Below are 122,347 nucleotides of genomic sequence, written 5' to 3'. Positions count from 1 at the left end.
TTCCCACTTTTTAGCTCAAAACAATTCTACAGGTAACTCCCCAAATTTGAACCTTTTCCCAGTATTTTGTGTTGTCATTTTGCCAATGTCAAAGCCTTTTCTATTGTAATATCGTGCCCTGTCCTTCCCTTGTCTCCTTAATGTTCTTTCTTCTCCATCTAGCTTTCAAAATCTGATTCATGCAAAGAATAATGTCCACTTCCTTCAGAAAGATTTTCCTAACTATTCTAGTCCATAATTACAATATCACCCTCTTCTCTCACAACTTTGTTAGTTCCACTTTCAGATATAAGTGGTAAATTCTTCCAGGTCATAGACCATGTCTACAACTTTGGTTATATTTATACACAATTATGAGACAGAATAATGGCAGACAAACATTCTCTTATCCATCCATCAAACATACTGCATGCCAACTATATTCCAGGCCATGTGCCAGAGAGAGGAGATATAAAAATGGGCTTGAGACAATCCTTGCCCATAAGGAAATCAGAATCTAATTTGGGTCTCAAATCTGCAAGCAAATAATTAAAGTAAAATATGATGCACTACCATTTGTAAAAAGCTGAAAACTCAGCAGGTCACCAGTCAGAAGATGTTAGAAAACTTTATTCTTTACTAGAGGCCTGGTGCATGAAATTTGTGCACACGGGAGAGGGGATCCCTCAGCCATCAGTTGGACATCCTTAGTGCTGCCATCGAGGTGGAAGAGGCTCCCGCCACTGCCACTGCGCTTGCCAGCCATAGCCTGGCCTGGCTTCTAGCTGAGCAGTGCTTCCTCTGTGGCAGCACACATTGAGCATCTGCCCCTGGTGGTCAGTGGACGTCATAGTGACCAGTCATTCCACTGTTTGGCCAATTTGCATATTGACCTTTTATTATATAGTATTTCCTCTTCCATAGATCTTGTCTATAAAAGCCCAAGTGACTAAACAACCAAACAACTGAATGACCAAACAACTGGTTGATGGGTTGCTATGATGCACACTGACAACCAGGGGGCATATTCTCAATGCAAAAACTGCTCCCTGGTGGTCAGTGCACTCGCACAGCCAACCTCAATCAAGGAGGCCAGCTGGCCAACCTCCTGCAGCTCCTCCCCCCTGCTGGCCAACTTCTCATGGTCCCTCTCCTTGGCCGGCCAAGCTTTCCCCCACCCCCAGTTGGCTCTGATTGCCGGCCAGGCCAAGAGACCCCATCTGTGTATGAGTTTGTACACTAGGCCTCTAGTCGCTGGATAAAACTCAATGGTGAATAAAGTAGATGAAAAGTGGGTATAACTAGACTCCCAAGATATTGTGGGCTCCTGAGAAATCATAGAGCCAAAGCCAAAAGCAATCCATTTGCTCCCTAATATCTTTGATTTAGAAGGAAGGAAAAACCCCACTATGGTTGTAAGAAACTAGAGCAATTATGTAAAGTTGTCAGGAGTCCAAGAAAAACACAAGGTCATATAAGTAGATAAAAAGGTGAGACCAAGAAGGGGAAAAAGACCTGGTCCAGAATATAACAATGACTTTGCAGACACTCAGAAAAGAGGTAGGGTGGGGGTGAGGGTGGGACTGAAGGGGGCCCAGAGGACTTGAGGAGGGCTTTAATTTCAGAGCATCTGGACATAGAAACCAGAGCGTCTCAAGGTTTAAATTTAAGGGAGAGAAAAAGAACACAGCTGGACAGCTGCCTTTTCCTCATCAATCTCTGCCTTGGCTAGAGTAGCCATGGCTTCGGGCCCATCAGTTGGCAGTCTCAAGTGGGAGACCAGGATACAGCTGGTAACTCTAATGAGTCTGGTTCTAAAATTTTGGGATCGTTGGCCCATCTTTCAGTTACCTGAGGAGACATTTCCTTGAAAGAGCTGGCACAGAGGGCCTCTCTGACCCAGGCAGAGCAGTGCCTCTTCATTCTTGCACCTGCTGCTGAGCCCTGGGCTTAGATTCTGTCAATGAACCCCTGGGGCCTTGCTGGTAATTTGTCTCTGACTGACGTGTGGTACTAGGCAAGCCCCTTGAGGTATTTTGTTGGGAAAATTAGGATTGCGTGAGATGTCCTTCAGGGTCTTTTCCAACTTTAAGTTTTGTTCAGAAGTTTCAAATTGGAAAACCAGCTCCCCCTGGAGGTGAAATAAGAAACATGGTATCAAAGGACCAGTGTAGGTGGAGATGCCTCAGCCCTCTTTCCGGAGGGACAGTTAACTTTTTCATCCTTATTTATAAGGCCATATAAATTACTTCCCATGCTAGTCAACAGTCTTGGAAAATTCTCACTGGGTCTTATTTTTATTACATCTACCCAGTTTTTAAAGACCATTTCTATTTGGTCATAGAAGATGTCACATAGAAGACTAGGCTATTACAATTTGTAAGTCCTAGAAAGCTCAGACATCCTCTCAAGTTACATAGCTAGATAGTGGTCAAGTTCATACAATAGCCTGGCCCTCCTCTTCTCTAGCACAGTCAGCCCAGGCCCCCTTATTCATACATGCAGACTCAGGGAAAAGCCCAAGACTGAAAATCACTTCCCTAAGTAGAGGGCAGGGAAAGGCCCAAGAAAGAGGCAGGCTACTCCTGCATCTTGAAAGAGTTGGTAATGAATGGAGTTTATTAAAGGGAACTTACATATGAGGCAGCTGCAAGACAAAATGAATCCCTGTGCCACTTGGCAGGTGCCAAAGAATGATATAGGACAAAAGGAATAGTCTCAAGTACTAATCCATGAATGCTCCCAGGTACAGGAAATTGCTTTAATGCTTGACCAGGTCAACAACCTGTTCCAAGGAGCAGCACATAGCAGGAGACAATTTCTTCTGGTTTATGTAAGAAGGAAAACCAAGTACAATCCGAAGGTCTCTAAGGGGGCGTTGCACAAAGCATCCTTCATTCTGACCATTCCAACATGCAGGACACAGCAGTCACAGAACAGTCTCTTCTCCATCTTCCCACCCTAAGGCCTAACGCTATTCGTCAAATTTTCATTAAGTGATAACCTTATATTTAGTGCAGTGCTACAAGTTGTGGAAAATCCTTGTCCTCAGCGAACTTCTGTTCCAATGGGAGAAACTGGCCTTAAAACAAATATTAGCAATGCAGGAGCGAATTGGAGAGTCCTACAAGATGATGAAAATAAAACTCACTTTTATTTTTTTTTATTTTTTTAAAATATATTTTATTGATTTTCCACAGAGAGGAAGGGAGAGGGATAGAAAGATAGAAATGTCGATGATGAGAGAGAAACATTGACCAGCTGCCTCCTGCACATCCCCTATTGGGGATGTGCCTGCAACCAATGTACATGCCCCTAACCGGAATCGAACCTGGGACCCTTCAGTCCGCAGACCGACGCTCTACCACTGAGCCAAACCGGCTTCGGCAAAACTCACTTTTCTTAATGTTAGACCACTGCAGAAATCAGTTGGGACAAACTGGACGTGGAGCAGATATAAGGCCAAAAATAGAGATGAGTGGGGGAGGGGTGGTAGGAAGGGAGGACAAAGATGTGCTCCCAGTTGTGTTGGAGGACTGACATAATAGAGCTGTTATTGTTCCCTTTCAAATAACATGGCTTTCCCAAATTCAACTTTTAGTTCACAAGTAAGTATTTTTCTTTTGAGAAGGGAGGGAATAGGCGAACTTCAAGTCCAGAACATTTGGGTCTCTCCTCTGAGTCTGGCTGGGGCATGAGACACATTCAAAACTCATGTTCAGATTATAAAAATAAAAACCCTTTGACTTAGTTCAAAACTCTCCTTTATCTGTGGTTTTGTTGTAGAAATCTTGTGGGACCAGCTACTGTCACTTCTTGTTGGCTGCAAGTTTTTAAAATTAATTTGTGGTTAAGCTGTCAAATGATTAACTGCTAATTATAGGGATTTTCCTTTCATTTATTTAACAGTAGCAACATATTTGTTGAACAGAAAGCTTTACAACAAGAGTAAATATAGTAATTTAACAAGAGGTATCACTACAAACTAACACACCCACTGTTTCATTTTTTAAAAATAAATCTTTATTTTTCAGATTATTACAAATGTTCCTCTTTCCCTCCCCCCACCCCCAATTGCTCCCCTCCACCAGGTTCCCACCCCACCCTCTGCCCTTTCCCCACCCCCCATTGTCCTCATCCATAGGTGCACAGTTTTTGTTCAGGCTCTTCCCGCACCCCCCACTTCCCTTTCCCCCAAGAATCCTCAGTCCACTCCCCTTCCATACCTCTGATTCTATTATATTCACCAGTTAATATTGTTCATCAGGCTTTTTTAATTCCCTTGGCTTTTAGTTTCACTTGTTGATAGTTACGTATTTGTTGATCATAATTTTTATCTTTATCTTCTTCCTCTTCCTAAAGAACCTCCTTCAGCAATTCATATAATTCTGGTTTGGCGGTCCTTTAGCTTCTTTTTATTTGTGAAGCTCTTTATCTGGCCTTCGATTCTGAGTGATAGCTTTGCTGGATAGAGTATTTTTGGCAATAGGTTCTTGCTATTCATCACCTTGAATATTTCTTGCCATTCCCGTCTGGCCTGCATGGTTTCTGTTGAAAAATCAGCTGACAATCGTATGGATGCTCCTTTATAGGTAGCTACCTGCTTGCTGCTTTTACTATTCTCTCTTTGTCTTTTGCTCTTGGAATTTTAATTATGATGTGTCTTGGTGTGGTCCTATTTGGGTTCCTTTTGTTTGGGGTTCTGTGCGCTTCCTGGACTTGTAAGTCAATTTCTTTCACCAGGTGGGGGAAGTTTTCTGTCACTATTACTTCCAGTATGTTTTCAGTATCTTGCTTTCTCTCTTCTTCTGGGACCCCCATAATTCTGATGTTGTTTCATTTGAAATTGTCCCAGAGGTTTCTTACACTATCTTCAACTTTCTGGATTCTCTTATCTTCTTGCTTCTGTGGAGGAGTGTCCTCTGACTCTTTGTGTTCCAAATCTTTGACTTGATTCTTGCGATCTTCCATTCTGTTTTTAGGACTCTATAATATTTTTTTATTTCAGACAATGAATTCTTTATTTCTAGTTGATCCCTTTTCATATCCTCATAGGTCTTGTTTATTTTATCGGCCTTTTCTAGGAAATTCTTGAAAAACCTTATAAGCTTGGTTTTGAACTCTATATTCAGTCGCTTTTTGTCCTCCATTTCTTTTGTTTGTGATCTGTTTCCTTGTTTCGGCATTTTCACAGCTTCCCTGAGTTGGTAGGGTGGCTTTGTGTGCTAAGGTGTCCTATATGGTTCAGTGAGTCAGCCTCCCAGTTACCTGAGGTGAAGTCTTGTTGTTAAGCCTTGCTTGTTGTTGGTATCACTGGGAAGTGTAGATCTCCAAGCTAATTGGCTATGAGGATCATAAGTGTCTCAGCTAGGAGGATTTCTGTATTCAGCTTGAATGGGGCAAAGTCTCGGGTTGGCACAGCCAAGCTTTGGTGAATACCGCACGATTGGTTGCAGGCGTGCACACCTCTTTGGTATAGGCGCAGACAAGCTTTGGATTCCTGTCTGTCCCTCCCTAGGAGAGTCCTATTCGTGGCTAACAAGAAAGCTAGCCACTGGTAGGGCTTCTGTGCTCCGCTTGGATGGGGCAGAGTCTCAGGGTGGTGCAGACAAGCTTTGTCAGCCCCTCCCTACGAGGGTCTGGTTTCTGAGTTCCGCAGTAATGGCCGCTGGCTTCACACACCTCTGAGAGATCCCTGCCCACTGCCTGACAGTCTGGCCTCTCCCTGTCTGGGGCCGTCTATTAGAGCAATAGGGCAATTTTGTTTTCCTCCCGAACAACAAAGCCAGCCTTGCATTAGTTGTCGGCCCTCTCCGTGTGCAGGGAGTAAGCCAGCAGCGAACTCAGCCGCCCTCTCCGCGCTCCGCAAGCAAGCCAGCAGGGAAGTCTGGCAGCTGCCTTTTCTTGCGCACAGTTCTCCTCACCTTCACAGTTCCTGAGGCTCAGCTCACCTTCTCTCTCCTTCCCAGATGGTAGAGCCTTCTCTCAGCCAGCTGTCCGGCTCTTCAGGGCAATGTTTCCCCTGTTCTAAATTCAAATTTGTTGTGGTAGGCTGCATTCAGGTGTCTACCCTATGCCGCCATCTTGGTTTCTCACTGTTTTCATTTTTCTTGTTTTCTCCTAGTTTATATGTCCATGCATATGTATTTTTACCTAATTACAACCATTCTGTTGATACTATCATATAATTTGATTTTATCCTTTATTTTATATTACAAACATTTTTCACATTTCCATAGATCATATGACTATTATTTAATGGCTGTATAATATTCTACACAATGAATGTTCCATTATTTGAGTTAGCCATTTCTCTGTTGTTTGCCTTTGAGATTGTCATTCATCTCTCACTATCATTCAGCTCATTGACTTAGGTGCAATTGTCACTACACCTAAACATGTCTTTTGGGTAATTGTGGTAATTGTGTTTTGGAAGATGAAATAAAAAGCAGCTTTAGCTACACGGTGTCTACCAGATGAAAAGATGGTGCCCAGTCTTTATAAGGCCATGTGTAGATGGTTGGTAGATAATAATTATTCCTATGACAGGATGGACATATCACCAATAGTTTGTAACTAAGGTAACAATGACATTCATTTCCAAGATTAATGACCAAAAGAATTAGAAATACTACATGATGCCACTTCTAGCTTCCTCTTTCCTGTCCCCTTATGGCAGAACTCATAAATGGGGACAACACTGGTAGTACTTACTGCATTAGGCTACTAATTAGCACTCTTTAAATATATATATATATATATATATATATATATATATATAGTCTATTTTTCACAGAGAGGAAGAGAGAGGGATAGAGAGTTAGAAACATCAATCAGCTGCCTCCTGCACACAACCCACTGGGGATGTGCTTGCAAGCCACATGCCCTTGACCTGATGAGTCGAACCTGGGACCCTTGAGTCAGCAGGCCCATGCTCTATCCACTGAGCCAAACCGGTTTCAGCCTAATTAGCATCTCTTAATTTGGCTTCTAAGCATCAGTGCTGAGGCCAAGAGGAATATACTATTTGTTCTCCAGGCAGAGGGAAGAAGGACTGCTGTTGTCTTTAGTCCAGCGGGCGGGGGGCGGCGGGAATTGTAACAGGTGGGCAGGTGCCGAGTGGGGAGAGGAGGTGGAACAGCGCTATCTATAGCAGATGAGGGACGTGGGCTAAGGTGGTCAGTCTGGCCCTTCCGGTGTCCTCCTGCAGAAAAGAAGCGAGTCCATAAAGAAGCATTTCACACTTTGCAGGAAAGGAAGAGTTGGGGGTTGGGGGTGTCACGGGCGCTGGAAGGAGAAGGCTGCGAAGAAGTCAAGGGAAGGAGTCGGGGTGAGCTCCCCGGGTCCAAGAGTTAGGGGGCTGTGCTGAAAGCAGACGGGGTGGGCGAGTTGCGCTCGCTGCTGGACGCCCCTGGACAGACCGGGAGGCGCGGGGCGGGCCGGGGGCGGGGCGGTGGCGGGGCTGAGGCTGGCCGGGCGCGGGAAGGCAGGGCCGCGCCTGGGCTGCAGAGTGCGGGCGCTGTCCCCTGGGCATCTGCAGCGGGATCCCGCGCAGCTCCCGGCACAATCCCAGGTCCCACGGAGAGTGCTGCCATGCTCCTGCTGCTGGCGCTGTGCTGGGGGCTGCCGCTCTGCGCGGGGGCGCTGGGAGAGGCGCCGAGCTGGGGTGACACTTCGGAGCAAGTAAGTGGCAATCTGGGGGGACCCAAGGGAGGGCCCTGGACGCTGGTTGTTGTCCCTTCCCCACTGCCTCCTTTGGGCGCGTGGCCTCTGGACAGGCTCCTTTGAACCAGTCCTGGGCGCCACGAAGGGAGGGACCACCCCATATCCTGGCACGTTGTCCCCCTTTTCTTCTTCGTCCCCCAACCTCCTGCGAGGGAGCTTCTCTATCCATTGGTGACTTGAGCAAGAGCCTGGACGGGAAAGTTTCCTGCAGAACTGTGCCTGGGACTTCAGGGGCCTGCAGAACCAAACCTTCTTGGCTCCTGTTATATGCGCACATTTCTGCTAGTTTTTTTTTTCTTTTTCTTTTTCTTTTTTCATTTCTGAGCCAGAGTCCTGAGTTAATTAATGACAAGGATCTCCTTTAAGAGGCTCTTTGGGGGTAGTGTGGCTGTTACGGTTGCTCCTAGCTGTTCAGAGAGAAAGCCCAACCTAGGGAAAATTCCAAACTCCCTGATGCCTCTTAGTTTCCACTGTGAAAACCGGGAGGACAGACATCCCAGCCCCCAGCAGGTGGCCGGGGACCAGCAGCCAAAGGGTCTCAGGTCTCCTGGTTACTATTCTGTGCACCTGCCAGCATTTGCGTTTAAATGGCCTACCCTCACAGGTGGATGCAACTTGCAAGCATGAAACCTCAATATAGTGACTGATGAACAGAAAAGCTTTTTGAAAAAATAGAGAACAAGTTCATATGACTATCAGTGTAAAGACCTTACAAGGAGAAATGGCTCCGTCCTAAGCAGACAGTGCATATTTACAGCTCCTGGTGCCGTTTACACATCTATTACATAAAGTTTTAAGTTGTTTCGTGTGAAGCATGTTTTCACATGAAGTGAGAAAGAAATAGTAGGCATATTTCTCCCCCCCCTCCCCTTTTCTAACACCTTGTTTTGCAGAGCAGATCCAGATGGAATCTGCCTGAACATCAGATGATTACGTTCATGGGGACTCTGCCTCATGGATGTGCTTCCTGAAAAGTGGAAGAAATGGTCATTCTCTTGTAGGGCTGTCAGGAGAAATAACCCATAAAAATTCCTGGAGTCCGTGCATGGAGTGGGGAAAGTGCAGGCTGAGGTTCCAGAGGGAAGGCTGGTCTTGGCCATTTATAGTTGTGTGGCCTGGACAAGTGGTTTAATTCCCTGCCTCTTCTTTTCTTCCTGCTGCTCACAGCAGGGAGTAGATCTCCTTTTGACAATACTCCGAAGTATTCAGCTGCTGATCTGTGTGACAGTATACAGTGGGCACTTAATAAATGGTGATGTTTTAGTAAGTGGTTAAGGAAGTGGGCTTGGCTCCAGGCTGCTTGGACTTGATTCCTGATTCTGTCACTTACCAGCTCTAGGACACTAGACACCTTACTTGGGGCCTCAATTTCCAGTTCTGTGAAGTGTAGGAAAGAATAGGGTGCTAAGGATTGAATAGCTGGTAGACTTAAAGTGCTTGGAATAATGTCAGAACTTAATGCTGGCACTGGCTGGTAGGCTTGGGCAGCTGAAGTGCTGAGGAAAGGAATTTAGGGTAAAGATCTTAACATGTTTTCTGGGAGGATGGAGGAAGGAGAGTGTGGGAAGAACTGAAACAAAGATTCTGTTTATGAACTGGGAGGAGGGATTAAAGCTCTAATATCTGCAAGTCCAAGTAGGCTTTTACCACTCTAAACTCTCTGGCACAACAGAACATGGGCTTAGTGATTTCATGCTGTCTTCAAGCCATGGTCCTATTCATTCATCTTGATAATGACTCAGAAAACACACACCAAGATATAGGGTCCTGTGGAAATTAGCAATTTTACCTCTCTATCACTGCTCTACTAAAATATTTATTTGATATTTATGTATTGTTATCATATATAGGATTTAGGAGTATGGGCTCCAGAATCAGACTTTCTGAGTGTGAACATCTGAGCTTTGATTTCCCCATCTCTAGAATGTGGCTTAATAAAAAGGATTTTGAAAATTGATAGAATTAATAGTATACTTAAAACTGAGAACAATACCTACAAACGTAGTGTGTGCTCTGTTCTCAGAATTGTGGTCTTCACAACTATATGTAAATTCAAATTCCCACCCGCTCCCCACCCACTGGACTAAATTCAATTTGTCTTATGTAACTGGATGTTAAACGGCATTGCATTGCAATTTCTAAGAAGTTCTCTTATTTGTCATTTACATTTAATTGGAAGTATTATAGTAACACTTTGGATTCAGATTCTTTCTCACTTTCCCTCTACCTTATCTGTAAACAATATCACCCATAGTAGGAATACTGTGAGCAGTGTTTTTCAAACGTTGGTGTGCAAAAAGACACTCTATTCACATTTCTGAGAGCCCCACTCCAATCAGTTTAGATCCCTTAGGTTTGATGCTGGTGATCTGTGGACCACACCTAGAATAATGCTGCTTTCAGGAATGAATGTTAAAGTAGAAGTCTCTTGTATAAAATCAGCCTGCTACAAATTTATCTGTTTTGTAAGTTTCAAATTGATATAGTTTCTTTAAATAAGGATAGCACTATATTCCTGTTATTACAAAAGCAGTTTTTAATTTATAAAATAATAATCAATTATTAAAGGTCCATACTCTCCCAGAAAGTTTGCTAGGAGCTCTATGTAAAAATAATAAAAAGCAATTAAATATATGATTAAAGAGCATTCCAAGTGGAGCCAGACTGCCTGTGCTCCATTCTATATTGGCTGTGTGTTCTTGGGCAAGAAACTTAAGCTCTCTGAGTCTCAGTTTCATCATCTGCAAGCCAGAATTGTTAATATTTTTTACCCATAGACAGGGGTAGATAAAAGTTTTGAGAGAGGAGTAAAGTTTACACAATGTGCAGGGCCCTCTTAAAGCAAAGAAAATCAATGCATGACTACAAATTAGGTGCTAAAGTGAACGTTTATTTAGGATGTTAAGTAAGTCACAGCACATGGTACAGCTGACAAGCTGACAAACACCACAAGTATTTCTCACTGATGAGGGACTATGCCTGTGAGGGGTCCTGAAACTTATTATATTTTATTAGCTTCTAAATAACATATTAAATATAAATAGTAAACCCACTTCTGCTCTTATGACTGTTGTGAGGATTAAATGAATTAATTCAGGCAAATCACTTGTCTTTAGTCATAGTCACTGTTTTTGCACTTATCTACAGCCTGAGTAAGCACTGCAGGGCGAGTGTCAGTGTGCTACTTAACCAGGGGAAGCATGGAAATCCAGCCAGAGGAGTGACTTCCCAAGTTCCTGTGTGCACAGAGGGAGCAGAGCACAGGTGTGCCGATACCAAAGGCAGCTCTCAGTGACTCCTCCAAAGAGCAAGCCACTTTCATTGACAAGCTCCTGTAATTTGCTTCAATGCAATTTTTACTTATAGTCAGTCGTTGGCAAATAGATAGTGTTTAATATATGCTTGTGAGACCATATTGATTGGGGTGAAACATTTCTAATTCCTTAAATTAAGAATTTCTGGAGTTTTAATTTTTCATAATCTCTCACTCAGAACTACGTAAACCTCTTTGCATTTTGGGAAAACACAGAAAATAAGACGACTGCTTTTTTTTTTTTCTTTTTGTTTTTTAAAACTCTGAAAATTAAGCTAGTAGAAGATTGTGTGAATTCCAGAGCACTCAGCAATGTCTTCTTTATGTGCATGGGTGGGATTGTTGAAATAAAGTGTAGAGTTGAGTGGGGAAGGTGGACATTGTGGGAGAGATTCCAGAAATCTGCTCACTACCAAACCAGCATATTGTGTTTCTCTGAGGAGGGTGGAAGTGTGTGTGTGGGGGTGGGGGTGGGGGAGGGCGGGAGGGCAGAGGTACTAAGAATCAGGTGATGACTTGTAGTGACTTCTTGTTCCTAACTAGCCCTCTTCTCAGAGCCTAGATCTCAACCACTAAGCAGTCTTGCTTACTGTGCATCAGAGTTCCACTGGAGGACCCTTTTAAAAAAAATATATGTTTGTATTGATTTTAGAGAGGAAGGGACAGGGAGAGAGAGATGGAAACATCAATGATGAGAGAGAATAATGGATCGCCTGCCTCCTGGGATTGAGCCTGCAACTCGGGCATGTGCCCTGACCAGGAATCGAAGTATGACCTCTGGTTCATAGGTTGATGCTCAACCACTGAGCCATGCCAGTGCATCCAGCAAACTTTTGTATTTAAGGAACAGCAGAGTCTATTTAAGTAGATGTGACCAAGAGATGAGACTGGAGCTCTCTGAGGAAGGATAGGGATCCTGAACCTCCTCATTACTTTCCTACAAGCAAGGTCCATGTCTCTTGTTTTTCACAGTCAAAAGAAACAATGACTTGCTTAAAGCTAGTTGATTTTTTTTAAGTTGCCTGGAAATTGTAGCCCCAAAATGAAGTTTCTTCTTTCATTACTGAGATTTTAGGCACCCCAAATTGCAAATGCTTAATAACTAAACAACCTGCAGCAACATTACTCTAAAGCAGTGTTTCCCAAAGTGTGGTATGCCTACCCCCAGGGGTACGGGAAGAGTTTGGTGGGGGTATGTGTTGCACCAGAGTTTGGTGGGGATATGCACTGCACTGTGCTTAGCTGTGCCTAATTCTACGTTCTCATGAGTATGAGGGGTACTCAGCATTACAAAAATTATAGAAGGGGTACACATATGTCAAAAGTTTGGGAAACACTGCTCTAAAGGAAGAAAAGTTTTGTGTAAGTGATATAAAATTACCCACCTGGGGATCTTCTCAGGCTAACTGTCCTCAGCCCAGGTGGTTGATGGTACCTCCAGTGTCTTTCCAACCTGAAGCCTTTGGCTTTGTGACAGATCCTATAACACATCTTTGAGGCAACCGAGTCCTGGGTTCCTGGGATTTTTGAATGCCCTCAGATGTTGGGGCTGACTGGTAGATGAATTCTCAGTACAGAACCCTCTAGGAACTCATGACCAGTCACTTGATGGTGTGTGGATGAGCCAAGTGCAGTGTCTCTTGGCTCTGTATGGGACCTAGAGTCACAGATCCAGTGAAATGAAGGTGGAAGGCGAGAATCCTGCTTTGATGTCTCCATCAATCCAGGTCTTTAGAGCATCCACCAAAAGGCAATGTACATGCTGTATGTTTTTAGAGTCTCTTTCACCATGGGTAGAATTAGGCTTCTCTGCTCTCCTCTCTTCCCCTGCTCTTTCCCATTTATGGACTTTTCAGGATATTTCTCTTCTCTTCCATTCGTGATACAGCACTGTGATTGATCCTGGGAAAAAATAAATCTCTGTGAATCAACTTATAAACATTTAAGTAGTGCCTGCTATTTTTGACCTTACTAATGATGGTCTAGATGGGGGAGATTGTAAACTCTATATTTACATTCCTTGTGCAAAGAACTCTTCAGCCAATCTTCTATCTCCTGGTATTGAATGCTACTTGGCCCATATGAGTTGAAGAGACAGTGGCAGACCTTTGAAACTGACAATTTTTTCACATAGTTCCTGTATTGAACCTGATTCTCTTAAATTCTTCCTTCCCTTTCATCCCACTTCAACAGACATCCTATACAACTAGTTGTAGCCACACCTTCATCACAAAGTCTCTCATTGTTGCTCAAGAACATAGTACATTCTATTTTCCATTTCTTTTTTTTTATTAATTTTTTTAAGAGAGAAAGGGGCACAGAGAGGGAAAGAAAGATAGAAATATCCACGCTTGACCAGCTGCCTCCTGCACACCCCCTACTGGGGATCAAGCCTGCAACCCAAGCATGTGGCCTGACCAAGAATCGAATGGGCAACCCTTTTGTGCAAGGGATGATGTTTAACCAACTCAGCCACACTGACTGGGTGCAGCTTAATAAATGTGTGGCCTGGCCATTTCCTATTCTAATGCTGGAGAGATAAGTTCAGTTTAGGAAGACCAAAAATTTTTATTTGTGCCAACTCTTAGGTCTATGATTTGGGGTCCCAGGCAGGTTGGGGGAAGCTCTAAGATTGTTCTGCGTAGCAGTCCTTGACATTAAGCTGGAGTCACTTAAGCCACCACTCCAAGATTCTTCTAATGCAGTAAAAGGGATCAGGAATGCTTTACTGAAAACAGTGATGACTACATTGGTGTTATTTCCACTTCAGTCCTAGCTGGCACCAGGAAACTGCTTACACCGGGAAGCTTTGATTCTGGTTCAATCTGAGTTTAAACTTGGACTGAAGTGAAGCCATAATGACCCCCTGAGACATCAGATAGTCATCTCAAAAATGAAAAACCAACTTCTCTTGTTCTCCTTTAAGCTTGTTTATTTTCTTAAAAAACTTATTTTACAGAGGAGGGAACTTCAAAGAAAATACTTTAGATCAATCAGAGAACTTAATACCTGAGAGAGGTCGGGCTTTCCTTTGGAATCTAGTTCTGTTAAGTGGTCCCCAGACAATTTCACAATTTTAGGATGGGAAGGCCAGAGATGAATCTGCAGAACTGATAAAGACCTTGCCCAGGATGCTTATTGTGACTTTCCTTAAACAGTTTCACATAGCCCATCTCATTTTAGAAATAGAAACCAGTATCCTCCTAGTCAGTGTTTGGTTCTCATTTGGAGTCAGGGCAGATGTCAATCTAAGTCCTATATTATTTCTTTGAATTCCAATTATAATGGTAATTTACAATAATATAATTTTTTGGGGGTGGGTATTGGAGGGAGGATCAGGGAGAGGATGGGGATTAAAATAGTTTCTGTTATACTTCTAGTTTACAAATAGAAACATATTTTTCTGATTTCTAATAAAAGAAATAAAGGAAGTAATAATGGCTAATTTGTCAAAAACTGAAGTAACATGGAAAAATTTAAAGGAAAGGAACTCAACCACCCAAAAATAACACCATTAGCATTTTGGTTCACATTCTACATATAAACACTTATATTTACAACAATGAGGTCATGTTAGATATAGTGTTTTGTCATTTGATTTAATCACATAAACATGTATCACTAATAAATCCATCAGGATCGTCTAGGCTATACTGTGGTAACAACACCCACATCTCAATGTCTCAGATGACAGATGTTTATTTCTCGTTTATACAACTTGTCCAACTTGGGTTGGCAAGGAAGGAGATATGCACGTTGTGCTCACTCGGGAATTTGGACTTGACCAGCAGCTACCATCTCAACGCTGCTAATTACTGTGTCACAAAGAAAAGACATTTCTGCAGTATTACACATCTGATGTTGAACCGTTGGCACAGAAGTGACAAGTGTTGCTTACATTCATACCTTATTGGCCAGAACCATTCAGATGGCCCTACTGTGCCACAAGGGGACCAGGAAATGCAGTACATTTGGCAGAGAGCTAGAGAAATATTTGTTGAACAGCACTGAAGTCCAGTAAAATGAATATTTATTGATGTCAATAAAAATAGATCCACATCATTATTTTTAATAGCTGTATTCTACCTAATCTGTGTATCACAAAATATTTAATCAAACCACTTTTTAAGGGTAGTTTAGGCTATTTCCAATTATTAACAATTGTTTGAAAAGTTCCAAAGAATTTTCTTGTACATTCGTATGGTGGGAATGTTACAGCCACTGGGAAAACAGTTTGGCAATTTCTTAAAAGTTAAATTTACTATACTACCCAAGAATTCCATTCCCAGTTAAGTATCTGAAGGAAATAAAAACATATACCCAGAGTCAAGGTTTGCATGTGAATTTTCATGCAAGTTCCATATAATAGCCCCAAAGTGAAAATAATCTAAAGTCTATCAGCTGATGAGTGGATAAACAAAATGTGGCATATTCATACACTGGATATTATTCAGACACAGAGAAGAATGAAGCATAAACACATGCTACAACATGGAACAATCTTGAAAAGATTATGCTAAATGAAAAAAGCTAGTCATAAAAGACAGCATAGTGTATGACTCCACTTATAAGAAATGTCCAGAAGTGTCCATCTACAGAAACAAGAGAGATTGGTGGTTGCCTAGGACCAGACAGAAGTGCAAGGGTAGGGAGTTGACAGCTGAGGGGTACAGGGTTTGTTTTGGGAAAACAATAATCTTCTAAATTGATCATTGCACAACTCTACAAATATACTAAAACATTGAATTGTGTACTTTAAATCATACCTCATAAAGCTGTTAAAAATAGATATACATAAGACTTAGGCATATTTTTCAAGTGTTAATCTACGTTGGCAACTTGCCTCCAGAAAGGACTATTTATACTCACAGCAACAATAGTTCACGGTTCAGTTAAACAGTGATTTGCCATGAGTAAAGTTCAACAACCAGGTAGGACTTTTAAATTAGTCCAGAATGGCTGGCTCATTAGTATGATTTTTGAAAATGAGGATCTTATCATCTTCCCATGCTCCTCCTCTTCATGTGAGAAAGTGTAGCAAATCATCAGGAAAAAACAAAGAAAATTCAAGTTAGTTCAGTTTTGCTTCCAGAGTTTTCCTAGTTTTGAGTTGAATATTAGAGTAAGTCCAAATCCATTTACTTACTGTAATGGATACAACAGCAATGAACTTATTTTCAAGCCCAAATTAAGTGAAGCAATACAGATGAACTTTGTGTTCTTGTCATTTCATCCATACTCCTCTAACGGATTTAAGGTCATTCAGGAAACGGGGTAATATGCCATCATGGGTTCAGCAGTCAACCAAGCCTGGGAGGGGTTAATTCAAGTTCTGGCCTAGAATCTTTCTGATTAAAGATCAAAACCGCTTTTCAGGATAGATAGCCCTTTTGGGGAAGTTCAATTGATTTTAACCTCCTCATGTAACTAATTTGTTTAAGAATTAACAGTCGTATTTCATGACTCTTCTCTTTATAGGTTGGACTCAGGGTCCCGAGGCAACTCCGGCTGTTGCAAAGGCTGGTATGTATATTCATGGTGCATCTTACATCTGTCCCTTCACTGGTTGTGTATTTTGAACCAGGCACTAACTTTGTTTATAGTTCCCCCAAAGCTAATAAAGTTGCTTGTAGACGGATTTTAACATGAAACGGTGTAGCTTTTATAAGATTTTATTTAAGTGGAGTTTTCTTTCTGTTAAGACACCTGATTATTTCAGTAGGATTATAAGGACAAAGTATGATGTTTTTAAGGCCTTACTAAAAATCACACACACCTAAATTCACCTTTACTTTTTTTTTTTTAATGACATTCTTATACAAAAATAAAGGCCTTCTTGTGAGACAAACAACTAAAGCAAATGAAGAATTCACATTTGTAGAGTAAAGCTTCATGTGATATGAGTTAAGCAAGGCTCTCAATGCATGTTGGAAGCTAACAGATTTGAACTCAGGCATTCATTCACCAAATAATTTTTTGAATGCTTCCTTTTTTGCCCCACACTGTTCTAAGCATTGGCTATATAGCAGTGAACAAGACAGACCGAAGACCCTGCCTGTCACAGAGCTTGAATTCTAGAGAGGGGCAGAGATAAAGTAAACAAATAAATTGTAGGTGTACTAGTAATGGGGAAGATGGCAAATACCGGAACAGAGGAAGATGGGGGGACCTTACACACATTTGCATCTATGAGAGTTCTGATCACTACTTTCCAGTGAGTTCCTATAATGACAGCTAATGTGTACTGAGTACTTACTATGTGCCAGGCATTCTTCCAAGTGTGTCGTGTGCCATAGTTCAAACACTCTTGCCACCATTTTTTGAGGCATTTTACAGATGAGAAAACTGAGCTTTAGATAGATTGAGTAACTTTCTCTAAACTGCACAGTTAGTAAAAGAGGGAAGAAACAGAATTTGAGTCCTAACAGTCTGTGCACTTAACTAATACACCAAACTGCCTTCTCAATTATATGTACTTTTCTATTGATTATTACCCTGTTTCCCCAAAAATAAGACAGTGTCTTATATTAATTTTTGCTCCCAAAGATGCGCTAGGTCTTATTTTCAGGGGATGTCTTATTTTTCCATGAAGAAGAATACAGTACACATTTATTGTTAAATGAAAATAAAGGAAATTTATTACCTGTATTCGGTACGGTAGTACAGTAGTTGTCAACACAAACCAGACAAACTGTGAATCCTACAGTATCAAGTATTTACTCATTTATTCAATGACAGTCATGTCATCATCTTCTGGAACATCACCATAACAATCCAATTCCTGAATTTCCTGGTGAATTTCTTGTGACTCGTAGGAGGATCTTATTTTCGGGGGGATGCCTTATATTTCACTCAGAAGAAAAACCTGTAAGAACGTCTTATTTTCAGAGCATGTCTTATTTTTGGGGAAACACGGTACTTCTAGTCAATAATACCTCACCTGGACTACCTCTAAACATTCTTTCATTTCATTTTATTTTATTTTATTTCAATATGTTTTATTAATTTTTTACAGAGAAGAAGAGAGAAGGATAGAGAGTTAGAAACATTGATGAGAGAGAAACATTGTTCAGCTGCCTCCTGTACACCCCCTACTGGGGATGTGCCCGCAACCAAGGTACATGCCCTTGGCCAGAATCGAACCTGGGACCCTTCAGTCCACAGGCCAACGCTCTATCCATTGAGCCAAACCATTCAGGGCTAGCCATTCTTTTGGTGAGAGATACTTCTTGTTGTTGGCACACCATAATTTATTTAGCATTCTATTGATGAATTTTCAATTTGTTTCCAGATTTTATCCCCTTCTGTAAATACTGCTGCAAAAAAAAACTTTCTGTTTATTCTGTTATGTGGTTATTTAACATAATGTCCTAGATTTTTCAGTAGAAGGATTGCTGGATCAAAATGCATATACACTTTAAATTATGATAGATGTTTTCAGACTATTTTTTGAATGCTGTTACTCTTAATACTACCTGTATTAACTTCATTTCTGTCAATAATAATGAATATGCACATTTCCACTAACAATAGATAGAATTGCCCTCTTTTGATTTGCTTTTCTCTTTTATTGTTCTTTTAACTTGCATTTCCCTAACTACTTATGATTTTTTTCCTATTCATTTTTGTCCATTCATAGTTCTGTAAATTGATTATTTTCAGATCTTTTACTCATTTTCCTCTTGTATAATTTTATACCCTAATTGTCAGTACTTCAGATATCTTCGTTTGTTATACATATTCTGTCTTCTAAGTTGAAATAATTCTCTCCTAAATATGTCATTTGTCTATTAACTATGTTTATGGCATATTGGTCATTTGAAAATTTATGTTTCTAAGTAGCAAATGAGTTCATCTTTTCTTTTTAGTCTTTGAGTTTTCATTCTTGGTTATACAAATTTTCTTAACCCCATGGCTGAGACTGTTTATGTAATTTCCCAGCTATTTTTAGAAATCTCTAAGAGTTTTTGTTGTTGCTGTTAATCCTCACCCAAGGATATTTTCCCATTGATTTTTAGAGAGAGTGGGAGGAAGGAAGAGAGACTGACAGAGAGAAACATTAATGTGAGAGACTCATCAGTTGGTTGCTTCCTGCATGTACCCTGACCAGGGCCAGGGATCAAGCCTGCAACTGAGGTACATGCCCTTGACCAGGATTGGAATTGAACCCAGGACCCTTCAGTACACAGGCCAATGCTCTATCCACTGAGCAAACCAGCTAGAACTTGAAATATCTAGGAATTTTAAAAGTCTTTCTTTCACATGTATTATAATTTTTAACATGAACCTTATTTGCCCATTCAATTGGCACCAGAATGATCTTTCCAGCAGACTTTCTTTTACAAATGTCTTCAATGATTCCTCATCCCCTGTAGGATTAACTCTAAGAACATGTGAGGCACTGTGTGATTTGGCTCCTGCCTGACTCTGTATCCTCAATTAATTAAATACCCTTTTTGTGACGCCCTTTGACATCACAAACACAAAAATGTTTATAGTTTAAAAAGCAGGGATGTCTTTGTGCCTAAGTCTCCGTGGTGCTTAACAGATACTGGCCTGGTTTCCCTAAAACAATTCACTGTCAGAATTTCACCTACCAATGGGAAGGGCCATGTCTAGCATCTCCATCATAGTGGATATTCTAAAATTTGTAGACTGAATTTGTTTTAAGCAATTGTGGTGAGAAAGGTGAACCCAGAAATGATCATCACGAAGGAAGTTTATACTCACAGATTTGTTGGAACAGGAGAATAGCCCGCAATGCAGGCCCACATGGGGAAGCCAGGATCAGTCAGGAGGCAGAAAGAAGGGGCAGAAGGAGGGCATGGCTCAGAGCTTTTCTTTCTTTCTTTCTTTCTTTCTTTCTTTCTTTCTTTCTTTCTTTCTTTCTTTCTTTCTTTCTTTCTTTCTTTCTTCCTTCCTTCCTTCCTTCCTTCCTTCCTTCCTTCCTTTCTTTCTTTCTTTTTTTCTTTCTTTCTTTCTTTCTTTCTTTCTTTCTTTCTTTCTTTCTTTCTTTCTTTCTTTCTTTCTTTCTTTCTTTCTTTCTTTCTTATGTATTTATTTTGCAGGAAGGAATTGGTGAGTAACCTTAGGATTGGATAGTTTGAATAATTTTGGCAAGCTCTGAGCTATTGAGGTGGACCCTAGTTATCTGGGGGTGTTTTAGGGAAAACGAATATTGACTATTGTGTAAGTATTTGATAAATGAGGTGTTTGGGAGCATGGAATATGGACTGTTGGTTGTATATCAAAGGCATGTTCACAGGGAGTTGTGGGTTATCTCTAGGAATTAGTTATCCATGGGATCAAAGACCCAAATGCCAGAGAATCAAGAATATAGAAAAACAGAAAGTACAGTTAATACAGCAGGTAGCATGGTGCTGGGTGTCATTACCTCACAAGAGGGTTTGTTTTACATGTGTCTGGCTCCCTACTCCCAGCTTTAACCACCATGTTTTATCTTTTTTAGGCGTTGTATAGAGTAGGTTTTTCTCCTACATAAAGGTGATGATTGCATTTTATCTTTCTCCTCTTCTGAATGTGAAATATTGCTATGTAGAATTATTACCACAGATAGTCAATTCAGGCTGATGTCGCCTTCCATCTACAGGAGGGTAAATTGTTTCTCCATGGTGATGAGTGCGGGTGCCTTGTTAGGAAGGTGCCTTATCTGGAGGTCTTCTGCTTCATGTAATAACATGGGCTCTGTTGTTTTTCATGCTAAGCCTCAGACTTTTCCTTCATATAGTGAGGGTAGCCCAGTTAGATGATTGCTAAGGTTCTCCCCCAACTCCAGAATTAATTATCCTAATGATCACTAAAGAACTGTGAGACCAGAATAAAATAAGAAAAGGTTAATCTTCTGGTAAGAGGCCTGACTTCTGGCCTGAAATACCGTCACAAACATTCCTCAGTTACATTTTCAGATGGCCTCTTGGGTAATTCAGGACATCCTCTGGGTGGTTTGATTTTAAGTGACTCACATGAGTCACACAGAAATGTTTGCTCCCTTGAGAAGCTAATTAAGACACTCCCTGCCTCAAACTGCTTTTCCATCTGTTTAGCTTTTGTAGAAAAATGATGAAGAAATTATTATGTCACAGGAAGACTTGATTTTTACCCCCTATTTTCCAGTTGACATCTCCAAGCAAAATGAGTTAAATATAAAAATGGAAAGCATGTTGGATTTTTAAGAACTGTGTACTGGGAAAAATCGAAGCAACAGTTTTATAGCTTTCTTTTTATGACACACTTTCATGAACATCGGCCATTTCAGGTTTTGTACTTAGCTTTTGGTGCTGTCCATTTCCTTATGATTTGACATACCTGTCCAATATTCTTCTCACAATGTACCTTTCTTTCTAATTAAACTGTTCTGTTCTTTGTTCCAGAAACAAAACATAATGCGGTTCATTTCTACTTCCATGAATTTTGTGTTTCTAGAATGTTCTTTTTGTTTTCTTTCACCACATATAAATATGTCTGTTTTAAAACCCTTTCTTACTTCTACATACCTCACTGGTATCTCTTTCTTCTGAAAACTCTAAGGACTTACAGCCAATAAGTTAAAGATACTTCCTATGTTGCACTTTCTTCCCAGTGTGATTGTAGTGCCTTGAGAGAAGAAACCATATCTAACATTTCTTCCTCATCTTTTATAGAATTTATTCTATTGTAGTGGTTAATAAATATTAGTTTCTTAGCATTTCTTTTCTTGGGGTATGTGTTTTTCTTTAATTGTTCAAGATTCAGAAAATCCAATTAAATTCCATAATTTTTTATTTTTTTATTTTATTTTTATTTATTTATTTTTTTTACCCCATACTGAGAGCTGAAGTGAAAATAAAAAGAGTAAGCCTTGGTCTCTGTTTTCCACATGTTTACAATCTAGTAGAGATAAGGATAAGGGATGGGTAGCTTGAGGGAAGTGGGGGACAGCTTTGTACATAATTAATTTCAATAGATTGTAGACTGCTGTAACAGAAAGGCAAGGGCTATGACTCAAAAGTAACAGCAGAGGCTCCTCTGGGAAAACAGTAACTGGGCAGAAGCAGTAAAACTAAAATAGTTTCTTAAAACTTTCCTCAGCCTGTCTTTTGGACCATAAATATGGCTCCTATTCTTGATGTAATATTATGGAAAATTATGCTATATCCATAATCTTAATTTAAGGCAAAAGAAAATACCATAATATAGGTAAACTTAGTCTTTTGTCAGGTGTATCTAATTTTCACTTTTAAAGTTCAATGAAATGATAATTGATAATTATAAATAATAATAAATCAACAAGACATAAAAATAGTCACAGATGTACCAAGCAAAGATGATTTTAAAAAAATTATTTATTGTTTCAAGTATTGCATATGTCTTCTTTTCCCCCAATGACCTCTCCCTGGCCACCTGCACCCCCAGCATATGCCCTCCACCTCCATCCCCCAGCACATGCTCCCCTAGTATCTGTGTCCACTGGTTATGAAGATGATTTTTAATTATTTTAAGAATAGTGTGGGCAAGGACTATTTGCTTAAGGCTAAATTATTTGGAATGCTATGCAGCGAGAGTGTATACTCTTATCTATTATAAGATATGAACTTAAAAGGATTTTTCCCTGAGAGTACTATACTTTTCTGTAAAAGAGTTAAGTGATAGGTTGACATGGATTTTTGGAAAAATGTCAGAATATGACCACAGTGCAGAACAGGTTCAGCTTAATGTCTATTTCTTGAATGTGGACAATTTAATGGATGATCACTGAAGTTCACAGGTAAGTTTTGAATTGGCAACAAAGACTGAGCTATATTTGGCATGCTCCTGGAGGTCTGGATTTCACTGGCCATCTAATAATGATCACTGTGGAAAGCTGGGAATGGTCAGGCTCCTCCATGAATGCGTGATGAAAGAGGCACGATTGGAAGTCACAGACTCAAGGTTCCTGAGTTAGGTTTATCACCTCATACCTGTGTGGCCTTTGGTCACATTGGTAAAGTAAGAGGATTGAACTTGAGAATTTTATTCTTTATATTTGTCTTTATAATTTATTCTGTAACTTCTTCCGGTAGGATTTCAAGGGTATTTCTAATATGCAGAAGTCTAGTTCACAAAATAAAACATGTAGAGATCAGAAATAGTATAAAGTTAAAAATAAGTGGCAAAATGACTAACTCTCACTCAAGCACAAGGCACCCTACAGTAGTGTTGCAAACCCAAAAATGTCTAAAGAGACGAGGCAGGAGTTCCAGTTTTATGCTGCATAAAAATCTTCTCTAAACTCAGTGGCTTTAAAGCCAGAACCATTATTGCACCATTTGTAGGGCAAGGTTTGGGCTGAGCGAGTCTTCTGGCCACATGATGTGGATGGAGCTAGCCCAAGTGCTACTCAGCTGGCAGATGCACTGATCTGGAAGCTTCATTACAGCTTGCCTCATGTGCTGGGCTCTGGGCAGGAATGATTGTATCTGGGCTCCACTGCCACAGCGACTGCAGAGCCTACACGTGGCCTGTCCAGCACGACAGCCTCAGTCTAATATGGTAACTCAGAGCTTCCAAAGAGTGTGTTCTGAGAGACCTGGATGGAGTTGGCAAAGTTTCCTATGACCTGCCCTATTAGTCATCACTTCCAGTGGGTTCTCCAGGTGAGGAAGTCACTGAGGCCAGGATTCACAGGGAAGTGAATAAAACTCCAGCTCTCAAAGGTACAAAGAGTAAAGAATCTGTGTCCATTTAAAATATGATTTTTCTTTTTAAAATTTATAGTAAAATACTCATAACACAAAATTTACCTTAACACTTTAAAGTATACAGTTCAGTGGTATTAAGTACATTCACACTGTCATGCAACCATCACCACCTTCAATCTTCATAACTCTTTTTATCTTGCAATAGCCCATAAAAGATTTGTCCTTTTATGTCTGCTTTATTTCACTTAGCCTAATGTTCTCATGGTTCATTTGTGTTGTAACATGTGTCAGAATTTTTTTTCCCTTTTAAAGGCTGAATAGCATTTCATTGTCTGCATATACTACCTCTTGTTTGTCTATTCACCTATCAGTGGACACTTGGGTTGTTTCAACATTTTAGCTATTGTGAAAAGTGCTGCTATAAATACAGGTGTGCAATTGTGGGCACTTTTTATCTCGTAGAACAGAGGACATCAATGAGGGAATGGGCTGGGAATAAGGAAAAATCTAGTAAAACCACAGTGAAAATGGCCACTTGGTATCAGCCTCAGTGTTAATGAGACAAGTGGGATTGGAAGGGCCTGAGAAGTTGGGACTATGGGATATATTTGGGTCTGATCTAAAGAAGCAGCCAGCACTAGAGCCAGAAACTCCTGATCATGCAGACATGCATAGCTAGAGTGGTCCCACTTTGTGTTTCAGGAAAATTGGGCATTATGGATTTTTATGCAATCTTTCCTAATTTTTAAATGTCACCAAAACTTAAATATTGTGCAAATCAAATAAAAAAGTCTATGAGCTGTATAATTTGAGATCTCTTCCTAAAACACACCAATATATAATGATGGATATCAGGGCCTTATCTATTCAAATAGTGTAGACTAGGGATCAACAAACTTTTTCTTAAAGGAGTAGGTACAGCCCTTATCAGAATCTTTTAGGATAAATTTAATTAGCATAAGTCTTCCTTTTTTTGGGTTCTAAATCCCCCAGTACTTTTTAGAGCTCAGTATTGATTTTCATTTTACAATAATGTGATTATACTCTAAATGGGAAAGTCAGGATTATAGTGTCTTTAAGTGGGTATTAAAATTAATTTGAAAAATGAGAACTTTAGGCATGCTTTGATTTTTGATCAATTTGGTGATTCTATAAATGTGACCTAAATGTTTATAACAGAAAGATATTATATACTTTATATACTTCTAAAATTTCAATAACTCATTAAAGAACTTAAGTAGTGCATAGTGTCTGTTAAATTGGAAATATTAACTGTATATTTGTTAAAGTTAGGCCAGAAGATTTGTTCCTATGTCATAAACTGGTTATTCAACCATGGTTGTCTTACAAGTGGAAGGAGTAAAAAGTGGTAAAGTCAGGAAAGACAAGGACAGAAGTAAAGAATTACATGCCAAACTGTCCCAAATTGAAGGCTATTTCTCTTATGGAAAAAAATCCCCACTTTTTCCCCAAATGGCTGAATCATAGTTTCACACATCATTGAAAATACTGTGTTTTAATTCCAACAGAAAACCAAACCTTTGATGACAGAATTCTCGGTGAAGTCTACCATCATTTCGCGCTATGCCTTCACTACGGTTTCCTGCAGAATGCTGAATAGAGCTTCTGAGGACCAAGAAATTGAGTTTCTGATGCAGATTCCAGCCGCAGCTTTCATCACCAACTTTACTATGTAGGTGACATGGTCAGAGCATCTGGATTGAAGATTTCTGTGTAGGGGTGGACAGGCTGAGCCTGAGCTGATATGTGGCCCACAGCCTTTGATCTGTGAGAATTTATTTTCCAGTGGATGATACATGGGCCAGAAGGTTGATTCCCTTTTTCTTTCTCACCCCTTCCTTCTTTCCCTTCTTTCTTCTTCCCTCTCTCTCTTCCTTTCTTCCACCTTTCCATGACCTTTTCTTTTCCTCTTTCTTTCTCTCCTTCCTTCCAACAAATGAGTATCCACTCTGGGCCAGGCCCTCTTCAAAATGATTGTCCACATCTATGAAAGAGATAACGCTGCTCTGCACTAGAAATTTTATAATAATAATAAGTAAACAAATCAATACATAAGAAAATTTCAGACAGTAGCAAATGCTATAAAGAAAGCAAACAGAATTGAGAGGGGCTAGTATAGGTAGGAAAATCAGGGAGATGGCTCAGAAGAGGCAATGTTTAAGTTGAGATCTGAAAGACAAGATAGCATGAAACCTTGGCTATGTTAGATATAGTACTTCTTTTCCCAGTGGATGGTAAAGATATGCCGAAGAGGGAGGTGTTTGGTTTGAATGTTAGGCCTGGCCCTAAATTTCAGATTTAGAGATTCAAGCTGATGGATTATCATCGAAGTTTGTCTGAGCAGATCTTCTGATTTCTTCCAGAAGAATCATAGAAGCACCTCGAGTTGTGTCTTAACATTTGTACCTGTTGAAAATTGCCCTAGAATGAAATGAATGATTCAAGGGTGGTGCCCTGGGTTGGAATGCAGTTTTTGCATATCCAAGAGGCAAATAAAAATATTTTTTACTGTTGTCATGGTTATGAGATCCATGCATTTGTCTTGGAACTGCAAGCTGCTAACACAGCTGTCTTTTACTTTCAGGCTAATTGGAGACACAGTGTATCAGGGAGAAATTACAGAGAGAGAAAAGAAAAATGGTGATAAGGTAAAAGAGGAAAGGAATAAAACCACAGAAGATAATGGGTGAGTACTGTTAATTAACAAATTACAAATTCACTGTAGCAAAGTGTCAAATTTTCTACCTTTTTGCTTAGCCATCTTGAGCTCTTTCTTATTTTCTTATTTATAATAATAATAATACACTTGGTTAACAGCATAATAAACAAGGATTTATAGTAAAAAAGAATATTTAGCACTCCCACTTCCTAGAAACATCCACTTCTACTGTTTCTGTATTTTTTTATCTCCATAACTCTAAATATTATTATAGTCTTGATTTTTACAAATTTCTTGATAAAAATCAGATATTATTTGTTGAATCTATATGTGAAATCATAGGATTTCAATTACAATGCTTCCATTCTCCCTCTGTGTTCCAAATATTTACATTATTAGTCTTTCTTCTTACATCCATTTTAGCAGTTACACCATCTTAGTCTAGCCCTACAATCTTCAGTAATAATCTCTCTCCTGCATTTTATTCTTTTCTGTTTTCATTCCCAGCACGCATCTTTTCTTATCTAATAATTTATTTTTTCATTGTCAGAGTTACTAACATTTAAATTCTAATCTGTCACAATATTTGTATTTTTTGTTTTATCTATAAACTGAACCTAAACATTGAAAACCCAGAAGTTGCATCTACTTTTAATAATACATAAATAACATTAACTGTAGAGCCATCAAGTATACAAAGATTCTATTTCCCTCTCCACCAGCCTGTTTGGAGAAAAGTCATCTTCGTATCTAGACAAAACATTGTGAACATGTAAGCTTGCATTTTGTTCATTAATAAAAGGATGTAGCTTTGAGAAAGTTTGTTCTCTAAAATCATAGACGGTCAGAAACTTTGCTGTTGGAAATCCTACTATTAAGAATGGAACATGTGAGTCATGGGTTCATTTTGTTAGTGAAAAGCAACCAAGGTCCACAGTTTCAGATAAGGGGTTGTTGGCCACAACAGTCCACATTTATCTTAATTTTGTAGCTCCTTAGGACAAAGAACTTTGAGTTTACTTCTCAATTCAGGCTGATATTAAATGTTTTACACAAAGCCCTGCTTTTCTCTGAGCTTCCAAACACTGCTTCATTTACCCACATTCCACCCTTCCCCCATTCCTATAATCACCCTGTGTCTTTCTTTCTTTGGCAAAATGTTCTTTGATGCATCTGGTATGTAATACCCCTTGCCACAGCAGATTATTAAAAACTGTTGAATATAATAGAATCAGAGGTATGGAAGGGGAGTGAACTGACGATTCTTGGGGAAAAGGGGAAAGGGGGATGTGGAAAGAGACTGAACATAAACTGTGCACCTATGGATGAGGACAATGGGGTTGGGGAAAGGGCAGAGGGTGGGGTGGGAACCTGGTGGAGGAGAGCAATGGAGGGGGGGAAGGAACATTTGTAATAATATGAACAATAAAAATTTTTTTTTTTAAAGCAATACACTTTTATTGAATTTATTGGGGTGATATGGGTTCACAGAATTATACAGCTTTCAGGTGCACAATTCTATACCACATCATCTGTACATCGTATTGTGTGTTTACCACCCCAAATGGTCTTATCAGGATTTCCTTTTCTTATAACTCACAGATCATTCAGAATCATGCAATAGTTTAGTTTAGTTGGATCAAGATCTACACATTTCTATTTTTTTCCTGGAGTTTCTAGTTGATTTTCTTATGAGATAAAATTTAATTTTGTCACAATTAACATCTAGCAAGACACATAAATCATTGGAAATGGTAAGTAAACAATTATGACCAAGTTTTGACAAGCAGTGAACCCATGTAATTGTCAACAGCAACTTGAAGGCTTCACTAATTTTTTTTTTAATATATTTTATTAATTTTTCACAGAGAGGAGGAGAGAGGGATAGAGAGTTAGAAACATCTATGAGAGAGAATCATCGATCAGCTGCCTCTTGCACACCCCCTACTAGGGATGTGCCCGCAACAAAGGTACATGCCCTTGCCCGGAATCGAACCCGGGACCTTTCAGTCCGCAGGCCGACGCTCTATCCACTGAGCCAAACCGGTCCCGGCTGGCTTCACTAATTGGGAGACACATCTTGATTCCTGAGCTGTTAAACATGACAGAATAGGTGTATACAGACTATGGAACACTGTCACATAATATTTTCCTTGTCACATAACATCTTTTTATTTTTACCTGGGCTGATTTTTTTTAACTTCTTATATTCCATAATATCTTGCTTTTTCACCTTCCACTTTGCTCAAGTGTATTCTGTAGTAACTTACTCAAAATGAGTGTGTGAGAAACATACTTTCTGACACCTTGATTAAAGTGCTGACTGTGCATGGAATTTAAGATTCAGAATAATTTACCAATGAACTTTAAAGACATTGCTCCAGTGCCTCACAACATCCAGTATGACTGATAATGCATTTAATGTGGTCTAACGCCATTCCTTTTGTTTTCTCTACCTGATATTCTGATATTTTACAATAATGGGTTTAAGTGTCAGGCTTTTGTTTTCCATTCTAATTAGCTTTCAATAAAAGTTTACAATTTTTGTCTCTTTTCAGCTCTGGGAAAGAGGAGTGTAGGAAACCCATCATCTTAGTCATTCATTCAATTATATGTAAACTTGGAGTTTCCTCCCTGTGTTTGGCCCCCTTCTCACTCTCATCTTGTCGTGTCCTGTTGAATCAGAACCTGGGGTCTCTGAGATTCTGCAGATGGTATTTTTTTCTACTTTGCTGCAGTCCCTTCCTGCACAGTCTGAGCTGTAGAGTTCTTGCTCTATGGGATTCCCCAAGTCTCCCATAAATGATTTGAAATACTCACTGATGGTTGCCTCTACCACCCTTATTTCTTTGGTTTACTCTTCCTGTTGTGGTCAGTCTGCTATACTGAATCAGAGAACTTTCACTCCAGGTAATAAAAGCATTTAAAATTACTTGTATTTTTATATGCTTTGCGATACTTTACTTTTTACCCTTCCCTTAAGCATATCCATCAAACCTTAACAAAATGTAAAAACCTTATAAATTAGCTATTTTTTAAAGACATATACACAGATAACTTTAAAAAAAATGTTTGTTTGTTTTTTGAGGAAGGGAGATGGACAGGAAGAGAGAAACATCAGTAAGAATCATTGATGGTCTGCCTCTTGCATGCCCACTATGGGGATCAAACACAAAACTCCAGGCATATACCCTGACTGGGAATCAAACTGTGACCCCCTGGCTCATGGGACAACGCTCAACTATGGAGCCATGCCGGCCAGGCTAAATTAGCTATTTTAAAGTTATATAAAATGTCTGGTTTATTTGGCCATCCTTCAAAAAAGAGAATGCAATTTACATCTTGACCCCAAACTCTCTTTCCAGCAGTTCACCTATTACAGCATCCCCTTCCCCCTTTGGCCCCTTGGGTCTGACTCAGGAAGAGGGAGGTGAGTTCAGTAGTGTATGAATCCTCTACTCTTAGTATCCTTTGGACCTTTGCAAACTTCATCTGGTACAAGCCTTTACTCCTTCCCCACCCCCTGTGCTAATTTTTACTATTGGTTTGTAAGGACTGCTACAGTTTGGCCTGTGCCCCAAGGAATCTGGCTTTCTCCGACCCTCTATCCCTTTTCCCTTGCATACAGGGAGAAGGGGACTGAAACGTTCAGAGCCTCCGTGGTCATTCCCAGCAAGGACAAAGCTGTCTTCCTCCTGAGTTATGAAGAGCTCTTGCAGAGGCGGCTTGGGAAGTATGAGCACGTCATCAGTGTGCGACCCCAGCAACTGGTGGGGAGGCTGACAGTGGAAGTGAATATTCTGGAGAGTTCGGGCATCAAGTCTCTGGAGGTGCTGCCTCTACACAACAGTAGGCAGAAGGGCAGCGGAAGGGCGGAAGGTGAGTGGTGCTTGCTAGACACGCGCTGGGGTAATGTGGAGCTGGGCGTTGGCTTTAGGGAAATCTGTAAACCACATGGCATCCCTTCAACAAAGGCTCTGAGTGTTTTGGGGAATCTAAATGAGTGCAACAAAGCAAAGACAGCGCCCTGTACAATCTTTTTGTAAGCTCAGGTTTATCCAGAGAGTTAAAAATGTTTCAATTATTTAACACAGTAATCTCACTTCTGGGAACTTAACCTAGGTGAAACACCTAAAATATTGGTAATGTTATATGCACGAACCTGTTTGATAATTTGTAATAGCAAAAACATTCTGTCACCCTGAATATTCATTCATACAGGCGTAATAAGTAAAATATGGTTATAAACACAATTGAGCATGTTACAGGGAAGAAAAGACACAATTGTACATACACTATAATGTTAAATATGATAACTTTGTTAAATACAAATATGACAAAAGACTAAGAAGTTATATGAAATAATTATTTTATATTAGAGGTGAGGGTTTATAGGGTCATTTTCTAAAAATTTGTTTTAAAACTAATAATTTATATTAAATAATCACTTGTGTTTTATCTTATAATACCAGTAAGGCTTGGACAGATGGGTCCAAAAGTTGCACCAGAGCTCTGGCCGGAGTGGCTCAGTTGGTTGGGTATTGTCCCATGCACTGAAAAGGTTGCTGATGTGATTTCCAGTCAGTGTACATGCCCTGGTTGCGGGCTCAATCCCCAATAGGGGTTGTATAGGAGGCAGCTGATTAATGTTTCGCTCTCACATCAATGTTTCTTTCTCTTCTCCCCCCACCCTCCTCTAAAATTCAATACAAAATCTTTTTAAAAAATATATTCTTATTGATTTCAGATAGGAAGGGAGAAAGAGATAGAAACAAAAATGTTGAGACACTAGTTGGTTAGCTCAGTGGATAGAGCTTTGACCTGTAGACCAGAGTCCTGGGTTTGATACCAGTTAAGGGCACATACCTTGGTTGCAGTCTCCTCCCCAGCCCAAGCCCTAGTCAGGGCATGTGGCAGAGGCAACCAATCGATGTGTTTCTTTCACATCGATGTTTCTCTGTCTTTCTGTCTCTCTTTCACTCTTCCTAAAAATTAATGCAAAAACAAAAACAAAACAAAACAAAAAAAACCACAAAAAAAAGAGAAAAGAAAAGAAATATCAATGATGAAAAAGAATCATTGATCATCTGCCTCCTGCACTCCCCCTACAGGGGGTCAAGCCCACAACCAAGGTACTTGCCCTTCATGGGAATTGGAGTTGGGTCCCTTCAGTCTGCAGGATAACAGTCTATCCACTGAGCCAAACCGGCTAGGGCTCAATAAAAAAATCTTTTTTAAAAATTGCACTAGAGTCAGAATGACAAGATCATTGTGACCTTGAGATCAGAGAAATGCTAAGTGAATATGCAGAATCTTAATTCAGTCCCTGTGATTGCAAGGAAAGTGGCCCAAGATATAAAAATATTTAGGGGTGAAATTGGCAGGAGGCTTGGCAAATTACTTGATAAGTGGAATACATTTAACACAATGAAAATAACCATATGAGAAGTAGTTTACTCTCAAACACTGGAGTGTGTCCTGGTCTATAGGGGGACTCGGGTCTTTTGTTATATGCTCACTCCCAACATTGAGTTTGACACTCTCAATTCATATCTAATTAAAACTTTAAAATATTGTCAAGGTATCTGACATTCAGAAATGGCATCAGATACAATACACTATTCTTATGTCATATAGGCGGCTGTGTGTATGGTTAATGGATTCTAGTTGTTATTAACTATAACCTTGGCAAAAAATTACCTGGGCCCTGTAAGACTCAGCTTGAGCATCCACAAATCATGGGTGATAACTTCTCATAGGGTCATTGGAACTGTTAGTGTGTGTGAAGTGCCTGGCCCAGAGTAAGAGCTTAAGAATTGTTAAGTATTGTCATTACTATTATCATCTTATATTTACTTATTTTCTTTGCAAATCTTACCACTTTTATTAGCTCATAAGTGTGATTTTGGAGGCAGGTCTTTGTCTGATTAGCTTTTATCTCCTTAAAATGCCTTTTATTTTTTATTTTATTTTTTTTCAAGTATATTTGCTTTAATGTCTTTACATACTTCATGAGCGACCAAAAAACAAACAAAAAACAGACCACAAAAAATACCCTTTTTATTTTAAAAAGTTAATGAGAAGCATAGTTTCTAAAAAATTATTTGAAGTCTAATTTTCTCCACTGTGAGCTCAATGACCACAGTCAAGTCATGAGCTGGAACGTCCATGGTATTGAGAGCCCTCCGTGCACACACACAGTGATTCAGGCTTAAATGGGAGGGAATGAGGTAAGATCACATGGTGACATCCTGGTAACCCTTTTTTCATGGTCTTTAGAGAGTAGATAGCTAAGTAAGGAGCTGCAAATTAGAGAATAAAAACAAATATATGTATTTTATATATATAATTACACCAGAGTCAGAATAACAAAATCATTGTGACATTGAGATCAGAGAAATTTAAGAATATATATATATATATATATATATATATATATATATATTAATAACAAAGAATGTTCTTAAATTTCATTGCTTTCTAATTATAATTTATAGGGATACTTTTTTTTTTTTTTTAATGTATAACTGTGTTTCCACAGGGAAGATTCTTTGAGAGTTTGTAGGCTCTGAGAGGGTAGAGCAGCTGTACTGTGTGTCTGGGGTGAATGTCCAGGACTCAATAGCTGTGTCCAGGCCTCCAGTAGGGGATTCTGAGGGTCCTGCTACAGTGATGAGAAGTATGTGTGTTTTGCCTACTTTTCAGAACCACTGTGACTCATCAGAGATGTGCGCAAGTGTTGTGTGTGTGTTATGTTTGGAGGGTATGAATCACAATTGTTGGCCTGAAAAGTTGCTTACTGTTTACATTCACAGGGCCTGAGAGGAATTTTTCCAGACCATTGATCTCTTGGGACCTGTTTATTTTTAAGAAAATTGTTTTCCTAGCACGTTGTAGCAGAGCAATTACTTTTCCTACAGAGCATGAAGGTTTCATAGGCATTTACCCAGGCCAGGTGCAGAGGATGGATTGCCTTTTTGCTCCTCATTCCCATCTTTCAGAACTCAGCTGTTATTGTTTCTGCAAAATGGCAGCCCAGCTGGAGAGGCACAGATGTTGAGATTTTTGTCTGGACACTTGCGTGTTTCCAAAAGAAATACAGGGTAGAGATCAAACTAGGTTTGGCCTTGCACCAACATGAGTTGTCATTACATGAATGTGAACCCAAGCCAGTACATTCCTCAGATGGAGCTGGTTGTGTTCAGAAGTCAGACTTTTGGAATTTCTCGAAGCAAATTCAGACCACTGGACCCATTTTCATCTTTAGGGAAGCAATTCTAGATAAGGACTGCTGTGTGCTAGAAACTAGACTCAGCAGTTTGCATGTATCATTATCTCATTCAACCTTTATAACTACCCTCTTAGGGAGTTTTTGTAAAATACTAAGGGTGTGAGTTTAAATTCCCAGTCTCTCCCTAGTTATATAAAAATGCAATACAAGGCTAAAAGCAATATCACCTATTTTCACCTCAGTTTACTTTTCTGGTATATCAGGATTGGGCTCATGGCTACTGTATTATCAATGAATGGGCTTCTTCTCAGTCTGTAAGCTAATTCTGTGAGATGTAATTTGGATGCCAAAGTGTTATACTTTCTGGGTTATTAATAAGTATAATTCATGGTTCAGAATCTAAAAGATGACAAGCTAGTGAAAAGCAAGACTCTTTCTCCTATCCCCTTACCCCCAGTTCCTCTCCCCTAAAATATTTTGATTATTTATGGGTTTGATGGAAAGAGTATTTGAAATTCAGACTTTCTTAGAACATGCTTGGGCTATGTTATCATCTGAAAGCATACTCCAGTATAGATATTCCATCTATGTGACTGGTTCAAGGCTGGTTATTTCACTCTCTATGTTAAAATTTCAAACTTTCTATTGTTCCATGGCCTCCAAATTACTGACATTTCCCTGATTTTTATATATATATATATATATATATATATATATATATATATATATATATATATATATATATAATTTATTTTATTTTATTTTGACAGAAAATTTTTATTTGTGATAAAATCCCTAAGGGATAGGATTAAAATAAAATGAAGTAAAGAAATAAGGTATCTTGCCTGTTTTATTCCCTTTTGCTTTACTCCAGTGACTCTCAAACTTGACTATACTTTTATTGTCACCTGGAGAAATTATACAAAGAAAGAAATGCAGATGATGTTAAACACTTGAATTAGAACTTGTTAGGGTAAGGGTTAGGTAGCTGTATTTTGGGGTGTGATAATCTATTAATTTATATGAGAAATTAAGAATTTATATACAGAAGCTATATGAGAGCCTAGCTGGTTTGGCTCAGTAGATAGAACCTCAGAACTGAAGGTCCCAGGTTCAATTCCAGTCAAGGACTCAATCCCCAGTAGGGGCATGCAGGAGGCAGCTGATCAGTGATTCTCTCTTATCAATGATGTTTCTCTCTCTCTCTCCCTCTCTGAAATCAATAAAAATATCTTTTTAAATTGCTTTAAAAAAAGAAACTATATGAGTGATTTTAACATTTTAGCTTACTTGTAAAGCTAAAGTAATGCTGAATATTTTTATCTACCACTAACCAGAATAAAGAATATAAATATATTCTTCATATTTTTTGGTTTTTTAAAGCAGTTTTATTGAGGTTCAGTTTACATAGCTTAAAAGGTACTCATTTTAGGTGTCCAATTCATTGCTTGTAGAATTGTGAAACCATTACCACAGTCCAATTTTAAAACATTTCTATCACCCCCTAAAGATCCTTGTCATCTATTCCCAGTCATTCCCTGTTCCCACCTCAGCCCCAAGCAACCATTAATCCACTTTCCAACTAGAGATTTCAGATAGCTCTATTTTTAAAAGCTCCCAGGTATTCTGATGCTCAGTAAATGTTGAACTTCCTTACTTTGGACTTCCCAGCAGACTTTAGGGACATAAACTATGTCAGGATCTTGACCTACAGGAACAGCTTTTAAATTAAAGGAAGTTATTTCTTTAGTTTCAGGCGCCATCAGAACACTCTGACATTCGATCTTTCTTAAAATGTGTATCTCTCCCTTTTCTACCAACAGGATTTTACTATTGGACACTGGCCAACATAAAATTACTCACACAGTTGGTGGGAAGTAACCTTGTCCCACATTCAACTTCTGCTCATCAACATAGAAACTTGAGATGGAAAAGTTCCAAAAAACTATCCCAATGGGGCTAGTGCAATCTTTCTAACACAGTCTCAAGCTTATTAAACTAGGTATCCCATCTTCTCTTAGAAAACACAAACATGATTATTTGGTGTATTTTCATGTCAGAGAGTTTCTCAACTTTCCACAATTTCCACCGCAGCTCCCTGAACCTGTGAGAATTGTTCTTCTGTTCTTCCCATTCTCCCCCCGACCACTGTGAGAGATGCTGTTATCCCCCAAAGCCTAGCTTAGTGTTTACCTTCATCCTGGCTTTTCCATACAGCCTGAGTTCTTGTTTTCAAGAATTATTTGGTGTTAGTTCCTATCCTTTTGTTTCTTGGTCCACTGACTTTGTTTCCAAGCCTCCAAGCTGAATTACTAAGAAATCTCAACTCCTCATCTCTGTGAAAACTGACGGCCCCATATGATATTACCCTAATTTGACATAAAAAGGACATTTTAGTTTCAGGAATGATGAAACTTTCAACTGTCTTCTTGTTTCATTATTTTCTGGTTAATCATTGAGGGGTGCTCTACACTCAAGAACACAGAAGACAAAGAGTATCAACTTGGCTTTTAATTTAAAAAATATTCTAAAAAGACAACCTACAGAATGGTAGAAAATATTTGCAAATCATATATCTGATAAAAGTCTAGTGTCCAAGATATATTAAAAAATCCTTGCAACTCAAACACAAAAAATATAAACAACCCAATTAAAATATGGGCAAAGGAAATAAGTAGACATTTCTCCAAAATAGATATACAAATGGAAAACAAGCATATGAAAAGATACTCAAGACCATTAGTCATTAGAGAAATGCAAATCAAAAGTACAATGAAATACCAATTTACACTCACTAGGATGGCTATAATAATAAAAAAGAAACAAAGGGAAAATAAGTTTTGACAAAAATATGGAGAAACTGGGACTCTCATACATTACTGGTTATAATATAAAATGGGGTAGCCACAATGGAAAACAGTTTGATGGTTCTTCAAAAAGTTAAACATAGATTTAGCATATGACCTAGCAATTTCTCTTAGTATATACACAAATTAAAAACATGTACTCAAATACTTGGATATGAATGGTCATAGTAACACTATTTACAATAGCCAAAAGGTGCAAGCAGTCCAAATGTCCATCAGTAGATGAATGGATAAACAAATTGTAGTATATTCATACAATGGAATATTAGTTATTCATACAAAGCAATGACATACTGATACATACTACAACATGGGTGTACTTTGAAAACATTATACTAAGTGAAAGAAGCCAGACTCAAAAGATCACACACATATTTATGATTCCACAGTGGATGAATCCATAGAAACAGAGAGCAGATTGGTGATGGCCTGGGCCTGGGGAGAAAACAATAGAGAATGGCTGCTCAATGGTTAGTGTTCTTTGAGGGTGATGAATATGTTGTAGAACTGGATAGAGGTGATGGTTGCACGACATCATGAATGTACTAAATGCCACTGAATTGTACACTTTCTAATTTTATGTTATGTGAATTGTACCTCAAAAACATACAATGAGTAAACTTATATTTTAGGTTGTTAGACTCCATGTTTGCTGTGCTCTTCAGCAGTTAGTTATGCGTTCCTTTACATGCCTAGGAGGGCAAATAGGTGGAACTCAACCTAGGGCTTGCTTTTTAATCATATCACTCCTATGTAAGCTTCCTATAAAATGTGGACCTTAAGATCATCCTAAAGACTGAGGAAGCTTAATTAGAGGAGAGCCTCTCAAAATATAGTTTCATTACCTCTTATTTTAAGATGAGGTTAGTGGCACTGCAGTTGTCCTTGGGAATAGTTTGATGGCCAGCCACAGGTCCTGCAAGATCAAGTCGCCTCTGACTGGAGACTAACACAATGTCTTGTATTTCAGAAAATGAGCAAGAAGGGGTCAAATTGAATCTGTTTTAAAATCTTATGTTTTCTTTGTTTGGTTGGTTAATCTCATTACTCTTTTTGTTGTTGTTGTTGTTGTGGAGGTCTTTTGTTGTGAAGGATTGTATTCTAGCACTTAGAATGGTGCCTGCCATATAATGGGTGCTCACTAAGTATCTGTAAAATGGACTTAGGAATAATAGCTGTTGGCAAAGGAAAGACTGGTAGGTTTTCAACTCTTTCCTGGTTTAAGTTGGTTAATGTTGCCAGATCTTGGTATAGATCATATTTTTTTTCTGAAGGAGGGATTAGAAGACAGAATTTGGTTCCAGGAGACTGATCACAGAAATCTAGAGCTTATCTTCTTTGTCAGGATGCCAGATAAACTATAAGATGCTAAGTTAAATTTGAATTCCATATAAACAATATATCCCATGCAATATCTGTGACATATTTATACTTTAAAAAAGGTCATTCACTGTTTATCTGAAATTCAAATTTAACTAGGGAATTTTTATTTGCTAAAAATCCGGCATCTTTGCCCTATTAAAGGGCCGAATTATGACTGATTGTCACCCCAGTTCCAATTCCCTGTTGTTCTGTGTTCTCTCCTGGACCCAGTGTCCACCCTGCAGCTGGAAGGGCATGGCCCTGTTTGGCCTCTGTACATTTGCCAGAAAACAATCTGATTGTTATGTGAGGGTTTCCAGCATTGTTCAGTGCAGAAATTATTCAGGTATGAATCATTTGGCTCCATAGATGGTTTTGTTTTGTTTTGTTTTTAATTCTGATTTGAGAACACATTTTATCTTCTTTGTTCTGGCATTGGCTGTAGTTCAGGCAGGGCCAGCTATGAGCAGGGTGGCTCAGAGAGACCTAGGAGGTTGGCCTTCTCTCTTTAACTTGACATTGGTGCACAACCTACTCTTCTCTGGAAGACCTCTTTTTGTTGCTGTCTTAGTTTGATGTGAGGTGTGATGTTGTCTGGGCATATGGCACTGTCCACCATAGCTGTGGCTGGCACCAGAGGTGGATCCAGGGCATGTGACAGGAGTTACCTAGAGCATCTACCCCATTCACCAAAAACAATTTCAAGATGATCCCTTCAAGGACTCTTCTATTCACTTGCCAACTACATGCCAATGTGTTGAGTCATCCCCATGTTAAATGTTCAGCAAGCTTGCCTTGAGTTCTCACCATGTTCCTGACACTGTGCTAGATGCTTGAAACCTAAAAATATCAAAGATGTAACTGTACTTGAAAAACTTAAAGTTGGCAATTTAAAAAAAAATATTTTATTGATTTTTTACAGAGAGGAAGGGAGAGGGATAAAGAGTTAGAAACATTGATGAGAGAGAAACATCGATCAGCTGCCTCCTGTACACCTCCTACTGGGGATGTGACTGCAACCAAGGTACATGCCCTTGACTGGAATGAACCTGGGACCTTTCGGTCCGCAGGCTGATGCTCTATCCACTGAGCCAAACTGGTTAGGGCTAGAGTTGGCAATTTTTAAAAATTAAAAAAGTTTTTGATTGTGGTAAAAAACACACATAACATTAAATTTCTTTAAAAATATTTTTATTTAAAAATTAACTTGCAGTTTATATTCAATATTATTTTGTATTGGTTTCAGGTGCACAGCATAGTGGTAATCAATCACGTACTTTACAAAGTGTTTTCCTTGGCATTTTTAGTACCCATTGGGCACCATACATAGTTATTACAATATTATTGACCATATTTCCCTATGCTGTACTTTATAGCTCCATGTTTTCTAACTTCTGCTCTGTACTTCTCACTCCCTTCACCTCTAGCACAACTATTTCTAAGTGTACAGTTTAGTAGTGTTCTTTATTCACATGGTTATACAACCAATCTTCAGAATCTTCCCAAAATAACATTCTGTATCTCCTTCTCCTAGTTCTGTAGCTGGCAAACTGTGGCTTGAGAGCCACCTGCAGCTCTTTGACCCCTTGAGGGAGGGCCTTTCACGGCCTGGGCAAGTCTATTTTAAAGTGGCATTAGAAGAAGTTTAAATTTAAAAAATTTGGCTTTCAAACGAAATTTCAATCGTTGTACTGTTGTATTTAATGATTAGAAGAAAAAAAAAGATCCATCACCATATATTGCTACAGAATTTTTTTTTTTTCATGATTAGAACTTTTAAAAAACATATACTTTTATTTATTTCAGACTGGAAGGGAGAGGGAGAGATAGAAACATCAATAATGAGAGAGAATCATTGATTGATTGCCTCCTGCACACCACCTACTGGGGATCAAGCCCACAAACCACGCATGTGCCTTGACCAGAATTGAACCTAGGACCCTTCAGTCCATAGGCTGATGTTCTACCCCCTGAGCAAAACCAGCTAGGGCTGATGAGAACTTTTAAGATCTACTTTCTTAGTAACTTTCAAATATGCAATACAGTAATATATAAAATAGAAAAATATGCTAATTAACCGGAATGCCATAATGGGTTGACTGGATAGGAGGAGGGTGCACACACAGCGTCGGGGGTGGGGCAGCAGGGTCCTCCATGTGCCTGCACTGGGGGAAGGCCTGATCAGCAGTAGCCACAGCTGCTTCAAGGGTCAGAGAGCGAGGCAGGACTGACCAGCGACTCAAGGGTGGTTGGTGTCACATGATTTCGAATCGTGCTCTGGGCTCCTTGTTAACTATAATCACCATGCCCATTACTTTTTCTTTTAATGCTCTATTGATTTGTTTGAATCGTGTCTTTATTGCAACCATCAAAGGGTAGTTGGCTAATTATTGACTGTATTTTTGACAGCCATATATTTAAGAAATCTGCCCCTGGAGCCCATAGATAATTTGGTCTCTTTTCCAAGGGGAAATGAGCGGGCAGTGTTTGTTTGGAAATCCTTTTGTAAAATATCCAGGTGTTGGCTGCTTTTGTCCAACTATAGGCAACCCTAAGGCCCACAGGAAACAGAGGACAGGAAATCCCTCTGTCAGTTAACCCAAAGGGGCGTAGCTTCCAGCTGATGTCCTTGTGTGTGGTCCTTTGCTCCTAAATACTGTCACCTCTAGACATATTACACTGCAGTTGGCTTCCTTTTATTCCAATGTGGTTGTCTAGGAAGAGAATGTTTACTTGTGAATAAAATCCATGTTCCAAAACAAAACTAAGGACAAGCATTTTTGTTCTCTTCACCATTTACACAAAATGTATTAAGTGCCTTGTCATTAAAAGACAGAATCGACGGAGAAATGTTTAATAACAGTTGTATGCAAGCTTCCTAACCTTGTGTTGCCTTCTTAGAGAATCTGGTGAAAGCTATAGATTCTCTCTCTAGGAGAAATAAACATGCATGCTCTTTCATGCAAAGTTCTGCATTTAATTTCAGGAAGCTTCTAATTGCATCATATTTTTATAAGGATTTTTCTCTACACAAACATTCTTAAATGCCTCTTATGAATGTTTATTTTAATGTGACTTTCCCACCCACCCGTGCTCCAAATAATGATTATTTGTTTTTACTAAGCTCTCAGTCATGTAGCAAAGCTTGTTATGTTTTTACTAAGCTCTCAGTTATGTAGCGAAGCTTGTTATTTGTATGTTATCAAAGAATATTTTAAACCCATCCATTGCCTTTCAACTTAGAAGAAACAAGAAGCTGCTTCTGAGGGAAGAGGCTGGAGGCTATTATGTGGCCAGCACCTACTGGGTGCCAGGAACTAAGCTCAGCTCCTTAGATATGTGATCTTGCAATTCTGACAATGATGCTATGACATGGTTTACTCCAATGTAACAGTTGTGGAACTGAGGCTTAGAGATATTAAGTCAGTCCTTTTGAGTTTGTCACACTCTAGAATGTACTTTCTTCAGTATTATGTGGCTTCTAAAATAATACCTATTTCTTATTCAAAAATATGGGGTTCAGACAGGAAGAAAGCATCATAAGGATGCAGGTGACCTGAGAAGCAGGGAAGAATATGTGGAGAAAGGCCATTAGTGAATCTCACCGAGGACACAGCAGAGGCAGTTGTATGCCACTGGAGGTTATCTTGCACAAGACCAATGCCCAGATTAAAATGGGAAGATGACATTAGAAAACAGCCTCCTTCAATTCTTGCCACACTCTTGACTCTAACCAAGAGGGTGAGAAGGAGAGAAAACCAACAGGAAGAAAAGATGTGGATTCTTATTAGGGAAGTAGCCAGATTCTCACTCTTTTGATCTGTTCCTAACCTCTTCCTTGCACCCTTCATTATCTTCAGAACACATCCAGGGACTGCTAATAAATAAAGCTCATTATGTTTATGAACTATTTTGTGAGGGTCAAGAGCATGAGTACAATTCACAGTAAGAAAAAGCTTTGGGATTTTGGCCAGTAGCAGTGGGGCAGCCTATATTAACCTCATTGATTAAAAGATTTATTCCCTCCTCTAATAAAAAGAGGATATTTTTTTCCTAGAGAGATTACTCTGGAATATTTTCCAAGTGAATTTTTTTGGAGGGGTATTGGGAGTGGAAAATTCACTGGGTCACATTGACTGTCTGGTACTTAATGGGTGGAAATCAGTCTCAGGGGCTAAACCCCTCGATGAGCCACCAAATTGTGAACCAACCCACAATTTGGGCATAGAAAATAAGCCCATTTAGAGGAATCATTGAATTTTCTTCATGAATTAGTAAGCAACAGAGGTCAATAGGAAACCAAAATAATAATGCACTATCTTTTTTCATGGCTTATATCAAAGAGCCTAGTCAAATGAATTATGAGGAGAGAAATTAAATTTTTAATACTCAATGCTTTTATTCAACCATGAATGGTATTAATTCAGGGTGGTTATAAAGAGCACATCAATGAGAGAGATTTGAAACAAGAAAAAATAGGTATATGCTGAAAGTACTGTATAAAGAGTCAAATCTAACTACAGAAATGTACAATGTCAGTGCTGTGCAATCACATACATCAAAAACACGTGACCATTGTTTCTGTGCAGGAACCAGAATCAGCTGCGAAAATACATCTTTCTGGGCCTCACCTCCAGAGCTTCTGATTCAGAATTTCTAGGTGGGCCCAAGAATTTGTGTTTCCAGCAAGTTCCCAGGTGACACTGATGGGGCTGGTCCGAGACCACATGGTCAGAACTGCTTGCACCGTCCCTGCAGGTGACTGAGTCACCCAGGGCTGGCTCCGAATGTTTCAAAAAAGATGAGTTGGGATAGTGGCCTCTGCCAACAAGACATCTTTCTTAGAGCTTTTACTGATATTTCACGAAAGTGCTTTGGGGTTCTGCCAGCTGGAATTACTTTGGAAACACCTAATCTGTTCTGCTATACAACTTCCAATGACTTCAACTTTTTTAAAAGTTGGGGTATACATACACTACAGTATATGCATCTTTTTTTTTTTTTAAATATATATTTTATTGATTTTGTACAGAGAGGAAGGGAAAGAGAGAGAGCTAGAAACATCGATGAGAGAGAATCATGGATCAGCTGCCTCTTGCACACCCCCTACTGGGGATATGCCCGCAGCCAAGGTACATGCCCTTGACCGGAATCGAACCCCGGACCCTTCAGTCCCCAAGCCGATGCTCTATCCACTGAGCCAAACCGGTTTCGGTTAAAGTATATGCATCTTATGTGTACACCTTGATTAATTTTTACATACATGTATACACCAGTATAGCTACTTCCAAATCAAGACATAGAGTATTCCACCACCCCAAAGGCTCCCTTATATTCTTTCCCAGTCAGTCCTCACCCCCCAAAGCTAACACTATTCTATTCCAATCGCCATGTATAAGTTGTGCTGCTCTTAAGTTTATGTAAATGGAAAAATGGTGAATATACAGTCTTATATATGTTATGTTTTACTCTAAATAATTGTGAAATTCAACCATTTTAAAAAATATATATTTTATTGATTTTTTACAGAGAGGAAGGGAGAGAGACAGAGAGCTAGAAACGTCGATGAGGGAGAAACATCGACCGGCTGCCTCCTGCACACCCCCTACCGAGGATGTGCCCGCAACCAATGTACATGCCCCTGACTGGAATCGAACCTGGGACCTTTCAGTCCGCAGACCGACACTCTACCACTGAGCCAAACCGGCTTTGGCAAAATTCAACCATTTTAAATAGCAGTAGTTCCTTTCTTTTTGTTGCCTGTAGTATTTCAAATTTGACATGTCGTATTGTCTTACATTTGATCCCCTGGCCCTACTTTTATTTTTAGACATTTTAGTTTCATAATAATATTAGCTAGCATGACTGCTTACCAGGAAGCAGAATAACACTAAATACATTACATTACTTAATCTTTTCAATAGTGTGAGTTAATCCATTTTATAGATGAGATAATGCAGACTCAGTAATTTGTCCAAACTCCCATTTACATTAAGAAAAGAGAAAGATGCAAATTGAGCATACCTTTGTGATGCCCACAAGACAATCAGGAGTGAGTATGCAATTTAACCCAATAAAGATGGGTTAATTACAGAAATGTACAATGGGGGCAGGGCTGGATGCAGGCGTTCCACACAGCCCCAACCACTCTGGGCCTCTGGGTAGCATGTGAATGAGGAAAGGTGGCTCCTGCCAGAGCAAGGGCAGTGCTGGCAGCCAGGGGAAGGAAGGTCCATTCTTGCACAAATCTTTGTGCATCTGTCTCTAGTAGATAATAAGAGGTATTAAATGCAAGTACTTCTCATTCATTCATGTTCCTGAGTTCTTAGGTAGTGTATTATCAAGCTGCTCACTCTTGGTGCTTTACCAATAATCACCAATGAAATTAAAGATTGATTCCATAGAACAGCAAATTTTATTCTATTTCAAGAACCATTTCATTATCAGCCTCTTTTCCTTCTTTTTGCCTACTGGTTCTAAGATAATGTCAACCAGGCTAATGAATTGGAGGCTCGCATTTGTAGATGAGCATTGAGAATTTCCCAACTCCTTCAGATGAGCAAATCTGTTGGAAGTATGTAATCTTCCAAACAGTTTTCTTTCTACAGGAATAAACTTTCCTATTTGCTAGCTCTCTGGTCATTTCCAACATTTCTGCCCTTGGTAAGTAGAAATAATAGAAGACTCAATTTTGCTCTGTGGTTCCTGTTTAGGCTATGTTACCAGGAAACCCCTGGTTGGGCTTGGATTGTCTGTCACTGTGTCCAATAACAAAGGCAGAGTTGAATCATACTAGGCATTTATTGAGAAGGCTAGCCAACCAGGAACACTGGTTGCTGGTGCTTACATGCATCAAATCCCGTCTTCCAACAAGATTCAGGGGGAAGCATTATAAAGGGGAAGGGGCTGTGGTGAGGAATGCAGCTATGTGCAGGCCTGGGGGTCTTCAGACATCAGCTAATATAATTAGTCATTAGGTGATGAGATGATGTTGATAAGATGATGGTTTGACTCCTGGTAGGTCAGCCTGACTATGTTTATCGGTTCTGCTTGCTGGATTCATAGCTGAGTCCCCTTCTCAATTGCTTTGCATAGGCCTTGAAAAGGATACTTTAAGAAAAACTTCATCCCCTATTCATATTTAAGAAACTTAACCACCTATTAAGTATATATGTTCTAAGATTTAAAAAAGTATGAGTACTTTTCAGATTAATTTAAGTGCTCTATCTATTAGATTATAAGTCTTCCCTATCAGTTATACCTAACTTGTTGCTGAAAAATAATTGTCTGTTCTGTTGAAGGAAATGTTTAAATTTCCTTTCATTTTAATATCTAATAAAATTTAGCAGAAGGAAGTTTATTCTTAAATACAAATTACCATAGCTAAATTATGCCTCATTTCCTTATTTATTATTTTTTAATAAGGATGGAAAATTCCTGGTCATCTTTATGGTATCAACTTTAATAGATTTTAAGATAGTCAGATGCTTTACAGCAGTCTTAAGCCTGGTTTTGATTCAGTATCTGTATAAAACATCTCCACATGCATTTATAAATTCTCTATTTTATTTTCATATTAATATTGTGTAAACAGATCTCAAAAATTTGGATTTCTGTTGCTAAGTATATAAACATGGTGGTGTTTGAATTTGTAAAAGTGGGCAGTCTGTGAAATGATTAATTGTTTTCTAACATGAAGTAAAGGTCAGAGGTAAAAAATGGGATGACTTTGCTTTATATCATCTCACTAAGTTTTCTTAAATTACATAAAATATATTCATCTGTTTACATTTATGGAATTCTAATTTATAGCCTAAGATTCATGCCAGGGAAAGCTTTGGAAAGTGGGGAAAGCTCTGAGAAAGTTTTTGTTTTTGTTTTTAAGAACCACAAACTTTCTGGACAAAGAGTATGGTAGGGCAACCAAATAACTGATGAAGGAAAGGTTTTCTTTATGGAGGAAATCCATATGGAAGTAATGATAGAATCAGAAACCTCCTTTACAACTCTAATGAAATAGTGGGTCCAACATTATTAGCAGTTGATAAAACTGTTAAGTGAAAATTTGGTGAGGAACTTTATTATAGGTCATCAGATTGCAAATACTGGAACCAACCATCAATCTTACCACCACTAAAAGTAGACAAGTTGATATTATGTACCTTCTGATGTGATAAAGTAGTAAGTACTCACATCACATATGAAGTGTTCTTGCAAATAGCATTGAACCTAAGTCTAACCAAGCCTTCAGGTCTACCTGCCAGAACACAAAGAAATACAGGGGATTGAGCTGTGCTGTGAGCTTTAATACATTCAGCTCTAATGGGAAATTTTAAAACCCTGAGGCCCAGGCTATGTCCCAGACCAATTAAATGAGCTCTTGGCATGGGCATCAGTATTTTTTCTAGCTCTCCCAGATGTTACAGTACAAACCAAGGTTGGAAACCAGGGGAATAGAGGAGCAAGTTAAAAGATAGGATGAGAAAATAATCAAGAAATGCTGAATGTGAGAAACTTTGTAGAACAAAAGACCAATGTTTTATAACACATATATTTAGTAGTAGAAAAAAGGTGGGGATAGGTGGCACTTATAGATTAAAAGAGACTTAAGGAACATAAACCAAATGTGATGTTGGGACTTTGTTTTGATCCTAATTCCAACAAACCAACCATTTCAAGACATTTTCTAAAGAATTAGGAAAATTTTAATACAGACTGAGTATTCAGCCATAATAAAGGATTGCCCATTAATTTTGTTACTTGTGATAATGATTTTGTGGTTATGCTAAGAAAAAGGTTCTTATGGTTAGAGATTCACACTGAAGTATTTATGGATGAAATATGATGTCTGAGATTTGTCTTTAAACTACTCTATCAAAAATGATGAGGTGATACATAAAAATAGATACAAAATATTGGTAAATAGTTGATAATTATTAAAGTTAGGTAATGGGTTTTGGGGGTTCATTTTACTATTCTCTCTACTTTTGTGTGTTTAAAAAATTCTCATAAAAGATTAAAAGAGAGGCATGAAGGTGAACTATATGATAGCTTATCTCATGCATCATGATACATTATTAGCATAATGTCTAGAAATTTCATGAGGAAATAAACCCATGATTAAATGAAGTCTAACCCTCTGTGTCACTGTAATACAATTTTCCCCCCTTAAGGAAAATCTATACTAATAATAGAGAAATATGCAAATTGGTCGGGACGCCCTCATACAATGACCGAATAGCAGTCTGCATTGGGAGACCAGGCTGGCAGGGTGGATAGTTGGGGGCAACCAGGTCAGCAGGGAGGGCAGTGAGGGGCAACAAGGCCAGCAGAGAGGGGCAGTGAGAAGTGACCAGGCCAATGGGGGGACAGTGAGGGGCAACCAGGCTGGCAGGGAGGGTAGATAGGGGTGATTAGGCTGGCAGGGGAGGGCAATTAGGGGCAATCAGGCCGGCAAGGGAGCAGTTAGGGGGCGATTAGGCTGGCAGGCAGAAGCGGTTAGGGGCAATCAGGCAGGTGGCAGGTGAGCAGTTAGAAGCCAGCAGTCCTGGATTGTGAGAGTGATAGCTGACTGCCAGGTTAGGCCTGATCCTGGGGATCAGGCCTAAACCAGCAGTTGGGCATGCCTTGAGTGGTCCTGGATTGGAGAGGGTGCAGGTTGGGCTGAGGTTCCCTCCCCCCCCCCCCCGCCCCAATGCATGAATTTCATGTACTGGGCCTCTAGTATTTACATATTTAGTGATTAATTATGTTTATATTTTGCATGCAGATGATGCTGGGCCACCTCCTTCTACTGTTATCAACCAAAATGAAACTTTTGCCAAAGTCATTTTTAAGCCTAGTGTGGTTCAGCAAGCAAGGATTGCCCAGAATGGCGTTTTGGGAGATTTCATCATTAGATATGATGTCAATAGGGAACAGAACATTGGGGACATCCAGGTAAGTTGCTACTGTTTCATGTTAGTTGCTTAATACTTTTAGTTAGACTCAGAACTGGGGATTCCAATACTTACCCAAGGGACAGTGACTGATTCTTAGGATATATGTTTGAACCCAAAATGTGTCTCCAAGGAGACTAGTGGTATTCCCTAGCTGGAGCCTGAGGGTACTAGATGTACCGGTTAATAATGTAGATTTTTTTTCAATAGATGGAGTTACACATATGTTGATATACATGCTATTTAGTATGTATATTATTTTGTTGTATTGACAGTAAGCTTCAAAACTTCATATGTCAAATTTTCTGAAAGTGTTAACATCATAGATATTTTTACACTTAAAAATGTCAAATTTTGTGCCCAAAAAAGAGCATTTGTGGGAAGTTTTAATTCATTATTTTATTTTGAAGAAAAGTGTTCTGAAAGTTATCATATACTTTGGGAAGCTTATGATGAACATGCTCCATCTCAAGATACTTGTGAACACTGGTCGTTTTACAATCAAAGCATGGTTCAAATTGATTATTTGATATGGGTAGTGATCAGTATTAATGGTTTCGCCTGGTTTTAGAAGCTCACACCTTTCTGATCCCACCAAATGCAGAGCATTGACTTCTTTCAGAAGCAATTTGGCCTTGCAGTAGATGTTGATGGTTGACCTGGATAAACCCATGATTTTGTGCATTTGGGATTCTCAAAATAAATCCACTTTTCATGGCCAGTCACAATTCAATGCAAAAAAGACTTTCTTTCGTGCTGTTGAAACAACATCTTACTGATGACTTTTCGGTTTTCCATTTATCTTTCGTTCACTTGATGTGGCACCCATTTTCCTTTCTTTAAAATATTCCTTATATTTTAAAGAAAGGAAAATGTATGTTCTTTGTCTTTCACATGGAAATCATCACTTTTAAAATATTTAAATCAGCATTCACAAGTATCTTGAGATGGAGCATGTTCACTGTAAGCTTCCCAAAGAATATGATAACTTTTAGGAGTACTTTTCTTCAAAATAAAATAATGAATTAAAACCTCCCACAAATGCTCTTTTTTGGGCACAAAATTTGACATTTTTAGGTGTAAAAATATCTATGATGTTAACACTTTCAGAAAATTTGACATATGAAGTTTTGAAGCTTACTGTCAATACAACAAAATAGCATACATATCAAATTGCATATATATCAACATATGTGTAACTCAATGTATTGAAAAAAATCCGCATTATTAACTGGTACACCTAGTATTTCCTGCTTCAGTAATTTGGAGAGCTAGTGAAATCTACACTTTTCCCTGTGCTATGTTAGATGGCATTAGAATTTTAATTCTTCTTAAATTTTAATTAAAAGAGACTGGTCCCTTGCTCATTTCTCTTTAGGTTTTATTGCTCCAGAGAAAAGGTGTGAATATTAAAATGTATTAACATGCCACCCAGAATGTGGACAACCTCCTTGACATCTCAATTTGTACTAGCAAGATGCTTGGTAAAAACCAGATAATTAAGGAAGCAGGGATTCTCAAGTGGCAAGAGGCAGAAGAGGACAATTTAAATTAAAATAGTCAACATAGTTAATAAAATGTTAAGGGATGATTTTATCCTTATTGAGATTAAATTAGCAATTGGTTCTTTTGGAAGGATCAAGGCCATGAATACTTTTGCTCTGGGTGCAGAATCTGACCAGACACTGTTCCATGATATCTTTGATGTTTAGAAGTTCCATAGACAGTCCATTTTCGTTTTTCTACCTATTCTGGATGCTATCATTTTTACTTTCTTTTCCCTGCACCAGGTTCTAAATGAGTATTTTGTGCACTACTTTGCCCCCAAAGACCTTCCTCCTTTACCCAAGAATGTGGTATTTGTGCTTGACAGCAGTGCCTCCATGGTAGGAACCAAGCTCCGGCAGGTGAGTGAGTGCCAAATGCCCATTTTCCCCACTCTCGGTTTTGCCTGGGACAATGAGGTGAATAAAAATTAACTGATGCAAAGTGTCTGCTTTATAATCCAGCTGTTGCTCCCTATAGAGGACATTCCTGATCTGATTCAGTTAAGCCATTGACATTAGTCATCATTTCCACATGGTGGTTTTCAGAGAACAGAGGACATGCTATAGAAATACAATGAAATAAAGGGGACTGGCAGAGTGGATAATGTGAATGAGACAGGACTATCCTATGAGAGCTACTCGACAGCACCATTGTTGATGGAATGATTCTATTGGTAATGATGTCCTTTGAGAACAATGGAATAGATTAATGGGCAGTCCCTTTGACCTATTCTTACAGCAAAGGACTTGTATCTTAATAATTCAGTACTGACATTCTCAGAACATTTAGCATGAATCTTAAAATTCTAGGGATGGAAGGGATATCAAGGGGACATATCGTCTGAAAATTTTCATTAATGTGAAAATACAACTATTTACATTTTTTTAACAAACCATTGGAAGGCTATTCCTTATCTTATTCTACTACCCTAAATATCATAAATTTTCATTTACAATGTATTTTCAACTCACATAACACAAGACAGAAAGAGCTCCTGACTGCTAAAACAACTAATATTTCTGATGAGCAATTGTACATATTTTCTCTGTTATTACTTTTAAATGGTTTCTTTGACCATTTGTATTTTTAAATCATGCAGTATAATATATTGATCTTCTCTTAATAGCATTTGATTTTCCTTTATCCCCAAATAGTAAAAAATATATTTCAAAATGTGATTTAAAGATTGGGTTTAACTATTTTCTTTCAGATGGTAGTCAAATATAATTTCCAACTAACATAGTAGGAAGATAATCTCACCTGGAAGTCAGCTTCTTCCAAATCATATTCTTGTACAGATTTCAGCCTGCTGATGCCTCAATTTTTATTGCTTTTCTTTCCTTTCACATCTCTGACCTTCCATCTGAGGTTATTTTTCTTTGCCTTAAGAACACTCATTGGTTTCTTTTTAAATGTAGGTCTACTGGTAAAGAATTTTGTCAGCATTTGTTTGGACATTATTGATTTCACTCCCATTGTTGAAGGATATTTTTACTGGTATGAATTCTATGTTGACAGTGATTTTTTTCAGTTCATTGAAGAGAGATTCCATTGTCTTGATGTTGAAAAGTCATTTATATTTTTAACTGTTGTTTCTTTTTTTTTCTTTTTTTAAACTATATTCTATTGATCCTTTACAGAGAGAAAGGGAGAGAGATAGTTAGAAACGTTGATGAAAGAGAGATACATTGATTAGCTGCTTCCCACACACCCCCTACCGAAGATGTGCCCACAACCAAGGTACATACCCCTGACCGGAATCGAACCCAGGACCCCTCAGTCCACAGGCCAACACTCTATCCACTGAGCCAAACTGGTTTTGGCTAACTGTTGTTTCTTTAAAAGTGACTTTTACTGTCAACTTCTTTTAATAATTTTCTTTTTGTCTTTAGTTTTCTATTGTTTTAATACTATGGTTCAAGGTATGAATTTCTTCTTATTGTTTTATTCCTGAAGTTCCTAGGACTTCATGAATTTGTGGATTCATAGGAAAATCCCCAGCTATTTTTCTGAGATTGCTTTGTCTTAGCTTTTTCTTCTGGGATTCCAATGCTAGATTTTTCTCTCCATATCCTCCATTTTTCCCATGCTCTCTTCTATTTATTCCAACTTTTGCCTTTCCATATCTCATTCCAAACATATCTTTCAGGTCTCAAATTATTTCTTCAGGTCTGTTTGATCCACTGTTAAACTAATTCATTGAGTAATTTCAGTCATTACATTTTTTTTCAGTTCTAGAATTTCCATTTGGTTCTTTTTTCAAATCTGCTGCCATTTTTTAAAATGTTCAGTTATTTTTCAATATTTTTAATTAAAAGAAATCTCAAGCACAGTAAACATAGTTATTTTAAAGTCTGTACTTTAGTATTCTAAACTCAGGAGCTTCTTTAAGAGTTGTTTTTATTGTTTCTCATCTCTCATTTTGTGACTGGTTATTTTTGATTACATGATGGACATTGTATTTAGAAAACTTTGTACATATATTTTGAGGCCTAAGATGATGATCTACGGCTCTAGAGAAAGTTTTGGTTTGTTTCTGTTGGGAATCTGAGAAAATTATAATCAGGGATTATTTTAGCCAATTTTTAGAGTTTGAGTTTTTTTCTGGGTGGCCCAGATGGCTCAAAGCTAGATTGCACTTCTTAAAAAAGCTGGCTTATTTCTGTTTTGCACAAAGTATAGAAGGTTTACTAGAATTTATGGGATCTGGACCGCAACTTTTGAATTTATAAACTACAAAATGCTCAGCCTTTCAGATACCTCATTGGCCGTGACAAAACTTAATCAGAAGTGATCCTAACTGCTCAGCTCACCTCTTTACATATTATGTTCTTCCAGATTTTTTTTTTTTTTACTGTTTATTACTTCTCTGATACTCTGAACATTTTTTTAGAAATAGAAATTTTATTTAGCATTTTTAGTTATTCTCAGTGGGAAGATTGAGGTAGGTTTTCTTTATGGGCACAATTTCCCCAAATTTTATTCATACACAGTGAAGCATTCTTTTGTAGTGGTTGATTATTTATTGATGTTTGAGAGGCCTTGCAGCCTTTCTATATTTATGAAATTCTCTAAATTTCTTTGCTTTATGTACCCCAAGTTCCAAAGTGTCATTGTTGGCTTAGTTGTTTTTGTGCCTTTATTAGCTGGATAATAGATATTGACAGAAATTTTAAGACCACTGTTGGTCACAGAATACAGTGTTAATTAGGTCTTGCATCTGACCCAGTATGATAATTCCCATTTGGATTTTGAATCAAATAATAGCTACTGAGTGGGTACCATCCACTAGATTTCCCCATCTATCTCATTAAATTTATATGTACTTACTAAGCTTCATATTTTTTTTCTTTGGGTTTCCTCTGAGAAAAACATAACTTGATGAAGATAGTGATAATTGAAGTTACTGCAACCAATCAGAAATTCTGTTACCACCAAATATTTTTATTATGATATTTTTACTTAGCATCATATTGTGAATACATCTAACATATTTAAAATAATTCTTAAACCTGATTTTAATGGCCACAGGGCAGTACTACTTAATAGAAACTTCTGTGGGAAGGGGAATGTACTATATCTGTGCTTTCCAATATGATAGCCACGAGTCATGTATGGCTGTTAGCACTTGAAATGTGACTAGTATAACTGAGGAACTGTATCTTTAATTTTATTTAACTTTAATGCATTTGAATTTAAATAGCCAGACATAGCTGCTGGTCACCATTTTGGACAGTAAAGCTGAAGAACATTTACTCACTCCACCACCCATGAGAGATTTTTAAGTTATTTCTATTTTTTGCCATTATAAACAGCATTGGAATGACTATCTTTACATAGAAATCCTTGACTACATGCCTAAACATTTTCTTAAGTTAGATTCTTAGAATTGGGACAATTAATACCAACTCATTTGTGCTTACACAAATATTACAAAAACATTTTTTAGAAAGGCTATACAAATTTATAACTTTAAAACTGTTACCAGTCTAAGAATTTTAAATGGGTTAAGCAGTAAAAAGTAATAAATGAACAACACTCTACAATATATAAGAATATATAGGTATATATTTAACTAGTTTTAAAGTAGAGAAAGCCTCTTTCTAAGCCTAAAAGCAATGAAAGCAACTAAAAAGGAAAAACAACTTAACAACTTTACCTATATAAAAATTATAAACTTTTGTTTTAAGTTAAAACAAAAATTAACAAAAGATGGAAAAAATATGTAGCAAAAACTTTAATATATAAAGATCAATAGGAGCTTATCTTTAATAAATGAGTAAGTCTTAAAAAAAAATATGGCATTTTAACTGAAGCTGGTTTGGCTCAGTGGATAGAGCGTTGGCCTGTGGACTGAAGGGTCCCAGGTTCGATTCCTGTCAAGGGCATGTAGCTTTGTTGCGGGCACATCCCCAGTAGGGGGTGTGCAAGAGGCAACTGATCGATGATTCTCTCTCATCGATGTTTCTAACTCTCTATCCTTCTCTCTTCCTCTCTGTAAAAAAAAAAAATCAATAAAATATATATTTTTTAAATATGGCATTTTATTCCAGATCAATAAAAATAACCTTGTACAAGAAAATGGTCAAAGAAGATAAAAAAATTTACCAGTAAGAAATAAGATTATGAAAAAGAGTCAGTTATATTAGTAACTAAAGAAATGCAAATTAAACAATATTATTTTTATATCATCAAACTTTAAATAATATAAACTATAATGATAATTTCTATAGTTTCTATTTTAGAGCTCAACAAAATATTTACATTACTTCCCAATAAACCTGAAGAAAACACCAAAATGGTAAAAATGCATGGTCAGTTCTACTGCAACTTTGTACAAAGACCATTAGTTACCCAAAGCCACAGCAGCTCAAAGGACTCACATCTTTAAGTGCTGAGTTAACCTCCAACCCAGTCCATACCAGTGCCCAAGGTCTTCTTCCACTTCTGATGGGAGGAGAACTACCAATATTTATTTTTACCAAATAAACTCCAGAGAGATAAATCCTGTCACAAGTTGCCCAGAGAAAACCAATTTGCTAAACTGAGGTCTCCTAGACTTACCATTAATGATATAATACTTTGAGTAAGTTTTAAAAAATATGGCATAGAACATTTTGAACATGCTAGACATTATTCTAAAGTTATTACATGAATTGTTGAATAAAAGGACATTTATTTTCTATAACAACTTGATTGTCACCCCCGTTTTACTGATGTAAAAACGGAGGGTTTGCAAAGATATATAACTCACTAGTACATGGCAGGGGGAGACTTCAAAGCCAGGTTTGACTCTGAAGTTTATAAATCAAAGCACAAGGCTATGGAGTCTCAGTGCAAGTAGTGTGCGAGGAAGCAGCACTCTGTATGCAATGTTAGAAGAACAAATGGGTACAGGGTCAGTGCAGTTTGACATTTCAAAACCCAACTGAGAAGGCTGACTTTCAGGAGGGATTTCCTTGCATTATGCAAGAGCATTGTAATGCTAGATGTCACTCCTTTGTGATTCTCCCCTCTTCCTTCATTCCTGGATATTAAAATCCTATTCCTTGCTAGGCACTGAAAGTCTGGCATGCACTCTGCTGGCTTCTCAGCTACAGCATGGCCTCTTTCCAGGAGAACTACCCAAGAACAGCCATGCACATGTCAGAAGCCTCTACACAATTTCTAATGCTCATCGCTGCCTTGAGTCGTTTTGAAAACTGCTGACTATTTTAACAGCTCTCAGCTTCTCTAAGGACACAGCACTGAGTGAGAAGCTTAGTTGGCTCTCTGTAGACTTTTGTATGCAATATGTCCACTGGTGAAGAGGAAAATTACCCCCAAGCACAGGGCTTTCATAATGTGTCAATGGATTTGGCAACATTAGAAATTAGTCATAAGTCCCCTCCATGCCAAAAGGGTCATTCACTGTTATCCTGGAAGTTCTTGGCTCCACTCATCTCTGATGGGCGTGAAATACTTTACTGTTTTCATCGTAACGTTGGTATGTAATAATTATGTGAACAATAGATTTATATATTTTGTAAAGATCATATAACCTTAAATGTATATGCAGTAAAGAGTATACCACCTGGCATTTTCTGGTTCTAGTTCTAATCTCAGTGGGAATGTGATCCTGGAAGCCAGACTTAACCAGCTGGGGAGATACACCCCTCACAGCCACACCCTCTCCCCCCACCCAACACACACACACACACACACACACACACACACACACACACACACACACACGTTACTGGCACATGGATTGGCTCTGTTTTCTCTCCCATGTGCTTTTGTTGATGAATGTGCTGAGAGATGGGTTTGGCACTAGTAGGGTCAGGCAATATTTCTGCCTCCCAACTTGAATTTGTAAAGCTTCTCAGTGAGAAGGGAACTGGGAAGAGGAACAACAAAAAATGTGACCAGGGCAGAACTTTCATTGTTAGTTGGATTCTTAAAGGAAACACACACATCCTCGGGAACATTAAAGAAAATACATGTCTATTAGGTACGTTTTTCCTTGGCAGACGTTTACATGCTCTTCTCTTTCTTTTTCCTAATCTGTGTACGTAGACCTACTACTTTCACCTGCATATTAAGGATCTTGGCTAAGGGTCACTCTTTGGCCACCCAGCAGAGAATTATGCATCTTTTACCAGATGCCTTCATGTTGTAACTTTTATAGACTCATTCTCATTATCTGTGCCACTCTCGGCCAATTCTGGATTCCCATGTAGCTTTTGGAAGGTTGTCTTCCTTCCTCCATTTAATTTAGTCAACAGTTTTAGAGGGCAAAGAACAAGCATAAAGTTTCTTATCCGTAACTGCCAAATTGAAGACAGGGGAAATGGGAAGTGGATGGAGAAGTGCCACCTGAATGCTGCTTGTGCTTCATGCGCTGGCTTATCGCATGCTTCAGGGTGCCAGTTTCTTCTTCACTGTCCAAAATTGGGCTTCCAACCCCTATTTGTTCATATTATATATAGCCTGACAAACAAATAGTCTATAAACTGTATGGATTTGAGCACCATCTTTTTTCTTTTTTTTTTTTTTTTTATCATAATGGCACATATCCCCAGATCCTATACAATAGGTGATGATGTTAGCTTAAAAACATACCAGGACATAAACATCAAATGTCACATGCATTTTTTAAGGCACAGGAGATACTATTGAAGGACTAGTATATATAAAGCATTCTAAAAGTTTGGCATACATTTTTCATGCAATCTTTCATACATTTTTCATGCAATCTTTCAGCAAAGAAATGTTATTCCCGTTTTATAAATGAGAAGGGCAGGAAGGTGCCACAACTATGCTGAAATGCACAAAGTTCTAAGCAGAAAAATTTATAGTCATGCCCACTCTACCCCACTCTACAGCTCTTTACCACACATTCCTCACTGTAGATCCTAACATAACTTCAGACCACCTGCTAAGCTGTCAGGCTCCACCTGTTCTTATGCCAAGTGACATGATGTGGAATGCTGCCCATCTCAGTGAGCACACACAGAGGTGGGCTGCCCTGAGAGGCCTCAGCCAGCAGCTCGGTGTTGTGAAAGATGAATAGACCTGTTCTGTGCTGATGCATACAATTAACTACTAGTATTTATTGTTTAATGTTAAGCATCATGGGCATATACGGGGATGCAGACTTCTTTCCCCTTTATGGTTTGGATTGGAGAGCTGAATGCAGGCATGGTGATGGCACAGGTGTAGAGTGGAGATGAGGTGAGTGACTATGAGGTCTAATGATGTCTAATGGTATATTCATCCTAGCTGTCCTCTTCCAGAGCATATGGATCTGCCACATTTTGAAAGGGAGGATGCTGGAATAGGAATAAGGATATGGAGAAAGTTTTAAGTGATAGGAAACAAAGAGGGGCAGTCTGAGGTCCACCTGGAAGAATACCAGACAATGCCAGCAGAACCTAGAAGGCCCTCAGGGAGTTGTGATTGGGTCAGGAGGCAAAAGCTCCCTGAACAGATGAAGGAGCTTAGCAAAGAAGGGATGCAAGCATAACAAACGAGATCATGTTTAAGACATTTGGAGGGCCTCTGGAGGTAGGCACTACATGGCTATCCTACATACAAAAATGGACAATATATGGTTTGGGCACTCTTGCATCATCTTTCCAGGTCACAGGCTTTGTATGCATCTGACAGCATGGCTCCAGTTAGCAACAGAAATGTCTAGCTTCCCCCATTCCGGATTTCTAGAACAGGGTCAGCAAACTTTTTCTGAAAGGGCAGAGAATAAAATGTCTTAAGCTTTACAGGCTAAATGGTCTCTGTCATCACTACTCAACTCTGCTATTGTAGCACAAAGGCAGCCACAAGCAATTAGCAAAGAAATGAGTGTGTTATGTTCCATTAAACTCTGTTTGTTAATAATAATAGGTAGCAGTCTGCATTTGACCACCAGGCCATAGTTTGCTGGTCTAGAGTGATAACTGGTTGTTATATGCCTAGAGATCATTTCAGTTGATAGTATTTATTCTCATCTACTCAGCTGCTTTTGTACAAACATTGCTAGTAGTAGATGTGTTTTAGTAGTAGGTGTGTTTCAGAAATACATTGCAAAATACAGATCTGGGACTTGGGGCAGTGAATAGCAGGCAATAAGGAAAACTTGTTTTTTTGACTCCGATTCAGAATGTGAGGAAATAAATAATGGACAGAGGACACACTTTTTTCCTGAGGCCACCAGTGAAAACTTGGATTTTTTTTGTTTAAAGAACTTGCTTTTTTTTTTTTTTTTTTTTTTTAATTGATTTTTTACAGAGAGGAAGAGAGAGGGATAGAGAGTTAGAAACATCGATGAGAGAGAATCATCGATCAGCTGCCTCCTGCACACCCCCTACTGGGGATGTGCCCACAACCAGGGTACATGCCCTTGACCGGAATCGAACACGGGATCTTTCAGTCTGCAGGCCAACGCTCTATCCACTGAGCCAAACCGGTTTCGGCAGAACTTGCTTTTTAACAATTATAATATAGACTAGAGGCCCAGTGCACTATTTTCATGCACTTGCTGGGGGTCCCGCAGCCTGGCCTGTGCCTTCTCACAGTCCAGGAGCCTTGCGGGGATGTCCAACTGATGGCTTAGGCCCTCAGTGAGCCTAAGCCATCAGTTGGACATCCTTAGCATTGCCATGGAGCACACCCATGACTGCCAGTGTGCTCGTTGTGCTCAGTGTGCTCACCAGCCGTGAGCCCAGCTTCTGGCTGAACAGCACTCCCCCTGTGGGAGCACACTGACCACCAGAGGGTAGCTCCTGCATTGAGTGTCTGCCCGCTAGTGGAGAGTGCACATCATAGTGACCAGCCATTTCACCATTCAATCATTTGCATATTAGCCTTTTGTTATATAGGATACACTATAGATGAGGCCCCCTAGCACCATAAAAAATGCAAAAAATTCACTGTTAACTCATTCTCGAATTGCCCTCACTTAAAATCAAACTGCCCCTCTGTGGGGCTATGTGCTGCACCTTGGAAACCACTGGGCTTGACACTTTTCCTCTCTGAGCTTCATTTCTGAACACATACGCACATACCACGGAAACTGTAATCTCTTCTCTGCCTACCTCACTGGGTTGTCATGAGGAGGTTCCGAGCTAATAAACCTAGAAATGTTTCATTAGTTAGTGATGTCTAAATGGGAAAAGATTTTTATTTTTAAGCCCAAGAGTACCCTCGCAGGAAGCAGGTGCTGATTAGGGGAGGAGGCCATGATTGTTTCCTGGGACTGTAGCTATAAGAAGGTTTCACAGGCCTCGGAGGGGCGGGCTCTGGCCAGCAGCCCTGGTTGTCCCTTAGAGGCGCCGGCAAGGGGGGGCAATAAGGGGATGATAGGGTGACAGCGAGGCTGAAGGAGGAGTAACTGTCAAAACTCCCCACTTGACACCATTCTTTAAATTGTATGTGGCCATTTCGAAGCTGTACATGCTCAAGGTGGGCTTTAATATCCTGGAGCAGGGAGGGGGCTGGGCCTGGGTGGGGCCAGGGGGGCTAGGAGGGTGGGTTTAGCTGCAGCTCAGCTCCCGGTGAGGTTCATTGTGATTCTGCAGCAAAGATGGCACCTCCGCTGTCACGGGGGATGGGTCTGACCCTGGCAGGCTGCTCGGGCCTGCCTCAGCCCAGGTCTGAAGTTATAGGGAGAGGAGGTGTGCCGGACCCCAGTGGAGGGGGCCCAGCAGCGGTAGGCCTCGGGCACTGAGTGCCTTGGAGGCACTTGACAGGTCTTCTCTGGCATGCTATTGTTGTGGGCACTCCTGGCAGGGAAAGAGATAGGGGAGTCAGAGGTGCAGGGTATGGCCACCCTGAGGCTGGGTCTTCTCCCTGTCCAGTCAGCCTCTTCATTCCCCCAGGGGTGCAGGGGCTGGGGTAGGGTGTCTGTGCAGGGGGATTGGAAGAGCTCCCCTTGGCCACTTCCTCTTCCTTCTTTGCAGTCCAGGCTTCTGTCAGATGTTCGTTCTCCTCAGACCCCCAGGAACTTGGCTCCAGCCGCCCTGCCCCTCTGTGGCTCCCTGCTGCCCCTGTCTCACTGGGCTCTCCCTGGCCACCTGCCTGTCAGGAGGCTGTCCGGGCACCCTGCTGTGGGCAGTGCTATCCTGGGGCAGAGGTGGGGAAGTGGGTGTGGGGAGCAGCTCCAGTAAAGTTTAATAAACCCCGGGACATGTTGGGATTTGGCTGTGGGGCCACGGTGGGGGGTCTGCCTGGACAGGACAAAATTGCAGGAGACTGCAGTCCTGCTCCTGGCCCCACAGCCCTGCCCATCCTGCTGAACGGTTGTGATGGCATCCTGGATAATTTGTATATTTGTCTAGTGTTATATGTTAAAATAAATTGGAGGTACCCATTCAAAATTTTTTGTTGAGGTTTACCCAAATGAGGTCATGTTTAAAAATGTTGAGGATCTCTGAATGAAGGCTTTATGTGGCTCTCACAGAAAGAAGAACTGAACAAAGTAGAGCTTTGAATACTCCTGCTTTATCTGTTCAGGTTGCAGACCTTGTTTTCAGCTTCTGAAACCATCGAAGAGCCTCGCTTCCCCTTTCAAATGGCTTCCTAATTTTGCACTCGAGTCTGGAATGGAGATGGGCAGAATTTCTCCGAACAGGGCTAGATAGGGCCCCAAGGAAACTTTGGCTACAAGTAACAAGGAGATAAACTGTATAAACCAAAGAGAATTGAATGAGATAACAAATGTGGAAGTGCTTATCAGAATGTCTGAAAGTGGAGTCGTTCCTGGGACACTATCCCCTCGGCTGGCAGATGGAAACTGGCTGATTGAAATTCCTAAGAGCTGCCATGCCAATACGGCAGCTACCCCTTCTCTTCCTCAGGACACCTGACTCGCCGCCCTCAGGATCCCATTTTGGCTGTAACTCCAGCCTTCAGATTCTCAAAGAATGCAATAAATATTGATTATATGCTACGGGATAGGTACCTGGCATAGGAGATACAGAGATAAATAAAAGACACAACCTTTTCTCTCAGGAGGGCTGGAGGAAAAGGAAAGTCTTGTGAAAACCATAGGCAAAGTGCTACTATAACAGAGATATTATAGTCAAGGCACATTGGGAGTGCTGACCCATTGTTTCTATGGATAGAATAGGAGATATTGAATGCTTCTCAGAGGAGGGGATAGTTGAGTGAGTCTAAGGTATTTTAAAAGTTAGTCAAGTGGGTGGAAGAAGAAGCGGGGAGAATGGCTAGCATGTGCAGAAACATGGAGGCAGGAGACAGTGACGTCAGGAAAAGCATCATATTTAAATCACTTTAATTAAGGACCTTAGGATTTTGCTGCAAAAAGAAGCATGGAACACTCATTGGTTAATCAAATCCAACCCGCCACATAGATGGTGGGAAGAATTTTAGGGAGGGGAAAGAGCTTGAGGTAGTCAACAAGAGATTTATGATGGAGGTTGACAAAGAAAATGGTTTTTGAAGATGGGATACAATTTTCTGGGCAGGAAAGGAGGGAATGAATTCTTGGTTGGTGAAAAATATGAAGAAAGGCATACAACAGGAGTGAATATGTTATAGCTGAAAAGTTCTGGTAATATTTTGAAAACCATCCTGATATGAGCATTGAGAGAGGCAGGCAAATTACAGCAAGTCCTTTAAGTGCATGGCGGAGCTGGTAAGTTAGCAAAGAGCACCACACATTCTCCGAATGAAAAGGGAACCGAGAAGTAAAGTGGTGAGCACCTGAGATAAGTGACTGTTCCCCCCGGAGAGATGCCAGTCTCCATGTCCTAAGACCTGAGGTTTTAACACCCACGTGGAATGAGGATGAGAGCTTGTGCTCTCAGAGGTGGGGAGGTGAGTGAGACCCTTGCACAAAGCTAGTTCCTCAGTGACTTAATGGATGAAGAAAAGTCCTGCCATCTCTACTCTGGACCCTCCAGCTCTCCAGAATCTCCACTCCCCTGTCTGATGGAGCTAACTTCACTTCCTCTACATATTTTCCTACATATACACTCTGCAGGTGCTGATAATTGCTCCACTGTTTCCTATTTAGCATGACTTTTTCACAACCTCCTCATATCTTTCTATTATGTTCTCGATGTTTGTCAAGGCACATCCTTGGGGTGAGGGGAATTATAGCGAGCGTCACTGGGAGCACTTACAGCAGGGAAGCAGGAATCATGAGAACTCATACGTAAGGGAAAATTGAACAGGTCATAGGACAAGCCAGGGAGTCAGCCACACACACAAAAATAAATTTTAAAAAATCTGTAGAATGAAACAGGCAGGGCTCCAGAATCCAAATATGCAGTTAGTTGGGCAATATGAATTTCAGAATTCAGACCAGGAGGCCCTAGGGACCAACAACTCAATCATGTTAGTCAGTAGATGAGTCAGAACATGGCTAAAGGACACTGATTGCAAAGGAGATCTGTAAACTCAGGTGAACTTCTCTTGGTCAGTATCCTCTTATTTATTTCTTGTTAGAACTGATGACTGCCTGGAGCCTAGAGATAGAGGTGGTAAGGCTCTAGTCTTGGCTCTATTCTAGAATGAGACTTATAAGATCCATAGTGAGGGCAAATCCTGATTAAGAACTAATGTTCCATGTGAAGAGAAATGAAAAGAAAACTGTTTAGAGTCTTGCGTTATTTACACATCAAGTATGAAAAATAGATGTGCTTAATATGTCATAAGAAGCAAAGACATGTTTTTGGCAAATAGCTTTTTAGAAAAATGCACAATGACATTATTAAGTAAATGTTTGATAAACTTGTCAAAGCAAAGTCAAAACATTAGGTAATGAATCTTCATATTAGCCAGAATAATAACATGCGAGAGAAATTTGCTTCTCAAGTTAGAATAATGTTATTTAAACACCAAGACTAATGAGATATAGTTATGTTTACATTGTAAAAGATGTTCTAATATTATATTATTCAGACTTTTTTTTTTAAGGTAAGTCTAAATTTAGCCAGAATGTAGTCTTTAACAAGCATTCTCTTTTAAAATACATCCTGGAATAATGTTGGTAATTACATCTGAACCTTTACTAAAGAGGTGCTTTTTTTTTTACTTGAAGAAACAACCATCTTATATTTCCACACAGATTATGTAAGCATATATGAATAGGTAATTAGGACCAGAATTGCAACATAATCTATCACAGTACTGCATTTCAAGAACATTTGAAATTAGAACTCAAATAGTAAATGAAATTTTAATAGCTTTAAAATAATATATTTTTGAATACAGGAGCCCTATGATTTGCTTAAGTTAGAAAATATTCTCTTTGTAATTTGTGAACATTAAAATATAGAGACTAAAGAAATAGATTTTTTTTCTATATTTAGTTGTGGGTGAAATTTTAAGTTAATATAGAGCATTTACTAAATTGTTTTTAAAATATTGGAAAATATGATGACTTCTATCCTAAATTTTCCATGCATATAAAGAAGCTTACTCATTTCTGCTCTTTCTTGAAAAACAACAGTTTGAGCAGTAGAAAAATAGTGTTTTTTTTTTTAAATATATTTTTTATTGATTTCATAGAGGAAAGGAGAAAGATAGAGAGATAGAAATACCAATGATTAGAGAGAATAATTGATCTGCTGCCTCTTGAACACTCCCTAGTGGGGATCAAGCCCATAACTCAGGCATATGCCATTGAATCTGCAGGCCAATGGTCTATCCACTGAACCAAACCAGCTAGGGCAAGAGTTTCTTTTTCTTTTAACAAGATTCCTCAAACTTGAGTGAGACACCTCTTTTGGATATTTTGTTTCTTATAGTTTACATTTATTTATTTATTATTTTTTTAAAAATATATTTTATTGATTTTTTACAGAGAGGAAGAGAGAGGGATAGAGAATTAAAAACAACAATGAAAGAGAATCATCGATCAGCTGCCTCTTGCACATCCCCTACTGGGGATGTGCTCGCAACCAAGGTACATGCCCTTAATCGGAATCGAACCTGGGACTTTTCAGTCCGCAGGCCAACGCTCTATCCACTGAGCCAAATCGGTTTCGGCTACATTTTTTTTTAATTTTTAACATTAATTCTATAGTGTGGTTCATTTCAGGAGATGTTTATGGCAGAGTGGCAACAAGAGGCAACTGGGTGTTGTGTAATCATTCATTCCTTTTATGAATATACACAAGCTCACAGAGCACACTTACTCTCTAGTCAAAGGAGTATCATTATTTTTTAAGCTTTTGGTTTCTTTTCTGAAGCTGATCTCCTGCTAGATTTTTTATTTTAGTATAATAAGTATATAAATATAGATATAGTGGAGAAATGGCCCTTTTTACTCAATTTATCACCTAGTTCTTCAAGTTGGAATTTTTGTTTTTATTTTATTTTTAAACTAGAGGCCCAGTGCATGGATTTGTGCACTGGTAGGTCCCTCAACCTGGCCTACGCCCTCTCACAATCACATACTACTACAACCCCCCTGGGGAGATGTAGTAGGATGTGAAGCAGCAGGCGGCCAGGGAGGAGCCTGAGTCCAGGCTGGGCACCGCACCACTCCCTCTCACCCCAGCCCTGCTGTACCTGCCACCACTGCTGTTCGGTAGCGCTGCTGTGGAGGTGGGAGAGGCTTGCACTACCGCAGCTGCACTTGCCAGCTGTGAGCCCAGCATCTGGTGCCCATTGGTCAGCTGAGCAGCGCTTTCACTGTGGTAGTACACTGACTACCAGGGGGCAGCTTCTGCATTGAGTGCTTGCCCCCTGGTGGTCAGTGCACATCATAGCGACTGGTTGACTGGTTGTTCAGTCTTTTGGTCATTTAGTCATTTAGGCTTTTATATACACTGAGTGGCCAGATCATTATGATCTCTGAACACATAATAATCTGGCCACTTGGTTTATATTACACATATATGCATGAATATATGAATTCATGTAGGGATGGGGTCCGGCCAGCCTGGCCAGGGGGAGGGTACATATTGGTTGGCAACCTGCTGGTCGAACTCCTAGTTGAGGGGACAATTTGCATATTAGCCTTTTATTATATAGGACTAGAGGCCTGTTGCACAAATATCCATGCAATAGACCTTCCTTCACATGGCTGCCCGCACTAGTTTTCCTCCAGCACCGGGGACCCAGGCCTTGGTTCTGGCCACTGCCTTCCACCTTCTTTCAGGGTCAGAGTGGTGGTGCAGAGACAAGCACTGCCCAGCCTCACACTGCCATCTGTGATCAGGGCACTGCAACTGCCACCCAGGTCCCACAATGATAGAAGCACCTCAGCCACTCAAGTCTCTCAGCATGGGGGCCGCCATCTTTGCTGGGTTAATTTTCATAGTGACCCTGATGGGCTGTGGGCATAGCAAAGGTACAGTCAATTGCATATTACTCTTTTATTAGACAGGATATACACTGAATGACTAGATTATTATGCATTCAGAGATCATAATAATCTGGCCACTCAGTGTATATAGATACTAGAGGCCTGGTGCACAAAATTCATGCCTGGGTGGAGTCCCTTGGCCTGGCCGGCCATCAGGGACAATCGGGGCCAGGTTGATGAGGGCCAGGTTGGAGAGAAGGTGATGGTTGCTAGGCCAGGCACAAAAGCAATGGACACTGGACATCAACACTGCCATTGTCAGTGCCCTGCCATTGCATGGTTCCCCACCTCCCACCCTCCTCCTTCCCTTGCTGCTGTGCCGCCACTGTGGTGGCCCGGTGCAGGCTGATTGAGGCCTGTTGGCCTGGGGGAGATATGGGGTATGGGAGGTTGGCCACTGGCTCCTAGGAGGGAGCTGGCCCTCGGCCCTCCTCGGAAAGGGGCTGCATCTACCACCACCCACCCTTGGTTTTCTGTCCCAGCCCAGGGCCTGGCTCAATCAGGCAATTGGGGCCTGCTGGCAGGGGGTGGGGTTCGGGGAGGGACAGGAGAAGTTGGCCAGCCAGGGGAAGTTGGCTATGGGAGTGCACTGACCACCAGGGGGCAGCTCCTGCATTGAGTCTCTGACCATTGATGGTCAGTGTGCATCATAGTGACCAGTCGTTCCAGTCATTCAGGTTGTTCAGTCATTCTGGTCACTTAAGCTTACATGTTTTTCTTGATTTCAGAGAGAAGATGGGAGAGGGAAATAGGGATAGAAACATCATTGATGAGAGTCATTGATTAGCTGTCTCCCCCAAATCCCCACTGAAGATGGGCATGTTCTCTGACTGGAAATCAAACCTTGACCTCCTGGTCCATGGGTTGACGCCCAACCAATGAGCAACACTGGCCAAGGAAATTGGAATTTTTAAAAAGTCTGATTACTTGGTGGGTCAGTCACAATAAGATTTCAGAAAACTTTCTTTCAAAGTATTGAAAGATGTGAAGCATCTATATATATAAAAGTCTAAGCGATTGGCTGACTGGCTAACCGGCCAATAGCTATGATGTGCACTGACCACCAGGGGGCAGAAGCTCAACACAGAAGCTGCTGAGCAGCGATGACTTGGAAACTGCAGTTTTCAAGTGACACACCCAGAACCAGAGGAGGGAGCCCAATTCCGGGGTGCATCACCCGAGAACTGCCCTCTCAAAATCTGGGACCCCTGAGGGGATGTCGGAGAGCTGGTTTTGGCCTGATCCTCACAGGCTAGGCTGAAGGACCCCATCGGTGCACAAGTATGTGCATCGGGCCTCTAGTGTAAATATAAGGTTCTACTACATTTTGCTGAATAATTTTTTGTGACCCTGAAATATCGTGATCTTGAAATACTCTGAGTGTAATTGGTACCCATGGACTCCAGGGTGACTTGGGATAGTGCCATGAATGGATGTCTGTGGAATGGTGGAGAGATGCTGGGATGGTGAATGTATCCATTCTCCTCATTGTGGACGTAGGTAGTTTAAGGTTGCAGTGAGAATCTGATGTTGCAAATTTTGATGGAGTCCCAGGCTATTTTTTTGTTTCTGTCTTTCATTTAAAATAGACAGACTACAGTGACATCCTGCCACCTAGGAGCAAGACATGCTGGGCACTAAGGGCTTCCCCTACTGGCATCAGGAAGAACTACAGACTAAGAGGAGGACAATACAGATAAACCTCCTTTTCCCTCCCTGTCCAAACCTAGGCAAGGGAGAAGGCTGGACTGCACCCTAAGTTACTATCGAGCATGTTCCATTTCCCAATGTCATCTCAGAGACTTAGGGCTGCGTTTATGGTCTATATCTATTGAGCATGATTCTTTCATGGCTCAGATCAGACTTTTAGAAGGTCTTAGATTTCATTGTTGGATTATTTTCAACTTTTCATCATAGATGATGGTTCATTTAAAAGGACTGTGTGGACCACTGAAAGAAAAAATGTCAACTCCACGATAAACATTTTAGAATGAGGCAAGTGATAGGACTGCTTAGGAGAACAGCACAGCCATTCTGCTGAAAACACAGGAATGCTAATATCTAATACCCTTGAATTTGAGTTTCTTCTATGATGTCACAGGCTCCCCTTGTATTATGCCCAACAACCCAGGGTTTGTGGAACAAAAGCCTTTTGTGTCAGAGTTAGTTCCTTTCCAGTGCGGTCTGATGCAAATTCAGAAATATTTGAGAAAAGCTGCATCAAACGGGCACCCAACAGTGGTAGCAAGGAGTGGGCAGGCAGCTGAGCTTTCATGGGCTCCATTCACAGCTCACTCTGAGGGTCTTGTTGTGTAATGCTTCTCTATTCGTGTTTCATGGCCACTCCCGCCATGGCAGTTAGCACAGGGCTGTGTCAAGAGCCTGCAGCTGCTTGGGCTCAGTTTTATAGGAAATGGGGAGAGGAAGGCAGGGATAGGTTCCATCCTCTGTCCAAGTACAGCTTGATGTGGGGACCCAAAGTGCCCAGGACAGAGCTGTCCCTTCCTTAATAGTAGCGCCATGAGGGGCAGCGTGAGCACAGAGTGGACAGGGGCTGCGTCTCCAGGGTCCAGCTCTGCTCCTTCCTACAGACACACCAGAGGAGACTGCATAATCCCTCCCTCCTTCCCCCCTCCCTGAAGATCCACTAGAACAAGGAGGACCATTGCCAACCCCATTGAATGAATGGAGAACCTGAAACAGAGAGTTAAGTTTTGTTTATTGATATCCTGCCTTGTTCCTGAAAACATTTAAATGCACAGAGATTAAAGGACTTTATTAATAATAAACCGAAGGCAGAGCTGGAATTAACTTCTAAGGCACTGTTTACAACAGGAATACTTTTCCTGCTTTTAACCCAAGGAAAGTACATACAAGAAGAGGAATTCATCACTGTAAAATAGTTTCTAGCAGAGAAGTGACCCTGTTCTTTGTGCTTGTAAATAATGAGGATTAAAAGGAGTCTTGTCTAAGGCCTGCATTCAGGCCTGGCTACTTCTTCGCTCCTAAATAGTAAAGGGGAGTGCGTCCTTTTCATGTATTGGTTGCATTTGTGTACCTTTTTATTTCCCTCAGTCCGAATGTAATCTGAATGTGGTAAAGATCCCTTCTGCTGATGAACCAGGGCTTGCAAACTGCCCTGTGGGAGGGCAGGCAGTGTGTGGATACCAGCTGCGTGTGGATGGGCACCACTGGGACTGGCACATACCCAGAGGAGACCCGCGGGACCTCTTGCTAGCTGATCTCTTTAAGAATTTTGTTTTCTTCTTCAGCCAAACACCTATGTGCATATTCTTCTTCTTTCTATAGGTACAGGGTTTGGTTTTCCTGCCTCTTCCCCATCACCGTCTCTCCCCAAGATTTACCGTGTTTCCCCGAAAATAAGACATCCTCCGAAAATAAGACCTAGCGCATGGAAAGATAAGACATCCCCTGAAAATAAGACCTAGCGCAACTTTGGAAGAAAAAATTAATATAAGACACTGTCTTATTTTCGGGGAAACAGGGTACTAACTCCTCCATGACAGGCTTACCTCCTAGTATTGGATGCAGTGACCTAAACCTGTCTCCACATAAGGCTTATCCTTGTCCCCACATAAAGATGAGTGAAGATGGTACTTCCTGGAGCCTTTTCTTATGGTCCCACAGAGTGACTGTGACCTTACAATGTCAGACTTTAAATTTTTTAAAATTAATTTAAAAATATATTTTTATTGATTTCAGAGAGGAAGGGAAAGGGAGAGAAAGATAGAAACATCAATGAGGAGAGAGAATCATTGATTGGCTGCCTTCTGCACGCCTCCCACTGGGGATTGAGCCCTAAACCTAGGCATATGCCCTTGACCAGAATCGAACCCAGGACCCTTCTGTCGTCAGGTCGATGCTCTATCCACTGAACCAAACCAGGTAGGGCCAAACTTTTATCCTTCCTCACTAGTCAGACCCTTACCCCCAGTTGAACTCTATGCAGCATGTACAGTCATAAACGTTATATGCTTATTTTCAAATATTTTTTAAGAAACACATTTCCAAAGACCCTTGTGGTCACCTATTAGCAAGTTAATTTCAGGACATCATTACGCCAGGTGGTGCATTTTGGGGTTGCTTGTCTCCAGCAGGCCAACATCTTCCCAAAGTGCAAGGCCACTAGGTGGAGCTTTGGGGACAGGGGAGTAAGTCCAAGGACACAATATGCTGGGTATCCAGTATCTTTTCCTTCACGTCAGGTTAGTTGTAGGGCATTGGGGAGGGGGGTGACCAGCTCAGTTTGTTGCCTTCACTTGCAGAGTCTGCAGCTAGCTACCATCCTGAGTTTGGGAGGGACCGTAAGGAAATGCAGCCCAACCCCTCAATGGATGCCCCTTTGCCTCAGACCAGCCAGGACATTACACACTCTCTGCCTTTCTGGGCTTCCTTTGATCTTTCTGGGATGTCCTCACCCTGTTCTCTGGACTGCGCTCTTGGGAAATGTTTGACTAGGCTTCTGTTAATCTTCAGCATGTAAACACACCATGCAGAAATATCAGCTTAAGCCTACTCACATTTACTCTTCTATCTGGACACTCACCTTCTGCTTGCCTTCTAAGCCCGCTACAGGATGCAGAATTCCTAGGGCCACCAGCCCATCTCAGGAGAGGGTCGGAGCCTGTAAAGGGTTAATGGATGGTGGTGACTGCAAGCATCAGTGGCAGCTTCTGCCCAGGCCCCTTGGGATGAGGGTGGAAGGACATCCAAAAGGTCCTAATGCATCTGGAAAAGGAGCAGCTCTGAGCCTGCTGGCCTGTCTTGCTTTGGTTCATGTAAGGTTAAGTTGCAGCTGTGGCCTTACAAGGTCATAAGGAATCCGTAGTTGCTGTGCTAAGGGGAGGAGGGTGGAGAGGCTTGGACAACTATTCTGAAAGCAGAATATCCATCAGAATGGGGAGAATATTGGCAAAGAAGCCACGTGGGGCCCTTAGGAGGTCTTCAGGACGCTATTTAAGGATTCCTAAGGGCCCAGCAGCTAAACAAATAACAATCTTCTGGGTGCCTGGCCAGCTCTGAGCTCCAACAGGGAGCAGCGGGAATCTCTCCAAGTGCCTAGAGCTGGGCTCCCAGTGGTGCTGTCTCAGAGGCGGCCACTGCTTGTTGTTGCTTTGTCACAGCTGTGGACCTTCAGGCTCTCCGGAGGTCTAGCCCTTCTGCTGGGAATGACGCCGAGCTCGTCTGATGCTCATGCTGGGGCTGTGTTGGCTCTAACTTGAAAGAAGGGGGAGGAGGCAAAGTGTTGCCATCAGTACCAACACTTCGGGCACTCCACCCACATCTGCTTATTGTAATTATCAGATTTATTCATTTGGCCAGTCGGCTCCATGATTTCTACACATCCTCATTCTCAGTATTCTCTGCTGTAGGTTCTCAAGGGCAGGGGTGTGTCTCCCTTTCTTTGTATTCACTTAGCAGAATTCTACCGCTCTCTTCTTTACTCATTCACCAGACACCCACTGATAGCCTACAGTGTGTGAAATACCATGCTGTCTTGAGCAGCCCCCCTATCTAGTGACAGACAGACAATCATTCCCCATTCACATACTCAGGAGGCATGCATCAGGTACCTGTGACGTGCTCAGGCACTGCTGGGCATTAAGATAGAGTGGCAAAATGGAACAAGTCTCTGTACTCAGAAGCATAGGATTGAGTTGGATAGAAAAGTAAATGCACAGATAAGTAATTACACTTTCTCTATAAATGTTGTGAAGGAAAAGAACAAGATGCCATGATTGAGAGAATAGTGGGGTGGTGGTGAGGAGACAAGAAGGGCTTTCTTAGGAAATGACATGTAAGCCCAGAACTAAATGCTGAGAAGGATAAAAAATATAATTCTGGCAGCAATGTGAGGACAGGCTAAGCCCTTTAAAAGTACAGCCCTTTGTCACACCCTTTCTGTGAAGCGAGTTTATCCTAAGAAAATAACAATGGCACAAAGATGTGTGAATACTGAGTTTCATGGAAGTACTGTTTAAATATGCAAAATATTGCCCTAGACAGTGTGCTCAGTGGTTAGAGTGCTGATCTACATACCAAAAGGTCTCGGGTTCAATTCCCAGTCAAGGGCACATACCTGGGTTGCAGATTCAATCCCTGGCACATGCAGGAGGCAACCAATCCCTGTATTCTCTTTCTCTCTCTCTCTACCACCCTCCCCCCCCCCACCTCTCTCCCTCTCTGCTCTTTTTCTCTCTTCTTCTCTGTATCCTCCTCTCTCTGACTCCCTTCCTCCACTCTTTCAAAACATCAATGGAAAAAATATCCTTGGGTGAGGATGAAGAAAATAAAAATTAAATAAATATTCAAAATATTTAATCGTGGTATATGCATATGGTAGAATATAGTGTCACCATTAAAATGATATGTAGACCTCTACCTATGGGCATCAAAACTTTGTGTGATATAGTAAATAAAAATGTTATAACATGATGAATGAACCCATTTTAGTTTAATTACACACACAGGAAGATTTCTGAAGGAATATGTAGTACAATATCTGCCTAGGTGAGGGGAATTTTGTGAGTCATATGTTTTTCTTCTGATTTTTTTTTTTTTTTTTAATGAATCTTTGTTATCAATCTAGAGCAGAAGTGGCCTGAGCCCAGATTACGGTCTTAGGGATGTTTAGGAAGAGAGGGGTTTAAAGAAGAGATGGGCCCAAGGGCATGAGGTGCCTGACCGGGCAGGAGGAAGCTGCCACATGATGTCTGGTCTCTGGCCTGGACCCCTGGCTGGGAGCGGCAGCAGAGGAGGGAAGGTCTGGGGAGAGAGGCAGAGCTTCCAGTCTTCCACATGTTGAGCCTGAGTGCCTGTGGGCCATGCAGGACCTATGGCTGGCACTTTAGTCTGGGCCTCATGAGAGTGGTGAGCTCTGAGGGTAAGCATGAAAGTCAGTCATGCAATCATTGGCCGCGGGGAAGGACATAGTGTGAGGGGGCCGAGAGCATCCCAGGCTGGTCCGAGAAGGAGGCAGCCATGCAAGGCGGGCTGTTCTGAGAAGAGGCTTCCAGGGGGAAGCCAGAGAAGCCAGAGGAGAGAGCAGCACAGATCCTTTCAATGGCATCCAGACTGAGCTGACCAACTCGGGGTGTGGAATCTGCTTATTTTCATAAGATCCTTAGACACATTTCCTGAAGGTGGGAGTCAGGGTTGGGAAAGGACAGAAAATTTGGCTGCCGGTGAGTGAGTCTGTCCTCTGAACAACCCAGGGTGATGGGTTAGAAGGAGGAACGGCCCACCTCCAGAGGAGGGAACAGAGTCTGGAGGGGGATTCCAAGACTCTGAAAGAAAATAAGCCCCACCATTGCCATTCTTTCTCACGGAAGACCTGGGGGCAGTTGGGGGGGGGAGGGGCGGGCCCTGTGGGCTGGACAAACCCTCTGTAGGATGTGAGGATGAATTTAATAAAATGGATTCTTTGTTCTCATCCTGGGGTGGATGCTTTCTGCAGGGATGTTATAGGAAATGAATCCATTAATTGCTGCCAGAAACCAAGTGAAAGAAACAAAGAAATAAGCAGAGCCGTCAATATGCAGGGACCTGGAAGGAATCCCAAAATGAGCTGCACATTGTAAGGGGTATAACTCAGAGCACGCTCAGCGCCAGCATCTAGGGGCTGAGATTCCACTGCTGCTGGTGTCAGAGCTGGCCCTGGAGTCCGACTTCCTGGATCTTCATCCAGGCTCCCAGAGGGCACGATGCTTCATTAACTCTTTCATGCCTCAGTCGCTTCGCCTGCAAAATGGAAATATGAACATTCACTCTCCATTGGATGGGCTGTGGGAGGATTAAATGGGTCCATCGCATCATAATACGGAAAGGTCTGGCACTTGGCGTATACCTGGGGAGTAAGAGGCTCCCAGAAAAGTTAGCTGCCAATGTCATCATTATTGTGCTGCGAATGATCTCATTATGCTCCACTGCTTTCTTGACCTGGGAATGAAGATCGGGGGAAATTGAGGCACAACTTCATTCACTTAGGATCCACAAGGAGAATGTTAAGGGAACATCTGTTTGCTCAGGCTACAAACTCTGTACATTTACTACAAGAATGTAATATCCAGATTTAAAAATAAGTTCATCTAAGTTAGTTTTCTAGAGTGGGTTTTGAGGTTCCTATGACATCCGAGGGTTGGACGATAAGATATTAGAGTGAGCAGTTGGATACAGGATTGAAGAGTAAGACTAGGGGGAGGGGGAGGGAACATTCAGAAGGGAGAAGAAGTCGTGACTGTTTCACAGAGGGGAAGTGCAGCGTGAGGGGGCAGCACTGACTGAGCTGGTTATAAAGCAAAGGCTAATAGAATCTGGGAAAAGACCTGTAAAATATTTTCAAGGTAAACATATATTTCCTTAGAAGAGGTTATTCTTTCTCTTGATTCTGCTGCTCCCCACCCACCAGCAAGTTCGAGCAGACACGTGTATAACTTACTGTGGGCCTGGCCCTGTTAGGAATATTTTTTGCTGGTAACTGATTTAATCCTTGTGGCAACCCGATGAGGTGGCACTATTACTGTTTTGCTTTTCCAGGTGGGATAACTTAGGCACAGAGCAAAAGGGTAGTGATAGGGCTTACTACGCAGAGCCCTAGGGCCACCCAGAGATACATGATGGTCTAAGGTCAAGCCCAGACTGTCTGCTCTGAAGTCTGTGCTTTTAATCCCTGTAAAAGGTGCCAGATGTCAGGGTTAAGGCAATTATGTAATGAGGCCTCCTTGCTTCATATCATGAATCACTTTAAATGACTAACAACAATAATGTTTAGAGAAGGCAGTGCTTTCTTTCAACACAGGGCTGATTATTTTAGAAACTCTTAGCCAGGCTTCTAGGACTTTTCTGTTTTCAGTTTCATATGGTCTTTCTTTTCTTCCCACAAGTCATGTCTCTTTCCCATACCTCTTATCCACTCAGTGCGTCCAGACTCACCCATCTCCCCTCTTTGCTTTGCTTGAACCACCTCTTTTGTCTTCTTTGCTCCTTGCAGAATGCCCTCCCTCGCTGTCAAGTTACCCAGTTCTTTTAAGCATCATACTCCTGCTTCTCAGTGAAGTTTTTTAATGTCACTCAGGCCCAGTTTTTTCGCTTTTTAAAAATCCTACAGCATTTTTTACTTGTACTTTTGATCTTCTAATTAATTAAATGTCTGCCCATTTATTTATTCAATTATTCACTAAATCTTTCTAGTACCTCCTGAATGTAGTGAGTTTACAAAGATGAGTGGAACGTGCCTAAAAAGCTCTTACAATAAAGAGAAATATGTATAAAGCAAATAATTGTTACTTGGACATTTATACAAGTGCCCTTTACAGAGTCAGCACTTAATTTTAATCCTGACTTCGTGCAGGGTGCGCAGTTTCTAAGTCAGGGGACATGTGCACTAATGCAGCTGATGTGGCTGATTTTGGTTTTGCATTTGCCTAGACCAAGGATGCCCTCTTCAGAATCCTCCATGACCTCCGACCCCAGGACCGCTTCAATATCATTGGATTTTCCAACCGGATCAAAGTGTGGAAGGACCATTTGGTATCAGTGACTCCCAACAATATCAGAGACGGCAAAGTCTACATTCACCACATGTCGCCCACCGGAGGTAAATATGAGTCCCTCTTTTCACATTAGCTTGACGTGATAATAAGTGAGTAGCTAAATTTTCTGCCAAGAGACGAGGATTTGAATGCTGAAGCTATCACAGGAAAGGAGATAACAGCTGAGCACTTTCCCAGAAGCTTAGGTTTCTCTGAACACCGATTCCGTAAATTCTCCTCTTCCAGGCCTGGACTAGATGGTCAAGTAAGTTATGGGGGGGGGGAAATACCTGATAGGGTTTGGAACCTTTCCTGGTTTATCTCATGGGTCCCGAGCAATGAAGCCGGGTTTGTAAATTGTTTTAGGGTGTAGAATTAAAGCCAACTAGATGAGGCAGTGTGTTGTGTGCTTAAATCTTAGCAACTTAGGAAGCAGCAGGTGGAACTGTGCCACTGCACCTTAGTTCCTTCGGCGGAGCTGAAACATGAGCAGAGCAGGAGTCCCAGGGGCCTGCGAGAGGCCGTGGATGGGAAGTGCTATGGGCTCCGAGTCTCTGCACGCTTTGGTGCCAGGTTAGTGTGCAGAGGAGGGAAAGGTCATACATAATTCTAAGAAAACTAGATTATCAGAACAGTGTGCTAATGTTACCCCGCTGTGCTAGATGTAAGTTCCTTCAACTCAGGGCCTGGGTCTTACTCGTGCTGTCATCTTCATCATTAATACAATGGACACATGGCAGGTGCTCAATATTGGAGTGTTTGTTGGAACTGATCCTGACCACTCCCTCCTTTTTTCCTTTTTTTGAAGCTCCACCTGAGTATATGTTTATTAATTTTAGAGAGAGGAGAAGGGAGAAAGAGAGAGAGGGAGAGACATTGATGTGAGAGAAAAACCTAAATCGGTTGCCTCCTGTTCACACCCCACATAGGACTGATCCCTCAACCAGGAATCAGACCCACAACCTTTCCATGTACAGGATGACACTCCAACTGAGCCACACTGGCCAGGGCCCTCCCCACTTTCTTAAAGGCCATTCACAGAGACACCATTACTTGTTGTCTCAGTTATTTTGCTTTGGTGGTCATCTGGAAACCTATGACACATCCAGTTCAATCTTCTTCCATTGAGAGTTTCTATTTGTCTTACATTCATCATTTCCTCTCCAAGTCCAAGTTCTGATTTCCCACATGAATTTCATTTGGAACTTCATCTTGCTTAGACTGAACTTTGACTTATAATGGGGTTTCTTACCCATCTCCACCACAGTGATATTTAGGAACTCTTTTACCAGGTGATGGGAGAAATACTAGATTAGATTTTATGCACTATTATAGCATTGATCTATGGCAGGAAGTTGACAAAGCTGTCTAGTCCTTGATCAGAAACTCTTCATATTCTATATCCCCCAGCTTCTAGCATAGCCCCTGACATATGTATGTTACATTCACATTACAATTAAAATGTTACGTGGAGGTGGGGGATATAACTTTAGCAATTGGTTGGTGTGTATTACGTTTTGGAATCCAAACTTTAGAAACCTTATGGTTCCCTCTCTTTTTTTCTTGGCACTTCATTGCCCCAACCTCTGCAGGTGGACAGAAAATAAATCTGCTCCTCTCAAAGACGTGAAACATCAGGGTTGGGAGCATAGATTCTGAAGCCAGATTGCTGGATTTGGATCCAGCTCCACCATCCACAAGTCATTTAATCTCTGTAGCCGCCATTTCTTCATTTGTTAAATGGGGATAACAAATGCTGTTGTTATTAGGATAAAATGAGTTAAGATGTTTAAAGTACTTAACAAACAGTTGCCAAGTTTCTAGATAGGCCGAGTGACTTAGAATCACCCCCTATGCCTGGGGGTTTCTTCCTCCCCTCTCCACATGCCACTCCTGCTAATTCTCGAACAGCTGTGAGTAAACCACAGCCATGAATGTGCAGCCAGGCTAAGGAGACGGACACAAGCTTGAGCTGTCCTGTTTTGGTCCCACAGGCACAGACATCAATGGGGCCCTGCAGAGGGGCATCAGGCTGCTCAACAACTACGTGGCTCACAATGACATTGGAGACCGCACCGTGTCCCTCATCATCTTCCTGACGGATGGGAAACCCACTGTTGGGGAGACTCACACCCTCAAGATTCTCAACAACACCAAGGAGGCCGCCCGAGGCCAAATCTGCATTTTCACCATTGGCATCGGGAATGACGTGGACTTCAAGCTGCTGGAGAAACTGTCGCTGGAGAACTGTGGCCTCACACGGCGCGTTCACGAGGAGGAGGATGCCGGCTCACAGCTCACTGGGTCCGTTTGCTTGTCTTCATGGGATAATGATGAGAGGCTCTCAGAAGGGGATTAAGGGTTGGGTTTTACAAGAGACTCGGAAATGAGAATTGTTAGCTGCACCTTAGCCTTGAGTATCCTGGAAATGACCATAACTCATTACACTGGGAGATGTCATAATGGGGTTTGAAATCCATTAGGCAGGTCTGGCTGCAAATTCTGGTTCTGTTTTATGACTCTAGGCAAGATTTTAAGTTCCCTCATTATAGAGTGAGGATTATGGTCAGTTGACAGAATTTAATGAGAAAACCTGTATAAAATATTGGCAGAATGGCTATCATGTGTTAGTTATTCAACTAGCTATTCTGATTATAATTGTCTTCTTGACATCTCAAAGCACTTCCTGCTATATTTATTCTAATTCCACCCTCTTCAGTAGCTAGGAGAAGTAGTTATTTCCATGTTGAATAGTAATTAAAATTATCATATTTTAATTTGGAAGCGAAGTGACCATTTGACACTAGTCCCTGATCATATCTATAGATATAAAAGATAAAGTGGCCAACTGGCCAACAAGCTGGTAGCTATGACACACTAACCACCAGGGGGCAGACACTCAATTCAGGAGCAGAAACCACAGGCATGGAAACATGGAATAGACTGATGAATCTCAGAGGGAAGGGAAGAGAGGGGAGGGCAGGAAGAGATTAAGCAAAGCTCTTATATGCATATTAGAGGCCTGGTGCACGATTCATGCACTGGTGACATCATGGCCTGGTCTGTGGGGCCAAAACTGGCTCTCTGACATCCCCCAAGGTGTCTTGGATTGCGAGAGGGCACAGGGAAGAGAGAGAGAGAGAGAGAGAGAGAGAGAGAGAGAGAGAGAGAGAGAGAGGGAAAGAGAGAGAGAGAGAGAAAGATATGGAAAAGAAGCTAGAAGTGAGGTCTTCTAATTCAGTTCAATGCCTTCCCTTTGATATCATGTTGTCAACATGGGGTATGACTTTGCTCTTGATTCAATGACATAATGACGCCCAGCTCAACACTATTGCTTTAATCCACTTTGTGGCATAAATAGTAGTCACTTAAAAGAAAAAGTGAGCTTCAGGTACCTTTATGGGTGTTTAACAGCCATAATCAAAGAATATTCATTAATGATAAATCTAATTAGAGGTCTTTAAGATGAAAAATAAAGATACATCCTTGAGATGAAGCTAGCCACCATTGTTTACCCAGCATTTTTGTCAAGATTTAAATAAAAACACAAATTAGTTTCCCACATTTTCAAAATCATTCAAAACTACATTAAAAGAGGGAGAATTTAATACATTAAAAAAATAATGTGTCCATAAGCAAAAGCAAGTACAATACATTGAAACAAACGGACTGCACTACCATACTACTAAAAATATTGTGACAACCCCACATTTATTGAGAACTTACAATATGACAGACATTTCTACAGGCAGAAATCCTAGGAGTGGGTATATGAGGGTAAAGGCTAAGCTGACATGCAGATGACTTTCTCCTGTAACAGTCTGCACAGCTCAGTTTGGCTCCATGAGGTTATTCAGAGACTCAGGTTCCTTCCATTTTACCATTCTACACCCTTTAGATGTTGTTCTTAACTGCAAGGTTGAAATTAGGTCATAATGACTTCTGTATTCCAACTCTAAAAGTGTGGAAGGAAAAGAAAGCCAGAGCAAGCCATTCTATTTTATGCAAGAATTACAGAAGTTTTGCATATCGCTTCCACTCCTATTCCATTAGGGTTAATATGACCATATTTGGCAAGAATAGAGGCTTAGAAATGTAGTTTGTAGCTAGATGGGCTTCATCAAGTTAAAACTAATTTATTATGAAAGAAGGGGAAACTGGGTCTGGGGAGACAGTAGTCTACCAAAGTGGTTACTATTAATGTTCCAATTTTATAGAGGAAGAAACTGAAGTTTAGAGAGGTGAGGTTATGTGTCCCAAGACATACAGCAAGTAAATAGCTGAGATGGAAGTCTAATGCCCAGCCTATGCTTTTTAGATTTTTGGAAAGGGATTTTAATTGCCTCTTTATGCAAAAAGTAGCAAGCTTGTGATGTAACTAGAAGAAAAGCTAATATAAGCAAATGCTGCTTTACACAAAAGCATAGTGGCAAGGTCAAGGTCAGATTTCTCAAGTATAATGTGCTTATTAAAGCATATGTGCAACATGTCTTTGGTTCTAAGAAAAATGTTTTAAGAGGCAACATGTCTTTGATTCTAAGAAAAATGTTTTGAAATGTTTTTTAAGTTTTGAGAAACTTAGGTGTGTACAAAGGAAAGTTACCAAGAGTGGTTATGGAACCTTGAAATCATGTCATCTGAAGAAGAGTTCATGAAACTGGAATTAATTAGACTGCATAGAGATGATGCCTAAGAACAGTGTTTGCCACGCCCCTAAATAGCTGTTATGTTGAAGACAGATTATGCTAGTTCATGCTGTGCTGCTCCAAAGGCAAAAGTGAGACCAGTGGGTGGAAATTTCAGGGAGAAGACTGTGATCTACTACAAGGAGGTTCCTCCTCCTCCTCTGAGCAGTTGAAAGAGAGGAGGAAGCGTAATGAGGCATAGTTCTTGACCACCAGCGGTGTTCAAGATACTGCTGTATAGCCTCCTATGAGCATTGTTCTGCTGGTAGAAGTTGGATTTGATTGCTTCTAAGATAAGCTCACCCTTTTAACAGCCCATGATTTCCTTTAGGACATGCGCTGCCTGCAATCAGGGCTGGATCCTAACTCTCACTCTCTTTCTTTACTCCAGGTTCTATGATGAGATCAGGACCCCTCTGCTCTCTGACATTCACATCAATTACCCACCCAGCTCCGTGGAACAGGCTACCAGAACCTTCTTCTCCAACTACTTCAATGGCTCAGAGATCATCATTGCTGGGAAGCTGATGGACAAGAAGATAGATCGACTGCACGTGGAAGTCAGGGCCAGCAACAGTAAGAAATTTGTCATACTGAAGACAGATGTGCCTGTGGGGCCCCAGAAGGTGGGGAATGATGTCATAGGAAGTGTCAGGCCCAATGGTGATGGCGAGAAGGACCCCAACCACCTTGAGCGTCTCTGGAGCTACCTGACCGTAAAGGAGCTGCTGAATTCCTGGCTGCAGAATGACGACGAGCAGGAGAAGGAGCGACTGAGGCAGAAGGCCCAGGCTCTGGCTGTGAACTCTCGCTTCCTCACCCCTTTCACCTCCATGAAGTTGAAGAAATCCACACTGCAGACAAGGAAGCTGGAGGACAGCTATGGCATGTCTGCTGCAACAGGGCCTGAGACAGTGGTGCAGAGTCTGCAAGGCTCCAACCTGCAGCCAGGTAACCAACTCCAGGGATGGCCAAATGTAGGAGCCTAACATGTCCTTTCTGCCTCTTTCTCAGGCAAGGTCACCTCAGCAGGAGTCTGTTTTATTCTGTGGCATTATAATTTTATAAGCAATTACCCCACATGCAGCTCCTAGTTTTCAGGGCGTGTGTTCAATTATTGTGTTTGTACTGTTGATCTCTATAGAGACATTAGAGAGGATGACAGTTGTCTTAGAAAGGTTGCCTGGTGAAAATCATCCATCCATCAATCACCAATATTGAATGCCCAACATTGCCAGTCATTAATGGAGGCACCAAGATGAACAAACAAATAGACCATATTCACTCTTTAAGTGCCTTTCCACATATTTAAGTACTTCAGAGTTATATCATTTTATGTGTATGCTAGATTTACTTTCCTGAGAACATAGATGAGAACTGATTTCCTGATTCTTGAGAGAATTCACCCTTTTTATACTTGTCACTCAGACTCTAAATAGTAACTGTCTAAGGTCTCAGCGACATTTTGATGGGGGAAATAGTAGCAAGGAGAACAGGAAGTGGAAAAGAAAATTAGTTCAACCAAAACTGAGGGTTACATTCTCAGTAGTATCTGTTTGTGGAAAACAGCCTTTTTTTTTTCTTTTTCTTTTTTTTTTTTTGTGTGTGTGTGTGTGTGTGTGTGTGTGTAACATTTTCATTAAATTTCTGTCAAGTTCACATCTCCTCAGAAGGGGGAGATATTACCCTTGGACCTGCAAATACTGTCTCATTTATTCCTCACACTCTAAACTCCTAGAAGAGCCCAGCTGGTGTGACTCAGTTGTTGGGCATTGATCTCTGAATCAGGAGGTCACTAGTTCGATTCCCTGGGTTTTGGGCTCCATCCCCAGTAGGAGGTGTGCGGGAGGCAGACAATTAATGATTCCCATCATTGATGTTTCTATCTCTCTCTTTTCCTCTCTAAAGTCAAGAAAAATATATTTTTAAAAAAACCACAAAACTCTGATAAGCTCTAGATGTAGTGAAGAGAGCATACATTTAGAATCCAGAAAGAGCTGACTTTCAGCTCACCAGCCCTCCTGACCAGCTGTGAGGTTCAGCAAGTTTCTGAACCTCTCTGAGCTTCTACTCCCTTGCCTGTTAAATGTAGATAATAACTTCCCTGAAGGGCCATTGCAAGGATTGAATGTGTAAAGTTTTGGCATATATGAGAGTTCAACAAATGTTTAGAATTTCTCCCTTTGAGGAATGTAGAACTAGACATTTATTGAAAAGTTCAGACCCTGATGTAGAGGTTAAAAGTGATATGTTGCCTTTTTAGAAAGAGTGGAGCTTGTTTTGGCAAAACTAGTGCAATTTTAGTTCTGATGAAAAGCAAATTGTGTGATGCTATGAATTAGCCCTATGAAGAAATAACCAACTGTTAGCTCAAAAAAACTGTTTGGAATTGAATTTTCCTAAAGTGTAAGTTAGTACTTAAGACAATCTTTGTTTTCTTATAGCTCTGATGAGTTTTTATTTATTTCTTTTTTTCTTTTTTGAGTGTCTGTGGCAGCTGCCACTCACTGAGGCTTCTCACATCAGCCATCCAAACTAAGAAGTTGCTTTCCTGTGGTCTTCCCGATTCTGCCTGGGTCCTGCTGGCCAGGGACCAGTGTGGGAAAGAGGGGCACATAGAAGCATTGCGATACTTTGATCTTTAATTTCTGTGAGGGGCAAACGTTAGTTAAGAGGGGCATAATTTTATTAATACAAACAATTTGAAATAAGATATTAATGTTATTTTATTTGTAGAAATTAATTTACTTTGGGGTTATTTTTTAATTGATCATTTATTTTTGCCTGCTGCTTTATGGATTGTGTTTATACACACAATAGACACTGGATTCTAATTTCCTTTTACATTTTTCTTTGTTTTTTTTTTAAGTATGGTACAAAAACACATTACATAAAATTTACCTTCTTAACAATTTGTAAGTGTATAGTTCAGTGGCAGTCAGTATATTGATGTTGTGAAACTGATTGACAGAACTTTTTCATCTTGCAAATCTGAAATTCTGGATCATTAAACCAATGTTTTTTTTTCCTTCCTCCTATAACTACACCTGAATTAAGATGGAATATTCCCTACAGTATATGCACAGAAAGCACAGACAAAAAGACTATTATCTAATTTATAAAAGCATAAAGTAATTAAGCCTCCACTTGTTGCACCTTCATTTGTGTGTTGTAAGGCCAAGCTCCTTTAAATCATCCCTTAAAGTTGCTGAGGGTGTCAAACAAGATACTATATGTTTAAAAGCTCTGAATAGACAAAGGGTCACACAATTACAAGGTAATCATTATTACTTTTACCCCTGGATCACCATTTAAGACAAAGAATGCAGGAATACTGATTCCCAGAATAGAATTTGAATGTTTATTGTGCCTGGATTATAGAATTGTTTACCTTTTAAGCATTTGGTCCAACCTGTAAAAAAGCAAGATATGACTCAGCATGTATAGTATAACCCATTAAAAAAAAAGCATACACACAAATATCTCTGTGGGAAAACAAACAAACAAACAAACAAACAAAAAACAGATAATGTTTTAAATTGCTATGAATGTATCTGAAAACTATATTTTACTCATCTCAATACTCTCCTCTCATATTCCTCACTTCATCCTCTTTAATGAATAACAGTGGTTGCTATTTTCCTTTATTTTATAGGATCTACTCTCAAGAAACCATATAACCCAAGAATTAAAGTTTCCAGAACATCAGGTAAGGAAAACAATGTATGTGATTTGCATGTTTAGAAAGTGGACAACCAGGAATGCCCTGATGCCAGTTAAAATACTAGCTCATAGAAATGTGACACCGAGACCCATATTCTAGCCCAAGCAGGCAGCGTGAGGCAGTTCTGAGAATCAAGATCATCATTAAACTGTTACATAAGCACCGTGGATAACAGTCCCAGGAGCCTGGCAACAGCCCCAATGGAAGGATGGGTAGTAGACTCACAGTCTCATCATTGTGGAGTTTAAAAGACATTTGTTTTATAGATCTGAAGCAATGTGTGCTTCAGCATCTGGTATTACAAATATATGGGGCATGCTGGTTTTACAGAAATTATTTTATTATTTTTTAATCCCTGGTTTAGAGGGAAGAATAGATAAACATACCATAAAATTTCCTTTGGCCAATTCTCTGGAATTACAATAAAAATCCAGATGAGATAACAACACAAAGGCTGGGTTAGATTCTTAAAATATGTGCTTCTCTTTGTAAGTCTTGCTGCTGATGTACTGGATGTGCATGTTCATAAAACCACAGACATCCTCGGGATGAGCTGTGTGGATAGAAAACACAGTCTCTAGTGGAGAGAATGCAATTCCTTTGAACACACAGGTGCTGATGGGTGCAAGAAAATATTTCTCTTGGATGCATGTGGAGTAATGACTTTCTCCTCTAGTTTTTGGGATAAGCAACAGCTTTCCTTATAAAGGGATTTTGATGAGTTGAGGAGAAACGCTGTGGTGTGAGCCCAAGAAATTCTCAGAGAACTGTCACTTAGCCATGTTCCTGCTGACTCTGTGTCCTTCACTTGTCATCAGCCCTCTGCTAGGCTTGGTTGTTACTACTGTCAGGCAAGGCTTGTGTGCATCTGGCTCTATGAATGTCCCTAGTGCCATGGCACTCTCCACTTGGTGGTCAAAGGAGAAAGGAAATTATTGGAGTCATACTGGAAATTGAAGAAAGCAGGCTACATAATAGAGGGGGTATCCTATATAATAAAAGCCTAATATGCTAAGTGCTTGGTTGTTTGTTCAACCAATCAAAGTATAATATGCTAATGATATGCTAAGGCCATTCAACCGCTTGCTATGATGTACACTGACCACCAGGGGGCAGACATTCGACTGGTTGACTAGTCACTATGATGTATACTGACCGTTCAGGGGCAGATGCTCTGACCAGTAGATTAGTTTGCTGCTGGGGTCTGGCTGATCAGGAGTGAGCGAGATGGGCTGGATATGCCCTGGAGCCCTCCCATGGTCCCCCCTGGCTCCAATCATGCACTGGTGGGATCCCTCAACCTGGCCAACATCCTGCATCCTTCCCTGACTTCAATCGCGTACTGATGGGGTTATTCGGTTTGACCCTCACCCTCTCACAATCCAGGACCCCTTGGCGGATATCAGAGAGCCAGTTCCTGCCCAGTCCCCCAAGCCAAAGGAAAGAACCCCACCGGTGCATGAATTTGTGCACTGGGCCTCTAGTATTGCAATAACCCTCTTTCATTTCTGTTTCCCACTTACCTCTCAAAGCTTAGTTGTCTGTGTTTGGCCAACGTGTGATGAAAGGGAGCATTATATTTGAATTTAGGGGACCTGAATTCAAATCCTTACTTTACTGTGTACTAACTACATAACTTTGGTGAGTGACTTCACCTCCCAGACATCTTTCTCATTTGGGCATTCAGGATCACTGACAGGATCAAATAACTAATCCCTGGGAAAATATAAAAGAGTATTACACTCAGTAAGTGTCTTTCATCTCTGTTTTCTCCTGTGTTTTCCTGCTCTGCAGCGGATGGAGACCCCCATTTTGTTGTGGATTTCCCCTTGAGCAAGCTCACTGTCTGCTTCAACATTGACGGGCAGCCCGGGGATATCTTAAGGCTGGTCTCTGATCATGCAGACTCTGGTAAGTTCTGCCCTCTGTTGTGGTCTTTGGGCAAGAGCCAGGTAGACATTATGTCTCCACTGTTCTGGAGATGGATGTACATGTAAGGGGCTCCTCACAGATGCTCAGTGAGGATTGTTGATGATTAGTTAAAGGAATTAGACTGTGTGCTGGGCTTGAAGGCAGGAAGACATTATTGGAAACCCTGTTCTCTGACTTAACTAATTTTGTGGCCTTGACTATTCAACTAGAGGGTTTATATTGCCTCTCTTGTAAAACAGTGGTGCTCATGCACTGGTCGTACCAGTCTATTGTAGAGATTTAATTAAATAACGGAACAGAAGTTGTTTTGAAAACATATAAGTGCTATATGAATTCGTGTTATATTATTGTTATTATGTCTTTCTATTCAAAAACTGTGGTGGTGGGATGTTCTAAATTCATTTATCTCAGCTCCTCCATGACTAAGATGTTAAGCCCCGTGTTAATTACTCGGCTTTGAGTACAGAGAACATGGGTGTAAGCATGGCTCTGATCCCCTTTGTTCCATAGAGTGACCACTTAAAAAAAGAGATTGGTATATAAAAAGCTTCCCTTGGCCCTGGCCCATGTGGCTCAGTTGGTTGGAGTGTCGTTCTGTGCACCAAAAGGTTTCAGGTTCCATTCTCAGTCAGGGGACATACTAGAATTTTAGATTCTATTCCTAGTCAGGGCGTGTACAGAAGGCAACAGTCCGTGTTTCTCTCTCACATTGATGTTTTTCTTTCCCTCCCTCCCTCACTCCCTTCCTCCTTTCTTCCCTCCCTCTCTCACTTCCCCTCTCTCTAAAATCAAAAAGCATGCCCTCCAGAGAGGATTATAATTAACAATAACAACAAAAAGCTTCTTTTGTTACATGCAGGTAACAGTGCCTCAGGATGGCAATGTGGACAGCCATGCAGCCCAACTTTTGAGGACAAGTTTTGCAGTAGACATTCTGGCATTTCTCAGTTCTAAGAAAATGAGTTTCTTGGAAGGCTAGGTGACAGAGGGCCTCACAGCATGCTGACACAGATGATGGAGTTATGTAATGTCTGATTTTAAGCTCCTCACCTACCTTGCTCTCTTACAGGCCTTTCTAGCCATAGAACAAAATCTCAGCTTTTTTTGTAACTCAGAAAGGCTCAGGAGTGAGATAGACCTAACTGTGCCCTCCCTGGACGTGACTCCCCCTCCTATCCCTGAGCCATTCTCTCATTCCTGTGTTCAATGTGTGTCCATGATGGGAAGCTCCCTGGAAGATGCTTGGAGCCTTAAGGTAGAAATATTTGACCTCTACTCATGCTGAGCTTTTTCCTTCCCCCTACCCTTCAGCCCAGAGAGAGCAGTTTTCTCCTGGGATGTCCAAGAAGTTGCTAGTCAGGATGTAGGGGAAGATTATCCCCAAAGCAGAGAAAATAGGAGTTAATCATGTAGCAATATTTTATTAATGCAAATTGGCTCTTTGCTGAGAGCAAAGTACACTTAATGTACATGATCTAATTCAGCCCCAAACATTTGATGTAGAATTGCCATCTGTCTGGACAGCACCTATTGCTAGGGGTCTGACTCACATGCCTCACTCAGGTCTAGTAAAGTTGCTGTGCGTTCATGATGGCGAAGTGGAAAAAAAAAAAGAATTGTATTTGCTGGCCATTGACAGCTTGCACATATGTCACCTCCTGTGAACCTCACCAGTCCCCTTAGGTTTCATGCCCCCTTTTACACATGAGGACATTGAGGCTCGGTGTTTTAAAGTGACTTGTCCAGAGGTGCACACCTAGAAGGTAGAAGAACTTGAGTTGTGGATTAAGCATAACTCTAACCTTTGCATTATATCACACTGCTCATGGCATCACAGTGTCTCCAAGTCAGAATCAGTGGCAACTGGTAGATAAGAAGTACTGTATGTGTCTTTGTCCCTACCGTCAGAATGAAAGAAATACTAGAATGAATGCAATCTGTTAATCTTTATTACATCTTGACCCAAACCTACATAATCCTTCCCCTCCCCTGAGATACTGGTCAAACATGGGGAAGAAATTCCCTCCTAACTTCATACATTCATTCATTTCTTCATTCATTCTGCAGGCATTGAGTGGCCTCTACTTGAGAGTGAAAGTTCATGGTGAGAGAGCTACAAAGATAAGGCCGGAGGAGGAAGGAGATTTTGTTCGGATGCCTTTAGCATGAAAGTAGGATAGTTTTTCTAACCATTGCTCTCTGCCCCTCTGCCTTCAGGTGTGACAGTGAATGGAGCGTTAATCGGAGCCCCTGCTCCTCCCAACGGCCACAAGAAACAACGCACTTACTTCCGCACCATCACCATCCTTGTCAACAAGCCCGAGAGGTCATACTTGGAGATCACACCACACAGGGTCATCCTGGATGGCGGGGACAGGCTGGTCCTCCCCTGCAACCAGAGCATGGTAGTGGGGAGTCGGGGGCTGGAGGTGTCAGTGTCTGCCAATGCCAATGTCACCGTCACCATCCAGGGCTCCATTGCCTTCGTCATCCTCATTCACCTCTACAAAAAGCCAGCCCCCTACCAGCGAGACCACCTGGGCTTCTACATCTCCAGCAGCAAAGGCCTTTCTGGCAACTGCCATGGACTCTTAGGTAAGCAGCTGCTCTTCCCGCGGGGTCCGAGGAGAGCACTCGGCTCTGAATGAACTGGTGCTGCCAATAACGTTAGCTTGATGGAGACATTGGGTGGGAAGCCGGTTTTTACCTATATCACAAAAGTTGTGTTTCTTGCCTCCTCATGACTTTCTGGAACAGGAGTGGGCTTTGTAAACAAATTATCACTCACTGGCCTTCTGGGAAAGTGAGCAAAGAAACTGTGAGTAATCCTCTGGTTCCTCACTCTCAGCAAGAAGATACAAAGAAGGGGCCGTCCACAGCCCAGCACCCGTGCGCCATGGCGATTCCTCTATGGCAGCCACACACATTGTGTGAGCAGCAGCAGGCTGTCCATTTGAACTGGCTTTCTTGGACGTGCAGTTTTGTGCGGGCTCCTTGCCCACAAGTAAAGAGCCAGCGCTGCTGGGCTCGGTTTAGAAAGCAGGATTTCCTGGCACTTGAGCGGAACACATTTCTCTAGTGACTGCCTGCCAACTGTGAGCTCCCTCTGACGGACACAGACCGGTATCCTTGGCCCTAGCGACGTCCTCACTTGACCTGGGGAATTCTGATGATGTGTCTCAGGAACCAATTGAACTGACTGCTTTCTGCACCCTTGGCCCAGGACAGTCCACAAACCTAGTATGGAGGGTGCTATGACCCGGGAGGAAAGAGGGGGAGGCCTAACTCTTCCTTATTTATCTGCCCCTCTTCTTGCCCTCCCAGCGTAGTAAGAGACTCTGGTTATCTCTGTTTGCTGGTTAGGCAGCTCTCCAGTGTCAGCAAGAGGGCAGCTTCCAGATGTGGAGGTCTCTCCTCTCCATATGCCCCCAAACACGTGTTCTGTCACTTACTCTGGAGAAAGCGTGAGTGGCTTCTGGCAGAGTCCAGCTAGGAGTCAATCTCTGACACCATGAATCCCCTTCCTCTGGGTACCATATGTGCATTTGCTGGTCACTGAAGGCCTGAATCGATGTCAGATTTTTTTTTTTCCTACACGATGTGGCCTGCGCTCTACTAAAACCAGATGCTTCTCTGTCCATTCAGGTCAGTTCCTGAACCAGGATGCCAGACTCACAGAGGAGCCTGCCAGGCTCAGCAGGAACGCTACTAGTCCTCCATTCCCAAAGGCAGATGAGAAGTCTGAAACGGTCCTCAAGGTGAAAGGGCACCAGGTCCCGGTGGTCTGGAAACAGAGGAAAATCTACAACGGGGAGGAGCAGATAGACTGCTGGTTTGCCAGGAACGCCGCCCAGCTGCTCGATGGTGAATACAAGGATTACCTGGCAGCCCATCCTTTTGACTCAGAGACTAACTTCGGCCTGGGACTATCCAAGGGACTCTGACACTAGTGTGCATTAATGTGAGAGTGCAAGACAGGGAAATGGCCTTGGGGGACACCGTCGTGTGGTTCTTGTTGCTGGCCTATGCCCCATCTCTTGGCAGTTAGCTACAACCCCTGGCCTGCCCCTGGTGGCTTGTAGGACAGACATCAGCTTAAGCAAAGAGTAGGATCAGGGAGCTGAAATGAAATGTTATTTCCCCTGCTCCCTCCTCCTGACATGCTCTCCTTATGTCCTATAGGGAAAGATGGTAGCATCAAGGGGGGAAGGTCATGATTAAAAGCAAGAAGTCTGTGTCTTATAGCAACTGGCTTGTCCATCCCATAGCCTCCCAAAAAGTAACTCTGATGAAGTAAGGGTGCTGCAAAGTTTGTTTTCTCTATGAAAAAAAGCCAAGTTTGGGCACACAGCTTTCCCCCTTATAAATGCTTAGGAATCCTTCCTCTTAGCACTGCTATGATCTCCAGCCTCTGCTTCAGGGGATCCTCTGATGGAGCCCAGGCCACGGGTCATACAGATAGCATGGAGATTTGATCATTGTAAACAATTAAGTCTTTTCTTAGGAGAAGGTTTTCTTCTGCTGTAATATCTTGCCCTTGAAAATTAGTTTTAATTTTCATAAAAAAATTGATTTGGAAATAGAAAGCCTATATTGCAGCTACCCATGTCTTTCTCATGGGTTTTGTAAAATGCTTTACTTTGCCAGTGGATATTCTCCTATTTATTCCAGTAAGCTAAATGCTTATAATAAAGAGGACAACTCTGCATGGATGTGTTTTACCTGCCTGTCTTGGTGTTGGTGGTTGGCCAGTTAAATGGCAAAACTTTTGCTGGGCACTTTTTAGCCTTCATCATAATTGTAGCCTTCTTTGGTCCCGATCCTCCAGGGGGGCAATAAAGTAGGCTCTCCCAGTGCTGGACTGGGAGAGACACAGCACAGCGAGTGTCGGACAGCTGACATACAGGAATCAACCTGTGCGTTCTCTGAAGGAAGTGGGCACATGTTTGCAAAGTCTAAGACGCCTTCCACACCTCAAATAGGCAAAGCCAGGAAATCAACATGAGTAAGGAGCTCTTATGGAATCAGATGTGTTCAGAACAAGGACACATCTGATCCCAAAAGGGAAAGGTTGAAATCAGAGGTGGCTTCAAGAATCAGTGACCGTCAGCCTTCTGATTGTAGACACCCTCTTTGCAACCCATTCATATTATCAAGGGGAGACTGCCTGCTAGTGACATCAAAGCCTTGTTTTCCGCCTTCATCACTTTTTGCTCAGTTTGCTCTTCTCTGGACCACCAAAGTTCAGGAAGCCTGACCCTCACTGAGTGAGGGGCACAGTCAGGATGCAGATGGACGCAGGGGGCACTTGTGCCAAACAAGGGAGAAAGAGAGGCTTGGGTCAGAGAAATAGAATAGTTAAATATGAGACTGAATGAAATAAAAGCCTTTGTGTTGGCTTCACAGGTGGTTTCTCCCAGTCAGGACTGACTCCAGAGCAGGCTTTCATGAAATATGGAAGCATACTTAGCACTTGGAGGGAAATCAGAGTTATAAAAATTGTTTATCAGACTTGCCCTCCCATGGGAACAATGAGCAGCAAAACGATCCCCACACGTTCCTGTCGGACCAGGAGATTAAGTTAGTGCCGGGGGATTCTTCAGGCCTCTCTCAGAGTCTCAGTCTCTCTCTTCTTTGTGAACCCACCAGACCATGGCCTGCCCTCTATATTATTTCTTACTCCCATCTTCCCAGACTAGCTGCCTGTTTCCATGTCAGCAGTGTGAGGACACTTGCATAGATTGACAGATGCTTCCACATTTCAGAGCTCAGGGGAAGAGGAGCATGAGCCAGGGCCAGCCAGTGCCCGTCCACGCTCTATGAGGACCTTCCTGTTACATAATCTTAGTCCCAGCTGGATAGATGTCCCTTGAACCAAGAGGTGGGCCTGCTGAGTTAGCACTTGGGGCAGTGATCTTTGTTCCAGGTGCAGGAGTCAGCTGGAGAGGAGGCTACTGCCAGACATTCCCAGTTACTACTGCTTTCCTAAGAACAGTGACAAAAATTCCAGTGGACTACCACCCCTTACTCACCAACTTAGAAAAAAATATTTTTTTTTAAGTATCAAGGTTGAACTTTATTATTTTAAAGTTTTTATCTTTCTTTTAATCACACTTTTCTTTCTCCTTCTCTTCAGTGTACACCTGTTTTTATTGCTAAAGGTATTTACTATTAAATTTTCTCTTTCAGTCAGAGACTGTAATATATGTGAGCTCAAAACTCCACACTCGTGTGATAGGACCTTTTAATTTACCTGAAAAAATGTAGTATTTTCTGTTGGCCATGTGCACGAATAGCAAGCTCTTTTACCAATGCAGAGCAGTGGAGGAACCCTCTTCTTGGATGGGAAAGCTGAGGCAAGGCAAAGTTGGGAGATTTTTCCCATGTTATGTTCTGGAGGGCCTGGCTGAACCTCCAGCTTCTCTTAACTTTGATGTAATTTCACCATTGGGGCAATCATTTGTTTTCCTTAAGCATTTATAAATTGAGGGAGGGTAACTAAATAAGAAGTTCAATGTGCCCTAGTCAGTTTGGTGCAGTGGATAGACTTTTGGCCTGTGGACTGAAGGGTGCAGAGTTCCATTTCAGTCAAGTGCATGTATCTTGATTACAGGCTCGATCCCCAGTCCTGGTTGGGGCCTCTGTAGGAGGTAACCAATTGATGTGTCTCTCTCACATAAATGTTTCTCTCTCTGTGTCTCTCCCTCTCCCACTTACTCTAAAATTCAATGGAAAAATATTCTTGGGTAAGGAAAAAAAAATAGAAGAAGAAGATGAATGAGATTGGGAAATATGTTGCAATTAGAGGACATAAATCTCATGTTAATAGCTACTGTTAAAAACTCATAATAATTACTAAGATCTTCAAAGTCTTCATTTCTGTGTTTCTATTCCTTCATGCATCTAAAAGAATGGCTTTTGATGGGTTATCTTTCAGGGTCTCCTAATATAAAGTTTTATATTCTCCAACTAAAATGGACTGAACATTCTCTACCCAGCGGTGCTGGGTGCACAATGTTCTTCCATTTGACTTTTTGATGATATACCACTTCAGGCTCAAGGGAGTGGGCTTTTGGGAGGATCTACCATCTTGACATTCTGTCACAACCAGGCCACTGTTAGACAGGCACTGGGAGTTGGTAAGAACACCTCTTTGTTTCTATCAGGAGTAACATTAAAACTTCAATTGAATCATGTATCCTCAGGAGAGGTGGATTAGGGACAGGAATAATTTAAATTTATCTCTTGACTAAAGTGAATGCTATGGACTGAAGGTTCTCTCACCCCCATCCCCCAGATTCATATGTCAAAGTCCAAATTCCCTGTGTGATGAATTGGGAGGTGGAGCCTTTTGGAGGTGATGAGGTCATGAGGGTGGGGCCCTCATGAATAAGATTAGTGTCCTTATTACAGAGACCCAGAGAGCTCCCTTTACCCTTCTACCATGCCATTATACTGGTAAAAGATGCCATCTATGAGCCAGACAGTGGGCTCTCAACAGATACCAAATCTGCCAGTGTCTTGATCTTGGATTTTCCAGCTTCTAGAACTGTGAGAAATGAATGTTTGTTGTTTAAGCCTCCCAATCTGTAGCATTTTTGATATAGCAGCCTGAGCCAAATAAGATACTGAATCAACAAACAAGTTCTTTTCATTTCCTCAAGCCCCACAGAATGTATACAAACAGTGCTGTTATTAAATTTGGAGGACTCTTGAGGCCAGAAGAACACAATCCACCTAAAATAAATGGCAAATAAAACAGCACAGCTAAACAAACACTTAGAAATATAACTATAAGTGTTTATTTTAGTCAGTTTAAAATAATAAGTAGGGTACAAGATAGTTCACATTCAAGAGACATTTTTCTTAAACAAAATTAATAGGAGAACTACATAGGAAAATAACCAACATATTGGCATGTTTGTGTTTTTAGTGAAAACAGAGTTAAGGCTCTGGAGAATAAAACTTTATGATACTAGTTGCACTGCTTGTTTGTAGGAATTTATGAATTACACAAAAAATATATGTAAATGGAGTAATTAATGACATTGGAAGAATACTGTTGAGACACACAAATTATTATATAGAACAGTAAATGTACAGCAGCTATTCCTGGCCTTTTATAAAACTGTCAAATAAGTAGAGAAGTGTCTTAAACATCTCAGTGCCTTATTTTCTGGAACTCTAGCATCTCAAAGTTTGATCACTTTATTAGGCCACTCATTTGCACACACTGGCCACCATCTTGCTCAGAACTTATTTCATTTGGCTCTGGGTCATTTTCCTATTCAAGGGGCATCTCCAGCCTGTGGTTCTGGCATCCCATTTCCAGTTCTGAGTGGTCCAATGGCTCTTTCTCAGATTCCCACTGAGCTACATTAAGTTTCTGAGTGGTGCATGGTGCAGCACCTGACTAGAGCCAAACCAGACTGAGCAGGAGTGAAATACTCCTGAGAGGCTGTGTTAAAAACAAGCAAACGCCTGGTCTCAACGGCTCGAAATCAACCTCTCTGGGTTTTGGCTTCTTCATCTATAAATAAAAAGGGACTGACGAGATAACTTCTTAGGTCTGTGACTTTTATCTTTTGCCTTTATACAAAGATACTTCCTGAACTTCCAAGTAATAAATGCAAGAGGATTCATTCAGTGATTCCAGTGTATTTCTAGATACAGTGTCCCAAAGCCATGGATTCAGAGAAAACAAAGTCCATACCACCACAGTTCACAGTTTTGAGGAGGAGAAAGAATGAATACAAAGACTGGCACAGAGTGTGGGAACCCTGTAAGAGAGCTTGGCAGAGGAATGCGATCTGAGCATTGAGAGGCACGGCATTGAAGGTGGGAAGGGGGTTGGGAACCACTCTCAAAATGTGAAGTGTTAAGCTGCAAGAAAGAAGAGTGCATGCAGAGGCAACCACATGCTATACTAGTACTGTCTCTATAATGTTAAGCCACTGGGAACATCTTCTGAATTGAAGCAGTATTTTTTTTTTAATTTCTTTATTGATTAAGGTATCACATATTTGCCATCATCCCTCCCATTCCCATCCCACACCCCTCCTCATGCATGCCCCCACCCCCCTGTTGTCCTTAACCACTGGTTAGGCTCACATGGATGCACACAAGTCCTTTGGTTGATTTCTCCCCTTTCTCCCCACCCTCCCCTACCTTGCCCCTGAGGTCCGACAGTCTGATCTATGCTTCCTTTTCTCTGTGTCTGTTCTTGTTCATCAGTCCATGTTTTTCATCATTTCCCCTAGATGAGTGAGATCATGTCCTACTATAATAGAAATACACTTATAAGAACTGAAAATGAGACAAGCAATAATGGTTATGCTGAAAAGCGAATGAATTAGTCTGTAGTCTTTCTGGGCCAACAGTTCTTTTGAGACCCAATTTTAATGTCAAACAGTTCCTTATGTATACATGTCAGCAATGATATTTCAGTTTTGGGTGGTGGACAAATGGTGGTACTCTGGACTCTGAAGCAGTCTTCTTACTCTGCTCAGTTTCAAACACTGCTCTGTAGATCCAGCAGTTGCTGAGAACCCACAGTGGATAAAGTTTGGTAGAATCCCAGGTTTCTACCTCCCTTGACCTTGTCCCAAATCTGTCTTTGTTACAAGCTTCCTTTACTCCCATTCCTAGGACACAGAAAATGTCTAGGGAAAGTCACAGAGCACCCCCAGGGGCCTGTTCAATCAGCAGGGCCTCCACTGGCATTCAGCAAACCTAAATCCTTTTTTCCCAAAGTGCATTGACCTTGACGGCCACTGTATTCTTCAGCTTTCAAGACCACCACACCCTCAGTTTTCCACAGGAAGCTGCCCCCTATTTTGTTGAGAAAACTGCAAGATCCCCCTCATTCACTGTCATATCAAAGTGGCTCTATAGCCAAAACTGGTTTGACTCAGTGGATAGAGCATCGGTCTGCGGACTGAAAGGTCCTGGATTCGATTTGGGTCAAGGGCATGTACCTTGGTTACAGGCACATCCCCAGTAGAGGGTATGCAAGAGGCAGCTGATCGATGATTCTCTCTCATTGTTGTTTTTAACTCTCTATCTCTCTCTCTTCCTCTCTGTAAAAAAAATCAATAAAATATGTTAAAAAGCAAACAAACAAAAAAAACACAAAGTGGCTCTAGCATCACATGGCTTTATTCCCTCATCATACCCCTTCCTTCCACGTAAAACTGTCTATGTACCTTAATTCCAGATCCCCACCGTTCTCATTTCCTGTGGGCAGTTACCTAAATTATTCCTTTTCATTCTAGAATCTCCAAACTATTGTTCCCCACTAGGTTCTTTTCTCTTGATTTCACATATTATTCCAGAAGTCTCCTCTGGTCTGAGACTATTCTTTCTGCTTGGGTTCCATTGGGCTTCTATTTTCTCTTTTATTTATATGCCAGGCTTGCTGTAGTGCTTGGTATTCAAACCCTTATTTTTCTTTGTTAACCTTCTACTCAGTTGTTTAACTCATCAGATTCAGCTTCTGTCCTCACCACACTAAAGGAACTGTTTCTCAGACATCACGTTACCATTCCTGAGGTCCAGTTCCAGCTATCAGGGTCTTCAACTTCCCCACATGACAGCATTGGCCTCTTTTGCAGTGCTAGGTCCCTTTGCTTCTTGATTTAAAAATATATTTTTTTTAGTCTCATTTCTTTCCTATCACCAAACTGTGGACCTACCCTAAGGTTCATCCTTCATCCTCTACACTTTCCACCCTATACTCTCTCCCTAAGAGACCTCATGGCTCCATCCTCTGGCTCTGCATAGGAGGCTCTTGCACATAAGTCTGCAGTGTGGATTTCTCATCTTGGGATGCTTCCCTTTAGTTAATCTGGCATCATCTCAAACTCAGGAACAAAATCAAAACTTCACATCTTCAAAATGTCTACCATTTTATTATAAGTACTAGAGGCACAGTGCCTGAATTCGTGCATAGGTGGGGTCTGGCCAGCCCGCACAAACAGACCAGTTGGGCTGGCAGGGGGGAAGGGCCGAAGGCGGTTGGTAGGCTGACCCTGCCCCCTGGTTGAACTCCGGTTGAACTCCTGGTCCAGGAGACAATTTGCATATTACCCTTTTATTATATAGGATTTGAAATTTGTGATCTGAGAAGATAGGAAGAAGGTCCAGCACAGTCCTTTTTAATTTTGATTGTTGCAAATAAAAGTGGAAATGTGTGTGTGTGTGTGTGTGTGTGTGTGTGTGACACACGCATGTGCATGTATGTTGGGTACATTTCTTAGGCCAAATCAAAATTAATTTTTATTGACATAGCATTCTTCCTGAAAATTCTTTGTTGATCATATTATTTTCTCAGAACAACAGCTGTGTTTGTGTAAGAAAAAGCTCAATGTCCTGATTGCTCATTGGGAATTTCTGGTTATATAAGATGAAAACCACATGCACTAAGTTTATTGATATAACATCAAATTACTTCATTGAACTATCAGTACAATATTAATTATAAATACATTTTATTATGCTTTTTACAAATAATTTTGTGAAATATATAAGGGCAACAGAAAAATGCAATAACTTGAGATATTTCAGTGTGAATGAATGTATAACTGGTACACATACACACTTTTCTCCTGTTATATCTCCTTCTGGAAGTCTGCCTCACATTGCCAGGCTTGTTAAGCCATGAAGGTAACATAAGCTCTGTAAATGTTGTAGAATGCTGAATCCCAGGTTCTATTCTGAAAGTTCTGAATGTTACAGAAGAAACAAACATTTCCAAGGGAAGGCAGAAATAGTTCAAAGCCTGAAGACTCGTCTCAACAGGGCAGTGTATTTGCTTTGGAAGAAGGCTTAGCATATTCCAGGAATATTCTAGAAACTAAAAGTTCTCCTGCACTACTCTAGGAACTAAAAGATCTCCTATACAACATGGAGGTATCTATTTTTTCCAATCTCTTCATCTGTCTCCCTGTAAAACAAAAGTGGGACACTTTAAGAACTTATAATGAAAATAAGTACAAAACTTTGTATATTATTGAATGATAATAACATTTTAAATTGTTCATGCAATTTTCCCAGAAGAGAAAGTGCTTTAAAACAAACATATTCACTTTTTCACTTGTTTAACTAATATTTGGTTGTCCCCAACTATGTGGAGGGGACATGGTGACCTCCCTCCCAGCCTTGCAGATAATGGGTCATGTAATCAATTCTTATAAAAGACAGACAGCAGGGTGCCCTTACAGAGGCTCAGAGGAAATGTGTTGGGGTTTAAAAAGGAAGAGACTATTCCCAGTCTGGGGTAGAAGGGGTGCTGGCATTTGACCTAGGTCTCACAGAAGTATTTTTTTAAATATATTTTTTATTGATTTCAGAGAGGAAGGGAGAGGGAGAAAGAGATAGGAACATAAATGATGAGAGAGAATCATTGATCCGCTACCTCCAACACACCCCCTACTGGGGATCCAGCCCACAACCTAGGCATGTGCCTCCAGGTTCATAGGTAGATGCTCAACCGCTGACCCATGCCGGCCGAACTAGAAGTATGTTACATAAAAACATATTTATTCTTAATAAAAATGCCACAAAGGACAGAGAAGTAAACTGTATAGAAAAAGTAAACATTCAGAGAGACGGAATGCCTTGCCCTCATCACAGAGCTCTGTGAACACAGGGTGGCCTGGCCACAGTGCTTTTGCTCTTCTCATGACACTGTGATGCTTTGGACAAAATAGAGGGGTGAAAAGGTGAGGTGTGGGGCTTCTACTGCTACTGCTGAGGACTGCTGGCCCCTGAGTCCAGGATCCCACCTCATCCCCAAACGAGGTAACATCAGTGTTGCTTATTTCCCCACTAAAAACAGGTGTCCATTGTATGGATATGGACTGTTGGGTTTCTCTAGTCTGGGCCCGGAGTAGGCAGGGAATTCTGCCGGGTGGGGACTACATCTTTCTCATGTTCTCTTAAAAACAGCTCCAGCTGGTAGCTTTTGACAACAAATCAGGATTCGAAAGACATGGACACACATCTGGGGAGCTGGGGCGTGCAGAGCCAGCCGGGGAAGAGGGTGCTAACCCCCACCCAATTGCATACACAGAAATGGAGAGAGACAGAACTCACATGAACATCCACTGGCTTGTAAATGTCACCTGTCTTCCTTGGGAGAGGCCCAGACAATGCAGCTACTGACATGATTAATGAGCTGCTGGACCGCACCTGGCAGAGAGGGACTCTGGCTGGGGAGGTGGGAGCTCGAGGAACTTCCCTTTTTCTCTGTCAGACACCCAACGCTGAGCTGGGGTGACTGCCCTGGTTTCTGCGGAGGAGATAAGCCAGTCCTCACGCATCTGTCAGGGAGTAAGAAAGGGAAGAGCCCAGCGTAGTCTTAGATCTGGGGCCGCGGGCCACGGGAGGATGGGAGGTGCTGCACAGAATCAACTGCCCAGAGGTAAATGGGTCCCCATTTTCTGCCCAACCTCATTTGCACATTCTGTATCTCTGTAGCTCAGAGGAATGAAGCAAAAGTGAATTATGCACTTGCCCATATTTAGAAAAAGGAACAGATTTCTGAGGTTCTGTGAGGTTCTGCTGGCCCCTGGCTTTTATTTCCCATGCAGAGTGGGCGCATCCTCTGGCCCCTGTTCCTCTCTTCCATGCTCTTTGTCTGGGGCAGGAGAGCTTCAGGCAATTTAGGCTGGATCCACTCTGTCTGCCCTGCTAGCTCATGTCTATCTGGTCCCGGGCTTTGGAGGAAGATGGGGAAGGAGCTGGGAGAAGTAAGGATGCCACTCCCCCTGGTTAGGGCGCCAAAGGGATCTGGGCAGGTCATGGCATCAATTTTTTTCTTTTTTGTTTTACTTTTATGAATATATTTCATAAACTCACATAAGTTTGTAGTTATCTGTACAGGTTGTTCCTTGCCACTTCCTAATAATAGTAAAAACAAATAGCTTACTTGGCCATCAGAAGGTGGCAGCATTCACCCTGGGCATGTGAAGACAGTGGTTAGTGGCTACTACAACAATATGAATCCGTGTGTATTAACATAGAGGTCTAACGTACGTAGAAACAAGTTGCAGAATAGTTGTATAGAATGATCCTACTAGATTACATGATGCTTAATATCTTTCGAGTCAGGGACACTTTTGAACACCTGATAAAATATGATCTCTCCCTCAAAAAAAAAACAACAACAAACAAACAAAAACACAAAACACCTGCAAGTTAATTTCTTACTAAAGCTTCCCAAAGCAGGTCTTTTTGCTGCCATATTTGCACAGCAGACACTTAGAGTCACACCTAAGTGCCTTGTACTAGATTTAAGGCAATCCATGCTGTTTGGGCCCTTAAATAACCCTCACTACCCTGGCTTTCTCCCAACGGTCCTTCCCTTTTAGTGAACAGAGCCTAACTCTAAGCACAATAACTAGAATGGTTTTTTGTCACCACCCCCCCCCCCACTCCCCACCCCCATCCCCACCCTCAATCTTCAATTCCTTTTCTCCCAGGACTTTAACGTTAGGAGGTTTTCCGAGACCTCCCTGCAAGGCCTATTGTTTCCTGCTTCTAGGGTCACAGTGGCAGCTAAGACCCAGTGACCCGCTGACGACCACAGGCCGCCCAGGCCAGGCCCCTGTTACAGGTCCCTGCTGGGCTCGCCCCCAGAGGCCCAGAAGCGAAGGCCTTGGCGCCCCTCTGCCCAGGGCCCCGGTAGGTAGGATTACGGCTGAGTGTCCCCGAAAGAAAGGGGAGAACAATCAGCAGGCTCAGCGAAGCCAGCGTGTCCCCGCGGTGGGTCCGGGCTGCCACCGCGCTGAGCCTGCGGGAAAGAATGGGGCTCATTATGTGCGGGGCCGCGGGGGGAGGGCCGGCGAGGTGTTAAGTAGAGAAAATGGTTGAAATTCAAGTCGCTCCGATGCTGGCAGCCCGGCGCCTGCTGTTAGACAGTCTGATGAACTCTGATAAACCCGAAGGCACTTTCCCCACCCGGGCCTGGTCGGCCAGGGGAAACTCTAGTGCCCCGCGGAGAGGGAGGGCGCCGGGAGGGTGCGGGCGGAGCCAGAGCGGCTCTGGCAGCCAGGGAGGGGCTGTCTGCAGGTCCAGAGGCGCTGGCAGAGGCCAGGGAGGGAATGGGCCTGCAGGACTGCAGGAGAAGGAGCAGAGCTGGGAGGGGCCCTGCTGCTGGGACAGGCAGGGTGAGAAGAAGAGAGAGGGGGCCAGGCAGCAGGAGTGCCCAAGTGCAGCAGTGTGTGCATGAATCCGAGGCTGGGCATGGAGGCCCCTCCTGAACCTTCTAGAAGAGCTGGTGAGAAGCCCTTCCCTTGGCAGAGTGCCAGCCAGCCTAACAAACACCCTGCATCTCAGGAATGGCCCGCTCAGTCCTGGATGGTCTATTTTTTTAATTGGCTTCTGAGGCCAGGAGCTTGCAGGCTCCAGATTTTAGGGGAAGTGCCAGTCTCTGGTGTGGAGGAAACCTCATCATGGCTCCCCTGGAAGTGAAGAGTGCGATTCCCTGGTCCGTGTGCCAGAGAGAGTTAGGATGTGCCTCTCCTGGGAACAAGCATGAATGCCACTGTCCTGCACAGAGGGCCGTGGGCGACACTCTATCCCCACACATTGTTCCAGGTGCTGCCACTGCCAGCGAGAAAGCCAGAAAGCGTGATTCCCAGATGGCGCTGAGCCACCCTTTGTCTGCTAATCAGCAGGAGGAAACCGATCCAGGCTGACCCTACTGAAACCCAGGAAAGTGGATGGGGAGGAGCAGCAGCCGGACCCGCCACCGGTGCCTAGTGTGGGGTCCGCCTGGCCTCCTGCTTTCTACTGATACATGATGACGCTGAACCTTGTCTCAGCTTTGGATGGACAGTTGGGGTTTTGATGCCTCCATGAAATCCCTGCTTGCATCTCTTTTTTGGTGTTTTGTTTTGTTTTTGTTTTTGTTTCTCATGTGTAGCGCCGAGACATGCTGATTTCTCTGGCTACCATAACAAATACAGATGGGGTGGCTTACAGAAGACATTTATTTCTCACAGTTCTGAGGCTGGAAATGCAAGACCAAGGTACAGATCAATTTAGGTCCCAGTGAACACTTCACTGTGCGGTCACATTGGGAGAGAGAGGGGAGAGAGAGAAGAGCCTTTTAGTGTCTCTTCTTCTAAGGACTCTAATCCCATTGGTTCAGGGTTCTACACTATGACCCCATTTAACCTTAACTCCCTGTTATTTTAATTATAATCACGTTAGGGGTCCCAAGCACGGGGCCTGCTTGGTTTACTCAGCTCTGGAAGAAGACTACCAGCGAGCAATAAATGTTTTAAAAGCCACAACCCAGTTAGTTAAGAAAGGAGGGAAGCTTTATCCATGCCTCTGCCAATAACAGCTTCCTCCTGGGGTGTGAGCATTAGTGACTTGGCTTCATGGGCACAGCTTCCAGTGCAGCTCAGGCTGCTCCCAGCCGTGTGTGTGGGGGGTGTAGGGGAAGGGGGGTTGCCCACTTGGAAGTGGGAAACTTAACTTCAGAGACTTTTATTGTCTGGAAGTGATTGTCTCAATCACCACTTTTTAGGAGAGGAAATTGAGGCCCAGAGAAATAGAGTAGCATAAGCTAGACACAGAGCTCATTGGGCAGGGCTTGAACTTGGGACTCCCAACTCTAGTCCAGGCTTTATCTGATTTGGGGGGGGACCATGGTCTTCTTTGATGGGTAATCATTCCTTCCTAGGCATTACGGAGCCTTCTCCAACTCCCCCTGAACTCCACATGGAAGCCCTCTAGTGTCCATTAGACAGAATCACACCCAGCAAAATGGGCACCTTGCTCACTGATGGTGGGAGGCAAAACTGGTGCCATATGTCTGAAGGGCACCTTGGCACTAAGTATCATCTTAAACAGCCATGCACACCTTGACTTCGTATACTGCTTAAAGGGATGCTCTCTACAAGCAGCATCAAGATGTGGGCAGAAGACTCATGGATAAGGTTGGTGACATTGATCATGCCTCAGAACCACTCTCTCCTGTTGCTGCTGCTTGTCCCCAGGATCTGATTCAGGTGACGTCCTAGCAGACCCCACAGCTCTCCACGCACCTCTCTGCTTTTTGTCAAACTAGACAAGCCCCTGAGGACAGTGAGTCTTTGTCTTCGTGGCTCCAGTGTGTCGCACGGTGTCTGATACATGGAAAGCAATTAATACTCACCCAGGCAATGAAGGAACGTGAGGGAGGGGCCAACAGACCGAGGAGGGGCTGATTTTAACCCTGACTGTTTTTCTTTCCAGAGCTAGAGAAGCAGAGTTTCATCAATGGGACCTGCTTACTCTTGCTTGTCTCTTTTCCACCTTTCTCCGACTTCCCTCTACATAATCTGCCAACGTGGGCTCCACATAGTTATGCGTGGATATTATTGTTTCTCAAACAGAAGAACACACAGCACCATTCTTTTAGGTTTTAGATAGACATAAAAATCAATAATATGGGATCTCATAGAGAAAAAGTTATTCCTGTCCAATTCTCTTCCAATCTTCCTGATCTGACAAAGAAAAGAGAAGGTTCCAGATCATGTTACTATGCCTTTAACATCTCTCAAATATCTATTTTAACAAAGAAATCATGAACAATCATCACAGCCAAAACCATCAGCAGGCAACGATATCCCTCTATAACTGAAAAGTTGAATTATTCCCACCACACACACACACACACACACGCACACACACACACACAAGAAATGACATTATGTGACACAATAGAGGTGTTAACTAATTCTGTGAAGGCAATCGTATTGCAATATATACATGCATCAAATCAATGTGTTGTACACCTTAAACTTGCACAATGTTATATGTCTGATATATTTCAATAAAAAATAAATACAACTACAGAGTTTTATTTCCAAACTAGTAAAGATTAACCTGTTTACAATAGTGATTTAAGTTTTCTTTGCAAAGTAAACATAAAATGTACCAAGTTAGCTTAAAGCAAAGTATTAACTAAATCACTATAAAGGCAGTACAAGTTACAGCAAGACAAACAAGAAAGTGGCATATGATGTCAGAAGGATGTAAATTTGGGAAACACGTGGATAGCCAGACAGCTTTCCTCCTCTCAGCACATTTCTGCACACGCACCCAGACTTGCTTGATCACTTGCGAGAAGGTGAGGAAACCCTGGGAAGGTCTAGCCAGAAGTGAGCAGTGCTCACATGGATGCTTCTCCCATCAACATCCTTTCTGCACGATATTCCTGCACTGACAAGGCAAGTCTGGGCACCACAGTCAACCATTCAGCCCCTAATTTGTTTTTCCGGAGCTCCTCCACTTTGCAGCAAAGCCTGGGAGCCAGGCTCAGCTTGGTGGCATTTCATTCATCAAGAGCCACCCCAAAGCTAACGAGCAGGCCTCTGCCTGGTCGCAAGTGGTAGATCAGATATCTGATGGCTGCCGGTCAGGACAGCACCAACACAGAAACATATGGTGACTCAGGGTCTCAGGAAAGAACCCGGGTGTCCATTATCCTAGGCTTTCTGAGTAATGCAATCTGAAAATCAATTCTCATTACATACAAGTGATACGAATACCTCTGACAGGTTACATCTTAAGTGATAATTAAAAGCATATTTCCTGATGCTTAGCTGCTATGAAATGCATCCCTATTTATGCCACAGAGGGGGTCTCGTGCTAAGACCCCATGAACAGTCATTAGCTCCCCCAGGAAACCTCATAGTTCCTGGAGTGTCATTCATTATTCTAATCTGATTTTTTTTACTCAAGTGAAATAGATCCTGGCACTGGCACTCTCTCCCTGCAACCCCACCAACAGTCCTTAAAAAGCAATTAACATTGTCGTAAACCAGGGAGTGAAGACAGATTGGGCATGAATGCAGTCTTCAGAGCGATGCATGGATGGAATTTATTAATCATTAATAACATCCCACTAAGTTTTATAAACCTCTCTCAATTAATGAAAGCAGACATGGCAGCTAAGACACTGAAACCTTTATTTGAGGTGTCACCGTGGAAAAAATCCCGGTGCATAAGGCCCTAAAGTGAGAGGTGAGACTGACAGGGGCCTCAGATTTTCAGAAAAGCATGAGAATTTTACAATGGCGGATAACTATAACAGGTTTGGCCTCTGTTAAATTTTATCTCAAAAAGTACCTATTGGGGGAAATGGGAATGCTCAATATCTCTTTCTTCTGAATCATTAAAACATATCATTAAGGCATAGGAATAAGTGACCAGACCAAAAGAACAACAACAACAAAAATGTCCATTATATGTTATTTTCATTTCCTGGGGCTTCCATAACAAAGTACCACAAACTGGGTGGCTTGGGACAACAGAAGTTTATCTTTAGAGGCTGGAAGTCTGAAATTGAGGTGTTGGCAGAGCTATGTCTCTTCGAAGTTTCTAGAGTAAGGCCTCTTCCTAGTGTCTTGCAGTTTCCGGCAGCCCTGGGCAATCCTTGGCTTGTGGCAGCATCACTCCCATCTCTGCTTCGTATGGCCATCTTCTCTATGTCTCTGTTCATCTTTTTATAAGGGCCCGAGATATGTTGGATTAAGGGGCCCACCCTATTCCAATATGATCTTATCTTAATTATGTATATCTTCAATGCTTCTATTTCCAAATAAGGTCACATTCTGAAGGACTGGGGGTCAGGACATCCACGGATCATTTGGGGATGTAATAAACCCTTAAGACATATAGGAAGAGAGATTAATCAATAAATGATGCTTAAATAACCGACTAACCAACACAGAAAACAATGAATTCCCTAATTCCTTACTCCTATGCTGAAAGACCAAAGGGATCTAAATATGAAAAAAAAATTAAAGTATTAGAATTGTAACAGCCAACACATAAAACACATGTGCAGGCATGGTTGAAAGTGCTATACACCTATCAAAATGGAATCCTCACAACAATTCTGCTGTTATTTCCATTTTATAGCAGAAGAAACTGAGGCAAAGAGAAGTTAAATAATGTTCCTGAGATCACACAGCTGGTAAATGATAGAGCTGGGATTCAAAACCTGGCAGTTGGACTCCAGAGTCTGTGCTTTTAAATGTATTTGATTAATACAATCTTGGGGGAAGGCAATTCCAACGTCATTTTTTTTTTTTAATTTTATGCTCTTACATGGTATTTTAAAAGTTTTAGAATGGATATGCATTGCTTTAAATTACTAAGAAAAGTATTGGATCTCTCTTTCCTTTGTTCTTTCTCCTCCCCACCAATGTCTCTCTCCTGCTTGTCTTCTTCCCTTCCAGGGCCTAATCAGACTGTTAATGTGCCAGAGATTTGCAAGTCAAGGAATCCAAAAGTTCCTACAATGGAATGTTGTGTTAGAACTACGCCCTTATTTCTATATCCTTCTGGAATTTTCTGTCTTCCTTGGTGCTAAATCCAAGTAACTGTTTAACGTGACTCGGTTGAGTACACGTTTCCTTTCACAGTTCTGAAGACGGCTGCTTGGGCTTTCCTCCAAACCATTCTTCTCAGGCATTAAAGTGCTTATGGATCACCAGGGGAATTTTCTAAACAGGAGATTCTGATCCACCCGGAGGAGGACAAACCCGAGATCCTCTGTTTCCAACAGTTTTGGGCTGATGACCTTGGACCACGTAGTCAGTCATAAATGACTAAACCGTTTCCTTCTTCATCAGTTTACCTGCACTTCTATTTCCTTCTGAAAATCAGGACCATAGGACTTGAACTAAAAAGACCAAAAAAGCCAAAACTGGTTTGGCTTAGTAGATAAGAGCATCAGCGTGCAGACTGAAAGGTCCCGGGTTCGATTCCGGTCAAGGACATGCACATTGGTTGTGGGCACATTCCCGGTAGGGGGTGTGCAGGAGACAGCTGGTTGATGTTTCTCTCTCATCGATGTTTCTGGCTCTCTATCCCTCTCCCTTCCTCTCTGTAAAAAATCAATAAAATATATTAAAAAAAAAAAAAAGACTAAAAAAGACCAAGGCTGAAATCCTCTCCTGAAAGTCTGTCTTCCCCAACAGGCTCCTCTCCGGAGCACGCCCATGGAAAAGGAAAGCGGGGGTGGGAGTATAGAGCTTTCTTGCTCATCTTGTGGAAACTTGGCCCTCGGACACTTCCATGTGGAGGACAGGACTCAAAGCGGGGAATTCCCCCAAGGTTGGGCATGTGCCCAAAGGAGCCAGATGGCCAGAAAACGACACATCAATACACTGATGGTTTGGGTGCTTTGCTCCTTCATTCACTCAGCATTTTACTGTTTACCAGCTAAGTGTGCGGCCCTGTGCCAGACACAGATTAATTCTGTTAATAACAGTGGAGAAATGATGTAAGGTGTTGGGTACTCTTTTCTCCTGGGGTCACAAAGTGCTCTAAATATAGTGTCTTACTACTATTTACACCTATCAAGTTTAAATTAAGTTCCTGGATTCCCTTTTGTTCTTTTGTAGAATAGGCTAAAATCTTGAAACCATGGACATAAACCATTGCCTGCGCCCTTGTCATTAGCTCACTGCCTCCTCCTCACCTGTGTTCACTTTCATTTTACTCTCTGCAGCTTGCCTGTCTCTCACAGACACAAGAATGCCTGCAATTACGGCATTCTACACATCCTACAAACACCTAAAAACGAATAAAAAGGGAAGGAGGTTCCACGTGTTCCATACCTCTGAGCAACCCTGTGTCTTCCTCCGGGTTCATCTCCTTTAGATCTCAAGCCTGTGCTCATGTACGTGCCTGGTTCTAGCCAGAGTTAAACTTTTACACGCGAAAATCAGAATACCAATCCCAAAGGGTCCTTCATCACTTTCCAGCCTGACTAGCATCATTCAGGGCTCACTGTCCAAATTGGCTTTCAGAGAATGTGGGAAGGCTGTGTTGTGGAAACGTTGCACATCACCATGGCAACAGCACGGGAGCAACCCCCATGCCTCCATGGCCGGCAGGATATGTGCCTCTGACATGACTGCAAAGGACCAGCACAGTCAGAACAACCTTATTTTAGGGAGGAATTCTGCCTCCGTGTCCTTGAGATAATGAATGACTGCAGATTCCAAGGGCCATACCTATAGATATAGTCATGGGAAACAAAGAAAAAAGAGAGCCATCGCTGATTTCAGTTCAGCCTTCACCTGAGTTTAACAAACAGTTTTGTTCTTCTATAAGGAAAAAAATTTATGTCAAACTTTCATCCTGTTCTTTGCACATGGTATTATTTAGGCAATACAGAGAAATTGTAAGGTTAAATAGAGCACATTTTGATATGAAAACAGCACATCATATTCTACACCAGAAAGAAATGAATTTGGGGTTATCCACTCTTGGATAAGTGATGCGATTATTCTACAGCTCATTCTGGTTAGAATTCATCCCAGGTCCTCAGTCCTTTTCCTCCTTGCCTCCCGGGTGTCCACTGCTGCTGAGCACATCACATGGTCTGCTTCTCGCTTCTAATCTTCAAATCCTTGGGATTGGAGGGAGGATCTGTCTGCCCCCTCTGCCGAGAACATTACTGAAGACACTGGCAGCAGGACTCCTAAGCCAAGAGATGGGAGAAGAACCAACACAAATTCCCATTGGGCTTTTCAGATTAAGAAAGATACCTTCAACAAGTAGAGAAAACACAGCCTCATAAGTCACTGGAAATTGCCTGTGAAAAGCCTTAAGCATTACATTAGGTAGAGCTGGAGCACTTTGGTGGAAGGACTTTAAAATTCCTTCTTAAACAGATTAAGGCCAAGACGCACCATCATTTACTTCCCTAACTCCAACCAGTATTCACTCGACCCCAGAGCGACTTCATCCCCACCCATTCCCAGTTTTTGGAACAACTTGAAATAGTCATTTCTTCCGCCCTTTCACCATCTGTTCTTCTCCCACACAGAGGGAGAAAGTGAGGAGGGCCCAACCAGATTCCATTCATTCTGACCCTTCCAAGCTTCTTTCTCTTTTACCACCCCCAGAGATAAATGCCTCCATTATTTCATGCTGGATTCTCAGCAATCATGAAGCTTTCTTTCCATCCTCAGAGGTGCAAAGCCATGGTGGCATGAAGTTCCAAATAAATAAGAGAACAAATCTGACACTTTTTTTTTTTCCCATTGAAGGGCAACCCAGCAGTCAGGAGAGATGTCATATTTTTAAATAGGTTATGGTTCTGCAGTTTTTTTTTCCATGTTGACATGTTACCCATGGAGATTAACTGTACAGTGACATAATGAATGTAGACTCTAATCAAGAATCCTTTACTGAATACCCACAGTGTAAGAGATACCAGGGTTACTATCTGGGTGAGAGGTAAACATACAAGAAAATTAGCTCATTACAGAAGAAGTCAGAGAAGGGGGTGGATTTTGTGAGCAGCCAGGAAAGGCATGGAAGTTGGTGTGACCAAGACTTGAAAGATGGTAGGGTAGCCTGAGTTAAGGCTTTGAGAGATGGCCTTGTCTCTAAGGATGAAAAATTTAAGGAAATGAGAATAGACTTAGGAGTCTATGATCTTCCTGCTCTTTCTCTCCTAAAATTGTCGTTGATGAATTTATTCATTTTCTCTTTCACTATAATATGTTCAACAAAAGCTTGAGTGGATGCTTTGTGCACAGGACAGCTACCCTATCACACAGGCACTAAGATGGTCTCATTTCACTGGCTGGTGTAGAATGCAAAGAAGTACACAGCACTCTTCCTTCCTCCTAGGAGCTTGCAATGTTAAATTAACACTATTGTTGAGAGAAGTTAGCTTGACATGCAGGCAGACAGGACAGGGGTCCAGTGGAAAACAAAGGCAGGTGGAACATAGGCAGGGGTAGATACAGCAGTTTGAGAAGGCCAATTACAGAAACTAAACATGCTGAAATAATGGAATGATTTTGGAACAGAGTGAGAGGCATGTGAAACCAAGGGAGGGCCTACAACAACAAGGTGTACTGATGCATAGGAATAGAGAAAGTTCAGGTCCATTTCTAGGCAAGAGCAATGAGGGAATCAATCAGGTGATGACACAGGTAGATACAGAGCAGGCTTAGAGCACATATATGCCCCTAGACCAATTAGTTTCACTGGAAACCAATTATTTGGACGCCCTTCCCATGCAGGGAGTTTGAATCTGCTTGCAATAAAAAACACACGCTTTGCTTAAATCTTCTGGACCATGGAGCTCATTCTTCGGCGTAGGGAGACACAACCCTGGTAAAAAACCTCAGCTCACTGTTCTGGTTATCATTGTGACCTTAGTTCTTAGGGTTGCTCTGCCCAGGATACCATGAGGCCTGTGTGTGGGGCATGTTAAGAGCTGGGAGGAGCTATAAACATCAGAGGGACACTAATTAGTAGAAAATACCAGCATAAACTAAAACAAGGCAGAGACAAGGAAAAAGAGGTGAGGAAATAAACCTTACATTTAACACATATTTCTTATAAGAAACAAGTTCAAATCAGTGGATTAAAATAGAATTTATACCAAGTAAGCTGTAGTAAATTTTCTTGACTTTTTAATAATGCATAAATAGTACATTTTCTGGTCTGGCGATAAATAATGTCTACCAAACCACAAGAAAGACTGTGCTGGAATTTTTAGCCACTCAGAGACCTCTTATCGCACCCTGGTGGGACTGTTTGAGAAATATTAAAACAGAGGGAGTATACTGGCATGTAATTTGTTTATATACTCAAAGATTAAATGAGAGTTAATTTAAATTAGCCTTTGGCATCTTTCACAACCCACTTGAGGTATCTCACATAGGATGACGTGAAGCAAGGCAGAGAAAGCCATAAGGGTGAGAGGTAGTGTTGGAGTTATGGAATGTAAGCTGCAGCAGAACCGTGGGGATGGAAGCCATGGAACAAGGAGGTCAAACGAGTGGAGTGAGGAGAGTGGGCCTGCTGCCCCAGGACTAAGCACTGTACTCCACAGAACAAGTCACTCAAAGTGTCCAACCTTCATTTTCTTCACCTGAAAAACAATGAAGACCAAAGATTATAAGAGATATGACAATATTTCAAAATATGAAACACCGTACAAAGTGAATGATTACTAATTATGTGCTTTAATTAGTGCCTGATTAACCTGAAGCACTGTGCAATGGTCAAATCAGAAGCTTTGAGAGCTGACCTGGTTAATTCTAGTGGGAGGACCTGAGGTATCCTCTCCAAGAAAAGGCATTTGGCTGAAATTTTGAGAGAAACTAAAGAAGTTGGCCGCATTAAATTAATTTGGGCAAATGGAAATAAGTGAGGAGATTTCTGCATTAATCATTAGGAAAGATAGAAGCTTAGAATCATTTGTTTCAGGAATCCATGTGAACACCCATGAACTAAGACTAGGACAATCTATTCTGTCCTATACTGGAGATATTTTTCCTCCACATCTAAGATGGAACTTAAATCAAATTGTTCACCTTGCACTAAAGCCAACAACAGAATCAGCAATGCTTTGTATTTGGTTGCCAAAAATATTTGTACATAAACTTAGAAGTGTTATTCTGATTTCATGAGGATGTCTTCAGAGACACTAGCAGATTCTGTAGTTTGGCTCATACACATCTATTCCAGCCTCCTTCTGTGATACCTGCCTGTACTTCAGAGAGTAGTGGGGAGACATGTGTTAGACTCTCTTGAGACAGAGAGGATTGTTAATTTTATTTGTCAACTTGGCTTGGCCACATCAGTGCCCAGATATATGGCCAAACATTATTCTCAATGTTTTTGTGAGGGTGTTTTTGGATAAGATTAACATTTAAATTGATGGGCTTTGAATAAAGCAGACTGCTCTGTATAAAGTGAGTGTGCTTCATCCAATCACTTGAAGGCATAAATATAACAAAAAGACTGACTCTCCTCCTGGCAAAGGGAATTCCGGAAGCACATGGCCTCTGGACTTCATCTGCAACACCAGCTCTTCCTGGGTCTCCAGATTGCCAACCCACCCTGCAAATTTTGGACTTCCCAAGCCTCCATATTCATGTGAGTTAATTTCTTAATGTAAATCTCTGACTATAAGTGCACATCCTATTAGTTCTGTTTCTTTGAGAACACTGACAAATGCAGGGCATCTAAATGAAACTTCTGTTCCACCAAATGAAAGCAATTGCTCAGGACTTGGTTTCCTAACTGACATAGAGGGGGTAATGTGTTGTGCTAGTGTGGACAAAGCAAAAACCTAGTCTCCCAGACCTGCAGGTATAATGGCAGGTGGCTTTCGATGATGGCAGAATCACAGCCCCTTGGTGGCCCATTTCTGCAGTATGATTCTGGGAGCAGTGTCAGGAAACTCAGCCTCCATTTCCCTCCATTTTTCAGTCTTACCAATGATTCTGGGAGTCATTTAATGGCCTATAACAAATCCTTCTCTGCTTAAAGTAACCAGAGCAGGCTCTGCTCTTCGCAAGTGAACCTACACGGGTCACTTGAGCTCCTGAAACTCCTGTTGTTCATAAAACATAGGAGTAGTGGTGATCCTACAAAGAACCTTCTTTGAAGGCCCACAGTGGGAAGGAAATTAAGCTGAAGCTCTGAGTGAACAGAATGCCACAGCACTGTCCCTTTCTGTGATGCGAAGACTAAATCCGCCCACGCTGGAGTTCACCTTCAAACACCAACAGGAATAATCACAGCATTTCCCACCCAGAATCCTGACTTCACACCAGACCAGAGGAGTAGGATTCCCATGGTGGCATCCAAGATGAAACTCATTGGGTCACTAAGCAAAGAGGAGAGGGAAGGGAAGCTAAAGTGACATCTGTAGGCTGTGCCCATCAAAGTAGAACCATGGAAGGCTCTTCACCGCGGGAGATGTGGCTTCTCTTTCACTGGCTGGAAAATATTCAAGGCTTTCTATAGCGGCCAGTCTGTGATGGCAATCCAATTTTATTTAAATGAACCAGTCTTTTCCCACAGATGATCATTTCTACACGGGTGTCATCAGATCTATAAAAAGAAGGCATGTTCTCTGCCCTCCAGGAGAGCATACTCTGCAAAGTAATAAGGATTTCAGGAGGCCACAATATTATTTTCTTCTACCATTTTACTCACTATGCCATGTTTTCAAAGCGTCTTACAATAGAAAGAAGATTAATCAAACCTGTATTATTTATTTGTGTTCCGCTGGAAATTACTTCAAACCCAGTGCTATTGGCTTCTCTGGATGATAAAGAGAACTTTTCTTTCTTAAATCTTTAATAGTTTATTTTCTTTAGCCCGAGGTTTCTCAACTGTACTATTAATGTTTTGGGGCATAGAGTTCTTTGCTGTGAAGAGAAATTGTATCAAAATCCGAGTCTGAGCATGTCACCACTCCATTCAGAATAATTCTTACAAGGCCACCATAGTTTGACTCCTGCTCCCCTTTTCCTCTATTCTTGCACCAAATTTCATCCTCTGCTCTGGTCACTATCTGATCCTTAGCCCCTCCTCCACCTTCAGATCCCAGGCCCAGTTCTCCCCTCCCCTCATCACATGGCTCACAGCACCCACCAAGCTTCTCCTTCATAGCACTCCTCTTGGCTGCAGAGTTACATTTGCTCACCAGGATTCTTGAATTAACATCTTTCTCCCTCACTGAAGTGTGAACACCATGAAAACCAGGCCTGGATTTTCTACCCCAGCATAGTAGGTACAAAATAGAGATTTGTTGAATGAGCAAGTGAATGAGAGGATGAATTTAAAAAGGGATGAGTACTGAGTAACTGATTATAATTAGAATTAAACAGGCAAGGATGGGCCTCACATGCCACAGCACAGGAGAATCAGAAGGATGTGTTTTTCACAAAGCGAAGAGCAAAGACTAATTAATTTCTGTATGTCCCAAACACAGCATAGTGTCTGGTACATAGTTGTCTGTACCAATCAATATCTGTTGTATCGAATGCTATTGTACTCGCCTGTCTGATTTCTGACAACCACAGTCTCTCCAATAGCTTTCAAAGACACCGACCGATCCATTTTCACAGGTCAAAGGCAAAATGCACTGCACATAACCAGTGAAAACAGATTGAGCTATTCTCCAAAGACGTGTTTACTTAATATAAAATGTTGTTAGTCAAATAAGGTCTGAAGAAGTGCAAAAGCTTATTATTATGACATCAGGTTTCCCTACCTAAAAAGCCATGCTGGCAAAGGAAGACTGAATATCGATGATAGACTCACTAGCATTGCACATTGCTAGTTAGAGCTGTGTAACAATTAGTGATAATTAAATATATATTTATTTATATGCAGAATTTAATTAATTTTAGTTATAAGGGCAATGACATGTTTTAGAGATAGAGTCTTTATGAAGTCAGGTCTCATAGAACTGAGAAATAGTTTTCTTTAAATGCCATAGTTTCATCATACCATTCTAAGTGACACTGTCTTGCTCCTCATCATACATTTTCAAATACATTCAATTTGATGCCATTCATATAGGCAAACATTTAGAAATAAATGAGACAAACATCAAATATATTTTATAGTTCTTTATAAATTACTAGAGGGCCTGGTGCACAAAATTTGTACACTGGGAAGGGGTATCCCTCAGCCCAGCCTTCACCCTCTCCAATCTGGGACTGCTCGGGGGATGTCCGATTGACAGTTTAGGCCCTGGGGGATTGGTCCTAAACAGGCAGTAGGACATCCCTCTCACAATCCAGGACTGCTGGCTCCCAACTGTTCGCCTACCTGCCAGCCTGATTACCTCCTAACTGCTCCCTTGCCAACCTAATCAATGCCTAACTGCTCCCCTTCTGGCCAGATTGCCCCCAACTTCCCTCCCCTGTTGGCCTGGTTGTCCCTAACTCCCCTTCCTTATAGGCCTGGTCCCTGCCAACTGCCCTTCCCTGCAGGCCTGGTCCCCCCCAACTGCCCTCCCATGCCAGCCTGGTCACCCCTAATGCCCTCCCCTGCTAGCCATCTTTGGCAGCCATCTTGTGACCACATGGGGGTGGCCATCTTGTGTGAGGGCATGATGGTAAATTTGCATATTACCTCTTTATTATATAGGATGGTGTTTGTCATAGCAACTTCAATGGAACATTAAATTACAACACTTATATTTTATTTATTTTTACAATAATTCATAAGTAATTATGCTATCTTTTTTTTTGCAAAATTAGAAAATAATAAAGATTTTAATAAGTGTCCTTAGAAAAATTGTCAGGAGAGTGAATAAAGTAGAAATCTAGACACATCCATCTACCTGATCAATTGCATTTTAAAAATAAGCTGAAGTTAAAGAAAATCATTATTTCTGAAATAATTTTGTGCTTTTTGGAAAAAATATTTTGTTTATCTCATTTGACTTTCATGTGTGGCAGGAATAAGAGCAACTTACTTTGTGTTAGTTGCCATTTTATAAACCAAGAAAAAGTAGCCCTAACATGGGCCGTGTTTGAAATATTCAAAAGCGAAAAGCAATGTGATTACAAGCCATTATTGGAGGAAAACTCCCTGGAAAGTGGTAAAATCTTATGATATTCTTTAGTTCCATATTAAAATAGTCACATCAGACCAGATTCTCCACCATGTCTTTCTTCCTCTGGTTCTACTAGAAAGGAAGAAAAGAGGGGGACCAGAATTCCACCACAGTGTTTTCAGATTCACCGAGGTGGGAAAAGTCGTAGACAAGAGTGTAAAAAAGAAAGACCTGAACCTGTACCCTATGACTGTGTCCCCTTTTTCTTATTGTTATTAATCACAAAACCGAAACCTTTGAAGCAATCTCCATTTCCTCCCCTGGGGACATTGGCATAACCTCCCTGCTCCCGAGGGGCTCTCAGGGGCCTGATCCATTTCAGTAAAAATATTTGAAGCATGTGGCATTGTAATCAAGTGAGCCCATTGTATCTAAACCAATCCATAAAACAACAAATCTGTTGTTTGGGGATCCTTTTTACATAGCAGAAGGGCTAGGTGGACCTGGTCTTAATTAATCATTCTTATTTTTAAAGTGGCTTATGGACAAGTATGCAGACCTTAGGGATGCATAAATCACTGGACGTGTCTACCACCGCTAGAGAAGTTTGTAAGAACCTTTCCTAACGTGAGCTCAAGTGGAATATTTTAAACCTGAATAAAAGGGCCCAAACTCTCAGTTTTTCCCTCCCATCCAAGCAGCCCATCCTTCTCTCACAGTCAGCTGCCCAGCACAGTGCTCTTGGCTCCAGAACAATGTTCATGGGATGACGTTCGGCCCGGACCTCCAGGGTTCTGGCCATGGAGATACATGCAGTGTTCCATGGAGACCTCCTAAGGCCTCTGTATTCAGAGACAGAATAAATGCTGTATTTCTGACTTTGCCCCTAAATTCTTACTCTGCTCTGTTGCTGCCATTTACAGAGAAAGGTCCTACTGCTCCCACATGGCTGCCCACTCCTTCCGTGGATGGAGCCAGTGGCTGTCCCCACACTTCCACCTTCCTGCAGCCCCTGGCTGGATCCTCTCAGGCTAGAGGAGGGAGCTATAACTCACTTCACCAAAAACATGCCGATGGCTCGCCTGATAATAGGATCTGTCTATTTATAATGTAATCTAATACATTATTCCTCCCTTTCTTTGGATTACCTTTATAATTATGAAAAATGGAGTATGAAGTCTCTCTAACATCTATGTACTTATCTATCTATCCAGCCACCATCTACCTATCCATCCATCTATCTAATCTATCAATCATATCTGTCTACCTATCTACCTATCTATCTCTATCATCTTTCTGGTTAAATAAAATGAACACAATCAGTTTACTCTTCCAGGGACGACTTCGGCTGGAAAACTCCACCCTATTTCGCAGGCTATGCACACTCACCCTCTTTCCCACAGCCTTCCCTCCTCCTTCAACTTAACAAATGGAATGCGTTTTGGAAAGCAACCTAAATTAGTGCTTTTAGACAACATTGGCCAAAGTGTGCCAAATGAATGTAACAAATATTCTAGCAGGCAGGAGGGGCCTGTGGCATAGAACAAACCTAATGTTTGTGGAGGTCACACAAGAATGTGGCATGTTTGCCTGAATTCCTCTCCTACATGTGTCTGAGGCACCTTCCTGAGGAGCTAAGAGTCATCGTCATCATAATGTTGATATTAATGCAAGTGGACACGCCACAGGGTGGTCTGGGGAGAGCTGTCAGCGGGCATCGCATCAGCCTGATGGCTTAGCAGGAGGGAGCACCCCTTCCTCAGCCTCCGTGCCCCCTGCCCCCACTTCCGGATGAGAGGTGGTCATAGGCATGGAGGGTTCTGGCCAATCAGAGCCCCCCCCCCGCCCCCCCCCCACACACACACACAAGGAAAAGTGCAGTTCTTTGTGGGCCTGAAATAATCTATCCCTATATATCCCCACCAATACACACACACACACACACACACTCACACACACACACACACATACACACACACTGCTGAGTTTCTGAACACATAATAATTTTATGATCTCTGAACGCATAATAATCTGGCCACTCAGTATATATATTTTAGAGGCCCGGTGCATGAATTCTTGCATGGATGGGGTCTGGCCAGCCTGGCCAGGGGGAGGGGACATGGGCAGTTGGCTGGCTTGCCTGCTAGTCGAACACCTGATCGAAGGGACAATTTGCATATTAGCCTTTTATTATATAGGATATACACTGAGTGGCCAGCTTATTATGCATTCAGAGATCATAATAATCTGGCCACTCAGAATATCTACAATTTTAGAACAAACTTTGAAAAGTAAAAGAAAAAGTATAAAAGAAAGAAAGTGGCAGACAGTGCTGGTCAGAGATCACAAAATGAGTGAAAAGGCCAAGGGCCGGGCAGGGGCAGAGGGCGGCTTTCTCTCCTGGCGCAGCCCCCAGGCACCTCCACATGGAAATGCAGCTTCATTGTGCCCACCAGGCCCTCAGACCAAGGAAAGGCCTTGAAACTCAAGCACCGTTCACAAGGCATGACATCAAATGTTTCTGAGTGGCCTTATGACCTCAAGATGCCGGAATCTCTTCCAGGCTCTGCTCTGCACCCACTCTGGGAGGGAACACCCAGCATGGCCACATCCTCTTTGCCTGGGGAGCAGCGATGGAAGAGAAAGCACACAGACCCAAGACACACTTTCCAGGCCACAGCAGCATTTATCGGAATTTTTTAAAGGTTTTTCATGGAATCATACGTTCGTTCCTTGATGCCTCTGTCCACCTCTAGAAAAACAATTGTCCAGGCTTTTAACAAAATCCCCTCACATCTGTTGCTTCCCTGAAGCAAGCTGAGCCTTGTCGCCAGAAGAGTGGGACCTTCATAAGCATTGTGTACTCAAAGGGATCCTTATTTTATTTCTTCTTTAATGGACAAGTTATTTCTAAGGAAATCTTGCCCCCTAGCTTTCAAGTCCCAAAATTGAATTCAAAGCAGTGGAAGAGGTGCACACTGGCAGATAAACGGATGGATGTCTCCATCTAGTGGATTGCTGCCATACTGCACACTGAAGCAAATAAAATGAAGAGAAAATTGATACACCTGGATATATTTTTTCACTATCAATATATTTCCTGTCTCTGTAGTAAAGCTACTTTTTGTTGCATCGTCTATATGTACATCTTATGTACATAAAGGATAAGCAGGACTCAGTGCGCTCATTGTCATTTTTAAGATGACATAATATATCTCTAATAGATTTAAACATTTTTAAAATTGATTTCAGAGAAAAAGGGAGTGGGAGAGAGGGATAGAAACATCAATGATGAGGGAGAATCATTGATTAGTTGCCTCCTGTATGCCCTCCGCTGGGAACTGAGCTTATAACCCTGGCATGTGCCCTGACCATAATCTAACTGTGACCTTCTGATTCCTAGGTTGATGCTCAATCACTGAGCCACCTCTGCTAGGCTCTAATAGATTTTTAAAATTCATTAATTTGTTATAAAATTATAAAATAGCCAATCATTGTCTTCCCAGTGATTGCCATTGGATATATGAGAGGCCAGGGAGCACAGAGAGGGTGTACAGGTCTGACATGGGCACACATTAGTGAATCTATCTTGCAACTACTGGTTCCGCAGGAACCCACAGACACTGTGGCCTGTGATTGCCAGGCTGGGTCTGAAGTGTACAGAGATGAGCAGATAGCTGCTGAGAAAAGTCTGACCTGCCTGCTGTATCTGATTCAATCATCTACTAAATGTTCATTATTTCTTTTCCTGAGTAAAGGATGTGACTCATCCTCAAGCATAGAAGTTCGCTGCAGGAGTTGAAAAATGCCATAACTTTATATCCTAGATGGGAAGGGACAGTGAGAATGAGTCTTAGGGAAGGGCCATTTCCAGACATCAAAGACTCTTGATCTTATCCTCATCCATAAGTGAGTTCCCCTCCCCACCCCCCCCACCTCCCATTTTGTAAATTTCCATTGAACTTTGGAAGCAGAGGTGCTCACATGACTTTGTCAGTGTTCTAGTTATTTTTATCTTGTTTCCAGCTTTTCACAGGCTGGCCTCATTTTTGTTGTTAATAAATTTAAAACTCTAGCAACGTGAATGTACCTAACACTATTGAACAGCACACTTAACAATGGTTAAACGGTCAATTTTATAATGTGTTGTTTTGAAGCACAATTTTTAAATGCTGTATCTGCTAAATTACGGAAACTTTAACATTTTTTATGAAAAAAATAAAATCTTACGTGTGAAGAACAGAAAGTTCTGAGTCTAAGCAACAAAATGAACTTGTCCTTGTCCCATTTCCCCTTACATTGCACACTCTTCAGGTTGGAAATATATAGAATAATCAAACCCAGCAGCCTGTGATGTGTGTGTAGCTGTGTGCCTTGTTGATCCACCTGTTTCTCGGGCTCCCCAGGGTGAGTTGGTCAGAGACTGCTTTCCAGAGGAGCCTAAGCATCTCTGCCACGTTGTCCCCTCAGATGCTCTCCTGATCTCTTGGCTGCCCCCTTCTCACCATTTGGGTCTCGAATCAAAAGTCATTTCTGCAAAGAGACCTTCTTTGACTCCTTATCTAGCATGGATCAACCCTCACCCACCACAACTCTCCACCACAGTATCATGTTTCATTGTCTTCACAGCATTTAATCACAACCTGCAATTATCTGTGTATTGATTGTCCGGCTGCCTACACTGGAGAAAGCTGAGCTCCTGTCCACCATGGTCTCCACTGCATCCCCACTCTTGGGGATGCTGCCTCATCTTCATGCACTGCTGGTGGGGAGCAGAAAAGAAGGAAGCTGACCTCCCTCAAATGCAAATGCATTGACCCCTGACCTAGCATTCCCACTTCTGGGCATTTATTCTACAAATTCAATTACACAAGTACAATAGTATGTACATAAATGTATTCACTGAGATATTGTACTACAATAATAAAAGATTAGAAAGAATCCGTGCTCAACAATAGAAAAAGACTCAAGTAAACTCTGGTACATATGACAATGGAATACTATACAGCTATTAAAAGTACTGAGGAAGATAGCTATGTGCTGCTATGGAGAGATCCAGGTACAAAAACAGTAATATACAGGGTGCTTCCTTATATATTTATATTTACTTATAAGTAAAAAACAAAGTAGGAATGGCTACTAGCAGGGGGAGCCTTCTCTGTATGTATATATTGTATATATATATATATATATATATATATATATATATATAGTCTAATTTTGAACTTTAAGTTGTGTAAATATACTATGTATTAAAAAATGAGTAGCAACTGGCACATGGCAGGTGCTCAACTAATTACTTTGAGAAAGAGAATAGATCCATGACTGAACATATGAATTTGATAAGACAAATGACTAGACATGTTTAGGCCTCCAGGGTAGCCCACTTCTGGAACTACAACTTTACTGGACCTGGAGCAATGAGGGTAACTCATTACTCAATGTTCTGGAGAGTGTCCTTAATGGTGGATCTTATAGTCATAAAAGGGGTCCAAGTCCACACCTGTGGGTGAGAATGGGCCTTAAAGTCAAGGAGAGGGAACACAAGACAGGAGTTTATTTGTTTATTAATTAATTAATTAATTAATTAATTCATGTCATTCATTCATTCATTGGCTGAGTACTGTGGGCCTAAGGAGGACGGGGCAGATGTGGTGTCCTTCTCAGGGAACTTACAGGCTAAGGCAGACTGGGTCTAGGATAGGTCCTGAGCCAGAACCCTTCAGTCTGGCTTTTAGCCTGCCCAGCTCTCTTTTGGGTGAGTGTCCTCAGGACAAAACTTACATGTGAAGTTGTGAGTATGGAGCATTGGGACTTGGTCACCTTAAAACAGGGCACACTAACTCAAGGGGTCCAGAATGGTCCACCCCTCATACTATTCATTCTATTCCAACTGGAAGGAAGCAACCGATCGGCCATGTTGGGGCGCTCTGAGCTGCAGTGAGAAAATGAAGCTGTGCTATTCCTGGGAGTCCCGAGCATCCTGGGAGCGAGCAGACCCTGAGGCAATGTGGACACCCAGGGCTGCTGACATTTGCAAAGACCCTGCTTTGGGCCAAGGAAGGGATTTTTGAGGGTAACAGTGCCATAGTCTTTCCAGACATGGAAGTAGAGAAATGTAGTTGGTTATGTTTATTTTGAAGTGATTGAGCTCCTAAGGTGATAACCTGGAAAATGCCTGTGTCAAATAATTGACTTTGAATCTTCCAAAAATAAAAGAAATCTATGTGCTCAGATGAAAATGGACTTATTAAAGATGTGTGTTTGAGATTTATTTTATCCCTGTGGTCTTGTTTCTAAAGTTCATTTATAGAAACAGACTTAGAACAAACTTGGAAGCAAAGCAAGAGTATGAATATAAAAAGGTGCCATAGGAAGAGATGGTCCTTTGCATGAACTTGCAGTTATCCTTATTGTTCAGATAAAACAAAGTTAATTTTAAAAACATTCCTTTTTATCAAAAGTATTTTGGTGACTTGCAGCCCAAGGAAATTGTCAAAATCAATAAAATATTTTCAATAGTAAATTACTACAGTATCTACAATTTTCAGAGGCTTTTAATTCTTTTATGTTTTCACAAAACCTATAAGGAGACACTGCCATCTCCATTTTAATGATGAGCCAACAGTTCTATGCCTTGGCTCAGGGCACAGAGCTTACAAGTGAGGGAGCTAGAATTTGAACTCCTTCTTCTGGCACCAAATATTTTATATATATATATATATATATATATATATATATATATATATATATATTACATTATATATATTACATTATATATAAAACATTATATATAAACATTATATATAAACATTATATATATATAATGTTTTAGAGAGGGAGAGAGAAACATAAGTGTGAGACAGAAACATCAATTAGTTCTCTGTAAGTATCCTGATTAGGGATCGAGCCTACAACTGGGCATGTGCCCTGACCAGGAATTGGACTGGCTACCCTTTGGTGGATGGGATAACGCTCAACCACGGAGCCACGCTGACCAAATCTTTACTTACAGCACACCACACAGGTACCTCAGAATGGTACCTCTGACTGGTGATTCTCCTCTACCTCCCCTTACACTTACTGGAAAAGTCGCCATGCATATGTATTTAGAACTTTGAACTTGACCTGCTATAGATGTGCCAGGCATTGCTCTGGGCAAAGGGAAGATAAAAGTGAAAAGCAGCTGACCTTCTGCTATTTTTACCCTTTGCATGAAGTCACAGCTACTTGGATCCTTTGGTGGAGTGCTCTCACTTACTGAGAAGATGAGTGTCTAAGGGCAGAGACATTCTCTGCCTCATTGACCACTGAGCACACTGCCTAGAACATAGATACCGGTAGGTGCCAAATACATAGATAGGCCTCCAGGAAGCCCCAAATGATTTGGGAATGATACAATAGAAGGTTGGTGGCAGTTATACCGAGCATGGGAGAGAGGAAAGACATAAAGAAATAGATTTTTGGAAGCATCTCAACACTATACTACTTTATATCCTAACTCATTTCAAAAATAGACTAAAGAAAACTATCTTACATTTTCTTCCCAGTGAATATGCCTTGATAACCTAGATAGCAATTAACTCTTTTAAAACTTCAATACAACCCAGGGAAATAATTGTTTGGGGTAAAGAAATAGGTTTAGAGAGGTTAAATTTGCCGAAAGCCATACAGGTGGTGAGCACTTCGTAAGACGGACCCAACGCCTCTCAGATAAACCCAGGGCCCATTGCACTACTTCTCACTGTTTCCCCGTGAGACAGAAAGTTAAACATCCTGAGAGCAGAGGATGAGAAAGCACAGGCCCTGCCTGAAGATCTCATGATTAGGTAAGTGGAAACTGATTTATGCCGGAGCTCCCCTCAGCCCTGTGGGCAGGATGGAATGCAGGACTGGGAGTGGCCCCAGAAGTTTATTAAGTAGCACTGCTAATTGACCTGACAGCAGGCCAGTCACTTCACACAA

The 122,347-nt window shown here is 41.4% G+C and overlaps 1 protein-coding gene across 1 annotated transcript; it reads left to right on the top strand.

Annotated features, from left to right (window-relative positions):
* The first annotated feature begins 7,449 nt into the window (after positions 1-7,449).
* Positions 7,450-89,753, top strand: ITIH5 (inter-alpha-trypsin inhibitor heavy chain 5). Its single transcript, XM_084869245.1, has 14 exons — positions 7,450-7,662; positions 16,496-16,540; positions 25,224-25,387; positions 26,300-26,401; positions 30,003-30,253; positions 47,604-47,773; positions 49,563-49,679; positions 74,588-74,756; positions 76,686-76,995; positions 79,768-80,327; positions 83,032-83,085; positions 84,895-85,011; positions 87,250-87,627; positions 88,678-89,753. The coding sequence occupies exons 1-14, from the start codon at positions 7,573-7,575 to the stop codon at positions 88,974-88,976; spliced, it is 2,826 nt and encodes a 941-aa protein (XP_084725371.1). The 5' UTR covers positions 7,450-7,572; the 3' UTR covers positions 88,977-89,753.
* The last annotated feature ends 32,594 nt before the right edge of the window (positions 89,754-122,347 follow it).

Source organism: Pipistrellus hanaki (assembly GCF_964339955.1).
Source record: "Pipistrellus hanaki genome assembly, chromosome: 1".
Lineage (NCBI taxonomy): Eukaryota > Metazoa > Chordata > Mammalia > Chiroptera > Vespertilionidae > Pipistrellus > Pipistrellus hanaki.
Note: the sequence above shows the minus strand (reverse complement) of the source record. Positions and strands in the feature narration are given on the sequence as shown.

Coding starts and splice junctions, on each gene's coding strand:
- ITIH5 (XM_084869245.1), top strand. CDS start 7,573: ATGCTCCTGCTGCTGGCGCTGTGCTGGGGGCTGCCGCTCTGCGCGGGG. Junction 16,541..25,223: donor TCCGGCTGTTGCAAAGGCTG/GTATGTATATTC, acceptor TAATTCCAACAG/AAAACCAAACCTTTGATGAC. Junction 26,402..30,002: donor AAAACCACAGAAGATAATGG/GTGAGTACTGTT, acceptor CCTTGCATACAG/GGAGAAGGGGACTGAAACGT.